The 144,179-nt window shown below is 40.8% G+C and overlaps 1 protein-coding gene across 1 annotated transcript; it reads left to right on the top strand.

Annotated features, from left to right (window-relative positions):
* The first annotated feature begins 66,123 nt into the window (after nucleotides 1–66,123).
* LOC148026581 (uncharacterized) lies at nucleotides 66,124–124,093 on the top strand. Its single transcript, XM_087691026.1, has 6 exons — nucleotides 66,124–66,344; nucleotides 112,103–112,202; nucleotides 122,338–122,571; nucleotides 122,713–122,826; nucleotides 123,068–123,200; nucleotides 123,273–124,093. Exons 1-6 carry the CDS (start codon nucleotides 66,222–66,224, stop codon nucleotides 124,036–124,038), a joined length of 1,470 nt encoding a protein of 489 aa, XP_087547152.1. The 5' UTR covers nucleotides 66,124–66,221; the 3' UTR covers nucleotides 124,039–124,093.
* Nucleotides 124,094–144,179: the final 20,086 nt, after the last annotated feature.

The following is a 144,179-nucleotide window of genomic DNA, read 5'->3' as shown; positions in this document are numbered from 1 at the left end:
TCTCTCCTGACTCACCATAGCCAAGGAATATGCATTTAATGCTCTTTGGATCCAATTTACTCCTCTTGTCCTTGGGCACATGGCAGAATGCCTCACATCCAAAGACACGGAGATGCGCATAAGAGGGTGGCTTACCAGCCCAAACTTCCTCTGCAACCTGGAAATCCAATCCACTGGAAGGCGATCGGTTTATGACATGCACTTCCGTACTAACTGCCTCAGCCCAAAAACTCTGGGGCAGGCCTGCATGGCTAAGCATAGAGCGCACACGCTCCTGAATAGTCCTGTTCATGCGCTCAGCCAAACCATTCTGGGGTGGGGTGTAAGGGGCGGTCAACTGATGCTTAATACCCCTATCATCACAAAACTGCTCAAAAGCATGCGAGACATATTCTCCCTCATTGTCAGTCCTAAGGCATTTCAGCCTATACCCAGTCTGGTTCTCAACAAGAGCAAGCCAACGCTGAAAGACTGTCAAGACATCGGACTTTTGCTTTATGGGATAAGCCCACACTTTCCTAGAAAAATCATCAATGAAGGTAACAAAGTACTTCCCGCCACCCATAGACATGCAAGGCATAGGCCCACAAACATTGGAATGCACCAATGCCAAGGGCTCACTCATGCGTGGCCTACCCGATTTCTTATGCGTAGACCTATTCTGCTTACCATAAAGACAATGATCACACGAGTCAAAACATGCATAATCCAAAGGCGGAAGATACTGCAAACTAGATAACATTTTCATTCCCTTCAAAGACATGTGCCCTAAACGAGCATGCCAAAGTGATACATGTGGGATAGAACCCACTGCCAAAACATGGTCAACTGAGGACCCAGATACAACAAGAGGATAGAGGCTGCCAGCCTTGGCACCTCTAGCAAGCACAAGTCTGCCATGAGTAATCTTCCAGGCAGAATCCCCAAAACATAAATAAAATCCTGCATCATCCAGTTGTCTTACAGACATAAGACTGCGCGTAAGCGCAGGTACATGACGTACATCCCTAAGCAAAAATGAATTGCCAGTGGAAAACTGCAACTGAATATCACCCATGCCCACAATGTCAAGAGACCTGTCGTCTCCAAGACCGACTGAACCAGATATAGTGCGGTAAGAGTGGAACCACTCACGGTAAGGCGTCACATGGAAGGATGCTCCTGAATCCAATAACCAGCACTGTGCATACATACTAGATGTCTCAGTCAAGTGTGAAGCATCAGAAGAACTAGCTGCAAGTATAAACTCATCACCACCATCGGACTGCTCAGTCTGCGTGATATTAATTTCCTCAATCTTGACGCTGGACTTCGCAGGTACTATGCTGCGATCAGAGGACTTCTCCTGCACTTTATCTTTCCCTTATCCTTGAGCTTCTCATTGCACAACTCATGACACTGTGGTCTAATATGGCCCTTTTTCCCACAATGATGACAAGTGACATTTGCATTGCACCCACGTGACTTACTACGCGACTTGCCACGAGATTTAGACCGACCCTTCTACGAGTCACGGCCACGGTTATTACCACGATCATTCCTGTCATTCCTGCCTCTAACTGTCAAAGCATGACTACCATGAGAGGCATCCAAGTTTTTGCGATTCACCTCTTCCTGAAGAAGAGCACTCTCAACATCTGCCAATTTTAGAGTAGCACTAGAGGCACAAAGAGCAGTGTGGAATACATCCCATGACTCATTCAGAGTCCCAAGCAAGAAAAGAGGAGTTACTTCCTCTCCAAAGGTGGTATCCTGCGAAGTCAGGTTCTTCAGTATAGCATGGAACTGGCTCAAGTGAGCAGACATAGTCGCATTATCCTTCATGCACAGATCCATAAGCTGCTTCAACCAGTACATCTGACTTGCCGGACTTTTCTTATCATAAATATTCTTGATCTTATTCCATAGATCCCATGCACTCTGTGCTTCCTCAAATACATTATAATGTACCTGTTCAGTTAGAGACAATACAATCGTGGACTTGCATAGCTCATCAAGTTCAAGCCAGTCGTCATTGTCCATAGTTTCAGGCTGCTCCCCACTCAACCAAAGTGGCTTAATCTGAGATTTCTACATCAAGACCTGCCAAATTTGAATCTTCCAATAAGAGTAGTTGGTACCATCCAACTTTGTAATGTTAAAGATGGCACTATCATCCAAAGATGACGCCATTATGCAAGCTGAAAATGCCCAAACAGTCCAAAACTGCTTGCTGTTTTACTGCAGAAAGTGCCCAAAAATGACCAAAACGGGGTCCAAAGGGCGAGCAAAGTGTGCCAAAAGTTGCTGCCCACTTAGTACTAGGTGCAGTACACCAAATTAGGATATTTCAGCATGAAAAGTACACCTCAGTCCACCAATAACTGCTTGCTGTAATAAATTGCAGGTATGCAGTCTAGAGAGCAAACTGTCCCAAAATAGGATCCAATGTCAAGCAAACAATGCTAGGTCCAAAGCCGACATGAAACGGACATAAGCAAGGCCAATGACAGTGAAAAGAACATGAGCTCAACACCGAAGCATGTCAAAATAACATCTGCCAGTGAAAGGCACACCCCCAGACACTCTAGGGAAAGTGTTCCTGTAACTGCCAAAACCTGACACAAATAGGTGTCTGCTCAAAGAGAAAGATCCAAATATGAGACTCAGCTCATAAGCATCATGTGAACCAAGAGTACATCAATGCATATCCATAAATATCGGAGTATGATCCCAAAGTCTCAATGCGTATGTAGCTGCTCAAGACATAAACTGCTCCAAATACATGTAAGTGCTCCAATAGCATGCAACTGTCAAAGGTCAAGCAAGCATGTAAAATGCTCCCACTGGCACAAAAAGCGTACAAAGCCAGCTCAGAAGCTCAAACAACCCAAGAGAAAGCACCAGTGATAAGTGACCCTGTCAATGCATCAAGCGCATCCAAGAGAGCATGACATACATGAAGCACCGGTCGTATTAACCATGAAGCAATACATAAGCCCAAATAAGCTCTCGGTCAACTCAATGACATCCAAATAGCAACCAAGATCAGTGATCAAGTAAGCTGGGAATGCTCAAATACATCCAAATCCAAGCTCCAAATGTCGGTATGGCATACACGAACCAAATAGCATATGTCACGAACCAAAGCATGTAATGCAAAAGCCTAACTGTTAAGCAGAGACATGAGGCATAGGCGGTCCACGAGCATGCCAAGTCAGTCCAAATGCCAGTGAAGATGGAGCTAATGCGAAGCTCAAAAGCATCCCATAATCTCATACATATGCTCCAAGTCATCCCCAAATGTCAGAGACATCATGCCAAAGCTCAAAGCATACATCCGGTATCGGTAGGTAAGTGCCAAAGCATGTAAAGTACCTTCAGCCCACTGTTATTCCAGCATGTATTTACTGTTCTAAACAGTAGATTTCAGCCCCGTATTCAAGCCAAAATCGCTCCAAGTCGTCCCCAAATGTCAGAGACATCATGCCAAAGCTCAAAGCATACATCCAGTATCGGTAGGTAAGTGCCAAAGCATGTAAAGTACCTTCAGCCCACTGTTATTCCAGCATGTATTTATGTTCTAAACAGTAGATTTTAGCCCTGAATTCAAGCCAAAATCATGGTCAAACCAAATGCATACATCCCAATACATCCGGGTAGGAAATAGACCGCATATGGGCATCAAATAGCTCCAATGGAATGAGGCATAAGCAACAAATGTCAGTGTCAAGGGTGCTGCCCTGTTTCCAGCATTGTTATGCAGTGAATGACAGTTTCAAAACTGAGAATGATCAGCTCCCAACCTCAATGTCAAGCCAAAGCATCAAAATGACATCCAAAAATGGCTCAAATGCCCTCCAAATAGGCCAATGATGAGTGCTCCATGAGCAACAAAGCATTCAGCTGTAAAACGTGGAGGTCAAAGTCTGAAAATGAGTGCCATATTCAGCGTGTTGAGGCCTAGAGTGCTGTTGCCAATCACGTGGAGTTAGGATGATTGGGGGGGGCTCAATGATGGCCCAAGGTAGGCACAAACCAAGCCATGAAGGCCCAATGCAAAGGGGAGGGAAGATATGAGCTATGGAGCTCAAGAAGAGTGGATGCCCTTTGTTCCTGCCCTATTTCAAACTAAGAATACACTCAAATGCCTGCAAATGCTGAAGCAATACCTCAAGGGCAAGGCCCTGATGAAGCTCAAGAAGGCCGGGATGGAGCTCGGGAAGCCGGGGAGAGTCGGGAGCTCGAGAGGTCGGCTATGGCTGCCAAGATGGAGACCCAATGCGTGAAGCGAGTCGATGCAAAGGTCGGGAAGCACCGAGTCGAGCTCGAGCAAGAGAATGCCAAGCTCTAATACCGGTTGAAAGGTGAGAAGGATCGAAGCTTGCATGCGAGCTATGGCGGGAGAGCAAGAGCAAGAAAGAGAGAGACAAGAAATGGGAACTCCAATAGTCACAATGTGTGACCGGGCCTTCCTTTATTCAAACTGTCACTAAAAGAATAAAGAATAAAGTGACGTGACGGGCGCCCGCCACCTGCAATGTGCAGTGGCGGGTACTGTCAGTGTAGTAATACACGGGGCGGCACGCCGGAGGCGCCTTTACCCCCAACATCCATAAGTTGTTGCTATCAGATACATGGGAGAAGAACTGATTGAAGAGCTCATAAATGTTGAAGAGGAACATCAGGTGGTGTGGTAGAGCAAGGGTTGGCTCTCATGGTGTGTAACATGTCCCCTGCCCACTTGTAGAACACATCTTAGCAGCCCATCAAGAAGAGAGTCTAGAAAGCGCCGCCCAGCACTCACAAAGGAATGTCACGGGGTTTGCGATCAGGGTCTTCCCGAGTTTGCCACGAAGCGGAAGCATCTGGCCATTCCCACTTAGGACCGACCTGAATCAGGGTTTTTCTAATAGTCAAGTTTCTAGGAAGTAGCTAGCATCAACCACTTTGCGCAGAAACATCAGGGTCGAAGTGGATTTATACTGCACTTGGTTCAAGGAGAATGGGAAACGAGAGGGATGCAAAGCTCGACCTCTCTGGCCATAAGGCATTGTCCCATTCCGTTCCCCTAAAACAACATAAATTGGGATTCTAACTCTATTGATACTAGGTCATCGCTACTTTGCTATCAATTCCTTTGAGAAAAGTTCTCGGCCAACCAGGACCACCCTTCCGTAGGACAGACCCAGAGTCACGTCCACCGCACTTTCCAGGGGTTGCTTAGTTATCTAATTACCTACCACATTTGGTTTGACAAGCAAAAATAGATTCCTTAATTAACCAATTAATCACCGATTCCTTCACGTAACTTAGGCACTGACACAGAAAAAAACAACATCAAGCAAGTTCCTTTTTCAACATTTGATCTTTATTTATCATAGTCTTTGGAATACATCAAATGACTTGCCCGAAGGCTATCCCAACAATCCTCAGGGATCACTATTCCAAGTTTCGCTCATTGACTAGTATAGGGGCCTCGAGATCCCATCTGGAGTCACGTCGGCCTCTTGTGCAGGATCCGGAGGCAAGGAATTTATGGCCAGAGCCTCCCTTGGCACCCAAGCGTCCTCTTGCTCCAAGTAGCACCCACAGAGAGACCTCTTGCGGCAGTTTCGGTCCACATACCCGGTGTGGCTAACAACCCCCTTAGATAGGGTCAAGCAGACAGTCGAAGGTAACTGATACTGCCTCTCCCTCCAGGCTTTTAACCTGAAGCATTAGTTGTCTTTCCTGAATTAGTTCCTTGAGCAAAGAAGTACAAACAGTGCACCTAAGTGTACAATCACGAGCATTCCAGTGGTCGTTCGTATGGCCAACTGCTAAGGTGTGATTCCTTCTCCTCCCCGAATACTTCCAGCATTCGATCCTAGATCATTCGCAACTAGGCAAGATCCCAAGGGTTCGTAAGCTGAGTTGCTTGTTTACCCCTTTTCCTTGGGTTAGGATTTATACCCTGTTGACCCAAATTGTCACTACCTTAGGTTTCCTTATATTATGGTCAATAAATCCTGGACAACCCCGTCGCCCTAACTTGGTTGGTCAATTTCTTTCTTGGAAATTCATAACTACCCTAGCTTGACAAATTTGTCCCCAAGGAAGAGTGTTGTAGCAAGATTACTACTCAATTTCTAGAAAATTAGACTTGTAATTAGAACTCGCCAAACTAGGTCTAAGGTGTCGCAGTACTATTTGGTGATTTAGACGCAAGAGCATATGACGTTGCAGCTTGTAGCAAGAGATAGGTGTCAGTATCTAACTTGTGGGATTATATCTCTCATCGTACGATATTTCTTGATCAAGAATACCTTTGATCAAGATATAGGGTTTGGGAGTCCTATTGACCCAATCCAAAACACTAACCCTACTTAGGCTGATAAACGTTTTGGCCCTAGGATTCCTAAATTCCTTGCGGAAGTCTAGTATTTGGTCATCTGATCCTTAGGGTGAGAACCCTAGATCATTCCTGCATGGTTGATTTGATAACCCTAACATTCATGAATGTGGGTTAAGCTCTTAAGATCGAAAATATTAAATTGGCATCCTAAGTGCGATACTAAGCAGAATTTTATCATGGCTTAACCCTACCTAGCACATTGAGGTGACCGTCATATGCTAGCTAATCATACCTTTATGAATTTCACGTAAGCTACTCAATTACATGTGAATTACTTAGTTGGGCTAACCAACCTACGATTAAAGATGATCTTCCCTTTAAAGATGCAAATACTTTCTTCTAAGCTTGCAAGTACTTTCCCTAGAATATGTAAGTAACTGCAAGATGTATGAGATGTATCATTCCATGCGAATATGCAATTTCAAGACCATAGACCTTTTGCCTTTATGCAACTATAGGATCTATAGTGATCTTTCTTTTCCTTGCCCTATACGAAATTGATTGACATTCAGAGCTATTTCTTATAAACCCTACGTTTTATGCATCGAATTCAAGCTTTAGTATTTTAATGAAGATGCATCCTTTCCCAAATTTGAACTTTGATAAAAGAACTCCATGCATGGATGTATCATTCTTTCATGATCAGATGCCAATGAATAGATCATTGATTTAATCCTTCCTTTATCACTTAACCCAATCTAGAATGTAACTATCATTGCATGCGATTTGCATACTATATGTTTTTTGTCAAAGTTCATAAATCTTTTCCTTACATTGCAACTATTCAGACATCTTTTAATGACCGTCTACGATTATCTTATACATGAGTCTCAACTAGGAATTTATTACATAAGTGCGTTATGTGTTATATGCCCTATCCTTTGCGTGATGCAACAAGGATGCCTTTGCACAATTTCATCTTTTAGCTTATGCATCATACGTTCAAAAAATGCGACTACCCTTGACCATGGAAGTGCAAGCAAATGCAAGTACTCGCCATGCAACTGAACTTTGTAAATCGAATAAGTATATAAATTTTCCAATGCATTTAAGTTTCCCTACGTGAATTAAAACATGCTTTATGCATCCTTTCCATGCGAAAATATTTTTCAGAACCTGGGCATTTAATATCGGGGTGTTGTCTACTCTCGTACTTTGGGTGAAAGCTCCCGCGTGCGCTCCTCTCGACTTTTTCTTATGAGCCATTGACGAAGTGAATCTCGACTCAGCAAACTCTCCTTGGTCCCCTTTTTCGATTTTCATAATTTCCTACTACCCGAGATCTCCCTCGTGGCATGGGAAATAGGCCTTGGGGAACACAGTCTAAGCAATCCAACACCGGGGGTGAACTTGGTCTAGAGAAGCTTCAATAGAAGCTTCTCAAGCTTGTGGATGACAGAGAGATGATGTGGAGACGTGATGGTAAAGATGATTGGAGTGATGATGGAGAGGATTACGATGGTGAGGATGACGATGAGGATAATGATGATGATGATGGCGTTGACGGCGGCGGCAGCCTAGCAGCGGCAGTAGGTCGACGGGGGGCAGCTCCTTGACGGCAGGTAGCACAAACAATCCCCCCTCTCAAGCTTGGGAGAGGGGGGGTTTATATGAGGTGAAGGTGGGGGGGTGTGGGGGTGGCCACACAGATGGCCGATTGCATGCTCTCCTCCCCATGCCCCTCCACAAGCTCCTACACACACTCTCTCTCCTTGCCATGCAACGGGTGAAGGAGAGGGAGTTAATTAAAAAAATTGCAATTAAATCATTATCCCTTTTCCCCCTTGAATGGGAGTTCCCGCAATGGGTTACGATTTTGAGCCACGGTTTCCTATGTACAGCGTGGGCCGGTGTTTGTTAGTACACAAGGATGGAGCACTTAGGCCAAAGCTTTTTTGTTGCGGGAGATTACTTCGAATTTCTTTTGCGTGGGATCTAGGGTCTTTAATATTTTGTAGTAGAAATATTACTTGGTGTCATTGTCTTCAGAAGAGCCACAAGTCAACAAACCCAAACTTGCCTCCTTGACGCCCATTGAAGTAGATGGTGTATAATACTTGCTTCTGTCAAGTGTGCTGCAATACTTGGAAATGAAGGAAGAAGAGTTGTTTTCCATCCTAGTTAGGGATTCGATGGAAGACCTGATCAATTATGATTACATGGATGTGCATTTGACGATGACAGAGATTGGAAGATATGATGGCACAAGCTTAGATATAGTGAGTGCCATCATAGTAGCATCGGAGCATATTACCTTGGTTGAAGAAAATTACCTTGTGCCAGATGCTGAATTTGAAGCACTATAGCATGATCTGTTCAGACTAAGGTCCCAACTTCCTATCAAGGAGTTTGTAGATCCCTCTACCCAAAGAGGTGCCTCGCTGGCACATGAGGAATTGAAGATACAAGATGATCTAGAGAAGGTGAGATTTCTAACTACCATATATTTTCATGTGACAAAACTTGACCGTAGGGTGCATTAGGTCCCCTGGAGTCCATTTGTGAGATCTTGGCCAAAAATGATGCTACAATTGCCCTTGGCATCTGGGACCACTTTCTAGCCCAAAAAGTGGCCCTAAACGCCAGACTTCGGACATGCCACATGACAGTTGCAGGCATCATTTTTTTCCAAGATCTCACCAGTGAACTTCGAGGGACCCGATGCACCCTACCATCAAGTTTTCTTACTTTTTGATAACTCTAGGTTAGTTGCTAAATATATTGTTTGATTTGACTTTTTCATTCATGACATACTATATATAGATGAGTTTGCATCAAGGCAAGGAGGAGCTCGACATGCAGATCGATGGAAGGATTCAACTCTAAAGGAGTACATTGGCAACCTCATTGCAGACTTGGTGATCTTCCATAAGAAGTGCTCACCATGAGGGCAAGAAAAAATCATGAAAATTTGTACTTTGACCAAGTTTGGACCTTTTCGAGTGATACATGTGACATCCTGCTTGAAGAAGGTGGTGCTAATCAAGCAATCAAAGCTTCTTTACTTGTTTGACTAAACGCGTGGTGGAGCAAAGTGTATGCTTGCTACATTAGGTGACCTTACTTAAGTGTCAGATCTGCTTCTCCTAGAGAAAGAGCTGAAGGGGGAGCATGTCATTTCTGAAGAAAAGAAGGAACTTCTATTTTCATCGAAAGCTGGCCCCTTCTCTCCACCAATGAAAAATCCAAGGAACGAATGAGAGTTCTTGTTGGCCATCAACTTTTTGTATCTGCCATCACTATTAGCCGTCGCATGTATTTTTCTTGATGAATATAAGATATTTTACTTTGTCTCTATAAATATGTATTTATTGAATAAATGTGTGGTTCATGTACGTGTGATAATAATGTGTGGTACATGAATGAAGCATTTGCATATATTAACATAATCCAATTTAATTATGTCAAGGCGTAGTACTGCACTTGTGATTGTGCATAAACAATAATGTAACTGATATCCGTACATATTACTACTTTCGATGCGTGCATATATTAAATATAAATTAAGAGTCGTGCATTTCAAGAAACAAAACAAAAATAACTTTACTCAATTATTTGAATTCAGTTGACATCGCATGAGATATTATGTATGTGTGTGTGTGTGTGTGTGTGTGTGTGCGTGTATATATATATATATATATATTCCAATGTAGCAGAGTATACAAAATGTTTTGGCCTTCCAAGATGCTATGGTGCTATAACACTCATTACAAAACCTTGCATCATTAATCTCATAACCTATGGAGGAGTCCCCTTGCCATGTCAAAGGTGAACGATAAAGTTCATGTCTTTATATGTGATTGTGACGCACTTTGTATGGATGACCGCTAGTTGTGTATCATCAAACAAGTCAATGAGAAACCCCTCTACGGTCGTTTGCAAGGTCTCGATAGCTATAGTAGTACACCTTCCTACTAGTGGGCCATCCTGCACTCGCACCCAATATCTTCCCATACCTTTTAGCTCCAAGTCTTGTATGACTTCCCAAACAACCTTATGAAAAGATCTTCTTGGGATGAGAAGCTCATATTTGCACTGGATTCTCCTTATCTCCCGAAGGGCGATAGTGCCCATTTCCATCTCCTCTTCTTCTATGGTGGTCGTTGTGATCTACGGGGAGCACCTGCTATTGTACTAGAGGAGGCTCCACCTTGTGCTCTAAGTGGCGCGCCTTGGTGTGAGGCCTTCCTGTGGCCAAAACGGTGATATGCTTGCTTGGTATGTACCATGCAAGCTCGACGAGGGCAAGATGGAGAAGAGATAGAGGTTGGGGGTGTGAGAATAGAGGAATGAAAGAAATCAAGATGTGAAAATGAGAAAATGAATGAACTTTTAACCCATTTAAACCCCAAAACCAGGTTAATGCAGATTCATACGCATTGTCCATCATATGATCCTAAATCCATAACCTTTTATCAGAATGTGACAAAACTTCACACATGCGCTCGTTAGGTGGCCAAGAGCCCAAATTTCTTTTTTGGAAAAAAAAAGACTGTAAGACCCGTGGTTCAAAGTTTGGCGCTTGGAGCCACTTTCCTGTCCACATGCTCATTAGGTGGCCAAGAGCCCTTTTTTTTTTGGAAAGTGGCTCCAAGATGTTAGACTTCGGACTAGGGATCTGCATGCATGGCTCCAAACGCTAGATTTTGGACTCTTGGCTACCTAATGAGGGTGCATGTGAAGTTTCATTACATTACAATACAGTTTAGTATTTTAAAAATTATCCCACACCAAAATTATGGATGGATTGATAATCAAGAAATCAACATCACAACTATTGGTCCTTAGAAACTTCGCACCACATAGACTATACAGAGGCATCAGGAGTAAAGTTTGCAACAAGAAATGGTAAAATTTTTCATGTTTTCCTATTGAAATTGACAGTGCTAGCAAAAACTGTAAGTAAGAGTTGAAAATACAATAAAGATGCACAATCAACGTTGAGAATGATGGATAAGAGTAAAAATTTAATTCATATTTTAAGGGAGTGTACAACAATTTTGCACTGGGACATAGTCATATGTCCAATGCATGAGGAGAACACTATGGCCAAAAAGATAACATTACAAATTGTGATCATTCCATTGGAACGAATGCATCCTTCATTACTTGAAGATTTCTTACAAGTTGGAAGTCCTTGGAAGTTACAATGATGCGCTTCGCATGTATTGCACAACGTTGAGCATCAGTCATCAAGTCAACTAAAAAGGCCTCTACAATACACTGTAGAGTATGAAGGCATTCTTTTGTGAAGTGATCAGGTCTATCCTGACCTTGTGTCAAAAACCATCTCCTACTTTCTATGTGGTAGAGGTGTTGCACAATCTCGCAAACAAGTCTTGAGAAGCTCGCCTTCGGAATGATGAGATCAAAAGAGCGTTGATGCCTCCTGATTTCTCTCAGGGTCATTGTACCTAGCTTCCACTTGCGTTTCTTGTGGGGATGCTGAGGAGGACCCTTGTGAGGGCAGCTTGAGGAAGCTAGGTTAGGTTGAGAAGGGGGTGCATCTAAGCTAGTAGATGCTCCAAGGGGTTGAACACGATATGAGGCTCCGAGTGGAAGCTTATTTGCAACAGTCTTAGGCCTAGCCATCTTTCCTACACAAGAGATGTGAGATCTCAATGAATAAGATAGAAAGTAAAACACTCTTTTATATAACCCTAAACTGTAAGACTCATTCACATAGATGCACGCTCTCTCTTTCTCTCTTAAACTATGAATTGCATTCACATTGAACACATTGTTCATCTTACTATCTTAGCTCTCTTTGAATCTATTTGCTACCTTGTTGAAGCCTTGTTTCTAGCCAATTAGCATGGTTTTCTTTGGCAATTGAGGCTTCATAATACACTCTTTTAGTGACACGACATGATTCCATCATGTTTGCAGCTGATTTATCAGCACTTTCATTTGCTCTCTTTTGTGAGAGTTTAGCTTCATCTACTACTATAATCCTATACCACCAAGATAGAAATTGGATCATTGGATTGCTACCATTCACCCCTCCAACATGATCGGTTTTTCTTTGGTATGTACCATGCGCTATCCAATATGAATTTTCCATCCCTTGTGTGGACCAAACTCTGATGCTTTCCTTTTCTACAAAGTATGGCTCATGTGCCTCAAGGATATGCTACAAAGACACATATCACACATAAGTAAAACTATGCTCAATAGTTTATACAATTCATACAATTTTAAAATATTAACTTAGTACATACCATGTAATGTGTGATAGAGCTTTTGCCCCACACTTCCACCATGTTTTCGTAGAATTTATGCACAACATCGATAAATTCTTGCTTATCTTCATTGTTAAACACCATCTTGCGAAGTAAGGGAGCCAATTTGTTAAGACTTATCCAAACCTTAGCTTTGGCCAACCTTGTTTTTTCTCCATTACTTTGATCAAGAACTGCAGAATGTAACTTTTTCCACCTATCGTAGTCCTGCGGCCTACAAAACATGACATTCCCTTCCTCATTGATGGGTACTGAGAGAAACTTCCTATCCTTTGCTCCTCCAAACCAAGGCTTTTTTAGCAAGTTACCAAATTTTCCTGATCTTTTTCAATCGTCACTTGATGCTTGTGTAGCCCAATTTCTAATAGCACTCACTCCACATTCCTACATGTTATTATGACTTATTTTTTTGGTTGCATCCTATAAGCAAAGAAAATGTATTCATATACAAGTTTCTCCATGATTCTGACAAAAACATGTAATGAACAAATGTGAATATGATCTAATGGAATGTGGAAGATGGGCTTCCAAGTGGGATCTTCTCTATTGCGCGTTGGTGCAACACTTATCACTCTTTGCCAGTTCTTCTTTCCTTCCACCCTCTGTATCAAGCAATGTAGGCATGGAATCTTTGTATTTGCCCCACTGGAGATTTCACACATTCATTTTAAAGTTTTCAAGTCTCCTCTAAGATGTCATTCAACCAAGTATTGACCATACCCTTCAACCGAGAGCTTCTCACCATGCTCCTGATGATCGATGATGCTTGGAATGCTTGTGTGCGTAAAGAACAACTGCAACATCTCAAATGTTTCCTTAAGAACTTCAAATGCAGCGAGCCACCACATATGGCACTTAGATTGAACACTAAAGTTCCCTAGGTTGTTCTAGTCAAATTGTAAATCTCTATTCATCAAAGTTATAGTAGCTCTTTCAAGTTGTACTCTTTTGACAACCTCACTTTCATCCAATTTTATAACAAATTGCAATTTACCATTGTTGAGATATTTGCACTCACACCTATTGTGGCCTCTTTGTATGAAGCAGTTTTGGGCTTAGGACATGTAGGTAGACTGAATCCCATATGCACAAAAAGGGAATTCGCTACCTATCCAACAACTATAAAGCATTGTACTTGACTACCACTTTTTGAAATATGATGAATGCAATATCATGATGCTTTCCTATTTCAATTAGTGTCTTGGTCATTGTCAATCGTATACACAAGATTGTGTTTATGAGTCCAAGTCTCAATCTTGGAATATAATTCACTTGTGTAACAGGTCAAGTCTTGTCTATCTCATCATGAGCTTAATCTTCATCTTTGATCCACCATAGCCACTGCCGTGCTCTAGATCCCGCATCTTTTCACATGGTATCAAAACCATGGTGAGCATGGTGGCTTAGCTCAAACCAGCTCCCTTCTCTACTCTCTTAGCTTCTAAATCCATGTCATCTAGATTGCAGCTAGCTTCGTTGTTCAGTTAGTCATCACAAGTGGAGTCTCTCCATTTCTAGTCACCTACATCTACAACGCGCTCTTTCTTGTATACTTACCTATCGTTGAAGTAGGCCGAATCTTGCAAGAACTATTTGCTTAGCCATGGCACCAACATTATGCAAATCTCAACCATGTCTTCTTCAGGTTCATGCTAGCTATGCCCTTGAATGCAAGATCAACCAAACCATGCCTTCTTCAGGTGCTTTGAGAATGACAGCTTTGATGGTAGCGGATTGACACAGATTTTTGATACGAGTGCCAAGGCACTAGCTAGACTGCGGGACTATTTAAGGATGAAATGTGTAGATCCTAAGGAAGCTCTAAGGATGCACAATCCATTGTATGAATCTAGGTTTCATGCTTTTTGTGCAAACAAGAGTGAGGAGATCATGGCCATGTTCTCTTGGAGCATGGGCTATAGGAATGCTGCAAAGAGGGACCATTTTATGGAGGCCTTTTTTAGGGCTGCTAAATGGGTGTGGCTTCTCCATAGATTAGCCAATGTTACCCACCCTCCTATGCAGATCATCAGAGTTGCGAGAGGACAGAAGATAGATCCTACCTATGTTGAACTAGTGGTCGTGCCTCTAGTTGGCAGCTGCAATCGGTGCTCTATTGTCAGTTTCATTCCAAATGTGAATTTTATCATCATGCGAAATGTGCAGGATCAGAAGTTGACAACATTATGGAGGATGGGATTGTAAAAGAGCAAGGTGTTGAAACAAGGGCAAAAGATGGGGATGTTAAGAGATCTGGTTTAGCTAATAATATGGTCAGCATGGCAGAACACGCTAATGCTAGTTACAAAAAACTGATTGTCACAAAAGAGGCCTCACAATCTTATGCATCCCCACGAATGTGGACAAGGAAAGAAACCACTTGCACTAGTCTGTTTATTTGCCCCTTTTGGTTCCTTGCACAATTCACATTCAATTTATCTCTCAAGTACAAAATTGTAACCTCCAATATGATCTTAAGTTCAACTTCTAGTCTATTCTCGTTCCTCATGTTCCTAAAATTTCTGCAAGAGAAGTTCACATGGGTAAAGCTATGGAGTATGCTTCTTTGTATGGCAAAGACAATAGTTGTGAGCTTGTCAGATTTGGAGGAAGGTAGTAGCAAAGCTATTAATCTAGCATGGGGCAACTTACTCTGCCTTATATCAATTGTTTTCCATGTAATGTACACATCACTGATTCAGAAGAAACTTTCGAACGAAACAAGTGGAGAAGAGAAATAAAGTACAATGTTAATTTTTTGTTTCCTTGGATTTTTCAATGGGCTTGTTTTATTTCCAGTCACACTCTTGCATTTTACTAGTGTGGAGCCATTTCACCATCTCACTCTCAAATAATTTGGTCTTATTGTTGAAAAAGGAAGAAATGTACATGCCCATACCAAAGAGCAATCAATGATCTTATCTGAAGACCTTGAAGATGCTCTAGACACTTTACTCAACATGCCAAAGAATGAGATGTCTTTGCTTGAGGGGAACATGGACATGAAGACTGAAGCTACAAGCAAAGTGAAGAACAAGTACAAGATAAAAAAGAGCAAGTTGTACTACACTGACAAGAAGACCTGCAATGAATTGAAGATCTACGTAAAAAGAAACGCTAAAAACTGCAAGGACCTCATGATCCTTGACCCAAATTTTTACTAATTTTTTAGCCTTGTAATGCCTAGTCCAAATGTCTTTATCATAAGCTTGTAAACTCCTCATGTAGCCTTGTACTACAGCCTCTGTACACTTTGTAAGGCCCATGTTACAACCTCTAGATGTCCATCATGTTTGTGATATCCACATTTAGCCTTTTTTGTGACATCCTCTAGTGTTTTGCCATGTTTATGGTGTGCCCACACTTTGTAGGTGTTGCTTTTACTAAAGCCTCTATATACTTTGTACTTTTGGTTGTGATTGGGGAGGGGTGTTGAGATATTTCCAATCACACCTACTGTGGCCTCTTTGTATGAGGCAATTCTGGGCTAAGGACATGTAGGTAGACTGAATCCCATATGCACAGAAAGGGAAACTGCTACCCATCCAACAACTATAAAGCATTGTACTTGACTACCACTTTTTGATATATGATGAATGCAATATCATGATGCTTTTCTATTTTAGTTAGTGTCTTGGTCATTGTCAGTCATATACACAAGATTGTGTTTATGAGTCCAAGTCTCAATCTTGGAACCTAATTCACTTGTGTAATAGGTCAAGTCTTGGCTATGTCATCATGAGCTTAATCTTCATCTTCGATCCCCCATACCCACTGCCATGCTCTAGATCCCGCATCTTTTCACAACCATTACACATCTTTTCACAACCATTACATTCCTCAATAGATAGATTGTAGTACATTATCATTGCTGACTGCACCTTGTACAAATCTAAATAGTAATTGTTGAGTTTGACGCACTTCACCTCATATGCATTTTTGGTCCCAACCTTTAGTGTTTCCACACATTGAACATGCATGGGATCTCCTATCAGCTCTCCAAAACCTTTATATTAAGTTGTCGTCGGGTCTCTATTAACTTTGAAGGTTGAGAAAGATGCACAATTCTATTTATCTTCAGCACATGACCAAACCTAGCTTTCACACCTTTGAATATCTTTGAGTAAGTTGATATGCTGATACCGGCCCTATCACAAATGGATTGTGCATCCACAGCTGAGAACTCATTTGAAAAATCTTTTAAGGTGCACTCAATCACCCTTTCCTTCATAGCCTTAAACTTAGGATTGATCAAAGTATTTTCCAATGTACTTGCCTTCAACAATCTACTAAAATACATGATCCAACCTCACCCTCACCTAGGTTCTCATTCTAAGCTACCTGACATGCTTTGATATGTCACTTCCATTGGCCGCTATTCACAATTAACTCATTGATTGGCTTCTTCTTTCGTTTGCGCTCCTGTGTTAGCTTGGCGCTATTAGATCTTTCTCAAGTCGTCCAATTGTGCCTTTGCCTCCTCATATGAGATACCAATGTCATGTATAGTGTTCTGCATTGAAATAATTTGATTGTTTTGTTGAACTATAATGTCATTCAGCTATACCACTTGTCCTATGAGCTGTTGTATATGAATTTGATGTGCAATGATCACATGATGTCAATTTTTTATGGTTGCTTGGCAAGTTCTAAATACTTTGAATGCCTAATCATTGAGCTGCAAAACCTGAGGGTTGACACTAGTACGTTGGGTTCTTTTGAATAATGGGCATATTCAATCTCTACCTCAATATGCAGCTCCTTCTTTCATGTATTCATTTTACTATTAATAGAAACGGGGAGCCTACTTGGTTGTCCCAAGAGATAGAGTGGAGATGCATAGAGAGGCATACAAAGGTGCCAAGGAAAAGAAGGGTGTAAGTAATTCACTCTATTAATGAAGATTGCATAAACATAGAGAAGAGGTCACAATAGAGCCATGAGAGAGTATAGATATGGGGGAAAATAGCTCAGAGAGTAGGAATGTCTAAGACTTTTCGTATTTTAGACATTTCTATTTTATCTCCAAAAACATTTCCAAAAAACACGAAATTTGACCAATTGGTTTTTTAAAAAACCAAAATCTAGAATATAAAAAATCCCCAAATTATCTTAAAAGGAACTTCCGAAATTTCATTTTCCTTGTTCTTGATTAACAAATCAATAACATTGTATCTACTAATTATTTTGCATTGAAAACGAAGCACCACACTCCCGTAACTAAGTCCTTTTTCAATATAAATTTTGGTTAAAAAAGACTTCTTCAATGAGGAGAGAGAAGGAATATGAGTATATCTTTGTAGATAATATAAAAAAGGCAAAACGAGATTGCAAAAGTGGAGAGAGAAGAGGATTATTTTACTATTCTTCCCTCCTCTTTTCCTTATTTTAAGGAGGAGAGAGAGGGGACCAAAGACCCATTTCTGAGTTCATTTTTTCTCCTAATGTGAAAGTGTTGAGATGTTAAGCTCTACATGAGTTGGCATCCACTACGTGCCTTGATTATGTGGCATGATATTATTCACTAGTGTATTAGGTGACCAACATGAGGATGCACCAATTATTCTAGAGCTGGACTACACATATGTAATCCATCCTTGGTTATGGCACATTCATTGTGCCACCTCTTCTTTCCTTAGTGGGTTCACATTTAATGACCGCATGTACATATGTTGTGGTATTTTTATATTAGCCTTTTATCATGTTGTAGACTTATTCTTTTGGGTGGAAGAAGAAGAAAGGACAAAGAAGAAGAATTCAACCCTATCTCTCTGTGTTCTCAAGTCTCCATTACTTTTTGTGTGTGTGTGCTCTTGAGTACTTTACTTCTCTCTCATCTTGTCTATTTTCATGGTTTCGAAGCCATCCCATGGCTACATGGAGCTCAATTGAAGGTTGGAGCTGAAGGCATTTGAGTAAAAAAGTAAGCAACAAGTAAGAAGCTCCTCCACCTTACTTGATTTGCCTTAGCTTATAGTTGCAGCATGCTCCTAACGCTGGTAGGACTGGAATCTTTGATTATAGTGGATCCTGTTGAGGAGGAATAAAATTTTGGCTTCTAAGATAATTTTGCCTCCATTCTAGATCTGGAAGTGGTCCCGATTAGCATAATTGAAGGAGAGATAGCAGTGGCACCTAAAGTTTCTATATGTTATAGAATGATTAAAGGCTAAGAAAGATTGGGAGCAAACACATAGAATCTGAAACCCCATTATGGAAGAGTTTGGCAAGGCAATTCAAAGTAAATACAAAGGCCAGAAAGCTACACCTAGCTCAAGTCAGAGCTGAATCAAGTGAAAAGAATCAACTTGTCCATTAATGATTATTCCTTGAAGATCAAGAGTATTTTGGAAGCTCTTGGATCTATTAGTGTGGTAGTTGATGATGATGATGTTGTGCATGTATGCTTAGATGGACTTGGAGATGAATATAAGAGCTTCGAGTCATCTATAAATATGAGAGATGATATCTCTGATTTTGCAAACTTGATTTCTATTCAGATACTTGAGGAGAAGAACATTGGCTTGGATTCCTCTTCTTCTCAAAGCAATCAAGTGTAAACTCTATTAGTAGTGGTAGAGATCATGGTAGAGGCCAAGGTGATAGTCATGGTCAAGGTTATGATGCACAAAAAAATAGAGGAGGATAGTCCCAAGGAAGAGGGAGCCAAAGAGAACAAGTTGTAGATTCTAATAAGCTGCAAATTTTGGTAATAACAAAGAATGTTGGCATTATGGTCAGAAAGGCTACATTTTCAAAAACTACTTCAAAAACAAGGCTGAAATTAGAAGTGGAAAAAAGCAACAAGCTAACTATGCATCCAATAGTAGAAACAATGATGACAGAAGTGAACGATTTTTGTTATGTAGCACTTTATAAATACTATGATTGCTCATGGTTCACCAAAGAATGATTTATGGTATGTAGATTCATGTGCCTATAATCACATGACTTCCATGGAGAGTGGTTTAGAGAGATGCGTAGTCTGGAGTCTTTCGGCTATGTGGAAATAGGGGATGATATAGATCACCGCATTACACATGTTGAAAATATTATTTTGAGTATACAGGATGGAAAAACTAACTACTTGTTTGATGTGCTACATGTATCAAATGTTACAAAAAATTTGGTTCCTATTCGTTAGATGGTAGAATAAGGATTGTAGGTTCGCTTCAGATCTGATGGTTGTTTTGCAAAATATCTAAAAAAGGATTGCAGGTTGATTGCAAAAGAGAAACGTGTTGGTAGATTATTTACTCTTGATGTAAATATTTTTAAAGTGGATGCTACCAAGGTTCAGGTGTTGTGCCTAGTATTGAAATTTAGCATAAGAGAATTGGTCATGTGAATGTGCAGAGGTTGAAAGACATGTAGTCAAAATAGATTATGGTTGGCTTGCCCAAGTTTAGAGTTGATGGGATACACAAAGTATGTGACACATGTCAACTTGAAAAGCAAGAAAGGGGTGTATTTCCACATGAAAAGCATATATGCAAGAAGGTAGTTGAATATATACATTATGATGTATGGGATCCTACAAAGGCTGCAACTTTGAGTGGTTGTAGTTATTATGTTCCCTTCATTGATGAACATATTCACAAAGTATGGGTTTACTTTATGCGTGAGAAAAGTGAGGTGTCACTGAATTCAAAAGCTTTAAGGCTTTGGTTGAAAAGAAAACATAGTTGCATATTAAATACCTAACATCGGATGGAGGAAGAGAATATCTCTCTAATGAGTTTTCTGATTTTTTGCAAAAAAATTACATATAGAGCTAGTATACATGTAGATATACTCTGCAAAAAAATGGAATAATTGAACAAAAAAATAGGCATATTGCAAAGGTAGCTTATGCATTGATGTCAGAAAGAAACTTGCATCATTACTATTGGGCTTAAGCAATTGCTACTATTGTGTACATTATGAACAAGACACCCATTGTTGTTGTACATGGTATGACACCTAGAGAGAAGTTTATAAGCAGAAAGCCAAATCTATCCCATCTGAAAGTATTTGGATGTATTTCTTACATGATATTATTGATGAGTTGCACAGTAAATTGGATCCCAAAGCAGAAAAAAGTGTATTTGTTGGATATTCTCTTGAGCAAAAGGGATATAGATATTGTAGCCCTCTTACATGTGAATTGAGAGTTAGTAGAGATGTTTTTTACGAAATGAGTAGTTGGTATAATAATGTGCAAAATGTAGTTGGAGTTGATGAGCATGAGAGTATGGCTATATAGAAAATAGGGCAGCAATCATAGACATTGAGTGGATCACAAGAGTCTCTTAGCAATGGTTTTGTTGATAGACCTGGGAGTGGCTAATTAAGGTCACATGTTACTCCACCAAGTACATCACAGATGTCAAGAAAAGGTGAAGAGAAATTTGGGGACTCGTCCATTGTGATAGATGTATCATTAGGTTTCTCTCAATGTAATAACCCCCCCTTTGTGTCCCATAGGACCCCCCCTAAATAATTAAAATTATTGTAAATTTTTTGTACTTCCCCCTTGTCAATGCCGCCAGCTAGCAGAAGGGGGGAAGCTAAAGTAAGAGAAGACGATGATGATGAAGTAGGAGAAGACGTCGATGATGAAGTAGAAGACGAAGCTGATGTAGTTGAAGAAGAAGTCGGTGATGATGACAATGGGGAGGAGGGACGCACGTATGCCACCTCCCTCCTCCCCCCCCACTATCTCTTTCCCCCCCAGAATGAAAGCTACATGGTGGTTGGCCAATCTGACCGCCCGATGGAGGGTAAGGAGAGGGCTCCATTAGGCCTTTCCCCTCCCCCCAATAATACCCCTCCTCCTCCCTATAAAACCCCCCTCCTTGGAATGATGGCTACCATCTCTACCCCCTCCCTATCAAGCTACACACACACACACACACACACACACACAGAGTCTCTGAGAGAGAGAGAGTGAGTGAGAGGGAGAGAGAAAGGGAGTCTCTGAGAGAGAGAGAGAGAGAGAGAACCTCTAGTGGTTTCAAACCTCCCCCCCCCTGAGAGGGGTTTCCACGCAATATCTTCTCTCGTAAGGAGCAAACCACCCACCAAGGATGCATGCGCGAGGAGTGGATTCAAGCTACCCTAGTCGGAGATTATTAGAGTCTTCGAATGGTCCCCAAGTGAATATTGCCTCACATCAATGGAAAACCCACAAACCTCAACGGAGTTAAAAGTCAAGGCGATATGATAAACAACAACTCAGGCTTGGGTGTAGATAATACATCCTTGAATAATCAAGTGATATCAATAATTTTTCCTACGTAGAAAATAGTAGATAAAGGAGATAGTTTCAACTTAAGAAAGATAGTGATTCCTTGCATTGAAATGGTCTATTGAAATGATCATATTTTATTGCATAAAATTGAATAAATCGGTGGATGAAATTAGAGTTATTTCGATAGAGAGCTACCCATAACTTATGGGTCATTCTCACTCATAAAATCACAAAGATGACAACGCATGCACTGAGCCACACACGAAGAGTAGATATATGTGCTAAGTAACTCATAGAAAGAGTTAAAAATCTTCGTATTTGACTCATAAAGTTGTACTCCTAGGTATATGTGCCAATACCTTCTTGGTTGTAAAATAGAATTATTGCAAGGGATGGTATCTCAAGGTGTGCTAAGAAGAAATAGCTTGCATAAGCATGAAGAAACACGTATTACATGGAAAACAATTGCTCTCAAGGGTGTTAAAACTTGCATCTTGATTTTTCTCAATATCATAGATATAATTTTAATTGTATTGTGCATAGGACGTGGTCATCATCATAATTTGTACTAAGGCTGTAGAAGGAACATTCGCCAGGACATTCTTTTGACTGATTGATTATGAGGAGATTTTTGCTCCAGTGGAAAAGATGCCAATTGTGAGAGCTATCATTTTAGTGGCTACAAAAAAAGGTTGGTTTTTCCATCAAATGGATGTAAATAATGCATTCTTGTATGGTGAGTTGCAAGAAGTGTATATGGAGTAACCATAGAGTTATGAGAGCATGGTTTACCCCGATTATGTGTAGGCTATGCAAAGCCTTGTATGGGCTAACACAAGTATTTAGAGATGGCATGACAAGATAGCATATTATCTTGTCTCTATTCGTTTTCATGTTGTAAATGTAGATCACTCACTTTATGGGTGTCAAAGTGATAGGCCATTGTTGTGATTATGTTGTATATGGATGTTTTGATTTTTGGGGATAATAATGTGCAAGAGTTGGAGATGTGAAGAGTCTTTTCAAGAAAAATTTTAACATGAAAGATTTGGGAGAGCTGAGGTACTTTCTTGGAATTGAGATCATAAAAACATCTAAGGAGATATAGGTCTCACAAAGGCAACATATCTTAGATATGTTGATGAAATATGGTATGGATGATTGTGAGTCAATTTGAGTACCATTGGATCAGAATGTAAAACTAAGTGCTTATATGGGTGAGATATTGGAGGATCCCACAATGTACAAGAAGATGGTGGAAAGTTTAATCTTCACTACTATTAACAAGCCAGATTGTAACTACACAGTTGGCTTGGAGAGTTAGTTTATGCAAGTGCCTCATAAGCCTCATTTGGATAGTGTGAGATGTATCTTATAGCACTTTAAGGCAATATTCGATTATAGTATCTTTTATGAGGCTAGCTTGATGGTGCAGTTACTTAGTTATAATGATACAAATTAGGAAACCATTGTGTCTAACAAAAAGTCTACTAGTGGCAAGGTGCTTGTGCCTACACCGCCCATGTATTACTACACTAATAGTACCCATATACCTTTACACTGCAAGTGGATGGCACCCAATACTGTCACTTCATTCTTTAATTTTTCAATGACTAATAGAATAAGGGAGGTCGGTCACACATTGTGACGATTGGAGTTCCCACATCTTGTGTGTCTCTCTTTGTCTCTTGCTCCATCCACCATAACTCACACCTCCCATGCTTCCACCTTCCCTTCAAGTGGTACTAGAGCATTGGTTTGAGGCACTTCTCCTTCAGTCTACTTCAACTTGTGAGTATCTATAGCAGTTCACACTCATGGTAGTCATGGATTCAGCTTGAAGAAGTAAACTTTGATGCTCACTTTCTTCCTAGTATTCTTGGCCTTGTATTAGAGCTTCATTAGGCCTGCTTGAGCACTTCAAAGTTCCTCTAGAGCTCCATTGCCTTTTTCAACATTGAAAATAGACATAATGAGAGCAATCAATGTGTTTTTGTCTACATTCATGTCCCTATTTCTAATCCATCCCACCTTATCTCCAGCTTGTGGCACTTACTCTTGGTCATGGGAAATAATTTGGCATTGTACTCAAAACCTTTGACATGAGTTTGGGCATCATTTGGAGCTTGTGGGATAAAAAATTTTCTCGGTGTTAATGACAACCTTGCTATTGTAATACACATAAGGACAGCATATACCTCATTGTCTAGAACTCTATTGATACTTGGATGCCCACATATGCCCGATCATTGGGGGTTGTTATATTGATGTTGTGGAATGCTTTTGGAGTGATTTGAGATCAAAATAGCTCAGTTTTCACTATCATTTGAGTGGTATAATAACACGTCAATACACCACTTTATTAATGAACCTGTATGCCTCTTTCCATGGATGGTACATGCTTGGCTATACTTATTGAGAGCTTTTGAGTCGTGATTTGGGTGTGGTTACACTAACGTTGATTGTGATTTATGCTATTGGCTACTATATTGGATGCTACAGTAAGAGCTTGAAGGAGATATTGGGCCTTATTCTCCCGAATGTATGTCACATGTATCTTGGATGTTCGAATGTCATCTGGCATTTAGTCTTTGTTTGAGTGGGAGCTTGCTTGACACTTGGATGTCAAATAGAGATTTGGATATTTGTAATTGAGCTTGAGCCTACTTCATTGAGACGATGGGACTCGATTGAATTATTTTATGCTCTTTGGATGTTGTATGATTGCAATTGCTGCCTAGTGGACCGATTTGATCATTACATTAAGCTCAACACCTACCTATGTCAGTTCGTCATACGTACACCTCCTTTTGCTATGTATTGAGCTTTTGTTACACTTTCTTAGTTAGTCATGTATCTAGCAATTCTCTTCCATTATCTTGAAACCTACTATATCCATGTCAATTACACCTATGGGATATATCCCACTTTGATACATTGGGTTTGACCATTCTTGGGACCTCGATGACTACTAGTTGTTCGCACATACCTTGCTTCTTGTGGGATATACTTGGCAGTTGCACATTGGATTCTATCAGTTGATTGCTCGCACGTGTCTTTGGTTTTACTGTTATAATAATTTTTAGCATGTTGTAATTGTAGTTTTTTGCGTCACTTATGAGGGAAGATGCTTTGACTTGACTCTCATTTACTGGTAGTTAGTGGACAACCCTACTCTTTGTTGATTTCATCTCTTTGGATCACTATCTTATTCTCAATTTTGACATATTTTGGTGTTATTTACAGTATTAAGTTGTTTGTCTCACACTTTATTTTCATTTATTACATTTTGGTTGGTGGATCAAATGACAATGCTATATTTAACATTGACAAATTGGATGCCACTAACTATAGCTATTAAAAGGCACAAATTCTGGTAGGTTATAGTGCAAAAATTGTAGATTAAGCCATTGAGACATGAGGATGTAAAGGCCAAATACTTTGATGTAGAGGATTGGGTTAAATTGGATGAGTTATGTAAATCTACAATCATTTTTTCACTCTTTAAGAAATTCATTGACTATATTATTCTCTCTAAAAGTCATATTGCCTTGTAGTTATGGGATAAGACTCGTAATGTCTATGACAAGCAGAGCGTTGCCTCTTAGATGTGTTGGCTAACGCAACTCATGGAACTTTGTATGAAGGAGGGAAACTTTGGTGTCCGCACACTTGAATGAGTTTCATTCTATTTTCAACCACTTGTCTTTGTAGGGGATTGGCTTTAAGGATAATCTTTTGCCATTGTTCATGCTAGTTACATTGTCTGAGTCATGGGACATATTCTATATTACTATGTGTGTAAATATGCTTATTGATGGGCTAAAATTGTAAGATGTAGAGAGTGCACCATTCAATGAAAAGGTTAGCACAAATAATGTTTATACTTTCTATACTTCTCATGCTTTGATAGTCAGAGGTAATAATGCTAAGAGTTGTAATGACCACTGTGGGAGAGACTCTCAGAAGTCTCATTCTTAGTCACGTGGATAGTCTTGTAGTAAGTCTCGTGGCTGTAAGTTTTCATTGATTTGTCATTATTGTGGAAAGCAAGGTCATATTCGACCATAGTGCCATAAAATGCATGATGACAAGTGCAAGGAAAAGGTAAAGGGTAAAGTGCAAGAAAAGTATGATGATTGCAACATTGTCCCTAGAAAGTCCATCATCAAGATTGAAGATATTAATGCTATGTAGAGTGATTCTAATGATGATACTTGCAACCGCTTCTCTTGATGTTTTGTAGTTGACTAACACCTCATCCACCTATGCTCAATATTCGATAATTTATTCAAGGGATCTATTTCATGCTACCTCTCATCAAGAGTGATTCCACTCTTATTGTAGCACGAGGATCGCGTAATGACTTAGCATTGGGATATTGATGGTATTGGAGATATTCAACTACAATTTGGTTCAAGTAGTATTATGGATATTGGAGATGTCCAACTACAGTTTTCTTCAAGCACTATCTTTATTGTGCATGATGTATGCCATGTTCCAACTTTGACTAAAAGCCTACTTTCTAATTGTGGGTAGTTGGATGATGCAAGTTATGTTATATCCTTTGGGGATTCCTCATGAAAGATTACATGTGGAAACCCTATCTTGGCATGTGCCAAGTTTGAAACTCTTTATCTCTTGTATTTGGGTCTATCAACCATGTTTTGCTAGTGGTTGCAGTACCACATGTATTATTATAGTATCATCACCTTGGGCACGTGTCATTATTAAAGAAAATGAAATTGCTTACTGATTTGCAGTATCCTTTGCCCCTTGAATATAATTTTTTTGATTTTTGTTATCATTGTCTTTATGGCATGCAAACCTGTAGTTCACATAATAAGTCTAGCATTACGCATATGGGTGAGCCTCTAGCTCTTATTCATTCTGATATGTGTGTACCTATGCCCTTCAATTTGTTAGGTGGCATGAAGTATTTCATCACTTTCATTGATGATTAATTACATAAGGTCTGGACATATCCCATAAAGCAAAAACATAAGGTCTTGGCTACACTTTAGCATTGGCTTGCTCTTGTTGAGAACCACTCTGGGTATAGGCTAAAATGCATATACAATCTGATAATGGGGGTGAGTATGTATCTAAATCCTTTGAGCAGTTTTGCAATGAGAAGGGTATTAAGCATTAGTTGACTTCCCTGTACACTGCACCCCAAACTTGAGGGGCTCACTATGTATATATCCTCTATATCACTTGCCTTCAAGGCCTATTTATAAATATCCTTATATGTGATTTTTTCTTGAATAAAACACAATCCTTTTATATTCAATTTCTAAATAACACCTTTATATGACACCATTCTATATATTAAAAATGTATAAAAATAGTGTTTTCAAAATCTTGTATTTTTCACTCACATGATACATACATATATTCATGGGTGACCCCCTTGAGACCCCAAAATGATATGGCCAAGCACCTAAATAGGATGATTCAGGAGAGAGTTTGTAGACAACCTTTTCCTTAAATGAAAGACATAGAACCTCTTGAGTATGTGGAAACTTGAAGAGGGGAGCTCTCAATAGACAGATATGGCACATGGTCTATTAACTAGGATAGCTATATTAACTTTTATGCATGTAGCATATTCAGGGGGGTGAACAAGGAGTAAGAGATGATGGAACACATAGCACAAACATAAAGTAGTAGAAGCAAGACAATGGGATGGAGATGGATTATGCTAACATTGCCATTGCTAGAATGAACATGGAAGAGCTAGAGAAGAAGATGTGGGGTGACCAAAAATATTTCAATGAGAATTAAAAGAGAGTCACAATAGAATTTGGGGAGCAAGTGCTATGTGCATGAGTGGTATCCTTGTTGCCATGCATTCAGCAAAGCAATGCTAAGTATTCTCTATGCAACATGTACATATATTTTAAGGGAAGGTCCCCCTTGAGGATGAGTTTGCTAGATTGTTTTGGCTCACCTATGGATCAAAGTGGTGCTCACATTGTTTTGCTTGCCATTAGATTTCTTTTGGGTCTTGATTTTATCTAAAGCAAAAAGAGATTGGGTTTTGGGTTCACTTGTTTGGCTTAAAGTGAGCCTTGTTTACAGGCTTCCATGGCATGTTGACTTTATTCTTGAGGAGGTCTTGCAAATTGAATGCCCAATATGGGCTAGTTTTCATGGACTTCCTACTTTGTTAGATGGAGAAGTTAATGTGCTAGTAGAAGTGCTAGGTAGAGTGCTCTATGTTCTTACAATAATATCAACTAGTGGAGCAAGTGGCCTCTCATACCTTGGGATAAGAGGAAGAAGATCCTTGAGATGCTCTAGCTTTTTTATCCTAGTGCGATTGAGTTGTTGGTCAATGTCAAATTCTCCCTCTTCTTGGATACATGCTTCAAATGCAAAGAAGATGGGTGCTTTGCAAAGGAATGCCCAAAAAGGAATTGAGCTAAGAAGAAGCCAATGAGAAAATAGTGGAGATAAGGAAGAACTTCAAAAGAAGCAAAAATGAAAAGACATAGGTTGAGAAGGGTAAATTCAAGGAAATAAATAAGCCTCAAAAGGAGGAACCTAGGTATTACTCTTTGCCATCATAATCATCAGCCCTTTGCTTAGGAATTTGGATTTGAAGGTGCAACATGGAGTAAGCAAGGGGCTTCATATACCATTAAGAAAACACTTAGTCTCCCAATTCTTTGCCAACAATAACTGACCAATATTGTGCAAGTAGAGAAGCAACTAGTAGATGTATTTGATGAAAGTGTATGAAAGTTTTCTAGAGCTATCTAGGGTTGTGACTAATGTGAGCAAAAGCAAGCTTATTTACCTAGGATTGAATGAGTTAGCAAAAGTTGGTAATAAGGGATCCAGGCTTCCAAGTAGAAGAATTGGAGCTGTAGTTGCTTGATTCTAAAGAATTTAGGTGATTTCAAGATTTCTAGCATTTAGGCCTTAATTACTGAGCATATGATGGAGGAATTTATTTGATTATCTTGTACATTATGTATGCTATGAGTCAAGTAACATGCAATAATGACCAAAAATACATGCATAGGAAAGTCCTAATTTTGGCATCATGAATCTAGTGAGATTAATGAAGATTGAAGATTCATAGCCTAGATTATCATATAAGACACTAGAAGTGAAGTAGGACTCTTGTTTTCCGCATTGTAACCAAGGTAATGGCCAACAATGAGAGAGGGATGGTCAATGCAATCAAGACCACCCATAGGCAGATACACTTGAATTTGTGTGTTATATTAAAGACAGCAACTAAAAAACTTTAATGATGCCCTTTATGTAGTGATTACGCTTGCAAATCTAAAGCCTAACATGCAATTATCTATATCTTTGTCTATCAAAATAGTTTGAAGAAATTCTAGTAAATGACTAAAGCACATGCACAATTCTAGATCACTAGGAGGAGACTTAGCCCCATTGCATAAATTCATGTAATGCATTGTTCACCACATAGTCCTTTGAACATAGTCCCCTGGCATAGTCCTTTGAGCTTGGTTCATGCAAGCTATCTAGTACACTCCTCAACCTATCCTCTTGAGAAGCTTGGTACAAGTAGGTTGTGTGGTAATCCTCTCGAGTAGCTTGGTACAAGTAAGTTGTTTTGGGTTTCAATAGGCATCCATCTTAAGTAGCAACTATGCCCTAGAATCTCATGTCAAGAAGCATATTAGACTCAACTTGGTAGTGTATTTCTCATGCATCTATAATGTACTCTGCTTGATGGGAAATTAGGAGCACCTTGATATTAAAACTCAAAGAAGATATATTCAAGCAGTATAAGACTTGAAAAGGAAGTCAAGTGGTACAAAGGATCAAAACAATAAATTCAAAATACCTTATTTTATATTTTCTTTATTTTAACTGCTAAGGAAAAATCGTCATTAGGAGCATTGGATAGGCCTAAAAAAAGATAATAGAGAATTCCAAAGCCATGGAGAAGAAAGTTCTGAGAAGATGGTTAGGAATTTTGAACTCATACGAAGAAGAATTCAAGGGGAAGTCACAGCTAAGCTAAAAAGGGGAAATTAAAGCATAATCTCTAGTACTAAATTGCATGAGTAGCAACATTGGAGTAAGGAACATTTATTTTAGGGAAATCAATTGATAGGACTGATTAATTATGAACATGAGCAGATATTAATGCCACTTTCTTTCTACCATTCAACACATCTCTTATATGCTGTGATCAAGAAAGATTTTCTAGATCACTTACAAAAAGTAGTAGTATTTACTCCCCTTCCTCAATCAACAAGGTCTTGAAAGTGACTTCCTTACTAGCTAGATAATCTTAAAAGAGATTGGGCATGAAATTTTTTAAATGAGAAGTAGTCATAAAGTATCTAATTTCATCAAAGTTATAGGCATCAAAAGTGATGGTTTTGCTGATCTACTTCAAAGATGTAAAGAAAGAGATAATTGGATCCATTTATGAAGGCAAACCACAACAAGTACTTGAAGGAAGAGAGAAGCCATTCAGTTTGCAGTTGCAAATGAAGACAACTTGTAACTAGGTTGGGATTGCTAGGTACTTTCGTGCTTAGGGGTGGTCTAATGAAATTTTTTAGTGAGTATGTTTGCTCCAATAATGCATTGAATTGTGTTTGAAAATTTAGAGCATATCTTTCCTCTCTCAATACTAGGTGGTAAACTTCATATAGTTTATGAAGTGGTTTGAGAAAGATTTTATGTTCTGTAGAGTATGGTTTGTTGCCTACATGTTGGTAGGGTCTTGTTCCACTATTTTGGAGCTTGTGGTAGCATATGAGCTTGAGAAGAGCTTGTGGGTTGGGAGAAGCTTCAAGGAGATGCTTCAACATCAATAAAGCTTGGGCAGTTGTTCCTTCATACCGGGTTTGCCTAGATCCTTGGCTTCTCTTTCCCAATCCCCCCAAATGGCCTTGGGAGGCCTTGTATTCATGATGTGTGATGCCAGTTTTTAGCTCTAACTATGTTGTTGAGCCCTTGGCAGTTATTTAATGGTTCTGAATAATACAATTAGCCACACTTTATTTTTATTGTGGTAGTTTCTAGCAACTAAGGGAGTTCTGAATGTGATGTGTTTGTGCTGAGAGATTTTGCAGATCAATGTGTTTGCATCTTGAAAGCTTGTGGCAGTTTCCAACAACTAAGGGAGTTCAAGTCGATTGGATTCATCGTTTCTCTTCTTATTGAAGATTGCCTAGCATGTCCCAACTATAACTTGATCGCTTCATTCAGATTTATAAATCCAAAATCTTGATCTGAATTCACAATTTTTTCCTTTGGATGGGTTGTTATGTGCCAAAGGTGGCAAGGATAGAGTATTGATTTTGTTAGATCTTGTTGAGGTCATCTATGAAGATATGGGAATTGGAAAGCCAGAGTGTTGTGGAGGAGCAGCTATGTGTAGAGAAGAGAGGGAAGCTTCCAAAAGGCCTACTAGAAGTGTGAAGAAGACTGGCTCTTTTGAACATGTGAGAGAGAATTAACTTGATTAGGCCACTATATTTGAAATACTCCAATATTTCTCCCTACTTGGTTGCTGAACTAATTTAGGAACTTAGGGGGCTTGACTTAGAAGTTAGGAATTAACTTGATTAGGGCACTATATTTGAAATACTCCAATATTTCTCCCTACTTGTTAAACTACTTTAGCATACAACATAGATCCTTTGCACAAGTACCCCATAAACTTTAGTGGAATTCAGTATCTAGAACAAGATACTTATTCATCTTCATTTTTCTCATAACAACTCCCAATTTGGATTTTGTAAATGGTCTATTGAACAATAGCCTCTTCTTAGTGGGTATTTGTCATTCAACGTAGTTGAGAAGATCCTCAATTTTGGTTAAGCTTATCTTATCAAATATCCTCTTTCACAATAAACAATTAAGCTTAGCTTAATAGCTTGGCCATGTTTCTTATTGCTAGGTCATTTGCTGCAAGACGTCAGCAACGGGGACGAGGAATTTTGGGAAAATCGAATGCAGGAACATCAACAGAGTAGAGGTCCTTTGCTGCGAGACGTCAGCTATGTGGGTGAGGACTTGTCAACTATGTGGGTGAGGACTTTTGGGACAACCAGATACATGAACATCGACAAAGCAGAGGCTTTAAGTCATATAGGGGGATAATCTTATGTAAGTCTACTATGTATTTGGAAGGAAAATCGTGCCACATTCTTGTTATAAAGATTGTTGGAGTTAGGTCAGCAGTAATAATGCTATGGCAAGATGAATGGTATCCTATTCAGGAATGAAATAAGAATACTGCTTTTGTGCAAGCGTGCTCAAATCAACCAGCAATCTTTGGATATTTAGAGCAGTCAGTAAGAAATGGCACTACCTGTTTGTACATAACATTCTAAATGGATGTTGGTGTAGCTATTGGGTAATGAACTTAAAAATTCAATAACCTTTATTATTTTTGTTTTTAGATGTTTTATTGCTATCTTGTTCTTTTGGACACTCATTGATTCATCACTTTTTGGTGTGAAGGGTTAATTGTGGACCACTAATGCTTCATCACAAGGCAAGTACAACAATAGTCATTTGGGCATATTATGAGACATCATTTTGTATCTTGATCTATTTTATGTATTCTAATTAGTTGAATTATATGTTTATACTATCCATAATATTTAGGAACTTGGAGCTAGGGTAAAGGCCAGCTTCAAGGGTGCATCATGCGAGGACCAATCTACGACACAAAGTATTGATTACTGCCTCTTGGAAGGTTCATATAGAGCTGGTGTTGCTGTGTCACATAGGTAGCCTTGTCACCCTATGGAAGAAACATACAAAGATCACGTTGCTATGTCACACAAAGGTACCCCTTTCACCCCCTATGATGTACCTAAATTTGATGTACTTATTGCACCATGGTAGTAGTAAAGAAAGGAAATACGTCTTTTGAGAATGGTGTGTATGAGTTCCAAAAGAGAGATTGAAGCTCCAACATCGCTATCTAGTCCCTCTCATAGGGTTCTGTGAGGAGTATTCAAAATTGGTTCTTGTGAATGACTATAGGGCTAAGGTTCCATTGAGAGAGCATCTCTATGGTGTAGGTTCCTCTCCTCTCCAATGGAAGAAGAGGCTAGATATATGCATTGGTCCAACAAGGGGTCTTCATTATCTAGATACACATGCTTCTTATGATATCATTCATCACGATGTGAAGACTACCAATATTCAGGTAGATCAAAGTTTGGTTGCGAAGGTCCTATAACTGTGTATTATCATTAAGTGTTGTATCAATGTGGTTGCTATAAGGATTGTGGTAAATAAGAAATTGACTTGATGCTTAATGGGATAGACTAAAATTTTTCCATCATGGATGTCATGAAGGCAGTTGAGAAGAAAGGATAATTATGAGTCATCTTGCTTAGATTGGTAATGGATGTGCCCCTATTCTTGACTGTCATAGTTCACACATTGCTGAGAAGTTTACTCAGATTTTGACAAAGGACAGATGGAACTATCTTGACCATCATCATCTGGTAATAGAACAGCAACAGTAAGGCACAAATTTGTGCCATGAGTAACAGCAGTAGGAAGGACTACTTCATCCTTATCAGCTAGGACAAATTTGTGCCATGGGTAACATTAGCAAGAAGGACTCACTTAGTGATGATTGCTATAGATCTAAAGGCATGTATTGAGACTTGTATCTAGGTAAATTGGATTATAGGCCTGCTATATGGAGAAAGCAAGAGATTCTATTGAGGAATATGTCATAATATTCTACTTGCTATAAGGATTGTGTATTTCAGGGTTGAATAGATAGGCATTGATTGTGTAAGATGGTAAAACATTAGCTTAGTGATGATTGCTATGGCATGAAACATATTGGGAAGAGGGTTAAGGACTTGATTTTAGGCTTATGTGTGAGTTCATTTAGTAAAAGATAAGGGGACTGAAATAATTTGAGGTTTATAGATAGTTGTAATAGAGATTATAATAGTTTTACTTTGTCCAGTGGTCTCCGGGAGGGGGGAGGGGGGGGTCACTCGTAAATATATGTATATATAACGTGAGTTCAAGATAAGGGGTTTTTAAAACACCATTTTTATACAATTTTTACATACAGAAGGGTGTCATATAAAGGTGTTGCTTACAGATTAAATAGAAAAGGGTTGTGTTTTATTCAAAAAAAATTCACAGATTAGGATATTTATAAATAGGCCATGAGCACACGTTATATAGAGGATATATATATAGTGAATCCCCCGAGGCAGTGGTATTATGGAAGCTTAATCAATAGTTGATGAATGTAAATAAGAAACTAACTTGATGCTTAATGGGACAGACTAAAATTCTTCCATCATGGATGTCATAAAGGCAGTTGAGAAGAAAGGATAATTATGAGTCATCCTAGTCAGATTGGTAATGGATGGACCCCTGTTTTTGACTACCACACTTCATACATTACTGAGAAGTTTACTCATATTTTGACAAAGATGGACACATGGAATTATCTTGACCATCATTTGGTAATAGAACAACAGCAGTAAGGTACATATTTGTGCTTCATCCTCATTGGCAAGTTTGTTGCTGTATCTTCTCCTTCTTTGCCATGCATTGGGGCAGTAAGATTAGCTACAAGATCAGCTACATCTTCATCTGTATAGACATTTATTTCATTGTTGGATCAATTTGATGGGGCAAAGAGATTGGCAAGTGTTGAGAGGTGGTTAGATTCTTGTTCATGATCTTTGATCATTGGACCAGGGTCAGCATCCACCATAGCCACGGTGTGCACTCGGGGGCTCCACTAGGATTTACCATATGGTACCACGTGAGTGTAAGGAAGGGGGGTTATTTAAGAGAAGGAAGGTACATTTGATAAGGTAAGTTCCCATAAATAGGGGGTAGATAAGGGGTATTTTCATATATTTCTTGCACGCAGGTGATGTCTCCTTATTACTACTAGTGAATCCCCCGTGGGTGTGCATGGGACAAAGGTTCTCCCAAGATAGGGCTTTTGTAGGAAAGGTAGGCTCTAGTGCAACAAGGTAGGCTTTAAGACAAAGGTTTTCCCAGGATAGAGCTTTTGTGCAAAAGGTAGGCTTCAAGGCAGTAGGATTTGTTGCATGTGGGAGCTACAAAATAAAATCAAAATCAGATTAACCCATGGTCTTTTGACAACTATAGGCCTACCTTAGGTGCTATAGAACATGGTGAAGTAGAGAGAATGTAGTATTCACGATATTTTTTTTAGTGGATTCAATCACAATTCTATTGCTAGCAATACAACATTGTAAACAAATCGTGATTAGTTTGCTTAACATGATATATTAGTGTGGTAATGGCTAGTATTAACTATTTCGACTAGTTTTCTTGTATAGGAAAATTTTACTATATCTATTGTTTCAACTAGTTTTCTTATCTAGGAATATTTTACTAGATCATCAACTAGGAATTTTAAAATTTTTCTATAAATAAATATTTTACTAGATCACTAACTTGTAAAGTGTTCCACTTTTACTAGTTGAGACTTTTTCTAGATAATGGAGGGCTGCTGACGAGATGAAGGGAGCCTTTGTGCCTGTAATCATTCCATTATGGAAGATAGTTGTAGTCTGATGACAAACTAGATCTATGCTATTCGTGGGGGAAGGCTATTCGTGGGTCGTGGTATCACAACAGGCTGGCATGGGGAAAGAGGATAGAGGGAGAAATGCTTGTGATCAGATCCATCAGCGCCAACAATTGTCTGTCGTCATAGTATGCTTGCTTGCTCAACGATAAAAGATGAAGTTGATGAAGGATCTGATATTCATGATGATCCAGCAATTATGTTGTTCGACTAGACGATTCCAAGGATGAAGAATAAAGGCTGATCACAGCTGACATCAATACTATTATTCCATGGACTAAACGAGCATGAAGAAGATGCTGAGAGTGGCGACGTCTTTTCCAGCTGCTACAACTGGTGAGGTTTTATTGGCTGTGAGTGGGGATCCTGCATTAATGGCATTATCATCAGTCGGTGGATGTTTTCGGAAAGGCGGTGGCTCAGCCTCGACAGCAAGTGGCATTGTCTATAGAAGAAGGTGATAGTAGATTTGTTAGAGATAGCGCCCGCTTTGAAGTCTATGAACTGATCATCCGCACGAGGGTGTGCAGATGGTGGTTTAGTACTATGCATAAGGTGGTGGCCTTATTGTGACTGCAAGTGATATTTTGGGATTGATCAGGGTGGTGGGCTTCATTGTATTAAGGAGGAAACTGAGACTCTGCACTAAACCAGCAGCTTATAAGTTATAACCACACCAAGCGACAACATATAAACAAGCGGCTATCTCTTTGCGCTTGGAGTTGGGGAGGCCATTATGGTAACTGGGTGACTGGTATTTTTCCTGCAGCTTCTATATTTGGCGAAGGCGCTTGCCCGGGGACGAGATTTGATTCGATGATCTTTCTGAATTTACCTACACCAGACTGTAGGAGTGCAGAGAGATAATATGGACTGCTTTTGAGTCTCGCTGACAGATTTTCCTTTTGGCCTTGGATCCTTTTGGATTCATCTTGCATTAAGCTGAAGGGATTTTAATGTATCAAAGCGAGCGATTGGTTTTATCCTCTTAAATGAACAATTGTATTAGAGGGTTTGAGAGACTTTCATGAGTTGATTGTTCTTGAATTATCACTACGGATCCAATTTTGTCTTGGATAATGCAATGTTCCTTGCAAGAGCATTTGGTTAAACATGGTTTATGCAAGACTTTCCTTGTTATTTTGAGTGCTATGACAGGTTCTTGGGAACTTGGAAACATGTCTATATGCTGAGTGTTTGGTTAGAGAAAAGAGAGGTACAAAGAAAACTTATATCTGTGAAGATGATTAGGGTAATGAGTGGATGCTCATAATGTATACGTGGTTTCTTCTTGGGTTAGGGTGAGCTACAAGATGATAGTTGTAAGTAGAAATAAATGTAAGGGTTTTTCATTAATTTTTGCAAAATCTCTTAAGTTTCTTCTTTTTCTTCTCTTCTCTTTCTTGAATCTCTTCACAAAGACATCGCATCTTTTCAGCCTACACGCATATCTTTCTGATATTTGTGGTGAACCCAACGTGAAAAGGTGTGTCAAGATTGCAAGATTGGAGACCATAGTAATCATGAAGTTGGCAAGGACTTTCTTACTAGGGATATTTGTATGCATCAAATACAGATACTAAAAGATTACATACAGGTGACTACGTGTAGAGATTTGGATATCTATTGCACGACATGAGCACCAAGTCATAAATATGTAAGAATATAAAACTATTGAACAAGAACCTAAATGGATGGAGGATTTGGTAATGGAAACACTTCAAGTGATTGCAAAGAAAGTGGATTTAGTTTTTGACAAAATAATGCAGTAGTATGATATTCTAAAGGATTACAAGATTTGATATTTCGAATGTAGTGTTGAAAGTAGGATCAAGGCACAAGTTCAAGAGATACAATGGATGTATGGAACAACTCGGGAAGGATACAAGCTTGCTCTTAAAGCTTGAGAAGAAATTAAGGATGCTCATGAAGCCAAGTTTTGTATACCAATTCATGACTTTTCTATTGGATTATCTAAGCTTCTATTTCCGAATGCAAAGGAGATGAAGGATAATGCGGATATGGATATAGTACTAGAGAGTACTTATGATGTAGAGGTTTTGACTAGGGATGCTTCTATGCTGCTTAACATGCAGGTTGGTTCTATAGATATAAATCTATTAGTTGTAATTGTAGATGCGAACATTGTGGTACAAGATTATGAAGATGTAGTGTTCTTAATTGAGGATTCCTCTATGTATTCTGATATGCTAGTTGATGTTTAGGACACATATGCATTGATTGATGCAGTGCTAGCAAAGTTTACTATATATTCTATAGTGGACAATGTAGATCAGTTGGCTAAACTGATGTTATTGGAATAGTGTCTATTGATTATGTGATGATGGAGTGTATAGATGCTAGTATGCAAGAAAGGAAAGATGCTATGGTACTTGAGGATGCAAAAGAAATATATGCTTTCAGAGAGCACTTGGTTGTGCATACGGTTGATCCAATCATACAAGTCAAAGAAGATTCATTTGCAAGTCATGTTCTAGCACTATATAAAGAGATATATGTCATGGAATGTGTTCCCTTTGGTTTCTTGAAGTTGGAATCATATGCTTTAATGGGCAAGATAATGGGGAAAATATGAAAATGGTCTATGGATGGGAAGCTTGAATAACCAAAATAGACTATGACAAAACCTAGCTAGAGCACCTTGAAGTGCTAGATTCTAAGTAAGCAAGACTCAACCGAGCAGATCTAGTAGCATAATAAGATATTAGGGTTGAATCCGAATTGCAACTACTAAGGGAAGCACCCTTGTCCAACAATGAGAAGTGTGATTTTTACCCTGAATCAAAAATCAACTTTGACAATATTCTTGAAATCCAATTTGCTATCTAAGATTTGACATGCCAAATGAGGATGATCTAGTCCACCTACAGTTGAAAAGGCTAAAGAAGAAAATGAAAAAGATGGCTAAGAATTTTAATGCTAAGAAATAGAAGAAACATCAAAATCTTCCAAAAGGATTCGTGAAGTTTAAGAAAAGAGATTGGATAGCAGTGTTGCTAGGAGCAACAAAACATCAAGGGCAAACCAAAGAGCTAATTAAAGGACCAACCAAAGTAAAGAAAGTTGATTTAGCTGAAGAGAGGGAAAATCTGAGACTAGTCTTCATAGTTAATGGCCTTACTGAGGATGAAGAAACAAATCTTGTAAATCTCTTGAAGGAATTCAAAGTTGTATTTACATGTTCAATTAAAGAGCTGGAAAGGAATAAACCCTAGCATTGTCAATCACTCATGACATGGTGCTAGATGTGGTGCATGTGAAACAACATCCTTATGTAATGAATCTTAAGCTTGTGGACACTATCAAAGAGGAAGTAGACAAACTCCTAAATGCATGATTTATTTATGAAATTGAGCATATGGACTAGGTTTCACCTATCATCATCATGCTTTTAAAAAATGGAAAAATCAATGTGTATGTGAATTATAAAAAGGCCAACATAGCAATGAAAAGCAACAATCATCTGCTACCCTACATAAAACACATGTTGAAAAGGATTACAAAAAAGAAAGCTTATAGTTCCCTGGATGGATGTTTGGGCTATTACCAAGTGTAAGTCCATCCAAATAATATATGCAAGACAACATTCATAATTGAATGGAGAGTGTTTACATACATAGTAATGCCCATTGGTCTTAACCAAAACTCCTATCACTTTCCAATAGCTCATGTGTAGCATTTTCATGCTTTGCAAATGGTTGGAAGTATTTGAGGATGATCTCTATGAGCACAACAATTGGATTAAAATTCCGGAAAAGCTTCAAGCTATCTTTAAACATTGCAAGGAAAATGGTCTCACCTTGAACCCCTTGAAGTGTTAGTTCTAAGTTAAGCATGATTCACTAAGATTGGCTTACAATTAGCCATACCATAAGTCGTCATGTCCAAAGATGTACTGCCTTTGTGAGAGCCATATCCCCTTAGATGTCATTGCTCTTGGTTGATTATCATGTTATAAATCAAATTTCTTGTTATGAGAATCTTTACATCCATTTGTTGCAAGCCCAACCTTTTGTTCACTACAAGATATAGACCTTATACCGACATTAAAAGCGACAAAAATGTAAATAACAAAATTTGTCCCCGTCGTCGCAAAAAGCGTCGTTATTGGCGATACCATAGAACAATCAATATCAGCGTCGCTATTTGCATCGGTATCAGTGTCGCAACATTGATACCGACACTGATAACGACGCTCTACAACACTAATAACGATGCAAATAACGATGCGTGCAAGTAAATTTGCGATGCTAATAGCGACAATAACAGGGGAAAAAAATTTGTGGCAGGGCAGCCACATATAGCACTGTGTGCTTTATTTAGGCCATACAAAATAGTTTATGCACTGTGTACAATGCTGGTGTAAACAAAAACAAAGTGTACTGAAATCATAACACTGATATATGAAATAAATACATGATCACATAATGATGAAAGCAACTGGTACAATCATGACAAGATATCACTACTACATAGAAAATGTCCACACAGATCAGGCGACCAAAAAAGAAGGGTGTGTGAGCTCTAAGGATCCAAGGGTGAGCTACATATCCTCACCATCCGAAAGCTCATCCTGTCGCAAAGGAGCATCGAACGAACTCTACAAAAAAAGAAACAACAACACATCAATCCACCATACAATAATGCATTCTAATTAAACATGGTAACTATGGACAAGAAAGATGAGTGACTTACAGGGCCGCCGTGTCTATACAATCGATTGATCAATGTAGTGAGACCGTGCCTCTCTACATATCGAGTCTCAAGGCCGGTCGGATCGTGATTTTTAATGGAGTGCTACAAAGAAAACAAAATACTAACTGTTAGAAGCATGATTGTCAGTGCAAAGGATATTGCAAAAAAATAAGCAAGCAAAACAAAAGAAAAACTTACAAAATCCTCCAGATATGTCATGTAGCCGCCACTACCAAGATGATGGACCACTCCGGCCTTAAGTCGTGCCCTCGCCGCCTTGCGCTGCTGACTTCAACGTCCTAGAGAATCTATATCCTCCTCCCTCAGTCAGCACCAGTCAACTACGTCTAGCCACTTGGGCTTTGCAGCCCCACTCTTGAGTGCCTTGCGTGCATCCGATCGTCTGTGTGACATATATGCATGCATGCAGTCCATCATCCAGCTCGTAGAAAATCTATCTGCTATGGCTGAAACCGGAAACTCCTCATGCAAGGATGCTACTATGTAGTCCTTGCTCCCCTCCTGTATGTTTTTCCAATGATCTAAGACGTTGTGCCGAAAAACTCTCTCATACGAGCCATCACCCTCCTCCCCTCATCATTCATAATGATGGCTCCTGACCTATCATCGACAAGATAGGCATATCCCTTTGGGGTATGCCTAATATGGGTCCTCTCCCACCTGCGTCCACGCTCCTTGGCATATCCAAGAGACCCCTGTATATCTGGTGTACCGACCGGGGTAGTATTTATCGGAGTAGCACCCATAGGGGTGCCACCTGCAGACGGCTAAGCAAAAGCCAGAGTAACTAGAGTAGACGTCCCCACAGGTGTGACAAATCCAGGAGGTGACACAACTCCTGCAGAACGACGAGACGGAGACACCGCGTCCATGCCTCCATAGCATCCACCTGAGCCACGCTCCTTGAAACCACCACGAGAGCGAGGACTCACACCTGTATCCCATGCCGACCGCGAGCTCACTGCCTCCATATCTCCACAGCATCCCCTGACCCTGAAGCACTCCCTCCCTCTGGCCCAAGTCTGGAGCATCGATCTCGTCTGGCATCTGATCGCGCCAAAGTAGATCTACTAGAGTGGCTTGATGATGTGTCTGAGATAGCTCCTGGTCTGCCATGTCTTTGAATCTCACCATCTGATCTGGAGACATGCACATGAAGATGTCATGCAACTCCTCATTGCTCATCCCTCGACTCATCTTGAAAATGTCACCTACACAGACAAAAAATGATATTAGCATTATCAATTTAAATCATACAAAGCACGGTAATATAAATCCTAAAAAAATGATGTCACTTAAAATACATATCTTACGTACCCTTATAAGCAATTAGTCAATGAATTGAGTAAGTGGATGCTCCAAGTATGAAGTATCCTATGGTCCCATGTCAATCTTTGACACAACTCCGCATACACTGGAAGGTCGATAGACATGTCACCACAAAAGGATGAGTCCACCTCGTTCTTAAAGAATTCTTGGACTCCTGTATTTCCATCATTGTTAGTCGATGCTAGCTCCTCTACATGCTTCAAGTTTTCGGTGGCCTCCACCCCTTGCAATATCGACCCCTCTATTGGTATATTGTCCTTATCTATGCTCAAACATCGCTTTGATCATATACTCTCACACTTCGGGGAGCTGAAGGTATAACATACCACCATCGAGATTGTCAGGGGTTTGGATAGAGGATTACATGTTCAAGAGAGATTAAACTATTGTGACATGTACCATGTCGTAATACAATTAACAAACAAATGAGTTCATGCACCTATTCACAATGGACCGATAACACAAAGGTATCACGCAAATCCGTCCATTTTTTTTCGGAATCTATTTCGAGAAATCTAGATGGACCTCGTCGAACTGTTACTCCAACTCCTTCAAGTACCACTTTGAACCACTGCACATGGAATAGTATCATGGAGAATCTATGGTAATCCACCGTAACAATACTTTGCAAGTTCCCAAAATACTCCATCTCATCTATAACCGTGTTTGGATCCATTGCTCGTCGTTGGCTCTCCTGCTTGAACCTTGCCATGATACCACAGTCCATTGTGGAGCGCATTTTGTCAATACGCTCCACGTGAAAATACCGTCCGTGCGACCACGCTGCACTATATATTTTGTACTGTACATTGAAACACTCAAATTAGTTGTCACATATAAAATATAGATACGACAAATCCTAAACACGTCATCACCTTTGGACTACATCCCCTCGAGAATTCCCACTCCTCCATTGAGACCTCCGCCCCTTCGCGAGACGCTGCGGTCAAAGCTCCATGCAATCATCACGTTAACATGAACTGCGGCATCTCCTCCGTGCCCTCAGGATATCGAATCGATTGATGGTGCGTACTACGTCAAAATTCAGATCACGCTTCCTCTCGATCTTGCCTAGCAATCTGGTACTTGGTGACCCATGTCTCCATAGAGGCATGGTGTAACATACAAAAGCGATTCACATTCTCCTCCATTGCAGCATCCATTTCTTTTTTCTACCCCATTTCCAACCACCACATCTCTGGTTAGTCTATCATCGTCCTTCAACGACCATAGCATTTTGTTGTCTAGATCCACCATTGGTAGCCATTGTGAAATATACACTAGCACCTCAGACACCAACCAACCTTCAGCCATGCTATCTTCTGGCCAATCTCGTTGTCACACAAAGCCTTTTAGGGTTTTCATGAAGCGCTCCAAGAAGAACATCCATCGCGTATGGACAGGTCCAAGAATCTCCACTTTATCTACAAGATGCACAAGAAGGTGGATTTGTATCGTGAGCATGCTAGTAGGCAGGTATTTCTCAAATAAACAGACCGTTCCACTCCTCCCCACCTCGCGGATTCAATAGAGGATATCTTAATCTCCTTCTGTGAGATCCATTGCACCAAAGTCGACAACCTGTAAATGGCCCCGCGTATTTCTGGAGTAAGGCATCCTATGATCGTGATCGGTAGTACAAACTGCCACAAATGAGAAAGCATTATGAACAATGGCTACACTCCAAATAGCAAAATGCGTACACCAATTACAATCCATTCGTAGTACAAACCTGACATATCTTATGCCAATCATGGGATTTTAGCCCTAATAATTGGTCGTCTTTAGTAAATGCAGACCTGAGAGAACGCATCATACCTGTCGGAGTGCGGATAGACTTGACTACTTGCTTCACAATGCGCTCTTCTTTAGTGGACAAAACCCAAGGAGTGCGAGATAGTTGCACGTGACCATCAGCACTCGACTGCGGCCAAAGCGCCTCCATCTTGCCTACCTCCTTCAAATCCATTCGTGCCCTTATAGTGTCTCTCTTTCCTGTGATGTGGTCCCATAACAAGCTGCCCATATTCCTAAAAATATGCATAGGATCCAACAAGTGGTTGATCTATAAGTGGGTCCAATATGGCAATTCATAGAAAACTGAGAATCGCCACATTTCGTTTGGATGTGACTCCGTGTGGACCATTTTCAGCTCGTATCAGCTTGTGGCATTCATACGTGTTGGAGGTCATCCAAGAAAACCTTCCCTGAGTTCATGACCCTCTGGCAAGAAAGTGGCATATCCTTGATATACCATCTTCTTCATGGTTCGTGACCTTCGGGAGTCTAACTATGGCCCGCACAATGGACATGCATGATAATCTGAGGTAACCGAACATGTTCCAACATCTCTATCTAGTAAATACAAACTTGAACGAGATAAAATATAGATATTAACAACGAGAACAGAAGCCTATTTACCTGAGCACTCTCCGAATTGCAGAAAGTCGTGCATCTTCCATATGAGAATGGCTCGAATATTGACAGACCATCGACCATCGCGCTTACTCATATCTTGCACAGTGACCCCCTCCTCCCACAAAATCTTAAGCTCATCGACTAATGGACGAAGATGCACATCTATATTTTTTACTTTGTAGCAGCCAGGGACGAGTAATCTAAGGATGAGATATTATTTCTTCGTAGAAAGCCATGGAGAGATATTATAGTTAACAAGGACTATAGGCCACACACTGTAAGAAGTTAAGCACAGACCGAATGGGTTCACGCCATCCATTGCAAGACTGAGCCGAAGATTCCTTAGCTCTCGGGCAAAGCCTGGGAAGGTAGAGTCAATGTGGTTCCATGTGCATGAATCCACTGATATTCGTTGAACTCCATTTGTGGATCTATTCTGCACATGCCACGTTGTCAAGCTTGCCATGCCGGACATACGAAACATGTGTTTTAAGCGGGGGATAAGCGAAAAGTGTCTGAAAACTTTTTGAGGGATGGTTTGCCCTTGCAAGTCCTGTCGATACATGTGAGCACCACGCTTTGGACATGTCTCCATAGTCTCGTATTCTCCTCGAAACAATATGCAATCGTTGATACATGCATGGATGTTGTTGTAGTCCATGCTAAGCTTTCGTAAAACATGACGTGCATCATCACGAGACTCAAGCATGGTATTTACATGTGGTAATATATGATATTTCAATAACTTGAAAAAAATCATAAAACACCTCGAAAAAGCACAAATGTTTTTAATAATAGTGCCAAAAAGAAATCAACGAAGCGTACGTACAAGTTACCTGAACAACTCGGTCACACTCGCATCGCTCCACCCGTATTTTGCTTGCATACTTAGAAGTGCAAGCAGTGTCTTCAAGAGAGATACTCGGCACCCATCATATAATGATATGGATGCTTCCTCTCTAAGCGAATCAGAAGTCTCGATATCCATGGGAATCAATGCATCGATCATTGCCTCCATCTCAGGCTCCAAGATTGTAGGTAGGTCTGGAAGGATGCCTATCTCCTCTGGCATTGACGGTATAGATTGGGTAGTGCCTTGCAAGTGGTGGATTGGCTCATGTACTCCATCCATCGCACGCCCACGAACTCTTCTAATTGGCCGCAAAGGGTGCACTCCTCCTTGGGACGAGACGTCACCTCCCTGGGTAGAAAATTTGCCAGCCACACCCAATCTTCTTATATATGGTATTCAATTAGCTTGCGAGTACAATGCATGATTGATATTTTCTTACCATTTGCTAAAATCCAAAATCGCCTGATCAATGATCTCAGATTGAAACTCGCGAAGCATTGTACATGTTCTATAGACAATCGACGTTTTCGTCTAATTACCAGCTTGCACTGAGAGCAAGGACATGGGACACGCTAATTAAGATATGCCTTGTGATCTTGAACAACAAGACCTTCATCGTTTTCCATTTTGTCTACGTTACGACAAACAATTTGTTTTTTTTATCATTCTTTTTTTCTTTCTTAAATTGTTCTCCTCTCCTTCCATCTCTCTCTCTTTTTGTCTTTCTTTGTTATACTGTATGTATTTCCTCTCCCTCTCTCTCGTTCCTTCTTCTTTTTTCTCTTCCTCCCCCTCTCTCATTTTCTTTAACAATCACGGCTAAGACTATGATGAAGACCATGACCACGACTACGACTACGACCACAACCACAACCATGACCACGACCACGACCACAATTACGACGACCATGACCACGACCATGACTACAATTACAACTATGACCATGACTATGACTACGACCACGACTATGACGACCACAACCACGACCATGACCACGACTACAACCACGACCACGACCACGACCACGACTACAACCAGGACCATGACCATGACCATGACCACGACCACGACCATGACCACTACGATCACGACTACAACTACGACCACGACTACGACCACAACCACGACTACTTATATAGAGATGAAGAGAGAGACAAGAGTTAGGGAGAGAGTAAAGTTAGAGAAGAAGAGGAGAGAAGTGAGAGAGGTAGAAATAGAAAGTAGAGAGAGAAAAGAGATAGGGAGAGAGAGAAGGATTTAGGGAGAGTATAGAAAGAGAGAAAGAGGGAAGATTGAGGGAGAGAGAAGGGTTGAGAGAAGAGGGAGGAGAAAGAGAGAGAGATCCGACTAGAGCATTTGACACCCATAGCCAACATACCGTGGAGAACACAAGCATAAGTGGACATTGAATTATGGCAAGAAAATCCACCACAAAACAATAGTTATAATACTCGAGGTATAATTTCAAAGTCTTACTGATTTCAATCGGTCATGGATGCCGTACTATGGGTAGGTTACACTCACTAAAAATAGAATTGGCGATTTACCTCATCTTCTCTCCATCATCAATAGAATTCCCCTTTACCATTTACAACTCACCCACCTTCTCTCCACACTATTGCATACTACAATCTCTATGAGGGCATGAGATTGGGATCTCCACAGATACCAAAGCATGATCTCTAGCTTGATGGTTGCATATATACTACTACTACTCATGGAAGAAACCTTAAAATAGTTATTATGCTCAAATATATGCTTGTTAGAGCAAAAATTTATTCCTAAGACTATTCTAAGGACGAAAGAGGGTTAATGATAAAAGAGTATCCTTCCTTGCAAGTGATTTTATATTATATTTTTTAATTAAAATTGATAGTTGAATATGAGTTTCCTAAGAGATCTTGTGGTGATGCTATTTTAGTTTTTGCGAAGCATATGAATGATGCTATTTTAGTTTTTTGTATTTGCTTTTTTAAGAAGAGATTGATTTTTATGGAATATCCAAAGTTATTTTTGGATTTACATTATGAAAAATGAATGTTTTTCTAACTGAAAGGCTGATTGCCTTCGTTGTATCTTCTACAAAAGTTCTTGTGCCCTCATAGGTGGATATTTGGTTACACACTAAACCTCCCCCAAGATTAGTGGCTAGATCCCTTCACCAAGGGGATAGTTTGAGCGTAGTGGAGGCTAGGACAAGCCCCATGTATGAGAGGTCTCTTTATAGGAAGAACATTATGCTAGGAGGCACAAGTGTGCTAGGGTTCTCTAGCCATATATCCCTTAAGTTTGTTGAGGATTGGCCTAACCCCTATGAGCCTAGGATGAGCTTATTGTAAGGTCTTATTTCCTTTTCTTTCTTTCTCTTCCTCTCTCATTTCCTCTCCCTCCCTCACCCTCACCCTCTCTTTCTCTCTTTCCCTATTAGGTTTAATGATTTTTCTCTCTTTTTCTCTCTCCTCTCCCTCTCTCATTTCCTCTCCCTCCCTCACCCTCACGCTCTCCCTCTCTTTCTCTCTTTCCCTATTATGTATAACATCTTTTCTCTCTTTTTCTCCCTCTTCTCCTTCTCTCATTTTTTCTCTCTCCTCTCCCTCTCTCATTTCTTCTCCCTCCCTCACCCTCTCCCTCTCTTTCTCTCTTTCCCTATTATATTTAATGTTTTTTCTCTCTTCTCCTCTCCCTCCCCCTCTCTTTCTCTCTCCCTCCCTCTCCCTCTCCCTCTCTCATTTCCCTATTATGTTTAATGTCCCTCTCCCTCTCCCTCTCTCATTTCCTCTCCCTCCCCCTCTCTTTCTCTCTCCCTCCCTCTCCCTCTCCCTCCCTCTTCCTTTCCCATTTTCTCCCTCTCTCATTTCCTCTCCCTCTCTCTCTCTCAATACACATGAATTACCAAAAACAGTAAAAGAGAGAGAGAAAACTCCCTCTCCCTCTCTCATTTTCTCTCCCTCCTTCTCTCCCTCTCCCTCTCCCTCTCCCTCTCTTTCTCTCTCATTTCCTCTCCCTCTCTCAATACACATGAATTATACCTCATTTCCTCTCCTTTCCTCTCCCTCTCCCTCTCTTTCTCTCTCATTTCCTCTCCCTCTCTCAGTACACACGGATTATACCAAAAACAAGTAAAAGAGAGAGAGAAAACTCCCTCTCCCTCTCTCATTTTCTCTCCCTCTCTTTCTCTCTCATTTCCTCTCCCTCTCTCAATACACACGGATTATACCAAAAACAAGTAAAAGAGAAAGAGAAAACTCCCTCTCCCTCTCTCATTTTCTTTCCCTCCGCCTCTCCCTCTCACTCTCCCTCTCTCATTTCCTCTCCCTCTCCCTCTCTTTCTCTCTCATTTCCTCTTCTTCTCTCAATATACACGAATTATACCAAAAACAAGTAAAAGAGAGAGAGAAAACACAAAAGTAAAGCAAAAATGGACAATGCACTCACTGTAAAGACTCGAAGAAGGGTTTGGTGGCTCCTCTTCACGACAACGGCTCCTCTTTGCCCTCCGTACACCTCCTCCTCTTCTTTGCAAACGGCGACGGCGGCAGCAGTGGCGGCGGTGGCGGTGAGAAGCCTTTTTTCTCTCTTTCTCTCCCTCTCAGCAAGATGGTCACTCTCCCTCTCACTCTCTCTTTCGTGAATGCGTGAAAAATGACGTGCTCAAGTTTGACCCGCGTTTTTTTGCTCTGGGTACCGTCACTATTAACGTCACATTTGCGATGCAAATAGCAACGCCGCTATTTGTCGTCACTATAGCCTCATATCCTTGTAGTGGTTGCAATCATTACAATGATAGCTCTTACCATTGCCATTTTTTCTACTTGAGAAAATGTCTTATCATAATCAATTCCATAAGTCTATGAATAACCTTTGGCAACTAGTCTCACTTCATACTTGCTCACACTTCCATTTGTATTATGTTTTACTTTGTAGATCTAGTTGTAACCTATAGTTTCCTTTCCCTTAGACAATAGTACCAAATCCCAAATTTGATTTACATCTAGTATAGAAATTTTTTCATCCATGGATTTTTCCCAATGCACATGACCAATAGATTCCTCAAAATAGTGGACTCAATTAGTTTTTTAATCTTCACCATTTATGCATAATGGTGTTCAATATAACCATCTTTAGTTAATCTATTTATAGGATATGTTACTCTTATTGACTTGTATGCTTGCAGACCACACTATGATCCCTTTTAATCAGCCTTGGTTTTTCTTACACCATGTGTACAAATAATTAGAAGACCAAACTTCTCATCCATATTGTAATTTGAACCATTAGACTCACCATCTACATGTGAATAGCCCATAAACATTTGGCACACCAAGTGACTCAACCACCTTTTCTTTTTCCTTATGTGATACATTTTCTGTACTTGTAGAAGTGCTATTGGCATGCAATCTGCCACTCCATGATCTCTTAATAAACCTACTAGAAGATAACTCTTGCAACCCCACTCAATTTTTGTGACTATGGCTCCACTTTTTATGCAATCACCTTTTCTTTTACATCATCTCCAACAATCTTTTTTTGGTAGCATACCAACTACTCATCTCATCAACCACAATATCTCTACTCAGCTATAACTTGCATATAACTAGATTATTATGACTTTAACATTTTACTCAAGGAAATAAAAAACAAGTACACACTTTTTAGCTTTTGGATCCAACTTCTTTCTTAGCTCATTAGGAACATGTATATATGCAATGCATCCAAATACTTTAACATCTGACAAATCGGGTAGGCTTACTAGTAAACTTCTCCTTTTGTGTCACACCAAAAACTACAAGAATGGAAGTCTTGTTCACAATATACACATATATAGAGATAGCTTTAGTCCAATAATAATAAGGTATGTTCTTTTCAACTATCAAATTTTCATTTCAATAGCACCCTTCTATTGCAGAGTGTAGCTACATGTAAATAGTGTTTGAATTCCATGTTGTTTCAGAAAATTATTGATTCGTTTGACAAGTACTCTCCCCCTTCATTTGACTGCATGCACTTAATATGCACATCTATTGTTTCTCAACTAGATTTTTAAAATCTTAAAAGTGAGAGAACACCTCACTTTTCTCCTTCATGAAGTACACGCATACCTTCATTGTTTGATCATTCATAAAGGTCATATAATGCCTATATCCAACCATTGTTGCGGTATGTGTAGGATCCCCTACATTTGAATGTACAATATTAAGTAAATTCTTACTTACATGTTTATCATAAGGAAATTTATACCTTATCTATTTTCTAAATTGGTATGCTTCACACACTTTCTGCATATTCACCCACCTTGAGCTTAGGCAAGCTTGTCAGGATTTCATGTGACTATGTGTTCTTCAACTGTTGCACATTTATGTGGCCAATATGTTCATGTCAAATGTCCATATTAGCCACAACTTCTATACCTTGTACAAACATAGTAGCCTTCAGCTCGGGTATATTTACATCTAAGATAAACATCATTTCCATATGCTTTCCTTTTGTAACCAGTTTACATCCATTCTTGAAATTTTCTACAAAGAAACCATTTGGATTGAAATTTACTTGCAATTCCTACTCAACCATTTTTCCAACAAAAAATAAATTATTTGTGATGTTAGACACATGCAACACATCAACCAAAGACTTAACTTTTCCATCTTGCATAGATAACAAGACTCCCAACATGAGCAATAGGATACACTATATTGTCACCTGTTTCCACAAAACTAGGCATTTTAAGATTTTTCATTTCTCTAATCCATTCTCCATGAGACGTCATATGGTTAGAGACATGTAAATCCACATATCATACATCATCAATCATTACTACTAATGTATGCATTCATGATGTGTTGCATAACAAATAACTTCTTAATATCAAGTGGACTTTAGTAAATGCATAATTGTTATGCTTCCTTCTTCCATTTCTTTGGTTTCCACCTCTTCTCTTTTCTAGAAACTCATATACAACGTGACCTTTTTTACCATAATTATAGCACCCTTTCTTATCATAACATGCATTGTGTCTACCACATCCTCTATAGCTCCCCTTGCCTTGAGACTGGCGTCTATCATTTGTATATGATTGCTTGGGTGAATCATGAGATTGCCTTGATTTTTCCCATAATAGCTTCACCACTGCGGCCTCTACCCTACTTGTGTTAGAGTAGAGCACTTGTTCTAAGCTATTCTTGTCTTGTAATGAAGATGCAACAAGACCCAAGTTTTTCTCTTCCAATATCAACATAGATATTAGATGTGCAAAATCAACAATGGTGTCTTGTTTATTGATAGAGTTTTGAAATTGCTTGTATTCCTTACCTAAGCCATCCAAACATGTAGCCACCATACCATCATCATCAACCTACACTTTAATAGAACCAACAATAATGTTATTAATCTTCAATGCATATTCATTAATAGAAAAATGTATACGCTTGCTATTGTTTAACTCAAACGTCAATTGCAACTCTCTACCTTTAGTATTTGTACCAAATTATTTGACGACGGAGTTATTCCACGCTTCTGTAGGACTGTCCACATATTGTATATGATGAATAATATTGTCTAAAACACTATTGGAATGCCAATACATAACTTTCTAAGAACCTTGGTTCCATTCCATAAATGCCTTGGCCTTATCAAGCATGGTAATTTTCCTTCGGTAGCTAGACTAGAGCCTTAGCATTATCTCCTTCAATGTAGTCCCAATAACCTTTATACATAAGGACATTGGTCAATCTGAACTTCCAAGCATGGAAGCTATGCTTGTCAAGATTATCAATGACAATATGATTGAATCCCTCAGTCGTTGTGTAGCAAAACCCAAAAATCTTCTTTTATCCATAACTTGAAAATTCAAGTAAATTGTCACATGTTTTAAACTTAGTACATAAGCATACCCTAAGCAACATCTATTATGTTTAATAGCATTGGTTATTTTTTGCCAAACCCAACACTTGCAACCTATTTTCAAAATAACGAGGTTTACAAAGTTCATGCACCTTACAAATTTGCACACAAACAATCTCTAACTCCCAAACGGAGGCCAAAACATGCTCAAAACACAAATCAAACCCCACATAAGCTCAAACATAAGGTCAAGCTCAAACATGAGGTTTGTTACACTCCCTCAAGCACTTCAAGATCTTGAAGATGGCTCATAAATCAAAGATCTTATGAGAGAGATCTCCATAGGTATACTCCACAATAGGGTTTCCTTGTAGACTCTTGTGCTTATGGCTCATAGATCCTTGCCTAAAGGTTGCTCTAATACCATGAAAAGATGGGGGAGAGAGGGAGCTTTAGCTCTTGCAAGACACAAAACACACAGAGAATGCACACAAGATAGGAAACTAAAAACCCTAGTCTTTCTTCTTCTTCTTCTTCTTCTTCTTCTTCTTCTTCTTCTTCTTCTTCTTCTTCACTATAATTATCTACAAGAATAAAAGAGAGTACAACATACATAATATACAAGTGATCCATAGTGTCAACACACGAAGTAAAAAGACTAAATAGATATCTCATAATTTCAGTAGTAGGTGGACTAACTTCCAACTATAAAGTATCACTAGAATGATATGATGATGTAGGTATGTGAGTGACAACTCATGTTGAGCTTGATATCTCAACAAGACTATGCCTTTCTTACATATAGTTATGATTCTTTGATAGATAGTTCAACCTTTAATGTAAGAGAAACTCAACATACTTTTGGTATTTTGATATAGTGGTTCATCATCACATATCACTTGCAAGAATTGTATGTTCTCTTCTATGCATTCAACCCCTTCTAGCAAGAAGGTATCATGTGCCAACAACACTTCTCATGCAATTTTTGGTATTGATTAGGTGTGTAATTATAGTAGTAGATGGCATGGATTTCCAACTTTTGGATATTTTGTATCTGCCTAGAATTACTACGAACTTGCTTTCAATGTCTACTTTTAACAAAAGTGGATTTCAAGTCATGTTTCAGGATGACAAATGCATTGTTCATGACAGAGAGCATGATTATGCAATGAGGATTTTTGGAACTTTGTATAAAGGTCTACTTCTTTTGCATGACTATGTAAAGAGATTTTATATGGATTTTTAGTTGATATTATCACCCTTATATTAAAAAATGTCAAGTTATGGCATGCTAGATATGGGCAATGAGTTTTGGTAGTCTCATGGCTCTTCAAAGATGTTAGATGGTTCATGCTTTGCCTTTTTTGGGTACTCCACCTCCCCATGCTTATGAGGGTTGCATTCTTGGCCAAATGCATAGGCTTTACATTAAGAAGGATGGTGTAGTGCATGTCATTTGGAAATTATAGCTTGTACATAATAATATATGTGGTCCCACGTGGACTTATGCTCTTAGTAGTCATCTTTATTTCATCACATTTATTGATCACTACTCTAAGTACACTTGGGTGTATGGTTTGAAGTTCAAATTGGATGTATTTATGTACTTCAAATATTTAGTTGCCAAATTGGGAATCAAAATTTATTTGAAAGCACAAACTCTTTGCATAGATAGAGCGGGAGCGTACATGTCTAAAGCCTTTGAGGCATATTTGTTAGACCATGGCATTCCACATCATTCTACAGTGAAGGATGACTCCTCAATAGAATGGAGTGTAAAAACACAAGAATCGTACTCTTATAGAAATGTCTCAATCTATGTTGAAGAGCAAAGGGTTGCCTCAGAAATTTTGGCTTGAAGGCCTTATGTGTGTAAATCAGGTTTTGAATTGTGCTTTTGGCACTAAAATATATGTGATAGCTTTGATAGCTATATCCAAATGTTGCTAGCATAGTAGTCACATGCCTTTAGGAGGACTTTAGGGACTCATCTAGCTTAGTTGTGGCTGCAATGTTGTCATGAGGTTGAAGCCATGATGGCTTTGCTTTCATTAACAAAGTTGTAAATATCCTCACATTGGGTAGCTTCAAGTAAATGTGGTGCATTTCAAAATCAACTCTGTACTTTGTCATTTAAATGGGAGATCCAACAATGCCTCATTTTCAAGTCCTTCTATATTAGGTAACACATGGAACGTGGTAGGTAAGCTTTCACTCCCATGGTACTTTCCCAATAATGTGTAAGGAGTGCCTCGGTATAGATTCACCTTTATAGTGGTCAAAACTAGTGGAGTTTGCCCAATGGTCATCCAATCATTATAGGTCATGAGGTTACAAGCTATACCTTCATCAATCAAGGCATCAGTCATGTGTGCTTTATTTACTATTAGCTTGACCCTAGGATAGGTGGAAGGTACCAAATCTTCATCTTTGAGGTTAATATTTGTTAACCCCAACACAAAGAAAGCAAAAGGAAATAAAAAAGACGCAAGGCAAAGGCGGAAAAAAGATAGCCCGGTCGACTGAAGAAAGAAGAGGAGAAAAGGCCAAAAGCGCAAAGGGCAACCTTAAAAGTCCAAGACAAATGCAAAAGGGAAAAGGTGCATTTTAAAATACAAAGGCGCACCCTGAAATCTTGTAAAAGAGTGCCAGGCTCTCTCCTGTGCAAATTGTAAAGATAGACGGGCAGTGGAGAAGAAGCAAGAAGGATAGGAAGGAAATAGGAAAAGAGGACCTAGTCCAATGTCCGGTCATGTAAAAAGGGAATGACCGCCCAAGGAGGAGTAGGGCATGTATAAAAGCCAAAAAGTGGAATGAGAAGCTCATTCTTGTGTATGGCCAAAAGTAGCTCTCCTCTTCTTCTTCTTCTTCTTGTTCTTGCTTGCTTGAGCTTGTGCTTGAGAGAGTGAGTGTGAGAGTGTGAGGGAGTGAGTGTGTGAGGGTGAGGGACCGTGGGGTGGAGAAGTTCTCCATCTTCTCCTCTCTTCTTCTCTTCTCTTCTCTTCTCTTATCTTGCTCGCGGCGATGGAGCTTGGAGCTTGGAGCGGGAGGATGCACTTGGATCATGGAGCTACCAGAGTGTGCGGGAGAGGAGGCAACTCGATCGGCATGAAGGTAAGCTCACTACACCTGGTAGGCATGAGAGCGCGTAGGCTATGTGAGAGATAGCCATTAGCATTCAACTTGAAACGCTTGAAGCAATAAGCGGTCCGTGGGTCTTGGCAGTTGAGCGTGAGCTCCCACTACATTTTGGTTCCATTCCCGGGACCAGCGGATTCAAGCCTTGAGTGCTTGCCCGCTCCACATCGAGTATTGAAGTAGGGTTTTCCTCGAACCGGTGCTTGAGATAGGTAAGAAGTGAGGGGGTCAAAGATGGTTTTCGATCTCCTTGGCAAGTAGATTTTTTGCTTTTTTGAGGTTTATGTTATGAGATGGAGTAGTGTAGGTATTTACTTTGTGATTTGGATGCTTTAGAGTAGGAGAAAACAAAGAAAAACAAAGAAAATAAGCATTAGGGTTTTTGCTGTCAAAACAGGGAAAGAGGGTTTGATTTGCTTGCTGATTTGTACTTTGGAGGTTATTTGCTATTCTAGGGGTATAGAATCCTTCATTCATGTATATTATTGCATTATGGAAGTTTGTGTGACCCCTCAAGACCAAAATCATAAAAAACAAAGCATTATTCATCAAATCTGCCAAAACTACGCCGTGTTCGGCCCGTTCGAGTGACGGCCATTCTGGGCCAAACCCCACAATCGGCCCTCGGCCTCGGCCGACTCAGCCCAAAAACTCATTCGACCCGGCCACTGGACTCAGCCCATTCAACCCACACCCATTCGGCCCTCAGCCCACCGACCGACTTGGCCCATTTAGCCCACACCCATTTGGCCCTTAGTCCGGCCCACTCGGCCCTCAGCCGGCTGAATTTGGGACTCGGCCCAAAAATTGCAATTTTTCCAGAATTCCATTTTGGCCAGAAACTAAGTTGCTACCACCAAAATAGACTCGAGAAATCGTATAGAGCCAAAGGCACATCATAGATCTATCACTAGGCTAAAATCCACAACAAATAGTTCAAAAATTAGCTACCAAAGGTCCTCCCAATCATGCATGCTGCCCCCTTGGACCCCCGCAGAGGGGGCTCTGCCCCTCCGCACCTCCCCCGGGAGGCTGGAGAGAAAATGCACGCCGCAACAGGTCCTCCGGACTAGGCCCTAGTGTAGTAATGGCTCTACATAAGCATAGATCTTCACTTGCAAAGCAGCAAACAAAAGCCCATACCCAAACAAAGACAAACAAAGACCCTAGAACCTCAACGGGCCAATCTAGCCATCAAGAGCAAAAAGGCCACACCATAAGAACACATGTACATTGTGTTCAAACTGCATCTAGTCGAAGCAGATTGCAACATCATCAAGCTATCAATGCGAGAATGACTAGACATGACAGTCCTGATGATAGATGTACCTTGAGCAGCGCTGCATAGACGACCCAAGACCTCAATAGGGAATCCATGTTTGACTATGCAGTTAGGGGCTCAAAGGCATGTATTAGAAGGCATGTTTGACTACAAAAAGAGAGCATAGTGTTGATGCTATCATTGATGAAGGAGCAGATTTCAATATCTTGACTTACGAAGCATGGACTCTACTAGGTCAACCAGAGCTCAAACTGACTGATGCAACTCTTAATCCTTACGAGGAACACCCACAAGCACTTCTAGAAAAGTGCAGAATCCTTGTAACTATTGAAACAGAAAGCTTGCCAACATGTTCTATGTTCCTCCAAATAGCGAGAATTGTGGAAAGGAAATCCTCCTAGGAAGGCCCTTCAAAAAGGCAACGAAGTGTGAAGCCGACTATACAACACAAAGGATACACTTAACACTACGAGGTGTGAGGATAATCACGACTTTTAGCAAGGGTGACCTCACCAAACCTTGAGGGAAGGGCAAGGACCATTCAGACATACCAAGCAAGCCTAGTAATGAGAGCAAGGAGTTGTTGAAAGAGTTGATACAAGCGCAGGTTGAACGGAGAGAACCAGTGATGAGTGAGGCCATACTTGAAACAAAAAGGTTAGGAGACAAGGCCAAGGATAGGGTTTGGACTTACAAATATCTTAGAAGACCATGAAAGAAGTCCAAGCCTTATAGACAAAGGCATCGATGGAGAGCTAGCACAACGCCATGATGGATATCCAAGGTGTTGCTTTGTGCTCAAGGATATTATGCAAGCAACCGATAGATTTGGGTACCAAAACCCCCTACTAAACCACCTCTGTTAGAAGCCCAAATTATGTCAAAAGCAAAGAGGCGTAGGAGGAAACCTAAACGAAAATCCAAGTCTCGAACCAAAAATACTAGAGTGATTGAGCCCCTCACGATTGAAATCAAGAAACCAAACATGACCTATCAAAAATTAGATCCTCAGCCTAGCATGCTTAGCAAGCAGATATCAGAGGTAATTGTCGAGCGTGCCCAAGGTCCACTAGTGCCCAAGGAGCCTTTGACTTCCCAAGAAGATAATGAGCACCACAAGCACAACATTGCTCATGATAAGACTGATTGCTCAACAAAGCTAATGACAGAATTGTCTAACAATCACGAGCAAATTCTCCAGTCAGTGCCAAGCCCACGTAGGAGTCCCAAATGTCTTACATCCTCTTCACCTAAATGGATACGGGAAGCACGGCAGCAGCAGCCTCGTGCCGCTGCTCAACTTGCACAAGTGAATACGCAAAGGGCAACAAAAGACATGACCACTTCTGGTCTGCCTAAGGACTTGACACCGCAGTCTACCAATGGTAGCCAATCCACTAAACTAGCCACTACTACTTCCAATCAGGGACCACAACAGTCACAACCTTTGGCCGTGACAACACCCATTGCGGAACATGTCCTTAGCAATTCACCTTTGGAAGAGATGTCACAACAAACATCCTTGACATCTCCAATCCTTCCAAAGCACCTAAAGCCTAGGCTTGAGGATAAATCTCTCGAAGACTTGGCCAAAGAAATGGCGCATCTGACCAATGAACCAGAGATGAAGTGCATGGTGAAGCTTGATCACAAGCTGACAGCCATCACACGTGCATATGTCCATGTGGACATCGAAAGTCCAACACCAGAGCACACAAAGCTCATAGCTGAACCACTGACTTGGTATGAGCAGCAACATGTTTGTTTCTGCTATGTAGCTATTGTTGAAGAAGTCATGAAGGACATCCCAAAAGCCACAGCTAGAGAATTGCACTTGATACCCTCATTTTATACAGCTCTATATGAGACAAACAAGGAAAAGCTTGAAGCAATCAAACGAAAAGGGAAAGGACAAGGTACCTTTGCAAAAAATTGGTACTCCAACCAAAGTTTGGCAACCAAAATTGGCCACCGACTAATGACACTTACTGAGCAAAGGAAAGCCCTTTGGACATCAATACATGATTCCACGTACGTTGCCCCGACCTCATTGAGAGTGTTGGCAACTACCCATGATGTCTAGCTTTCTACCACTGTCCAAAAACATCCCTTGTATGATAAAGTGCTTCTAGAAGAAGACCTACATGTGGCTAGCGAGCTAGGAGTAGGGAGCATGGTACTTGATGTCAGCGCATATGTCTTCTACCTCACTCAAGACCCTGCAATCCTAGATCTCTATGCTTCCCATCAATACAACCCTGACTTCTTCAATTGGTTTCTTCCAAGCCTACATGACAAAAACCCTAAACCGTCTCATGGTTCTACACTAGAGTCACCCAAACCTCTAGAGCAAGAGAACAACAACTCTAAACACAACACTCACCTTGACAAGAAGCAATGGAGACAGGTTCTAATAGATAAGGACAAAAATCTAGAGCAAATACCTAACCAGGAGCAACTGTCAATGCAATCGAATGCGGGGCTGAAAAGAGGAGAATTAGTTGGACAACTAGACTCTCCAAAAAGAGAGGTGGTTGAACCCTCGCAACCTAGCAAGGCTGTTCAACCTAGTGAGGCCGTAGCAAAATCCCATGACGACATGCCACAAAAAGAGAATACTAAGGCCCAACCAAGCACATCAACTAACTGACCTAGTTCAGGATCTTGAGTCCTTAAAGGATACACCTCTAGTGCCCAAGAGAAAGAGAAGAAAACAACGAAAACAACGACAGTTGCAAGGTACTGCAGATGACAAGAAGATTGGGACCAAGAGTACTGAAGAGATGATGAATAAAGCATCTGGTTCATCCATAGATAAACCCATTGCCATCTCGCCTAGTAGCAGTGAAATCTCAGACACATCCATGTGTTCTGATAAATCAAAGCAACAATTACCATCAACTGTTGCTTGCGACACTCAATCCACTGATAGAGAAACTCGCATTGATCAATCAAGAGTGGATACAACACTGTCACAACAGGATGCTAAGACCACGCCAGTCACATCCGAGGAGAACCATGACACAACTACCATAAAGCCTTAGGAGAAACATGAAAACCTCAAAGGCATAAGTAATCCTGGCATTGATCAATCTTGTTCATTTAGGCTTGAGTCCCCCAGCTATGCTAAAGCCTAAGGAAACCCTTAGAACTTTGCATGAGGTAGCAACCGAGCAAGACCTCATAGAACATAAAGATGTGGCAGAGTGCTTGACCGAGTGGGACACTAAACTAAAATTATTCGCACATGTCTATGTTCATGCAGACATGGGCACATTCCCTAAGGGGCAGCTTGTCTGCTATCGTGGGAATAGCAAGAATATCTTGACGGACATTATGACAAGCTCTTACATGAACGCATGCGACTCATCTCTGGACGAGGAGGCTGACGAACTACGCTTAACCGTGACATTTAATGAAATGCTCTGCCAGCCAAATCTCTTAGAGATAGAACAACTAAAGCGACAATCAGAGGGTAGAAGCCAATTTGAAAAACGTTGGTTTGAAAACTGCGCTACAATGGCCGAACTTGGAGCCCAAATCATGACAGTCTCAGAGGAGCGACTGGCCGAATGGCGGTCCCAAAGAGACCTGACCTATGTGGCACCAACTTCATTTCGAGTTCTAGCTACAGTTCGAGGTATGGACCTAGCTGGAACTAGCCTAGAGAGCCCTTTGATTGATAAAGTTCTCACTAAGGAGGAGCTACATGTTTCCAGTAGACTCGGACAAGGCACCATGCTACTTGATGTTGCCAAATATTTATTATTGCTAAGTAGGCTACCACAGAAGCTAGATATGTGTGCCACACTCGAGTACAATCGTGAGTTCTACAATTGGTTTTTATCCTCACGGAGTGACATGGTTTCATGAACATGTACATAAATAAACAATGTGTTTTGTGACTGTGTAAATAATACCAAAAGAAGCAAAGGCCAACACACCCCATGAGCAATGATGACCAAGTGCAAGTGATATGCATCAAGTCAAAACTAAGGGATTCAGGTTGGCGATGTCTTGTTTAGCTGGACAGTTTCATTATGGTTGAAGCATGTGACTTGCATATACTCTCATGCATTTCCAAGTGAATGCAGAATGACATAGGTCAATACCTAGAAGCGTTTAATATCCAAGTCACCACAAGACCACCAACCCCACAAAGAACCATTATGGAGAAAGTGACAGGAATACCAAGAAACAAAAGCCATGACGGAAGTGCCACTGGATGAGAACCCAAGGACACCTCTGCAAAAAGCACATATTGCAATTAAGCATGGCCAAAGCATAATCATCGATTACCTCCTCCTTCTTGGCCAAACTCTATGTTCGAGCAGGAGCCACGCTCTCAACAAGGGCGAACGTCTCTTCATCATCCAGGATTCAATTCGCAAGATGCTCTGCCCTTGTCCATGCACAACTCACTCCAAGTGCCACCTCAATTGTTCAATGTCTCACATGTTACAATGAGGTTTGCAAAATCTCAAGTGTATCTATTCATCTCAACAACAGTTCCTCTAGCATCAAGGCTAGTGACATAATCATCTTTGTAATATCCATTCTTCATAGCCTTTGGATCCCAACATTTCTCAATCCAAATGAAAGGCTAACAGCCTCAATGTATGGCATTGATTGTATTCATTTTTTCCATCAAAAAAAAGAAAGAAAGAAAGAAAAAAAAAAGAAAAGAAAAGGAAAAAAAAAAGCACACACGATCACAGCACCGCACCTAGGGGTCCTCAAATTAGGTATGTCCAGTGACCTTGGTCGATTGGCTCCGTTCCTAATCCCCTAGCCCTTTGAAAATCCCCCATAATTGTTCAGGGCACATCAAGGACAGGACATACCTAGGGAGCTCGCCTTGCCTATGGTTAGACCTGTCACCCTGAACCACTTGCACAATTCTTTTGCACTCCATCTCAATGCCATTACAATCAACAGTGGTAAGCAAGGCATAAAAGACAATGGAAAAGTACACCATCCTTTTTAAGCACTACAAGTAGCCACTAGCTACCAAAAGCTAAGACATCAAGGAGCTCAATTATGCTACATTGCCTTCACAAGACCATAATGATGTCTCAAGCAATCTTCAAGTGTACTCCCCGTCTTCATCGACGAATTTTTCCATCAACTTAGCCCCTTACTTCACTGACCCATTGCTATACAAGGAACCAGGCCAACAGTCTTCTAACTAAGTAATACCTAAATACGCACATGTACTCACTTAATATTCATACTATAACCCATACACGGTTTGGGTTGCTTAGAGTTTGACCTGTCTCCCAAACTAATCAAAATATGTCTTATGCATGATAAGAAGACTAGCACTACCCCTTAGGGAGAGACCACATGAGAGGTTTTCCAATTGCAGGTATTAAAGACTCCAATGAAAGCGCCGTCAGCTCTACATCAACACTCAACTCTGAACTCTTGTCCTTTACTTCATCATGCAAGACCACCGGAGAATCATCACGAGCAGAATCCACCATGAGCATCCCAAGAACACCAACACCCATGCCAACTATATGAGTGACCATTCCCAACAAAGAGTAGCTCTATCGCCACCTACAACAATCATATCACCAGCCAATCAGAACAGCAAAGTGCCACCAACAACCTTCATCCACACCAACATCACAACTCCTCCAAGGCAAACCACAATAGTCCCTTCCACCCACATCTTCGGTGCAAGCTTCGCATGCTACCTTCAACGAAGAGTGCCATGGGACTGGCACTCATCTAGGAGGGGGGTAATGTTAACCCCAACACGAAGAAAGCAAAAGGAAATAAAAAAGACGCAGGGCAAAGGCGAAAAAAAGATAGCCCGGCTGACTGAAGAAAGAAGAGGAGAAAAGGCCAAAAGCGCAAAGGGCAACCTTAAAAGTCCAAGACAAATGCAAAAGGGAAAAGGTGCATTTTAAAATACAAAGGCGCACCCTAAAATTTTGTAAAAGAGTGCCAGGCTCTCTCCTGTGCAAATTGTAAAGATAGACGGGCAGTGGAGAAGAAGCAAGAAGGATAGGAAGGAAATAGGAAAAGAGGACCTAGTCCAATGGCCGATCATGTAAAAAGGGGATGACCGCCCAAGGAGGAGTAGGGCATGTATAAAAGCCAAAAAGTGGAATGAGAAGCTAATTCTTGTGTGTGGCCAAAAGTAGCTCTCCTCTTCTTCTTCTTCTTCTTCTTGTTCTTGCTTGCTTGAGCTTGTGCTTGAGAGAGAGTGTGTGAGGGAATGAGTGTGTGAGGGTGAGGGATCATGGGGTGGAGAAGCTCTCCATCTTCTCCTCTCTTCTTCTCTTCTCTTCTCTTCTCTTCTCTTCTCTTATCTTGCTCGCGGCGATGGAGCTTGGAGCTTGGAGCGGGAGGATTGAGCTTGCTTAAAGCTTGCACTTGGATCGTGGAGCTACCGGAGTGTGTGGGAGAGGAGGCAACTCGATCGGCATGAAGGTAAGCTCACTACACCCGGTAGGCATGAGAGCGCGTAGGCTATGTGAGAGGTAGCCATTAGCATTCGGCTTGAAAGGCTTGAAGCAATAAGCAATCCGTGGGTCTTGGCGATTGAGCGTGAGCTCCCACTACAATATTGGTGACTTTTACAAAACTTATAGCAATTGGTGTCCTATTTCATTAAAAAATAGTCTTAGCAAATGACATTGATCTCATGTATGTAAGCATAGAGGAGGAAGTTGCAAATATTTTCACTAAGACTCTAGGAGCAAAAAAGTTTCTCGATGTTTTTGAAGCTTACTTAGAGTATATATCATGGAGTTGAGCTTGAGGGGGAGTGTTGAGATATCAAGCTCAACATGAGCTGACACTCATGTATTTGCATGAACATTTTCGCATTTATATCACTAACCTACTTGGTACCTGCATTGATATATCATTTTGGTGATACTTTACAACTATGTATGTTGTACTCTCTCTTCTTCTTATAGACATTTCATAAGGGAAGATTTGGACTCAAGTTTGGGCCTTGTAAGAAATTTCACCTCAGTATTGAGAGAGGTAATTCCAAAATCATTAAAAATAACAAAAATTTACATTTTTAAAATGTTTTTATTTTTTCATTATATTAAAATTATTATGTAGCCTTTCAGCTGTCAATTAGCCCTAATTAAGAGCTTAGAGGTTAGTACTTGGAATTAAGTTCCTGATGGCAAAAATGTTATGGCTCATATCTAGATTGATTGGAATTAATGGTGTAAGTTATTTTTATCAAAAGATGAGACAAAAGACTATATGAAGCCTTGAGTTGTACCTACCACATTATGTTTTAAAACATTCCATGTATACTCTCTCATTTTTCAAAAGCAACTTCACAAGCAAGGATGGTCGAGGTCAAAATAACATGAGAAATAGAGATGGTTGGTGTGGAATCAATAGGAATGGTTATGGTTGAATCAACATCATAAATGGAGATGGTTGGGGTGGAATCAATAGGATGGCAAGGGCTGAATCAATATCACAAATGGAGATGGCTAGCATAGAATCAATATCACAAACAAATAAGCGATGCCTTACTCATCATCAAAGAAGTACAATAGAGAGGTATATCACCTTCATGTTGAGTTGGAGCATGAGTATGAGTCACTATATAAGAAAAGAAAATCATGCCTAATGTCTTCTATATCCACATAACTCTATAGATCACAAGAAAATAGGAATATAGATCTATGGGTTGATTGAAGATTGCATCCAAAAGATCCTTTGATTTATTCTATGCTTCCTTTAGGGATATTACATCTTAGTGCTTTTCCAAAGGATATATATTGATTCTTCCCCTCTTTGGAAATGATGGCCATGATTGCTTCTCAAATTGGCATGCCTCATATACATGGCCATGGTTAGATATGCTCAAATTGTGGTAATTCATGAACACTGTGTCTAGTTTCCAATTGCTTTTAACTTTTGCAAGTTAACATGTCCAATCCGTCTATGCTATAGATCTACATCCTTATCTTGAACATGTTCATGCTCCACATCCATATTACTTTGCATCATAGGAGTGTCAAAATCCAATGCAAAAAATCAATCTTTCTTACAGCCTCTAACAATCAATTTCCACAGTAAGACTACTCTATAAAGCATCCAAAATTTTTAAAACAAATCTATAGGCCTTCGTTTGACCAATTGATGCAAGGTTTTTTCATGATAATGGGTACATAAAGAGCAACCCCAAGCTTATTGTTAGTACCATCCCTTTGTAAGCAAAAGTATAGGCCCAATATGCATTATTTTATGCAAAATATATTCTCTTTAGCCACAAACTCATCACTCCTCATCTGTTCCTTCGAATCAAAATATTTTGCATGATGCACCATATGGTTTGTAGAATTTGAGTCCAAAAACCCATCATTACCATGTGATGGATGTGCCATACTACTAAATACATGCTTCATAGCTATTAGATGTCTCCTTGAGGATGATCCACCTCTATGTCCATAACTGTTATAGCTATATCCACCTTTATAATGACTATATTGTGTTCTTTTGCTCTAAACACATTATGTTGATTACGAAAGCACTTGCTCTCAAAATGTCCAAACTTCCAACAATATTGACACAAGAACCATCTCTTTGTGATAAGTAGCACGTTCACAGCTACTACTGAACTATGCTCTTTTCTTGACTTTAGGGATATAGCCACCTCATCTAGTGGATCCACCTATATAATGACACTGTTGCATTCTTCCTCTGCCTCTAAACACATTACCCAGCTCATTAAAGAACTCTCTCTCAAAATGTCCAAACTACTCACAGGTATTGACACGCACAAACTCCTTGTAGTAGTGCATACACGACTATGAAACTATGCTCTCCCCTTGCCTCTAAGTATATAGTGACCTTATCCAATAGATCCATGTTCACAAGCACAAGAGTCACATCTATCACATATGTGCATGCCTATATCTTTAGATGCATTCTCATGGCCACACCAATGATAAAATATAGTATGTCTTGAGTGCTTATTGCAAGAGATGTTCAATCCATGCTTTATTACTTTAGTAAAAAAGAGAGATATCAACTCCTCAAAGTTTGGTATGGAGCCACCATAAATTGAAATGGAAGTGTACAAAGACTTAATTGCAAGACCTAGGCCATTTAAAGTCTCTAAGACAAGATTATTATCATTCCATTGGAGCAGTGATAGAAGCTAAGTCCTCCAAAATCTACTTGATTTTAGCAACATACTCACCGATAGTCATGTTTCCTCTCCAAGTTCTATGCAACCTTTGTCTTAGTTGAATTTTTCATGCCTCGATGCACATAGCATACATCTTTTCTATTATAATGTACAATTTTTATGTGCATGAAGCTTCTCAAGTAAACCTATTTGTAAATTATTTTGGGAGTTCATTTGGTTGAGGTGTGGTTTAGTGATCTATATGACACATTTTCTTTTTGTTTTGAATTTGATTCTCACAATGGTCAATACAAATTATTAAAATTTTGCACTATGTTTTTTTATATATGCCACCAATTCACATCTTGCATTGTGTATATGCCTTAAATAAAGAAGTAGATACACACAACTCATAATCTTCCACAACAAAGGAGTACATGCATACAACTTATGGACTCCATACAAGACTCCATAAGCTTAATATGTCCTACTTGTGCGATTATTTTTACAATACAACAATAGTGTAGCACGATACATCACAGTAGTTATCTTTTAAGAGCTTAAACTAGGAAGGTTGATGTCGCCATTGATTATGAAATTTGAGAGAGCACTTGTGCCAACTCTTGGCCATGCTATATAAGTAGCATGGTTTTATGTTTTATGCACATTCAATGCTCATGGAGGGTACAGTCCTATATATAACTTTCTTGCAAGAACATTGACTTATCATCTATACTATTAGTTAAGGAGAGGAGGGGGGCAGGTACCATGTGGTAGCCCCCCCACCTCCCTCACAAAAAAGAAAGAGAACGCGGGGGCAGGTGCCATGCGTCCAGCACCCCCCCCCCTCCCCGCCCCCGCGAAAATCGCGCCCGCCCCGGCGCTTCGAGTCTAAGCGCGGAGCGCCTAGTATACTCTTGAATATCTAACTTTTGATGTATTTTGTGCTATGCAATATATATGTGGACTATATATATAATAGACTTGTGCAAGCGAAATTGCACGTGCCGAGGCAAAAAAAGAAAGCACTTCACAACAGCGACCTGCCTTTGCGACATTCGAAGGTTGTTGCAAGGATGCGCATACTCAGCTGGAACGTGAACGGTCTCTACAACACGCTCAAGGATGCCTCTCTCCGTCACTCGTCCGTCTCCAGCTACTTCTCTCAAGTACTCAACGCTGATATTGTCTGTTTCCAGGTACACACACACACACACACACACACACACACACACACAGAGCAGGCCTTTATCGCTGCTACTGTGAAATGTTGATCGTAATGCGTCGACAAGCTAGCATTGTCTTACATGTCTCAGCATGCGATTATCCTTTTGTATGATAGGACCAACGTCGCACGCTTAGAGAAATAACCAGTGTTAGGCTTTACGTGTTACCTTAAGCTTAGTCTTACCGAACTTTACCATGTGCTAGTCTCCATTTACTTTTCTCTCCTATTTTACTACTCTTCAAAATCACGATAAAATAGGGGCTTGTCATGGACACCATGATAAATTTGGTAATACTCTCTTATAGGCTGATGATAATCGTGTGGACTGACAGTAAGTTAATGTTTTCACTATGATATTTACAAGGTCTGTCTACTAATTTCCTATAAGGTTTGAAAAGTTTGAACTTGCCATAACTCTCAAACACTTTTGATCACATCATAACATTAGCTTGACAATCTTAAAGACCTTTGGATGGATGGATGGCCATTAAATCCCGACTTAATAACCCATATGTGCAAGAGACATTCATCATTGATTATGCCAATCCTAATATGATGCACTCACACACGCTTTGATGTGCTTCTTTTGCCAATTCACATGCAATAGGTTAGCATGAAAGTAGTCAAGCAGGTAGGTCCAACCTCACTAATAAAGTAAATGCTGCACATATCATAGTCAACAATTGGAGGGGAATTGATATGAGAGATCAGAGATGATGTTGCTTTCTAGGAGCAGGCCATCTTTCCTAAATGGTATGAGGAGGTTGCAACAACTCAATGGTAGTGGACACTAAGACAGCTGTGTATTTCCCATGAGTAGAGAATTCACCCAAACATAGCTAGTCCCTTCAGGATTAGACTACTCACAACAAGTGATTGTATCCAAATGCAAGTAGAAGCAAGAAAGAAGAGAAAACATTGAAGAGAAATGTAGTTGATGGATTGATTAGCAAAATGAGGAAGAAGATTAATATGGTTGTAGCTTCTCTATGAGATACAAAGCTATGGTAGTGAGGCTCTAGGCAATGATGAAGACTCGAAGAATGAGATGGGAGCATCAATGCTACAATGATTTGCTGATTCAATGTAGGTGCATGTAGCTTAAAAACCTTGAAGTGTCCATGGGCCAAAATAAGGTAGGTGGACCAAAAAGTGCACAATGTGTTAGCAGCCATGTTTGTCATGCATTGTCATCTCTTGCTTGTGAGCCTCAGTTTGAGTTAGATGGGGACATTAGGATCTTTGACACGTCTGTTATGTGCTTTGATAGGGGAGGCAGCTCTACTTAGAGCGTGCATTTCTTTTCTTAGTCAATTGAGATGTGCACTGGGTTTTGCTAGGCACTTGTTAGCTTGTGCAGTTCTTGTAGGCTGCAACCAGCCCTGCCAAGCCATAACTTGATTTTCCGGGCCCCCGTTGGCACTTATTGATTGCCGCAGTTGGCCTATTTGCTGCATTTTCTGCTATACATAGCAGATGGGTTGGCTGGGGCAGATCATTCTTCTTCCTTTTCTGTAGGTGCATGCTTCAAGTTTGGCATTCTCGTTCATCTCTTGCAGGGGCTATTGGCTGCACACTTTTGTCTTCATGATTGCCTCTGTCACCATCTCGTCTCTGGTGCTACCATCATTTTCCAACTTGATCCGGTGCCCTCACTAATGCTTTGTGTTGCATGCAGGGACTGATCATTCCATCATTGTATTCAACATTCTTGCTGGATTCAGTGAAAGAATGGTTGGGGCAAGGTGAATTGATTGTTCCGATTAAGGAAGTCCTGTGACTTGAAGATATTGCTCATTATATTCCACTTGAACCTAAGTTGGTTCTTGATCTTGGGACTAAACAATCCCGTTGGATCGTTTATCTTGAGTATTTGGTCAAGTAGAAAAACTGCCTAGGTTGATTGTAGTTATTGCAACAGACAGCTAGCTTGCTGCATTTTCTGCTCTATATAATAGATGGGCTGGCTGGGGCAGATTATTCTTCTTCATTTTCTGTAGGTGCATGCTTTGAGTTCGACATTCTTCTTTCTCTTTTAGGGGATGTAGGCTGCACACTTCGTCTTTGTCTTCGTTACCGTCTCTGGTGCTTTCATTATTTTCCAACCCGATCTAGTGTGCTTACTAATGCCTTGGGATGCTGTCTTCTTGCTTCTTTTCTCTCTGTGTTCATGTTCCTCTTCCGTTGCGTACTCTCACACAATAACCCAAATTGTAACCAAATTTGGACAAATTGGACATTCATCCTTTCCTCCTCGACTCACTTTAAGGCTCACAAGTACAAAAGGTTGTGCAAGAAGCTAACAAAGGATCCCTCATGAGGATTTCGACCATGTTCTCTCTCTCATAGGATGATATAGTATGGCTAAGTTATAGGGAGTTGTGGTTGTCTCAATGAAGAACAATTGATTATAATTGTGGAAGCCAATCTTACGAGGAATCTCAATCATATGGCTTCATGAATTTTTGCATATGCAGCTGAATTCTTTACCTTGTAGAAGAAATACGATTGTAGGTTGTCACTATGTTGCTCCATGAAATGGCATTTTGACCCCAAAGTACTATAGAATAAACTTGTAGTGGATATTGGGATGTGTCTATCACGTGCCCAGTTTGAACTGGTCCAACATGACAAGGTGACTCTCTCTCCATTTTTATATGTATATTGGGGTGTTTGCAAGTACCACAATGCCCAAAGTGCAGCCTCCAAGGAGGAAGAAGTGGTCTTTATGTAAAAGAACTAAGGATGGCAACTAAAATGAACAAATCCAGTTGGGTATGAATGAGCCAAAGTGTAAGAAGGAGATATGCAAGCAGAAGCAATACAAACATTTGCACAGCACTAAAAGAGATGAATAAGAAAAGCAAAAACACATGAACTGAATGAATGGAGAACTGAGCCACAGAATCCATAATACTATTAGAGATATGGTCATCCCTTGGACAGGCATTCATTAGAGATGGGCAGATTACATGCATTTCTTGTCAGTCTGGCCATTCTAGAGCAGTTGCCTGCAATTGTGCACTCTTGTATGACAGTTTGGCCGGTGTCATTAGTTGTGGGCAGGCGGACAGGTGCCACATGTTGGTTCAGGACAGTTCGCAGCAGGCTCTACAGTTGACAGGCATTTTCCCATGTGTTGATCAGGGCAGCGCATTTATTGCTGATGCAATCAGATAGGAGGCGGCAGATTTTCTGCTATTTTAGGTAGATATTTGGCTGTCAGCCAAATCTGATCAGGTCGGCCAGATTTAGACTGGCTGACAGCTATTTTGGCTGGCCCCACATTACTACTATATATAGCAGTCTTTTGCCCACACACTTCATCATTCTGATTGCAGGATTTGAAACCAGCCTTCCTTCCATAGATGGGTGGTAAATCCCTGATTACAACTTAATTACAACAGCAAACAATTAATGCAAATTTGAAAATACAAATTTACGTACTGATCTTGGACAATGCACACCCGATTGGCCCCAAAATTGGTGCCCCTTTCGGTATTTCTTTAGCTTTATTGAAGAAAAAGTTGCCATTCTCATGAAGCTTGGACACTTTCTCTTCCCCACCTATGTATCTCCCCTTGATGAACATCCGTGGAACAGAAACCACTCTTCCCATAAGCTGCCTCAGCTCATTGAGGAACTCAAGATGCATGGACACGTCTCTCTCGTCAATGCTCAATCCAAAGCTCTGCAAGATCTCCCTCACATGGTTGCAATCTTCAAAGGTCTTCCTGATGCCTCTCAATGTGGTGGTATAGAGCACAAGTATGTTCTCACTGCCAGGGGGGCACTTCTTTTCAAAGGACTCAAAGGGGTCATACAGGGTCCTGTCTAAATTTGGCGGTGCGCGGCATATACCAAGAATACAGAAACTTCACATGCAGCTTGGACAATTTTTGAGAACATGTTTTCAGTAAATACAAAGGCATGGAAGATTCAACTCATGCAAGAGTTAAATATCCTGAAGAAAGGGAAAATGTCTGTCAATGAGTATGCTTTAAAGGTGATAATAATTGCAAATGCTTTAGTAGCAATTGATGCAATGTTTGATGATGATGATTTGGTTTCATCCACTTTGAGTGGTCTTAATAATGAGAAGGCATGGAAATCATTTGTTACTTCAGTATACGTACGGAAGCCATTTCCAAATTTTAATGAGCTGATCTCTCTCATGATTACTGAAGAGATCAATATGCAAGGTGACTCCTCTTAAAAAAATGGTGAACAGATCATCGGATTGGCGTTAGGTACCATTAAACACCACTTCTCTAGTGCCACCAACTGATACTTATGGCCAAATGAATGACCTAGGCCAACAACTGGCACCAGATACCACCAAGTATCTATGCGGCATAACTTATAGCAACTTTTACCTTTGATATCTCGTGATTTCCTCGGGTCTCAGGCTTGTAAATTTACTTTAACCCCAGCTGCACCTCACATGTGCAACATTTACTTAATCATGTGATTAAAAATTAATCCGCATGTTAAGTGAGGTTTCAATAATACATGTCCTCATGATAGGATTCTAGACTGCTGATTGCGGAGATTATTGCACAGACTTTGATATTCATAGCCCGTGAGATCATCGAGGTTGGAGATATGCAGACATACGCACTATGCCCATGTACATATCTGCATTCTTTATTCAACATTCATCATTTGCAAATCTTTTGTATTCTTTTGTCTCTGTCTCTCTCTCTCCCCTCTCCACGTTCACACACTCTCTTAGTCTTGGTCATACACTTCCGTATCGCTGCACTTTGATAAATATATATACCAAAGCACAATAAGATGAGTACAAACAACATAAAACATGGCCAACCACTAGAGTGCTTGTAGTCTCCCTCTCTCCCTTGGATGCAAGTGTGTAAGAAGTGATATTGGGGAGTGGAGAGAAGGGATATATATATAGACCTAGGAATAATGCTCAAGCCGGCCATGAATAGGTTATCTAGCTGCCACTTAGTCACCCTGAATGAAAGTCCATAAAACCCATGAACTGTACACGACAACACTCTCTTTCAGATCATTGGTGACAAGCCCAATGAAATATACAATGATGGGAAACAACAAGTCCTTAAGAACCATTGTCATATTTCATACCACAAAAATGATGTCTTAAAAACATATTAATGCTATAGTATATACAATGATGACAATCAAATAGGACCATGGAGACCCGAGTAGTGGATGATCAAGCCACCACCAAGGTGGCTCGAAACACTAATATTGATGTAAAATCATACCAATCCTTGACCATAGAGAGTAGAAATAGTTGAACCTTGATGCTTGTCATGAACCAACTCCATAGAAAGCACATCATGACCATGTACTCTTCACCTTTAGTCGAATTGCCATATGGTTTTCCTCATGTGAGAACAAACTCGAAGCAAAGATTGCTCTTTGTCTAATTTCCCATCATGAACTTGAGACGCAAACCAATTCTAGGATTTGAACCCGGCAAACTTCAATCCATGCATGTAGAAAGCCACGCACAAGGTCCATCGCACTTGAAGGAATAGTGCAAACCTACATCTTAGTCCTAGACTAAAATACAAAATCCTGCAAAAGAGATTAGAATTTGCAAAACAAAGCTTCATAGTGAGATACTTCAAAGCAAAACAAAACAAAAAGTGAAGCGAAAATGAATAAAACGTATGTATGAATGTGTGAATGAGTGAATGTAGTGGAAGACAAAAGAAGGAATGCCTAAGGATAAAGTAGCCAATGGACCCGATTCATTAGCCTAAGGAACTAACAATACTAAGAAATGTGAGACTTGTGTAGTATGCTCCATAGGTGCTAGCCTAAGTGTATGGTTAACATCGCGCACGATCATTAGTAGGTCTCTGCCAATGAAACTCATGTCACGGTAGGGAAATGGTCCTAGGTGGTGGTGTAGGAGAAGACCCTGAAATGGTTGTAAGAATGGCAAATGAAGTAGTGTTAGTAGAGCAATCACCCAAACCTTTAGGTATAATGTAGGGCGAGGGCAGGTGAGGCTGTCCATGTGCCGCATCTCCAGTGGTGTTAGAGTGCAGCAAATGTGGAAGCGTATGGACAAGTCTGAAAGATAGTGAACATGAGAGAAAGGGAGAGAGAAAGGAGATACAAAAGGCAAAAATCTGTAGTCAATGAATGCTGAAATGAAGAAGGCAGATGTACAAGGGCTGTTGGTGCATCTTCTTGAGTGGATCTCTCCCACCAACCTGCAATGATGAACTGAAGAGGGCATGCTGATCTGGCCGATAAAAAGCTAGCAAAAGAGAGGGAAAATATGGCAGGTTGGCCAGCCAAATATGGTTGATTATTGCCAGATTTGGCTGACCTGCCAAATTTGGCAAAATACCGCTATAAATGGGTGACTGAATAGCTGCACAAATTGCGATAAAACCAGCCTGTGTGCGTGGCATTGTCTTGCCCACGAAACGTGACTGGATACTATCAACTGTTGGAGATAATGCCCAAATTGACAAGAAAAATGTCCAATGCCCTTCGCGAGTACCTCCAAGAGAATTGACTGCACCAATAGTTGCTTAAGAAATGCTAGTCTAGGGGATGACTAAGCTCTAACACCCTGTCTTAGATCTTGGACATGGCATAAGGCTCAGGGATCTAGAGTGTTGTTGGAGAACAACCTAAGGAAGCGCCTTCATAAACAAATTTGGGAGATTATCCTTTGTCTTGCGGTAAACCACCTCAATGGTCTCATCCAACATCTTCTTTCAAATGAAATGGAATTGAATCTCTATGTTCTTTGACCTAGCATGAAATACTGGGTCTCTTGCCAAAGCAATGCAACTCGTTGTCGCAATGAAGTGCTGTAGGACCTGTATGAGAGCAACCAAGCTCTTTGAGCAACCTTCAAAGCCACATTGACTCACATGTGGTAGAATAAGCCACTCGATACTCTGCCTTTGTGGAAAAAAGGCAATAGTGGGCTGCTTCTTGCTATTCTGCGAGATAACACTTGCACCCAAAGTAAAGTAATATCCTGTTGGTGATCTATGTTGGTCAATATCTCCAGCCTAAGGTGAACCTGTTCAGCTTGGAAAAACCAAAGGCCAATCTCCAGTACTTGCTGGATAATGAATACCAAGATTGGGGGTCTCCCTATGGAACCACAAAATTCGAATAGCAACCTTTCAATGTACTAGCTTGGGTTTATAAACCTGGCTAACAAACCTACAAGAAAGCACAAATCAACTAGTGTGTTAAGAGGCCAAATCAAGGATCCAATCAACTGCTTGTAGCGGGTAGCATTCGCCGCAAGAGAATTTGCATGGGCCGTAGTTTTCTAGTTTGGATCCATAGGAGTAGAAGTGGCTTTGTATCCCTCCATCTCAAACGTGGCCAGAAGCTCCTGCATATACCGCTGTTGGAAGATGAAAATCCCCCATGGAGTCTAGTAAATCTCATGGCCTAAAAAAAATAGAAAAGATCCATATTCGTCATCTCGAACACCTCGTGTAGTGCCGCCTTAGTCTCCTTGACCTCCTGGATATGGTTACCTATCAGAATAAGATCATCCACATAAAGCACAAACAATGCATGCCCTCTAGCTGAGGTGTAGATATACAATAAGAGATTGTAAGAGGAACATCGATTCCCCAAGTTTCCTTGGAGGAACAAGTCTATCTTCTTGTTCCAAGTACGTGGAGATTGTTTGAGACTGTAAATGGCCGTTTTCAACTTGTATACCTGTCCATTTGATGAGGAAAAGCTAGGAGGCTACTCAACATAGATATCCTCCTTCAAATCACCATTTAGGAAGGCAGACTTCACATCAAGTTGATAAACCAACCATCTCCTATGGTTGGCTAAGACAAGAATGACTCAATGGTAGCCATTTGAGCTATAGGTGCAAAGGTGTCATGGAAATCCATCCCTGGCTATTGTGCAAAGCCCTTTGCAAACGAGCCATGCCTTGTGCTTATCCAGAATACCATCATTGTGATATTTGGTCTTGAAGACCCATTTTACACTAATCGCCTTCCTATAAAAGACCCAAGGCACAATATCCGAAGTGCCATTTCGCTCAATAGCATTCAACTCTTGCTTCATAGCCTTCTTTCAATGCTGTGATTGCAAAGCCTCCTTCATGGAGGTGGGCTTCCTATCTTGTATGGCACAGGTCATCAAACAATAGTTAGTACAAACAAGCTCGGTAGTATGTGGCTAGTTTCTCCGAAACCATCGTAGACCATCTTGTGGCTGCTACTCCTCAAGGATTCCCTCAATCCTTGAATCATGGTGTGTCTCTCAAGCCCAACGAGGAGGAGGCTTGTCATGTTCCATCTGCTGAAGTCTTTGAAACATCCATTGGTGGTGGCTTAGTTGGGAAAGCCGGTAGGAAAGTAGTATCCTGATCTGAAGATGAAGCATCTCCACAAGTCACGAGCTTCAAAGGTATAGTTGCTGGTGTCTAACTATCTCCTAGATCTCCAAGCACTGTTGCTATCATTTGGTGCTTGTTTTTAGTCTCTTTACCTATCGCCTACCTCTTGGAGGTATGACCAATATAAGGAAATTTGCGTTTGCTATTGCTAGGGCTAGTCTCCATCATCTATATCCAATTGCCATTAGTAGGAGCTATTGCTATTATCACCCTACTTGTGTTTGCAGTCAGTCTCTCTCCTCTAGTTGTTGCTATCAGTATCTGCACTGTTCATCAGTTTCCACCTATCGCCTAGCACAGTTAGCTTGCGTTTTTCCATTTTGTATAGTCACTAGTTTTCTCTCTCCTTAGGTCTGTGTTTTTTGTTTTTCTCTCTTCTACATTGCTTGTTTGCATTAGATCTAGCCTGTCGGGTTGCTTTTGTTGGTATTCGATAGACATAGGTTGCCTTGTTACGTGTTGAGATTACGTTCGGAGTACGATACACTCCATCTCATAACCTCTGCCTTGATTCCAAAGATACGAGAGTTGGAGTCTCAATATTCATTGCATAGTGTGTTTGCTACATGAGCACTGTACGTTCAGTAGTCATTCACTTCATTATTCATTGTGTTCATTGTCTTTGAGTTACCCTAACCCTAATCCTAGCTGTGTTTTGTGTTTATCAGTTTGTGCTTTGTCATATGATTGGTTTTGTGTTTTTGTGTTCAGAGCATTTTTTCACATGGTATCAGAGCTAGGTACTCTTTGAGAAACTCATCTGCAAAAGCAAGAATAATAGAAGGGTTAGATGACTTCGGCCACATTCACATCATCGCTTCAGTCTCTATAGCTAAACATGGATAGAAACAATAAGGAGTGGGCTTCCTAGCTTGCTATTGCCTGATCTGACATGGGTAGAGAACCATCGAACTACCATGGAGTCCACAGACCATATCAAATTTTTGCCATTGAGTATGATCTCATCCTTATGCATAGGGCTAAGTAGGAGGTTGAAGGTAAGCCTAAGTTTTCTCCTTTAGATTCGGTACACATAACTAATGATCTTGCAGAACCTTTGGAATCTCCACTATAGACTCGCTATTTGCAAGTGGAACTTAGCTTGGATTATACTCAAGTTTCACAATACCTCTTTTCTGCGATGCTAGATACAAATCCTATTGTTTCAGACCCTATGCCAACTGATTCTATATTTTTTGTTGGATTGGGGAATGCTTGTCAAGAAGGAACTCTTCAAAATAGCCTTTGGTTTCTAAGTAATGAAGAAGACACGTATTTCTTTATGAACTCCAAACTAGGTAAGAAGTTGAAAGAACTTGTAAGTATCCCATCTCTTCCTTTTTCTTCAAATGATTTTATTTCTCATGGTCAATTTGGAGTAGGTGCATCTTCATCTAATGCATTTAATGGACAAAAGAAACCAATCATGTTTCCCACAACGATATCCATCACGAATCCATTTGGGTTGCCAGCCATTCCTCCCTTATCTTCCGATGTACCTTCCTTTGCTCTTCCATTCAGTGCACCACATTATCCATCACATCGCACCGAGGGGTTCTGTACATTTAGGCACAACCTTTAGGACTTCTACATACTTGTTTTTGGGTGGTGTACTAGTGATGAGAGCTTGATCTCCCACACACATTGGAGTTATCCCTCTGGGAGTGTATCCTAGACATACTTAAGTGTGGATTAGTTGGTACCACAGTTTGCCTCTATGGCATTATCTAGTGGACCATTCGGGCATTATGTTGTCTCTCAGTCGACATTTAGACAAGGCTATTGTATCTTAGTGCCTCCACTTACACCTATGGTGTCATGCCCATATTGCCTCTTTAGAGGCATTGGATGCGAGTCTCGTTCACATTTGTGAGTTGCTCCTGATGAGATGATTGTAGAGGCCCACTCATCACGGCCGAGCTTCTCAGTACCTGTTTGGCTTGTGGACAATGGAGCTACCCATCATATGACTCCTATAGTGGACATTTTTATTTTTGAGTCCTTGTAATCATAAGTATCTGCGTAGGAAACTCCTTTGTCAAGATTCAGGCCCAAGGTCATGTTAGTTTTCCCATTGACTAAGGTCCGGATCTGGGTTTGTTGGATGATGTCTATTATGTTCCCCCGCTTGGGGTGAACTTGTTGTCTAATCGGCAGCTTAGTTAGTTGGGGCGAATAGTTTTTTTAATTGCGACTATAGTCGAGGTCCTAGACTCTCAGATTGGTTTAGATTGCTCGCGACAAGGCACACAGCCTAATGACCTTTAGCACATGACACATTTTCTTACCGCCGATGGTCGATGATTTGGAGTTCCATCGCTTCCAAGCCTTGGTCACTACATGGGAGCCCACGGTCTCTGAGCGTCTTTGGCATTTTTACTTCGGACATCTTGGCTACTGGGCTCTTTATGAGCTGTTGCATTAGGGGATGGTTGAGGGCCTTCCACGTCTAAAACTATCTCGAGAGGTGTGTAAAGCATATTAGCTAGATAAGCAGCATTGTACACCCTTTCCTCAACAATCTATCACTTGTGTCGATGAACCGTTTAGGCTCATTTATGTAGATCCATATCCACTGCCGCCTTTGTTGGGAATAAAGGCTCGTCGTGCCTTTTATCGTATTTGGGTGTGAACGCACCCTTCACTTCTTGTACTTTATACATATTATCAAAACCTAAAAGTGGTACACTAGTCTTTGTACCGAACATCAAGTGGGTTGTGCTCACTCTCCTCTCTACTGCTCTCTACTCACTCTGCGTGTGTTATTAGTTGCATTCACTCTCAGCTCAACAGACTCTCCATCAAATTGGTATTAGATCACAAGGAGTGCACACTTCTCGAAGTTGGATAGACTAGTCAGGTGAACTCAAGTGAGAGGCGTTGGCAGCAATAGTCAACGTTCAACAGGTGTAGGAGAGGTAGTCGGACCAGTAGGCAATGTGGCAGGTGTCATAGGTATTGCAAGTGGGCTCTCGACGGGTAGCAAGCGGTGTTGCAGGTGTTGCAGATGGGATCAATAGGTAGTGGTCAGTAGGTTGTAGGCGCCACATGGGCACATGAGGTAGCAGGTGATGGGCCGTAGCCTAGGCGACAGTTTTGGCGGGCAGACGACAGGTACACTGGTAGGTAGCGGGCAGCCTGGCAACAGTTTGCGAGCTAGGCGTCTAGTCTAATAGGTCATGGTCAATGCCAGGACAGATCCTCCACGTCCTTTTTTCCTTAATTTTTTTTTTCTTAAATTCTGCAATTATTTTACTGGCTGTTCACATGCAAAGGCACAAAGTGAAAATTTGCCCTAGAAAATTGGGGCTTTTCTTCGATTTGGGAATTTAGCACGGGACAAGACAATCCGACTCAAAAATTGCAAAATTAGTACACATTTGCACGTGAATTTTTGTAATTATTTTACTGGCCGTTCACATGCAAAGGCACAAAGTGAAAATTTGCCCTAGAAAATTGGGGCTTTTCTCCGATTTGGGGATTTCAGCACGGGACAAGACAATCCGACTCAGAAATTGCAAAATTAGTGCACATTTTGGGGCTTTTCACATTTTAGTGAAATTTTTTCAATTTCACTGAAATTGGTGCACACTGGACCCGAGTAATTTGGGGCTTTTGCAAAATTTCATCAATTTGTGCAAGAATTGCCTAGTATATGCACTTGGGTACATGTGTTAATGCAATCTGAATGGATTATCCTCTAAAATTTTGGGATTTTTAATCGAAATTGTCAAATTTGTTCTAGGAATGCCTTTGGAGCAGAAATTGCAATGAAATTTTGGGGATTTCACATGGAATTGGTGGCTTGGTCTCTAAATGTGTCAGAAATTGCTCAAGGAGTGCAGCAAAAGACACCTTTTAATTCTGAAAATCTATTTGCAGATCTGAAATTTCTGTAATCTTGGGATTTTCATTGTTGGTTGGTACTTTTGTGTACCATGGTTACTTGTGTCACATTTGGGCTTGCCTTTGGTGATTGGTTAGTCAATTTAGGATTGCTAATTATGGCTAGAAACAATGACATCAGTAATCTGTTGCACATTAAGAAGCTTGAGGGTGCACATAATTTTGCAATTTGGCAAAAACAATGTTACAACGTCTTGGTGCAGAAGAAACATGTAAAGCCATCAAAACAAAGGGAATCAAACCAATAGACATGGAACAAGACGAGTGGGATGACTTGGACAAGCTTGCTTGCTCTACCATTGAACACTCAGTGTGAGACAACTTGCTCTTTAACATTGAGAAGCTGAATTCAGCATATGCAATGTGGCAAAGGCTTGAAGAATTGTATGCTCAGAAAAGTGCAGCCAGCAAGGTTTATTGACTGAAAAAATTGATGGACTTTTGCATGAAAGAAGGTATAGCCATGTGTGTACATTTGAATGAGTTTAACTCAATTTTCAGTCAGCTGATTGCTTTGGATTTCCATATTGATAAAATGTTCAAAGCTACTTTCTTGCTAGGCACTTTGCTTGAAAGTTGGGATACTTTCAGGACAACTTTGAGTAATTTGAATGCTTAGCTGCTATACTCTAATGTGGAGAGTTCTTTGCTGATGGAAGGACTCAATAGGCAGAATAACTCAGCAAACAAGTCTTCAAATGCATTATATACTAGAGGTAAGTTTTAGCACAAGAGCAGTTTTGAAAACAGAGTACGCAGCAAATCTCGTGGAAATCATTGTGGCAAAAAAGGGCACTATAAACGGGACTGCTTTCAATTGAAGAAAGAGAAGGGCAAAAACAAAAACTCCGAAGCTAGCAAAGCTAAAAACAAGGACAATCAACCTGCCAAAAAGAGCAATGTGAAAATTGAAGAGGTTAATGCAGTCACTCATGATAATGACAGTGATGGTGATATATTTCTTACTTCTTGGAGTGCACATGCATTGATTGCAGATTCTGAGGATGATATGTACACTTGGATACTTGATTTAGGTGCATCCTTTCATGTCATACCACACATCGTGAGTGGTTCTCTAACTACAATGGTGGTGTACGTGGTGTTGTCCACTTGGGGGATAACTACCCATGTAAAATTGCAAGCATTGACAGTGTGAAACTGGAATTTCAGCATGGCTCCATGTTGGTTTTGCATAATGTGAGACATGTACCTCAGCTCAAGAAGAGCTCGATAAGCACAGGGCAACTAGATGATGAAGGCTATCACACCATCTTTGGGGATAGCAAATGGAAAATCTGTAAGGGCTCTTGCATTGTCGCCAAGGGGTCCAAAAGTGATACCTTGTATCCTTTGCATGTATTGAGTGTGCGTGACCATGTAGTCGCCATAACTGAGCAACCAAGTGTTTCTTTGTGGCATAGTTGGTGGGGACACATGAGTCAATGTGGAATGAAAGTGCTCTCTCGTTTGGGTTATTTACTGTCTTTAAGATATGCTGATTTTGAACAATGCGATCATTGTATTTATGGTAAACATGCTCAAACGTCACACAAAAAATCTCTCTCTAAAGTCTTCACCTTTAGAGTTGGTACATTCAGATAGATTTGTTCATGGTGTAAACTATGTGGCTGATTATGCCAGGTTAACAGATTGTGGTGAACCATCATGCTTCCAGGAAGCAATGGACAGACATGATAGTAAGAAATGGCAAAAAGCAATACTATCAAAGATGAAACCCCTCATGAAGAATGGCACTTGGTATTTGGTACATTTGCCAAAAAAACAAAAAGTACTACCGTGCAAATGGGTTTACAAAATGAAAGTCACTTCTAGCTCTTTGCCAAAGTACAAGGCACGCTTGGTTGCTAAAGGGCACAAGCAAGAATATGGAATTGATTTTGATGAAATCTTTTCTCTTGTAGTAAAAATGACTACTTTGTGAACCATCTTGGGCTTGGTTGCATGTGAGGACATAGAACTTATATAGATAGATGTAAAAACCGCCTTCTTACATGGTGATCTGCATGAGGAGATCTATATATAGTAGCCTGACGGTTTTGTTGCAAATGGAAAAGAGCACATGGTATGTAAACTCCACAAGTGTAACGTGTTAGCTTGTCCACTTGTGAGACACGTCTTAGTAGCCCATCGGGAGAGGAGTCTAGAAAGCGCCACCTGGCACTCGCAAGGAATGTTATAGGGTTTGCGATCTAGGTCTTCTCGAGTCTGCCCCGAAGCGGAAGTATCCGGCCGTTCCCACTTAGGACCGACCTGAAGTCAGGGTTTCTTTCCTATCAGCCAAGTCTTTAGGAAGTAGCTAGTGTCTAGCCCTAGATGAACCACTTTGGGTAGGAACAACAGAGTCGAAGTGGATTTATGCTGCACTTGGTTCATGGAGAATGGGAAATGAGAGGGATGCGAAGCTCAACCTCTTTGCCCATAAGGCATAGTTCCATTCCACTTCCCTAAAACAACATAAATGGGGATTCTAACTCTACTGACTCTAGGTCTTTACAGTTTCGTTATTACGTCTTTTGAGAAAAGTTCCCTGCTAACCGGGACCGCCCTTCCGTAGGACGGGCGGACCCAAGTCACGTCCACCGCACTTTCCTCGATAGCTTTAGTTGTCTAATTAGGTCCTACCACATTTATGTGCGACATTTAAAATCAGCTTAATTAATTAAGCCTTTTAGGGCACAGAGTTTGTTCACGTAATTTACAACACATACACAAAAACAAAACAAGTAGTCATTTTATCAAACAAGTTCCTTAACTTATCTTTAAGTTAATCTTTGTCTCCTGCCCATACAGGAGAATTATGTATCCCTTCTGTCCAACAGAAGTACCCGGTCCAAGTCTCATGGCACCGAAATTTTCATCTTTTATCTAGAATAGGATCTTCCAACATCCCAGACATTGGGCTCACGGGGATCTCCAACTCCATTCTGGACAGGCAAGGGGTGTCTAGAGCTCCACCTGACCCACAAGCGGTCTAGGAGTGAGATGCCATTTCCGTGGTTGGCCTTTTCACCACTCGACCATCGGCCTGTGAATCGAGTAGTGTCCTCTCGAGATAATCCGCGATGTGATCTTGGAGATGATCCACGCGTGCAAAATATCCTTCCTTAATTAATCCAATTAAAATTCAAGCACAATCAAAGCAATCAGCCCTAATATCATATTCTAGAAAAACATTCATTTATTCCCATGGCAACTTGTCATTACAGACCCCTGCCATGCATTTGCCATCAACACAAGCCCTGGAATATTTATCCAAATCACAATGCAACAATCCCTTGATTGAAAGAAAAACATTTAGGGTGTTGTTCAATCAACCAATAAAACTAATTGTATTTTTTTCAAACAATACAATAATAGACGCGACAATAATTCCATTGCATATTCACTCTCCCCCTTGGGACCAAAGAGTAGAATTTACTTAATATTTCCTCCTTTAGCCTAAGGCATATGCTAAAGGTTCCAATACTATACATGACGTAAGTCCTATTATTCCAATGCAAATTAATCAATCTAGCAAGAGCATTTATGCCTCTTTTCTAAGTGACAATTATCTTTTAGCATTTCCCTACTATGCAATATTTTCTCTTGGCTTTATCTTCCTTTCTTCTAAGGCAAGGAGTCGCATGTCATCGATGTAAAGTTTACATAATCTCTCCCATGTATGTACCGTGTATACGCATTTGCGAACTTTAAACAATATTATCCTCGGTAAAGATTAATCAAAGACTCATCGATGCTCAATACTTTAGTGTCCCATATGTTACTTATGCTATGCATGGATTCATCACATAGCAACTAGATGCAATTTAACTCCCTTTAATACAAGCACTTCACAAACTTCATCTTTGAATATTTGAGATGCGATTTATCCTTTTCAATGACCTATTCTAGCACCACAAGGTACGGAGCCTAATGTATCTCTTGTGAGCATTAAAACAAGTATCTATCAATTTGAAAATACATTACTCACGACCGGTACCGCAATTGGATTGACAGTGATGCCTTCGCTCGAAGCTCTGTTGTTGGTTGTAGGATTGTCATCTACACGCGACATTCTTCGCTTGGAGGCCATCGTCCGCAAGTAGACTCAAGAGATTAAGAAGGTGGAATAGATTCGAGATGGGAGAGCGTAAGAGAAGATGGTTAAATCGAGGATCGAGATAGAGGGAAATTGTGCAGCCTCTCGGGATAACTCTCTCTCTTTCTCTCTCTCAAGCTCTCTCACAATATCTTGGAGGGATATACTCTCTCTCTCCCTTTCTTTTGCAGCTTTTCGAGGTCTCCCTATGCTCCCTTGTGCCTCCCCATGCCTCATATTTATAATGAATTAGAGAGAAGGGGATAAGTCTAAGAACAAGAGTGGAGGGGCTCTTAGAAGACTCAGTGATCTGATGCTCAGATCATAAATCTGATGGTTGCATTAGCTCCAAAAGGGGGGTAAAATCCCCATATGCTTAATTAGAAAGCTCTTAGTTGACTCCTTTTCTCTGTTCAAAGTGCTGTCTACTTTCTGTAGACTGCGATCGCAGCACGTGTAATTTTGCCAGTCACTTTTTTTAATTTCTCTTTTTATAAATTTTTTAAAACTAACTAAAACATCACTTGTCTTTTCTTTTAAATGACTTTTAGTTCTATCTTTTTAGGATAATATCTAAACTATAATAGTTCCCTCCCTCTCCCAAGAATCTAATGTTTTTGGACCATTCAAACTATACACATTAATACTAGTGATTAATATGGCTCATAAGTTCTGTTCACATTGTACTTTTCGTGAAGGGTGGTTGCGGTTCTTATCAATCCGAGAAAAATGTCAGATTTATGACTCTCGATTTTTTAAAATATATTTTTAATTGAATGAAAATTATTAGCTATTAATGCTAGTCAGTTTTTACCTTAGTTGTCTTTAGTTAGTAATCTTACTAACTTATTAATTGATTAACTAACTTTCGAACAAACCAACTAACTTTTATTGTGTGGAAATATTACAACAAGAGTTTGTATGGGCTGAAGCAAGTACCATGAGAATGGTATTACAAATTTGATACATTCATGCAATCTCAAGGGTTTCATTGTTCTCAAGTTAATCATTGCTTATACACTAAAAAGGTAGCAGATGGCACCCTTATTCTCTTGGTTTTGTATGTGGATGACATGCTAATTGCAGGTAAGGATGTTCATGCCTTGGAGTCCTTGAAGCAAAGTCTACATAATAGCTTTGATATGAAAGATCTTGGAGAGGCAAATCACATTCTTGGCATGCGTATACTTAGAGACATATCAAAGGGTCTTTTTTATTTGTCACAGCAGGAGCATGTCACGAAAGTTTTGCAGCGTTTCAATATGGAGGGGGGGAAAGCCATTAGTATACCGTTGCCTCTATATGTGAAACTTAGTGCAGATGATAGCCCTATATCAGATGATGGAAAGGTTGAAATGGCCAAGATACCCTACTTCAGCTGTTGGTAGCTTGATGTATGCTATGGTTGCTACATGTCCTGACATTGCATTTGCAGTGGGAGTGGTTAGTAGATACATGGCTTATCCTGGCAAAAAGCATTGGAAAGTAGTAAAGGGTATCATGAGATACCCTAAGGGCACAAAGGATTTGTGTATCTATGTTGGTAAGCAGAACTCATTTATTGTCGATTTCATGGATGCAAACTATGCTGGCCATCTTGATTGTAGGAGGTCTACTTCAGGATATGTGTTCATGTTCACAGGAGGAGTAGTCTCTTGGATATCTAGGCTGCAAAACTGTGTCGCATTATCTACCACAGAGGTAGAATATATGATTGCTACGGAGGCATGCAAAGAGGCTTTATGGAATTCACGTTTGGTGAGAGAGCTTGGTATAGAGGTTCCTATCCTCCAGTGTGATAGTTAAGAGTGCTATCATGCGAGCACGGAATCCTATCTTTCACGCAAAGACAAAGCACATATATGTGAAGTATCACTTTATTAGGGATGTACTTGATAGCAAAGGCATTGAGCTTGTCAAGGTACATATAGATGATAACCTTGCAGACCTTCTCACGAAGGGTCTTCTAGTCGAGCGGTTTGCTCATTGCTGCAAGATGATGGGGGTTGGATAATATATGTGTCTTTCAGCTTTGTATATACTAGACTTAGCTGATTCTCTCCTCTACCTTCAAGCACGTTGTCTTTAGGTGGGAGGTTGTTGGAAATAAAGGCTCACCATGCATGTGCCTTTTACCGTGTTCGGGTATGAACGTATCCTTCACTTTTTATACTTTATATATATTATAAAAACCTAAAAGTGGTACACTAGTCTTTGTATTGAATATCAAGTGTGTCGTGCTTACTCTCCTCTCTACTGCTCTCTACTCACTCTATGTGTGTTATCAGTCACATTCATTCTCCGCTCCGCAAACTCTCCATTACCCTTGAATGATGCACTGTACTTCTTTTCGATAGTAGATGATTTCTCTAGATAGATGTGGGTATACTTTCTAAAGCACAAGTCAGATGCCTTCACTTATTTTAGTGCTTGGGTGCTGTTGGTTCATAACCGGATTGGTCATCAAGTGGGTACTATGAGGAGTGATTCTGGTGGTGAGTTTATCTCCCACGACTTCTTTGAGTTTCTACAGGAGTAGGGAATTGCACGCCAACTCACCTCTACTAACTCCCCCGCATAGATTGGAGTCATAGAGTAAACCGGATAGTTTTGAATATGCCGTGCTCTATGCTACTCGGAATAGAGCTCCTTGAGTGCCTTTAGATTGAGGCTGTTAACACTTCAATGTACATCCTCAACTGCTATCCAACTGTAGCAATCCCTAAAAAGACTTCGTACGAGGCGTTTTTTGGCTCTTGATCTGTTATTTCTCACTTTCGAGTTCTCGGTAGTCATGCTTATATGCACACTTCTCATGACTTTCGTATGCATCACTGTTTATAGTTGATCACCTTGCACATTTTTAAGTTGGACAGTTGGTAGGAGGCTTTTCAGGATCCTTTGAAGCGTGATGCCATGAAGAAGGAATTGGATAGTATTGATCAAAATGGGACTCGGGACTTTGGTGAATCATCCTTGTCACAAGACGGTCATTAGAATTAAGTGAATTTTTAGGGCCAAGCTAAAAGTTGATGATACTTTAGATAAATACAAGGCTCGTCTTGTAGTGCAAGGTTTGAGGCAAAAGCACGGATAAAGAAACCTTCACACCTACCTCTCAGTCGACATTGTTTTGTCTGTTGGTTGTGCTTGCCACTCACCACGGTTGGTTGATCTATCAAATGAACGTTAAAAGTATCTTTTTGAATGGTTATTTGGAGTAGGAAGTCTATGTGGAGCAGCCTCTTCGCTTTTCTTTTGTTGATCGGAATGCCAAGGTATTTCGCGTGCGGAAAGCTCTTTATGGGTTGAAGCAAGCATCGAGGTCTTAGTACCATATGATTGACGAGTTCTTACAGACTCATGGATACTATTCTACCCTCAATGATTCAAATCTATATGTGTATATTGGTGGAGCGGGGGTAGCTATATCATGTTGTATATTGATGATATATTACTCACTGGCTTAGATTTTGCAGCTATACCAAAAATTAAGGCAAAGCTTTGCGGTATCTTATTTGTTGGAGATGGAGATTATTAGATTTGAGGGAAGTATCTTTCTGTCACAACAGAAGTATATCCTACAGTTGGTGGTATAGTATTGCATTGATTAGACATGGCTAGTGGCTACGCCTCTAGATCCCACTGTTTATTTGCACAAGGATATCTCGAGTCAGCCTTTTGATGCTCACACATATCGTTTTGCTTCAGGAAAATTACTCTGGTTGATTCATACTAGACCAACTCTTGTATTCTTAGTTAGTTTGCTTAATTAGTATTTTAATATACCTGGAATGTTTCATTGGATTGCTTATCTTTGTGTGCTAAGATATTTAAGGTGTATCTATAATTTTGGACTATGATTACAAGGGTACACTGATTTTGACTGGGTAGAAGATCCTAATACCAGTGTTTCCATGGAGGCTATCTCTATACCTCGGGCACGACACCCATCTCTTGGGCTAGCCCTAAGCAGAAGATAGTGATTGCTTCTACAACCGAGACAAAGTATTGGGTTCTCTTTGATGGTACTATGGAGGCCATCTATCTGAGGAATTTACTGGCTGCACTTCAGTTTCCTTGTAAGCTGTCTACAGTTGTCTACTGTGACAACCAAAGTGCCATTGCCCTTGTTAGCAATCCTATTATCACTCCTCGGATATGGAACACGGCAATTTATTTTGATTTCACCAAAGAGTAGGTTGAGCCAAGCACTATTTGCCTAGAGTTTGTGCCGTCTGATGATAATTTTGTAGATATTTTAACCAAGGTGGTCAACCGGTTTTACAATACCTTCTACCATAGATCGGCTTAGGTATACTCTCCTCCTTCAAATTGATGGGGAGAGGATGCTTCCCTCTTATTTCTCCTTCTAGTTTGAGAGGGGGCGGTTTTCATCTCTTGTTAGTGCTAGTGATGATGCTTATAGTTTTTTACTTTCAGACATTACCCTACATATTGTATATTATAAACATTTGAAACTCCACTGCACTATTAAGATGATATGATTGTAAAAGGATACTTGGATAAGTGAACAATTTTCTTGTAAGGGCCTTGTTCAAGTGGTATTGTTGTATCGCATTTTGTATGAGTGTGTAAACTTGCATATTGCTTTGCACTATCCCATACATTGGCATTCTGTCCATATAAACATGCATTTGTGCATATTTATCTCTTTTCGGTTATCTTTGGAGTGGTGGACTTTGAATCCGTTATACTCTTGGCATTGCATATAGTAGTCTCCACAGGCATTTTTTTGGCCCTCTATGCTTGCATGTTGGCTTAGCTTGTCTTGCTTGCTTTCACGTTGTATTGCTTGTCTCTTTACATATTCTCCATATGATTGACACATGTATACACATCCCCAAACACTTATCCTAGTGGTGTGTGGGATTACTTTGCTTATTTATGAAGATAGTGGAGCTATCCATCCTTATTTTTCCGTACTTCGAAGCATAGTGACTCAATGGGATGAACATTGATTGTAAACTCTCATTTAATGCTAAATCTTGTGATACACTAAAACAATGCTCTTAAAAAAAAAAAATCAATATTGATTTTCATTGCCTTTGTAAGACTTAGTAGGTTCTCAGGCAACTGAGGAGTACCCTTGGTCCGATGCCCTAGGCTCTTTGGGGTGATTACTTGGGCTCCCTTGGTGAGATAACGATCACCTTTGTAGTCTTGGTAGATCACTGAGCAGCCGATATGCACCCTTTGCTTAATGCCTTGGTTGCTTTGGGATGGGATGCCTTGGGGTAAAAGATATACATTGAAAGGACTTAACTGGCCTATTTCTCGTGGCTCAGTTTTGGGCGTGAGAGGGGGGATTGAGCTAAAATTACATTAGCTCGACTTAAACAGCTCCAAAATACGCTTAATTAATAAATAAACTTTCTTATTTGAAAAGAAACATGATTCTAAAGAGTTACTGTGTCCCATATGCACAATCCTAATTTGGATGCCCCAAACTTTCTATAAATAGGCATGCAACCCATCACTCTCTCTTAATCTCGTTTTTGCAAGTTTTAGGAGTTGTATCTTTGCTGCCCACATTCCATTCGCGAAGGACATCTTGATCAGAGTCTTCCATCACAGTCTGCTATCATCTGGTGCCTGTTTCTAGCCTTTGTACTTATCGCCTATCTCCTAGAGCTATTGCCGCCAATATAAGGAAATTTGCATTTGCTATAGCTAGGGTCAACTGCCATCATCTGCATCCAGTTGCCATCAGTAGGAGTTGTTGCTATCATCATCTTGCTTGCGTTTGCAATTAATCTCTCTCCTCCAGCTATCGCCATCAGCATTAGTTTCCAACTGTTGTCTAGCACAGTCAGCTTGTGTTTACTTGCTTTGCATAATCACCAGTTTTCCCTCTCCTCAGGTATCTACGTTTTTGGTTTTTCTCTCTCCTATACTACTTGTTTGCATTAGATCCAGCCTCTCAGGGTGTGTTTGCTGGTGTTTGACACATAGAGACCGCCTTGCCGCATTTTGGGATCCGTTCGGAGTACAATACACTCTCGAGCTCATAATCTCTGCCTTGATCCTAGAGATTCATGAATTTGAGGTTCAGTATTCACTACATGGTGTATGTTGCATGAACACTGTACATTCAATAGTCATTCACTTCATTATTCATTGTGTTTACTATCTCGGAGTTATACTAATTCTAACCCTAATTGTATTCTGTGTTTATTAGTTTGTTTTCTGCATTTAGACCATTTTTCCACAGTGTCTTTAGGATGTGGACAAATGTGTCACACCTAAAAACCTTGAAATAAGAAACATTATGCTTAGACCCAAAATATGTATCATAAGGTGTTATACCAACAACAGCTAAAGCCGGGGATTCATTGAGGATGTGAACTGTCCACAGCCTCGACCCAGAGATTGAGGTGTTTATTGGTGCTCCATCATGGTGCGAGCCATCTCAATTACACTTCGGTTCTTATGCTCCAATATGCCATTTTCTTGAGGTCCACGGTCTACACAAAACATAACAAGCTCATTAGAAACAAATTCTTCTCTCTTATCCTATCGTAATTTGTCTTCAATTTTTGGCATGATCGGTTTTACTCAAAGAGTAATCAATCCTTGAAGTGGGAGAAAGCCTTCGACTTGAGTTGCAAAAAATAAGCCCATGTCATCTTGCTAAAATCATGCACAGTCAGCATGAAATATAAGCTTCCCTTAAGGGATTTCATCCTCATAGGTCCACAAAGATCTGTAGAAACAAGCTTCAAGGTGATAGAAGACCATCTCAAAGCCTTTTTGGGAATGGCATCATGATGCTATTTTGGATGAATGCAATATATACACGACTGTTGGCTCTCCACAATGTTCGGCATACCTTGAACAAGCTGTTCCCTAGACGCTTTCCGAAGGTAATCATAATTTAGGTGGCCAAACCGAGTATGCCAAAGCTTGGACTGTGCCTGGGAGGTAAGAAGAAGAGAAGTCAATACAGAAGGAGATTATAGCTTGTAGACTCCATTCTCTTTGTAATCGAAGGTAAGCACCTGTCTTGATCCAGGATTAAGAATTTGAATGGAATCCTCATCAAACTTAACCAAAAGGCCGAGGGTACAAATCTTGTGTACTGAAAGCAAATGGTAATCCAAGCCTAGTACGTAAAGCACCTTTGAAGTATGGGCACCACCCTGCCCATTTAAAATAAGCTACATGTTACCCCTCCCTTGAATAGGAATAGAAGAGCTATCACCAATGAGAATCTACCTATGTGAAGGCCACAAACAAGCAATATTTGCTGTAGGAGTCATGTGCTGAGAGGCACCATTGTAAAAAATCCACTCATGAGGGTGTGGGGCTGTCAATGCAGCATCAGAAGCCCTGCCTTAATCACCTCCAAGTGGAGGAAGGCAGTTAATGAGGGAGTACTCACTGCTCTTGAATCCTTTGAAGACTTATTGCAAAAGGAGTCATGTGTTGAGAGATAGTACTATCAACAATCCACTAACAAAGGTGTGGGGTTGTCAATGCAGCATCATGAGCCCTAGGGTGGGATGTCTCAATCACCTCCAAGTGGAGGAAGGTAGCTGATGAGGGAGCAACCACCACTCTTGAATCCTTTGAAGACTTCTCTTTCTTCTTCTTGTCCTTTTCTTCTTGTCAGGACATTCCTTCTTCCAGTGACTTGTCTTACCACAGATGTGATAAGTGGAATCCTTTTTTGTGTCCTCCTTCAATTTGTCCTCCTTCTTTTGGTCCTTTCCCTTATTCTGAGAAGACTGATCTGTCAATACCTCTGATTTGGAAGCATTTTGCCCTTTCAATTGATTCTCTTGGTCCAAAACCATAGGAACCAACTCTTCCAAACGAAGAGTCTTTGTCTATCTTGAAGCAATCAAAGTGGAGTAAAATGTATTGAATCGGGGCGGTAACTGAGAAAGAAGAGTTATCTATTGGGAATAAAGGCCTCGTGCCTTTAAATGTGCTCGGGTGTGAACACCCTCTTAGCACTTGTACTTACACATATATATCTATCTAAAAACCTGAAGGTATATACTCGTCATTGTACCTAAAAACGTGCCCACTCTCTACTCTGCTCTCTCGCACTCTCTTTGTCTCTCACTACGCAAAGCGACATTTTGTCTCGATCTCCATGCCTAACCGGTCACTACAAACTGGTATTAGAGCCAATGGCTCACGCAAGCTGTTGAGGGGTAGATCAACAGGCGTAACAATCTCGCGTAATAGTCTTGTGGACTGTTGAGAGGGGCAGGCGACACGCAGAGTCTCGTGTAATAGTCTTATGGACTGTTGAGGAGCAGGCGACGTGGCGAGTAGACGAACAGACGGTCGTGTTGCGTGATAGGTGACGAGGCAACCTGAACGCGACACCAAACTGTCTTCGTGACAGGTGCTGGAGACCAGGCGACAAGTGTAAAGGCAGTCTATTGGAGCAGGCGCGTGATAGGTGACTTTATTGCTGCGTTGACGATCAGCAGGGCATTGACCGGCAGTCGGCGGGACGACTTCTGCTGATGGCGATTGTAGCTGGTGCTGATGACGTGATGCGTGATGGGCGACAGGGAGGGGACGGCAGCCAGCGGGCCGTCCGTCCTGCGACGCCTAGCGGGTCAACGGACCCGTTAGAATTTTCTGTAAAAATCAATCTTTTTTTTTGAAAATTTTTAAATCCATTGACAGGGTTTCGCATGCTAGGCACAAAAGGGTCAAATCTGTGCAATCTTGGCCTAGAAATTTGGGGTTTCTCTAGACTGAGTATTGGTCATGCAAAATTGAGGCATCTGTGTCAAGAATTGCAGACATTGTGCGCATTTGAATTGGGAATTGTGCGTCATCTGAGTGAAATTTCTCAACATTGGACCCATATAATTTAGGGCTTTTCCAGATTTGGGGATTGTGATGCAGGACAAGCAAATTTGTCTCAGAAATTGCAGGAATTTGTGACATTTTGTCTTCGACATTTGGGGCTTCTCATGTACATGCGCAAATTGGGCTGAAATTTACCCAATTTCTCGACATTGACACACATTGGACCCCGTGCAATTGGGGTTTTTGCAGTTTGGGCAAAATCTGTGCAGCATTTGGGCATTTTATGTACATGCAGGTTGAATTCCGTGCAATTTGGATATCAACACTCGGTAAAATGTGGAGGTTTTACTAAAATTGCTCTATTTTGGCAAAACTGGTTTGTCCTATGCATGACAGAGGAAATGCAGATGTGCGTTTGATGCTTTGAGCACAAAATTTTGGGGCTTTTGACCGTTCGTGTCAAATTTTATACCCGTGGATACATGTACAACAGAAATTGCAGCTGAAATTTTGGGATTCCTCATGTAATGTGATGAATATGCCCTTGGAACAGATGTAATCAGTTGGATAATGCTGTAGCACATGGTTTGGTGCTTCTGAAAATTTAATTACAGATCTGAAGTCTGTGCTTTTGCGTGGTCATTTATTGCTGATTGGTACTTGTTTGTACCTTGGTCTACTTGGGTGACAGTTTGGGCCTGCATTTGCTGGTTTTTTGGTTACATTTGGGCTGAAAATCATGGCTGGCAGCAATGACAGCAGTAACTTGATGAACATAAAGAAGCTTGAAGGTGCACATAATTTTGCAGTGTAGCAAAAACAGTGCTACAATATCCTGTTATAAAAGAAGCAGGCAAAGCCGATCAAAACTAAAGGAGCAAAGCCTACAGACACGGATCAGGACGATTGGGATGAGTTGAATGAGCTTGCACGCTCAACCATAGAGCTATCAATTTTTGATGCCTTGCTCTTCAACCTTGAAGGTTTGGATTCTGCATATGCTATACGAACTAGATTGGAAGAACTGTATGCACAAAAGAGTGCTGCAAGCAAAGTGTATTGGCTGAAAAAGATTATGGATTTGCGTATGAAAGAGGGCACAGCAATGTCTACTCACTTGAGTGAGTTTAACTCCATTTTCAGCCAGCTGGTTGCCTTGAAGTTTATGATTGATGAGGAATTTAAGGCTACTTTCTTGCTTTGCACTCTAACAGAGAGTTGGGATACATTCAGGACTGCTATGAGCAATTCTAATGTAATCCTTTTGTATTCTGATGTAGAGAGTGCTCTACTTATGGAAGAGATGAATCGGCAGAACAATGCATCGAGTAAGTCTTCCAGTGCTTTGCATACTAGGGGCAGATCACAACAAAATGGCAAATATGATGGCAAGGGACACAGTAAATCACGTGGCAAAGATGTTGAATGCCATCATTGTGGCAAGAAGGGTCACTTTAAACATGACTACTACAAATGGAAGAAAGAGAAAGGAAAAGGCAAGAAGACAGATGATAGCAAGGAAGAGAAGAAGGACAATCAGCCTAAGAAGAGCAATTTAAAAATTGAAGAGGTGAATGTAGTTACTCATGACAGTAACAGTGGGAGTGACGTACTCTTTGTCTCTTCACACTTTGGTACACATACTTTACTTGCAGATACAGATGATGACATGCATACCTGGATTCTTGATTTAGGTGCTTCCTTTCATGTCACCCCTCATCGTGAGTGGTTTTCCGCCTATATAGGTGGTCAACATGGTGTTGCCCATCTTGGGGACAACTATGCATGTGAGATTGTAGGTATTGGTAATGTGCAGTTACAGTTTCAGCATGGCTCTGTCTTTACACTTCAGCATGTACGGCATGTACCTTAGCTCAAGAAGAGCTGGATTAGCACATGATGATGGTTTTCATACCACCTTTGGTGATGGAAAATGGAAGATCTGTATGGGATCTAGGGTTATTGCCAGAGGTTGCAAGAGTGATACTTTGTATCCATTTCATATATCTGGAGTGCGTAACCATGTTGTCGCCGTGACCGAGCAGCCAAGCGTTTCTTTGTGGCATGGCCGGTTGGGACATATGAGTTAAACAGGAATGAAATTGCTTTCTCGTTTGGGTTACTTGCCTTGTTTTCGTTATGCTGATTTTGAGCACTGTGATCATTGTATTTATGGCAAACATGCACAGACTTCTCACAAAAAGTCTCTTTCTTTGAAATCTTCTCCTTTAGAGTTACTACATTTGGATGTATGTCAAATGCCAAGATTATCTTTAGGGAGAAATAAATATTTTGTCACCTTGGTCGATGATGCTACATGAAAAGTATGGGTTTACCCTATTCGTAGCAAGGATGAGGTGCTTGACAAGTTTAAAAAATTCTTGGCATTGGCTGAAAATCAGGCAGATTGTGACAATGGTGGGGAATATGTGTCCAAAGCCTTTCAAACATTTTGTGATAGCAAAGGGATAAAGAGGGAGCTCACTGCCCCTCATAATCCACCCCAAAATGGAGTTGCAGAGCGTATGAATCGGACCATACAGGATAAGGTCCGTACGATGCTGTCTCATGCTACATTACCCCATGATTTTTGGGTAGAGGTTGTTATGATAGCGGTTCACTTGATTAATCGGTCACCAAATAGGTCTTGGGGGGGGGGGGGAGTTCCCCAAGAAGCGTGGTCGGGCAAGCCACCTTTATATGCTCATCTGAAAGTGTTTGGCTGCAAGGCTTTTGTGCACATTCGTAAAGAAAAACGCAACAAACTTGAGCCAAAGTGCTATAAATGCATTTTCCTAGGATATGGTGACGAGGGCTAAATGGGGTATATATTGTGGAATCCCGAGAAATGGAAAGTAGTACACAGCAATGACGTTATCTTCTGGGAAGATCACATGCACAAACAACCCAAAAAGACTGAGAAGGTTCGTAGGGTTGTATTCCAGGAAGAAATACCTTTTGGACAGCAAAATTTGCCCGTTGTACAGCAGCAAATACCTTGTGTAAATGAACCTGTAAATGCAGGAAATGATGTTGGAAATGATCAGCCAGCTATTGCCCATGAAAATGAGCCATTACATGTGCAGGAACAGCCAGGATAGCAAGCTGTTAATGTTGATTTGTAGGCTGAAATGCTAGGACAGCATGCTGAAAATGGAAATTTGCAGGAACAGTCAGCAAACAATGACCATTGGGTTGACAGGTTTGTTCCTGGTGCAATTAATGTGGTTGATTATGTCATGTTGACAGAGTGTGGTGAACCGTCTTGCTTCAAGGAAGCAATGGATAGACAGGATAGCAAGAAATGGTATAAAGCCATGCTATTAGAGATGGAATCTCTTGAAAAAAATGGCACTTGGGACTTGGTGTAGTTGCCTAAAGGGCAGAAAACTTTTCCATGCAAATGGGTTTACAAGATCGTGACTTCTGGTTCCTCACCAAAGTACAAAGCAAGATTGTGAGAGAGAGACAGAGAAAGTGTGAGAGAGCAGGGTAGAGAGTGAACACGTTTTTCAGTACAATGACGAGTGTACCACTTTAGGTTTTTAGACATTATATGTATGAAAGTACAATGTGCTAAGGGTGTGTTCACACCTGTGCACATATAAAAGGCACGATGTCCCTTTATTCCTAACAATCTCCCACCTAAAGGCAATGCGCCACCTTAAGAGGAGAAAAGAATCAGCTAAGTCTAGGTATGTACAAAGCTAAAATAAATATATCTATCCAACTCCCATCATCTATCGGCAATGAGCAAACCGCTTTGCTGGAAGACCTTTCGTGAGAAGGTCTGCAGCGTTATCATCTGTATGCACTTTGACTAGCTCAATGCTCTTGCTGTCAAGTACATCTCTAATGAAGTGGTACTTCACTTGTATGTGCTTTGTCTTTGCATGAAAGACAAGATTCCGTGCTAGCATGATAGCACTCTGACTATCACAATGGAGAACATGTAACTCTGTGACGCCAAGCTCTCCCACCAGATGTGAAAGCCATAAAGCCTCCTTGCATGCCTTAGTGGCAGCCACATACTCTACCTCTGTAGTAGACAATGCAACATACTTTTGTAGCCTGGAGATCCAAGAGACTGCAGTCCGCATGACCAGTATAGTTTACATCCGTAAAGCCAACAACAGATGCCTTCTGCTTTCCAAAGCAGATGCACAACTCCTTTGTGCCTTTGAGGTATCTCATAATACCTTTCACTGCATCCCAATGCTTTTTGCCAGGGGTTGCCATGTATCTGCTAACCACTCCCACTGCAAAAGCAATGTTAGGACTGTAGCAACCATAGCATACATCAAATTGCCAACAACTGAAGCATATGGTATCTTGGCCATTTCAGCCTTCTCATCATCAGATGTAGAGCTGTCCTCTTCATTGAGTTTCACATATGGAGGCAATGGAACCCCAATTGTTTTCCCCCTTCCATATTGAAACGTTGCAAAACTTTGGAGATATACTCCTGCTGAGATAGATAAAGTAAGCCTTTAGATCTATCTCTGAGTATTCGCATGCCAAGAATGTGATTTGCATCACCAAGATCCTCATGTCAAAACTGCCATGAAGACTTTGCTTTAGTGAATCCAAGGCATGAGTATCCTTGCCAGCAATTAGCATGTCATTTACATACAAAAACAAGATAATCAGGCTACCATCTACTGCCTTCTTGGTGTATAAGCAGCGATCCACTTGACTTCTATGAAAGCCTTGGGACTGCATGAATGTATCAAACTTATGATACCATTCTCTTGGTGCTTGTTTCAGCCCATACAAACTCCTTTTGAGTTTACATACCATTTTTTCTTTCCCTTGTTCAACAAACCCTTCAGGCTGCTGCATATATATATCTTCATGCAGATCACCATGTAAAAACGCAGTCTTTACATCCATCTGTATGAGCTCCATATCCTCAACTGCAACCAAACCCAAAATGGTTCTCAATGTAGTCATCTTGACTATAGGAGAGAAAATCTCATCAAAGTCAATTCCATGCTCTTGCTTGTATCCCTTCGCAACCAATCTTGCTTTGTACTTGGGTGAGGAACCAGAAGTAACCTTCATTTTGTAAACCCATTTGTATGGAAGGGTTTTCTGCCCTTTAGACAATTGCATCAAGTCCCAAGTGCCATTTTTTTCAAGAGATTCTATCTCTGACAGTATGGCTTTATACCATTTCTTGCTATCCTGTCTGCCCATCACTTCCTTGAAGCTAGGAACAAATTTGTCAGGTTGTCTAGTAGCCCTAGACGATCTCCTAACCCAATGGTCATTGTTTGCTGGCTGTTTCTGCAAATTTCCATTTTCAGCATGCTGTCTTAGCATTTCAGCCTGCAAATCAGCATTAACAGCTTGCTGTCCTGGTTGTTCCTGCACATGTAATGGCTCATTTTCATGGCCAATAGCGGGCTGATCATTTTCAGCATCATTTCCTGCATTTACAGGTTCATTTACAGCAGGTATTTGCTGCTGTACAGTGGGCACATTTTGCTGTCCAAAAGGTATTTCTTCCCGGAATACAACCCTACAGACCTTCTCAGTCTTTTCGGGCTGTTTGTGCATGCGATCTTCCCGGAAGATAACGTCATTGCTGCGTACTATTTTTCTTTTCTCGGGATCCCACAATTTATACCCCATTTCACCCTTGTTACCATATCCTAGGAAAATGCATTTATAGGACTTTGGCTCAAGTTTGCTGCGTTTTTCTTTACGAATGTGCACAAAAGCCTCGCAGCCAAACACTTTCAGATAAGCATATGAAGGTGGCTTGCCCGACCACGCTTCTTGGGGAACTCCCCCCCCCCCCCCCCCAAAGACCTGTTTGGTGACTGATTAATCAAGTGAACGGCTGTCATAATAGCCTCTGCTAAAAAACCATGGGGTAATGCAGCATGAGACAGCATCATACGGACCTTATCTTGTATGGTCCGATTCATACGCTCTGCAACTCCATTTTGGGGTGGATTATGAGGGGCAGTGAGCTCCCTCTTTATCCCTTTGCTGTCACAAAATGCTTGAAAGGCTTTGGACACATATTCCCCACCATTGTCAGAGCGAAGACACTTAAGTGTCTTATCTGTCTGATTTTCAGCCAATGCCAAGAAATTTTTAAACTTGTCAAGCACCTCATCCTTGTTACGAATAGGGTAAACCCATACTTTTCGTGTAGCATCATCGACCAAGGTGACAAAATATTTATTTCTCCCTAAAGATAATCCTGGCATTTAACATACATCCAAATGTAGTAACTCTAAAGGAGAAGATTTCAAAGAAAGAGACTTTTTGTGAGAAGTCTGTGCATGTTTGCCATAAATACAATGATCACAGTGCTCAAAATCAGCATAACGAAGACAAGGCAAGTAACCCAAACGAGAAAGCAGTTTCATTCCTGTTTGACTCATGTGTCCCAACTGGCCATGCCACAAAGAAACGCTTGGCTGCTCGGTCACGGTGACAACATGGTTACGCACTCTAGATATATGAAATGGATACAAAGCATTACTCTTGCAACCTCTGGCAATAACCCTAGATCCTATACAGATCTTCCATTTTCCATCACCAAAGGTGGTATGAAAACCATCATCATCTAGCTGCCCTGTGCTAATCAAGCTCTCTTCTTGAGATGAGGTATATGCCGTACATGCTGAAGTGTAAAGACAAAGCCATGCTGAAACTGTAACTGAACACTGCCAATACCTGCAATCTCACATGCATAGTTGTCCCCAAGATGGACAACACCATGTCGACCCCGTGTATAGGTGGAAAACCACTCATGATGAGGAGTGACATGAAAGGAAGCACTTGAATCAAGAATCCAGGTATGCATGTCATCATTTGTATCTGCAAGTAGAGCATGTGCACCAAAATGTGAAGAGACAAAGAGTACATCACTCCCACTATCACTGTCATGAGTGACTACATTCACCTCTTCAATTTTTACACTGCTCTTCTTAGACTGACTGTCCTTCTTCTCTTCCTTGCAGTTGTGTGTCTTCTTGCCTTTTCCTTTCTCTTTCTTCCATTTGTAGCAGTCACGTTTAAAGTGACCCTTCTTGCCACAATGATGGCATTCAATATCTTTGCCATGTGATTTACTGCGTCCCTTGCCATTATATTTGCCCTTTTGCTGTGATCTGCCCCTAGTATGCAAAGCACTGGAAGACTTACTGGATGCATTGTTTTGTCGATTCATCTCTTCCATAAGTAGAGCACTCTCTACATCAGCATACAAAAGTATCACATTAGAATTTCTCATAGCAGTCCTGAATGTATCCCAACTCTCTGTTAGAGTGCAAAGCAAGAAAGTAGCCTTAAATTCCTCATCAATCATAAACTTCAAGGCAACCAGCTGGCTGAAAATGGAGTTAAACTCACTCAAGTGAGTAGACATTGCTGTACCTTCTTTCATACGCAAATCCATAAGCTTTTTCAGCCAATACACTTTACTTGCAGTACTCTTCTGTGCATACAGTTCTTCCAGTCTAGTCCATATAGCATATGCAGAATCCAAACCTTCAAGGTTGAAGAGCAAGGCATCAGAAATTGATAGCTCTATGGTTGAGCGTGCAAGCTCATTCAACTCATCCCAATCGTCCTGATCCGTGTCTGTAGGCTTTGCTCCTTTAGTTTTGATCGGCTTTGCCTGCTTCTTTTGTAACAGGATATTGTAGCACTGTTTTTGCCACACTGCAAAATTATGTACACCTTCAAGCTTCTTTATGTGCATCAAGTTACTGCTGTCATTGCTGCCAGCCATGATTTTCAGCCCAAATGTGACCAAAAAACCAGTAAATGCAGGCCCAAACTGTCACCCAAGTGACCAAGGTACAAACAAGTACCAATTAGCAATAAATGACCACGCAGAAGTACAGATTTCAGATCTGTAATTAAGTTTTCAGAGGCACCAAACCAAGTGCTACAGTATTATCCAACTGATTACAGCTGTTCCAAAGGGCGTGTGCATCACATTACATGAGAAATCCTGAAATTTCAGTTGCAATTTCTGTTGTACATGTACCCACGGGCATAAAATTTGACATGAACAGTCAAAAGCCCCAAAATTTTGTGCTTAGAGCGTCAAAGACACATCTGCATTTCCTTTGTCATGCATAGGATTGTCCAGTTTTGCCAAAATAAAGCAATTTCAGCAAAACCCCCAAATTTTACCAAGTTTTGATGTCCAAATTGCGCGGAATTCAACCTACATGTACATAAAATGACCAAGTGCTACACAAATTTTGCCCAAATCGCAAAAGCCCCAAATTGCACGGGATCCAATGTGCCTCAATGTCGAGAAATTGGGTCAATTTCAGCTCAATTTGTGCATGTACATGAAAAGTCCCAAATGTCGGGGACAAAATGTCACAAATTCCTGCAATTTCTGAGACAAATATCACTGTTGCATCTTGCTTGTACCAAATTTGGACAAATCCCCAAAATTTTCAAGTCCTGCGTGCACTAATTTCAGTGAAATTGAAAGAATTTCACTAAAATGTGAAAAGCCCCAAAATTCAGTGGCAAATGTGCACCGACTTTGCAATTTCTGAGTCAGATTGTCCAATTCTGTGTTGAGATCCCCAGATTCGAGAAAAGCCCCAAATTTTTGGGACAATTTTGCACAGATTTGAGGTATTGTGCTTGCGCGTGCGAAACCCCGTCATTGGGTATAAGCAATTTTAAAAAAAAAGGATTTTTTTTTGAGAAGTTTTGATGGGTCCATTGACCCACCAGGTGTCACCGTGACCGTCACGGCCACCGGGGCTGGTCGCGCTCGTTAGCGCTTGCTGCAGTCGCGTCGCCTGACCGTCACGGCCGTCGGCTGATCGCGCTTGTCAGCGCCTGCTGCAGTCGTGTCACCTGACCGTCACACCTCCTGTTCACCGTTTGCACTGGTTGCCGTGCTCGTCATGCAGTCGCCGTCAGCAGTTGCCACGTTACCACGCTTGCTCCTTATTCTGGTCGCTGTCCACTGGCCCCCTCCGTGAGCCCCGCTGCTGCCTGACTGATGCCTGCTATTGCTCGTCAATTGCTGCGTGGACTGGCGACTGCTGCGAGGCTTGATGACTATCGCTCACGTCAAATGCTGCCTGTCGTGACCTGTCTGTTGACTCCTGTCGAGTGCCTCTTGCCAGCTCTGATACCAGTTTGTAGGGCAAGGTTAGGCACGGAGATTGAGGTAGATAGACCTTACGCACAGTGAAAGAGACAGAGAGAGTGTGAGAGAGCAGAGTAGAGAGTGAACACGTTTTTCGGTACAATGACGAGTGTACCACTTTAGGTTTTTAGATAGATATATGTATGAAAGTACAATGTGCTAAGGGTGTGTTCACACCCGTGCACATATAAAAGGCACGATGGCCCTTTATTCCCAGCACAATGACGGTTGGAGTGCAAGAGGGAAAGAGGAAAGAATGGATGCAGGCATTCAGTTTGTTTCAATATGTCTGTACCTTCATCAGCTCAGCTTTCTCATTTGAAGAAAGCTTGGGGGCATCATGAGCTGTAGGACGGTCTACAAGCTTCGCCAAACCATAAGACTCCAAGATGGCACGCATCATTATGCGCCGTATGCATGCAAGCATTTAGTTTGTTCCAATATGTCAGTACCTTCATCAACTCAGCTTTCTCATTTGAAGAAAGCTTGGAGGCATCATGAGTTGTAGGATGGTCGTTAGCCTTGGTCACAAGCTTTGCCAAATCATAAGACTCCACGGTGGCAAGCATAATTACGCACCATATGCAGTCATTGTCCCCATCAGGCTTTTGATCTAAGGGAAGAGCCGGCAATATGGTGACCTTACGGTCCATAATAGCATGAAACTTTGCGTCAATTTTGGTCGACATTGTAAATTGAATGACTTGCACAAAAACATGGGTAGCCCCCTCTCTCTCCACACGTGGTGCTGGTGCTTGCTAGGGCTTCCTCTGCTTGTCCTCAAAGAGTTTCACTTGTCGGAGGTGATGAGAACTCAAAGCTGCTGTAAAAGGCTGAAAATGTGGCCTTGCCTCCTTTAGAAACAACAAGGACTTGCAAAAAACATTAACTTCACTTCTTCTCCGCACACAACTTGTTCACCGCAGACTTCAAAAGCTGAAAACTCAAACTTTTGTTGCGAAGAATCCTCCCTATCAGGTTTGCCCACAATCAATCAGCCCTTCTATGTTGCTTTGATACCATGTCAAAGTGCAATGAATGCGGAAGCGTATGATGGACAAGACTAAAAGACGATGAACACGAGAGAAAGGGAAAGAGAAAAGAGATGGAAGAATGCATAAATCTGCAGTCAATGAATGTTGAAATGAAGAGCGTAGATGAACAAGGACTGTTGGTGTATCTCCTCAAGCCAGTTCACTCCCACCAACGTACAATGACGAACTGAAGAGGGCAGGCTGATTTGGCCTATAAATAGCCAGCAAAAGAGAGGGCAAATAAGGCAGGTCAGCCAGCCAAATCTGGCTGATTGTTGCCAGATTTGGCTGACCTGCCAAATCTGGCAAAATACTGTGAGAGTGCGCAGCGAAAGAAGAACACGAACACAGAGGAGAGAAGAGAGGAAGCAGAGAATGAAGGAAGAAAGTCTGCACTGACTGAGATGAATGCTGAATACACTGGAATGGACAGAACATTCCCTGCACGCAGCCCGGAGCGTCAGTGAGGGAACTAGGATAGACTGGAAGCAGAGGCAGCACCAATGCCGGAGACGGAGACGGAGGGAGCAGTGCTGTACCTGCAGAGCATGAATGCTGGACTGACTGGGGGGGCTGCTATAAATAGCCCCCCAGCCAGCAAACTGGCCGACCAGCTAAACTGGCCGACCTAGCCAGATCTGGCCGACTATGGCCAGATCTGGTCCGACTGACCAGAACTGGTCCGACTGCCCAAAATAATGGGCAGTCAGCCCAGAAACAGCCCAGATTGGGCTGTAAAATGCCCAAGGCTGAATGCTGACTAACGCAGCCTAAAAACACACTGACAGAGCTCCTCTGTCTCCTGTCAGACTCTGACAGGAGCTCACAACCAGGAGATGACAGACTGAGACTGAATAAGAGCAGGCTAACACCCCCTCTCAACTCCTGGGAGAGTCTGAAGACCCAAGAACCGCATGTGATGAAGCAAAGAAGCCTGAGGCAACGGCTTCGTCAAGAGATCAGTTGCATTGGCCGCCGTAGGACAATAGACCACCACCAGCTCCGAATCCACGATCCGCTCTCGAACATAGTGATACTGAACCTCAATGTGCTTCGTACGAGCATGAAACACCGGGTTCTTGGCCAGAGCAAGAGCACTCTGGTTATCCACGCACAGCTCCGTAGGTCCGGTCTGGGAAAAGCCAATCTCCGCGAGTAAGCGACGGAGCCAAACGGCCTCCATAGCGGTCGAACATAGGGCCCGATACTCAGCCTCTGTAGAAGAAAGTGCCACAGTAGGCTGCTTCTTGCTGCTCCAAGAGACAGCACCAGATCCAAGGGTGAAAGCATAACTTGTAGTGGATCGTCGCGAATCCACATCACCTGCCCAATCAGAGTCACTCCATCCAAAAAGGGTAATCCCATCTCCATACATGATCCCAAAGGATCGAGTCCCCTGCAAATAGCGAAGAACCCGCAAGGCCGCCTGCCAGTGATCCTGGGTAGGAGTCTGCATAAAGGAAGACAATAAAGCCACCACAAAGGAGATATCCGGCCGAGTGTGAAGCAGCCAGATAAGAGAGCCGACAAGGCACCTGTAACGGGTGGGATCGGTAAGAGGAACTCCAGCTGTCAAAAGCTTGGACTCAGGGTCCATAGAGCATGAGATAGGCCGACAATCAGCCATATCAAACTCCGAAAGAAGCTCGGAGATATACCTGTGCTGCGAGATAAAAATGCCCTGTGCCATCTGATAGATCTCCAGACCTAGAAAGAAGTGAAGGATCCCTAGATCCGTCATGTCAAACTCCTGCTGTAGAATGGACCGTGTATGCTCCACCTGCTGAGTGTCGCTCCCTGTAATGATAAGATCATCCACATACAAGATGAGGAACAACGAAAGAGAATCCACAACCTGTAAGTAGAGGTTGGGATCATAAGCGGAGCGCGCAAAACCACTCTGTAGAAAGAAGCGGTCAACCCGCTGGTACCAAGCACGAGGAGCCTGCTTTAGGCCATAAAGAGCCTTCCGCAGCCTGTAGACATGATCCTCCTTCCCCTGCACAAGAAAACCAGGAGGCTGTGAAACATAAATCTCCTCCTCAAGAACGCCATTCAGAAAAGCAGACTTGACGTCCATCTGATAGACAGGCCAACGGTGATGAGTAGCAAGAGCCAAAAGCACTCGGATGGTGGACATCCTAGCTGTAGGAGCAAAAGTCTCAAAGTAATCCAACCCTGCACGCTGGGCAAAACCCTTGGCAACAAGCCTAGCTTTATGCTTGTCCAAGGAGCCATCTGCAAGATATTTGGTCTTAAAGACCCATTTCACACCAATCACCTTCCGTTTCGCGGGACGCGGTACAAGCTCCCACGTATGGTTTCGCTCGATGGAGTCGAGCTCGGCCTGCATAGCTTGTCTCCAAATATCCTGTGCAAGAGCCTCCTCCACAGTGGAAGGCTCGGAATCCTGAAGAATCTGTGACATAAGAGCATAGTTCACACATAGTGAACTGTCCCGTTGGGCCTGTAAACGTGCTGATCGACGTGGACCTGAAGAAGAAGCAGGAAAGTGAGTAACACCTGAATCCTGCATGAGCCGGCGATACCATAAAGGAATCCTGAGAGACTCCTTTTGTGAGGGAGACTGGGGGGTCTCCGGAACCTATAAAGCACCCAAATCGGAGAGGGACTCTCCCTCACCGAGTGAAGGTAAATCCTCCGCATCTGAAGAAGGCTGTATATCTCGAGAAGATCCCGAAGTGGCGGTAGAAGAGCTCGTAGAAGACGAAGGCACATCCACCAAAGGGGAAAGGGAAGCCGAAGGAGGAGGTATAGGGGGGTGCTAAGGGTGATCCTGGAAGGAAGTGAAGGGAGAGAAGGTGGAGGGGGGTCCGTCGATGATGAAGAAACATCTGTAATAGAACCATCAATCGGATCCTCAGAGGCCGAAGCCTCATCAAAGATCACATCCCTGCTCACCTCAACCTGCCGAGTCGTCGGGTCGTAGAGCCGATATCCCTTCGTGGTCGTACTATAACCAACGAAGATAAGCTTTCTCGACTTAGAGTCGAACTTCGTCTTCCTCTTCTTCTTGTCCACATGGACAAAAGCATCGCACCCAAAGATGCGAAAGTGGGACACGGAAGGCTTCTTTCCAAAGAAAGCCTCATATGGAGTCATGTTCTGTAACGCCGAAGTCGGAGAGCGGTTGCGTATATGCACCGCTGTAGCCACCGCCTCACCCCAAAGGAAATGAGGAAGACTCCTATGCTCCAGCATAGATCGGGCCATCTCAATCATGGTCCGATTCGCACGCTCCACCACACCATTCTCTGATGGTGTGTTTGGATGGGAATACTCCACCCGAATACCATGATCCGTGCAAAACTGAGAGAAAAGGTGAGAAGTGAACTCTCCACCGTGATCAGCTCGAACACCACGAACCTTGGAAGTTGTTTGGGTCTCCACAAACACCTGCCACTCACAGAAACGGGAGTACGCCTCGCTCTTATACTCCAAGAAATAAGGCCACACATAACGACTAAAGTCGTCCACAATCAGCATCAAATACTTGGCCTTCCCAAGGGAGGCCGTGCCCATAGGTCCGCAAAGGTCGGTATGAACCAACTCAAGCGGAGAAGTAGCCCTCCTAGAAGCAACCTGCGGGTGAGGCTGCCAGTGCTGCTTGCCCCTCAAGCAGCTAGGGCACAAAGTGTGAAGAGGAGGGAAATCAGGAAGTTCCTCCACCATCTTCCTCCTAGAACCCTGGTGGAGAGAATCGAGGTTCAAATGACCATACCGAGCATGCCAGAGCAGCCCAAGCTCATGGGAAGTCCGCGCAGCCAAGGCTGTGAGCGTATAAAGCCCACCCTCCTGTGTACCTGTCCAAAGAGCATCACCTGTAGAAGCATCCTCCACTGTGATTGCATCCTGAGTAAAAATGACTCGGGTACCTAACTGAGTAAGACCATGCACAGATAATAGGTTAAAACCCAAATCAGGCACATAGAGAACTTTGGCGGAGGAAGACCGTCTGTCAGAAAACATAGGTAAAGTCCCCACTCCATGAACAGGAACTGTAGAATTGTCACCAATGGTGACTGTACCCCCTCTGGAACGAAGATCTTGAAGCCAATCCTGACGGAAGGTCATATGTGAAGATGCTCCACTGTCGACGAGCCAAGGCTTCTCCTGTGTGGTAGAAGCTAGGGCAGTGTCTTCCTCAACAAAGAGATGCACAAACGCAGATTCTGTTGTGGCTGGGGCCGCCTTCGAGTCCTTCTCCTTAGGCTTCAAATGGGGATACTTCTGCCAACACTTCTCCTCGGGATGAGTGCCCTTCCCACAATGGGGACACTTGGGCTTCTTCTCCTTCGCATCCTTCTTATCTTCCTCCTCCTTGTCCTTGGACTTCTCCTTCTTTTGTTTCTTCTTCTTGCCACCACCTGTGGTAGCCGTAAATGCCTTGGTGGAGCCACTGGCTTCCACCTCTTTGAGTCGCTCGTCATGCTCCAAGACAAGCGGGGAAAGCTCCTCCCATAGGAGAGTCTCACGGGTTCTCGTAGTGATGAGGCTGGTGTAGAAGACATCATAACGGGGTGATGGCAGCTAAGTCAACAGAATCATCGCCATATCCTCAGACGATATCAGACGACCAAGAGAGGCTAGCTCGCCTCGCATATCCTCCATCTTCGTGATGTGCTCCTTCATGGAAGAAGAACCATCAAGACTGAGCATCCGCAACTTCTTCTCCAGGGAAATCTTGTGGGCAAATGTCTTGAGCTGATACAAAGATGCAAGCTTTGTCCATACTTCCGCCGCGGTCTTTAACCTGTGAACATGTACAAGAACAGAATCATGGAGATTCATAAAAAGAAAGGAACAGGCTCGAGAGTTGAGCCTATCCCATAAGGCTGCACGGTCCATAGAGGTGCCATCGGACGAATCCACGGGGGGTCGGTCGATGGGCGAAGAAACAAGCTCCCATAGATCAAAGGTATCAAGGATGCAAGCCACCTTGCATGACCATAGGGAGTAGTTGGAACCATCCAACTTATCTTCCTTCGGAAAGGAAGGGAGAATCGGCACCTGTATAGAGGGAATCAAGGAAGGCATCCGCACAGTTGATGCAGTCTTCACTGAAGAAACCTTCGCATTAGATGGAACCCTCTGAGATGCATGGACTGAAGAAGGACGAGTGCGAGGAGGGTCTTCCCGATGTCGAACTTCACGATAGTCCCGCCTCCGCTCAGAGGAATGATGAGAAAGAAGCTCATCCTCTGAGTCTTCAAAGCCTGAAAACTGGTAAGACATCTTCCAATCTGCAAAATACCAAAGAAAGTTGTGCCGCTGACGAAATAGGACCAGCAATGTGGTCACCAACCACCAAGACGCAGGCAGAGAGTGCCTACAAACACCTGGATCTGCAAAACGCAAATAGATCTGATGTCGAACACCAGAATCGAGACCACCAGCACCGGGAACAAGCCCAGACAGAGGTCGCCTGCAGGATAGGAGCAGCCGGGGTAGAAGCGACCTGCAAAACAGCAAAACGCAGGCTGTAGGAAGATCGCCCTGCAGCAGAAGAGGTCGCCTGGCAGCAAACGCAGGCTGTACAGCCTTCTGATGCAGTCGCCTGGCTGGGATGGACCTGTGGGCAGCCGCTTGAAGGAATCGCCTGGCTGTTGTGGAACTGTGGGCAGCAACAGTAAGGTATTTCTCTCGTCCTCCGTGCTCTCAATCAGGCGATGATACCATGTGAGAGTGCGCAGCGAAAGAAGAACACGAACACAGAGGAGAGGAGAGAGGAAGCAGAGAATGAAGGAAGAAAGTCTGCACTGACTGAGATGAATGCTGAATACACTGGAATGGACAGAACAGTCCCTGCACGCAGCCCGGAGCGTCGGTGAGGGAACCAGGACAGACTGGAAGCAGAGGCAGCACCAATGCCGGAGACGGAGACGGAGGGAGCAGTGCTGTACCTGCAGAGCATGAATGCTGGACTGACTGGGGGGGCTGCTATAAATAGCCCCCCAGCCAGCAAACTGGCCGACCAGCTAAACTGGCCGATCTGGCCGACTATGGCCAGATCTGGTCCGACTGACCAGAACTGGTCCGACTGACCAGAACTGGTCCGACTGCCCAAAATAATGGGCAGTCAGCCCAGAAACAGCCCAGATTGGGCTGTAAAATGCCCAAGGCTGAATGCTGACTAAAGCAGCCTAAAAACACACTGACAGAGCTCCTCTGTCTCCTGTCAGACTCTGACAGGAGCTCACAACCAGGAGATGACAGACTGAGACTGAATAAGAGCAGGCTAACAAATACCACTATAAATGGCCGATTGAATAGCTGTACAAACTGTGATAAAACCAAGATGCCTGCGTGGCATTGTCTTGCCCATGAAACCTGCCCGAATACTGGCAACTGTTGGAGATAATGCCAAATTGACATGAAAAATGCCTAATGCCCTCCAAGAGTACTAACTACAACAATAGTAGCTTGAGAAATGCTAGTCCAGGGGATGACTAAACTCTAACAAGTGGCACGTATACTAGGAGCAACAAATGGGCCAGCAATAGGAGGCATAGCCCCACTTAATTGTCCAGGGGGAGTGGAGACTATCGCACTCCCTATTATGGTTTCTTGGTTCAGAGACCTTGGCCCTAAATATGACACACCTCGTCTACATGGTTTGATCTTTGGTAGTGTGTGAAGAATCTATTCTTTTTAGGGAGTTGCTACCTAATGGGTTTGGTTACTTTGGTATCTTTGGTTGTGTCCAAGGAAGTAGTGTCCATTCCCAGCTTGAGTGTTCTTGTCACCTCCAAGGTTCCCCTTCGTAGATGTGGATATTAGAGCCCCCTTTGAATAGGAAAATGGGGTCTTCTTATGGACTTGGTTATGTTGCCTTGTGTAATGCAAGAACTAGCATTCGACTCATAGAAGGTCAGCAATTAGGCCAATGAAATGATGTGATGTATAACGTGAAAGTATTTAGAAGGCAGCTTATTTAAAAAAATTGTAATCTAATCGTTGTTTGACTTTGGTGAGCCAATAGTGGTGAACTCAGTAAGTAATTGCCTATATTTGGCCAATTTGACTTTCAAATCATCCCCTTAATAGAAAACTCTTGCAGTGCATAATCGAGATTGATGTGTCGGGTTCGATCTCGCACTACATAGTGGTTAAGGAGATGACTCCAATGGTTGGATGCTAGGGGAAAGTGATGTAACTGGGAATGGAAATAAGGAAGTAACCCTTGCATTAACTTGAGATTTGTTGTAGCATTGTGAGCTCTCCATTAATGAATGTGGTTAGGGTGGGTCAGTCAAGGGGTCCAACATAGGCTCTAAACCAATGACTAGGTTCCAAAGATCATGAGATTTAAGCTCTTATTGAATTAGGTGAAAGCCAATCAATCTTGGACATTGGACACCCAATTGGCCCCAAAATTGGCGTCCCTTTCGGTATTTCTTTATCTTTAATTGCAATTGAATTCGAATACAATGGGATTTCTTCAATCCCCTTTGCAATCCAAAAGCCCCGTGTTGTCAATTATGACCAGCAAGTCTTCAAATTGATTTGCCCCTTGATTTACTTGGGCAATTAGCATTCATAGACTCCTTGGGAAATGAAAATTGCCCCAAATTTGAATATTGGTTGGTCCCTCACTTAAATCTTGCCGAGAATTAATTCTCAGCCTTGAAAATTTAAGTCTTGAGGCTTCAATCTCTTAGCACGCTTCCTGAGGTTGTTGTCAAACCCTAATTTTTGCTGTAAATTAGGGTTTATACCAGAGAAAAATATAATTTCTCAATCTCCAGGGATTAGAATGGTAAGATCTTTGGAGTAAGGCTGAGAAATAGTTGAAGAATGAGAGAAAATGCTAAATAGAGCAAAAATTCAGATTTCCATTGCAAGAAAATTGAAAAAATCAATTGCTACCTTGTCTAGATAGCCATGAAAGTTGTCTCCATTGATGGAACACACTGACTATGATATTCATTTGGATGAAATAGCTCTCAAACTACTGTTATCTATTTTTGTAGTCTCTTGAGGGTATGTCACCAACTCCTAGAGGGTCTCTTGCTAGTTGGAAATGGTTTGCCAATTGTTGTAGCATCTATGGCAGCCTTCTCTCTGTCTCTGTCAGGTTGCACAAGGATGGAATGACTCTCTCTCTCTCTCCCCCCCAGCCAATTTTTGGCACTAGATACCACCTAGAATCCATGCAATGTTATTTTAGACAACTTTTGCCTTTGACATCCATTGATTTCCTTGGGTCCTTGGCTCGTAAATATGAAATAATCTTCGTTGCACATCACATGTGCAACACATACTTAAATATTTGATTAAAAATCAATCCAAATGTTAAGTAGAGCAACAAAATTTCACGTCCTTGTGACATTAGGTTGGACCAATTGGTAACATTTGACTTGTTAAAATGAGTCTTATCTGTAAAGGCATTCTTGGCCATAACAACAAGAGTGATAATGTTAAATAAGGAATAGGGCAGGCAAAGTGGGGGAGTGCACTTGGGAATTTACCCTAGAGTGCCTACCATGCATGCGAGATGTGTGCAAAGTGGATTCAAAAGTGGGTATGGGCTGATTGCACATGGGCATGGTAGTTGCATGTATAGCTCAAGGGGGAGGGATAGGGGCTTGATAGGCGGAGGGTGGAAATCCTTGCATGGGAGTGACCATGGAGTGAGTGACGACGAACCATAAGTAGAGGATGGATATTCTTGTGCCAGAGAGGTTGATGGATTGGGGGGGGGGGGGGGGGGTTTAGCATCCATCATAGAATAGTGTTAAATGGTGGCATTCTTGCTAATGATGTACCTGGGTTTGGAGTGGCATTCACTTGTGGAAGCTAACATGTGGTGTAGAAGAAGAAAGAAAATCTATGTTTGACTAGAAGATGGAGGGATGGGAGGAGTTTGAGAAAAAATGAATATGAAAACCATGCTCAAATGAAAGAGAAATGTTGAATTATAGATATACTTCAGAAGTCTGCCTTCAAGAGCCTTCTCGGTTTACATTTATATACTCAAACCTGTAATTATCCGGGTCCTACATCCATGGCTGGCGCTTTGCTGTCAACATCCTTCTCTTGTCCCTTTGAAACTCCACCAGCTCTAGAGTGGCTGGAATAGGTTGTAACAGCCCCCAAACAGCCTTGTCTCAGCTTATATGGGTAATTTTGACAAGTGGCAGCCTTGTTATTGTAAATTTTCGGCCAATTAATTAACTTTCAGAATTAATAATCTTGGAAATTAATTTCAGTTCTCATCCTTGCTCAAAAAATTAAATGTGCCTATCCTCAATTAAATTGGCTAGGTCATTTTGGCTCCCAAGTGGCCTTGTGCGTTAATTGACCCCTAAATTGGCATTAATTAATAGTTCCCAGTGTCACTACTACACTTATTGGCAAATTAAATGTCCTAGGCCAATTTCCAAAACTAACACAAGACACCACCTAGTATTGATTAGTATAATGTATTACAACTTTTGCCTTTGACACCCATTGACATCTTGGGGTCCTTGGCACATCATTGTGACTTAATTGACTTTCACATCACATGTGCACCTTGCATTTCATTAATGCCTAAGGCAAAATGCCAAGCATAGCATTAAAATGCCATGTCCTTGTGAGATAGGTCACAGGTTAGGAGCCAAAATGGCAAGCACAACATTAAAATATCACGTCCTCATGATTAGGTGGAAGTATTGGGTGGGCCCTTTGCCCTCAAATTGAGGCTTATCTTGCCTTAGCCTACACGGGAAGTATTAAAGCAATTAAGAGTCCTTCAGGCATCAGAAAAATTTGCAGGCTGCTTGTAAACATCTGAGGCTGTGCAGACTTTACTGCAAGTAAATGGTTCTATCATTTGCAAAGTACACACCTGCAAATTTTGCAAAATGCTAAGAGGCATCTAAGTTTCGACTACCTTTTTTTGTTTGTGACTGGCTGATGTGTTATACATTGTTGGAATTTTCTTTGAAAGGCCTTTCTCCTTTTAGAATTATGTTGTCTCCTTTGAGATTGGGTCATTAGAGCAGCCAAACTTTGCTGGAAGAATACTGATATTTGAAGTGTGAGAGAACCTCTGCACATGGCAATGTTAGCTCCTTAAGAAGACATTTTCCCTTTTTAGATTACTGTACTCTCCTTTCAAATTGTGCTATTAGAGAAGCCAAAGTTTTACTTGAAGAATTTCAGTACTTGAAGTTATTCCGAGAGAACCTGTTTACATGACAATCTTAGAGCATACTTAAATTTTACATTTTGTGTTTATGTAAATTTTGCTATGTATGTCCCCTTTTTCTAGTGGGAAGCAATTTTATGATTGACACTTCTTGTTGTCATGTTGGTTTTGCAGGAGGCAAAGATTCAAGAAGAGAAATTGGAGAAATGGATTGCTTGTGTTTCAGGTTATGAGTCGTTTTGGGCCTTTAGTAAGGCCAAAAAGGGATACAGCGGTATAGTTTTTCTCAATCATAAGCCTTCCGAAAAAACAAAAAAAGGGGTGGAGGGGGATTGAGATTTTCATGTTTCACCAATGCCTATTTTTTGATTAACATGGATTTATAGATGATGATCTTGATTCCAAGGTGGTAATGCTTGATATGGACACCGATAGCAAATAGTGTGGAGTTGCTGTGAGCATTGATGAATGTGTTTGCTAAGTTATTGAAAGATCCAAGTGGATAGTGTGTGTGACGTAATAGTTGATATTAGCGTTGACTGTACATAAATGAGAACACATAATATGAGTTCTTTGTGAAAGAAAATGGTATCCCTTTTTATGTCAGGAAACTAAGCGCTGGATACAACTATGGTACTCCATTTTTGTTGAAGTGGTCAACTTGTTGATGAGATACCTATTGGTGTGGGTAGCTCCCTGTTTGAGGTTTAAGCCTAGACCTCGTCACTTAATAAATCAGAAAAGATTTGTATGCTATGTCTCAAGAGCAGGTTTGTTTCTTGATTCTGATGGAGGAGGATAAGAACATAGGAAAATTGAAATTTGGCTGATATTGGGTGTACATAGAAGTTCTTATTTCAGTTGTCATAAAATTTAACATTTGGTTATCGGACAACTCAGAATGCGATGTTGCAAATGAATGTTGTGAGGACACATGAGGTTTTGCAGAGATAATGCAGAGTGTAAGAACTTCCTACATATGTTGCATATGACATTAGGGCAGTTTAACTAACAAATAATCTCAGAAATGAAAGATGAATGAATGGATGGGAACTGGATGAACAAACGGAGTATATGGAGTTATTTGATACAAGGAATGCTCAAGCGGTGGAGGGCTATACAACAGCCACTATTTCTGGAGGGAGTGGGCTGAGGAATGCAGCATGCTGAAGGAGTGTGTCATATTCTGCTGGATCTTTAATGAGCAATGACATCGAGGCTGTGTAATGCAGTGCAGACTGTAAATGCAGCAGTCCCTGATGTTGGAGCGTGTGCCAAGGATGAAACACAGCAGCAGGATGATGTAACCAACAGCATGGGAAGCCTTCAAAAGACAGCTGTTTGGCCACCTCTAGGAGCTGGAATAACGTTGCTGAGGCTGGAGCAGCAGAAAATGCAGGCTGAAATGGTGATGCCAGCATTAGGACACCTTATTTGAGAGTTACAGTCAGCAGCAAGGTCACGATTACCAGCAATAACAATTGCTTTTGTATCTGGCACGCTGAGATGAAGGCAATGATGGCTGGCAGCAGGGGACTGATGAGGGTTGAATAACAATAGGTAACAATGTGAAGGTGTGCCTGAGCTTGGGCCTCAAGAGAGAGGACACTATCCCCGTCTCTATGGTGGGCAAGATGCAAAGGCACAATGGCGCAACCATAATTCGTGCCTCAAACATTCAATGCTTTGGTGTAGGTAAATCTTGTAGATCTTGGGTGTCAATGTCCAAAATGGTAGAGAGGTAGGTCGAGGCTTGTCACCAAGGTGTGTGAATGCTTGTGAGATGAAGATGACTTCCTCTATATTCGGAGAAGAAGATCCCCTCTAAAGCTCTTGAAATCTCTACCATAGCTTAATCTTTTATAAACAAAAAATTGATAAAAAGGGGAAAGGCAAGAGAGAGTGTATGACATCAACATGGGTTACAATCTTGACAAGCATGTTTAATACTTTACAGTATAATTGTTGTAGAAAATAATTTGTTTATAATGATTCTCACACTAATTGTTTGTTAAAATTGGTTGATATACAGAGACATACAAGGATACGTCTGTGATGTTGGGCTGAGTAGGAGGCAATTCTGGATTATTCACATTTATTTATGGATGTCATCAGATTTATTTTTTTGTAAATGCACAACGAAGGATGCTTTTATTTTAATGATATTACCTACATTATTTGTCAATTATTAATTGTAAGGTGTAATGTCATCAGCATGGGACAACTATTTAGGCATAGCATTATATTATTTATTGATGCAAAAAAGAGTTAAGAATCTTAGTGCCAATAAGCAGGCAAAAAGCTTGCCTTATTTTTGTAAAAAGGGTTATTTTTGGGCACAAGAGTAATCAAATAATTAAATATATGCATGAAGGAAAGCCCTCTCAATGCATGGGGGCTGGGGGAGATTGTACCCAATGTTGGTTTTGTGCATTCTCTCTTGCTTTTTTCTATGTTCATGCTTTCTTGCTTTCTTGTTAATTTTTTATTTATGAAAGGTTAAGTTATGATGTGAGGCTTCAATAAAAATCCCCTTTGAATTTTCTTTGAAGGAGATAGGGAATCCCAAAACTCATGAATCATGGCCTTTGGTGTGAGTGAAGAAGCAATGACCATTGGTAGTGTTGAAGAAGGTATTTGAGGCTACGATTGAAGGCCGGCCAGCTTCTTGATGTGTCCTCTTGAAATTGAGTAGAAGAGGGATTGGAGGGAGGGATAGATAGTCATTGGTTCCACTCATAAAGAGGAGGGGTATCAATGTCATAGCAGCAAAGAAACATGTTTCTTTGAGTTTGAACTTACAATACGTTTAATAAGGTAAGAATTGTTTCTGACAATTAAAAATATGATTTTTTTTTGGGGGGGGGTGTTTGGAAGGGGGGACCCGAAAACATGTTTTTTGTGAGAAAAAATGTCGGGCAATGTTAAACATGCTGATGATGATGAGTAATGACTTGTGAGGACTCAAGATTTTGGATGACAGACTTACTTCTTTGGGATTTTGTTTAGTTATTGGACTTTGTCAATCTAGTATCTATTCTTGTCTTGAGAGTTGATTATTATATGACTTTAGTCTCATTTATGAGTTATTTATGAGTCATTTTGGGTTTTGACATTTTATTAGTTTGTTTTCATTCTGGATTTTGTTAGTTTGTTTTGTTGGAAATGCAATCCATACTTGTTAGAGAAAACTAGCTCACTATCGATGTAGTGACGATGTGTTGAGACTAGGTTTGGATCCTAGGCCAAATGGAGGAAGGTTTCTATAATTGGATAGACCGGAGGTCATCCATCACCTTAAGTTTTTGGGGGCTAGATGGCTAGTCCAATTATGGAAAACTTTTGGTTAAGCGTGCTATGGTGTGAACGTATTACTAGGATGGGTTTCTAACTTGATATTAGAGCCCAGGTTGCTGAGCTTGGTGGCACTAGGACCTCAACCAAGGTGTGGCTTGAGGGGGGGTGTTGGAAATGCAATCTACACTTGCTAGAGAAAACTAGCTCACTATCGGTGCAGCGGTGATATATTGAGACTAGGCTTGAATCCTAGGCGAAATGGAGGAAGATTTCTATAATTGGATAGACTAGAGGTCATTCATCTCCTTAAGGTTTTGGGGGCTAGATGGCTAACCCAATTATGGGAAACTTGTTGTTAAGCATGCAATGGCGTGAACAATACTGGGATGGGTGGTCTCTCGGGAAGGGGAGGTACAAGGGCCTCTGCCCAATTTCTAACTTGTTTTGGAATGAGAATCATGATGTTGCAACTTGACTCAATCCATATTGTACATGGGCTATTTATATGTTTATTTTAATTTTCTTTATGTGGTATGTACGAATCATAATGTTTGAGGTCTGAACCATAGTATAGTTTGTCCAAAGACTAACTTTGATGTAAGTGAATAATGGATCATGGATATGTAATGTATTATTCTCAATTGACTTATGGCATACGTGTTGATAAAAACTTTATTTGTACATGGGTCATACAAGCAATAATCCTTGCTTTCCAAATTGTAGCCAGTAAATATGCATTTTACAGCCTTGTCAATAAGCATCCCACGAAGCTCTTTTGGAATGTGTATAGGCTATGCAACCAAATACCCAAAAGTAGTCAACCTCGGGTTTCTTGCCATGCCAAGGTTCAAATGGGGTGATCGTCTTTACTGCCTAAGTGGGTGCACAATTCAACACATGATTTACAAATTGAAGGCATTTTAACTAAAATTTATGAGGCAGCCCCTTGCTTTTGAGTATACAATGAGCCATCTTCATAAGAGTGCGATTCTTCCTTTCAGCAATACCATTCTATTGAGGAGTCATTCTAATAGTGGCTTGATGCGTAATGTCATGATCAAACAAATATGTATCAAAAGCACGAGACATGTACTCACTCGCTCCCTCTATCCATGCGAAGTGTTTGTACTTTCAAGCTAGTTTCAGCCTCAAGCTTTGTAACAAGATGTTTAAAATGCATAGACACATCAGATTTTGCTTTTAGCCCAAACACCCATGTATACCGAGAGTAGTCATAAATAAATGTAACAAAGTAAAGGTGACTCCAAGTGCATGTGTCCTCATGGGATCATAAACATCAAAGTGAATAAGCTACAATTTCCGGACAGCACGGACTGCACCATCCTTTTTGAAGGCAAATCTGTGCATTGTGTCCAAAAAAAAATTGTTGCATACATGAGGAAGTGGCCTCTCCACTGGAGGCAATGCATCTATCATATGACACCTCTGAAAGATCATCAAACTCCTAAAACTCATATATCGATAGTGGGTATGCCATAGCTTATCATTTTGCATAACGAGCGATAGAGTAGTGACTACCAGAGTATCATAAGATTGTGCATCATAGATATCCAACAAAAACAAACCCTTATAAAGGGTCCCAGATAGCCGGAGTGTATAATCCATCTCCTTGTCCTTGACAATGCATTTGTCATCCTTAAAGATGACCTAAAAGCCATGCTTGTTAAAAGCAAAGATATACAACGAGTTGTTTATAATGCTAGGCACAAACAAGACATCTAGAAGCATGAAGTCAGAACCATCTGCAGCAATAATAGTGATTGTCCCAATTCCAGGAACATCATAATTGCTACTATTCGCACATGTAACACGCTTTCCAGCAAGGGTTGAATGCAAATAGAAAAACAAACAGAAGTGATATGCTTTGAAGATCCATTGTCAAAATATCATGTTTGCTGCATTTCAGTAGCATTAAGTGCTGAATTAGCCATTGAAGAGTCATAATTGCAAGTCAGAAATGCATAGTCCTTCTCCACAAAGTTGGTTGAAGCATCACCATTAGTAGATGTGCTAGTTGATGTCTCTTGGATAGCCAAACGGGAGTCCTTTTCTTCTCTTTGGCTAATGTTTTACAGCATTCATCAATATAGTGACCTGGCTTCTTGCAATAATGTCGACTTTTTTATGTCTTGGATAGCCTTATTTGATGGCTGTTCAACATCACCTTTTTGCTGATTTTTCGCATTTTGCTTGATTTTTCCTTAGCCTTTGAACTTGGAAAACATAGCCACATCTCTTGAATCCAATGCAACATTCTTGCGAGTTTGTTCCTCTTATAACAAGAGGCCTTCCAACTCCACAAATGTAAGGGGTTGCTGTTTCCTCCTCAAAGACAACATCAAAGAGGTGTGGAAACCAAGATACGACTTTGGAGGAGAGTTCAGTGATGTTTACCAATTCAGCATCCTAAATGCTTTCATCCACATTGAGCAGTTGCTTAGGCAAATCTTGTATGTGAGTAAGATGATCTGTCGTGCTATCACCCTCATCTATATTTACATTGTCCAACTCTCTACGGAGATAAGATATTGTGGCCTTGTTACTTACTGCAAATATACGCTTAAGTATATCCCATGCTGATCTTGAGGTCTTACTAGACCGGATATATGGAATGATCGATCTTTTCACTAACAAGGCAATCAAAGAAAGTGTGTGTGTATCTTTTGAGTCCCATCTCCTCTGATCCTCTGTAGGAGGTGTAGCAACACAAGCAGCTTGTCCTTTAGCATTATGTTGAGGTGTTTGAAGTGCAAGACCTCTTGGTTCCTTGACGTGCCATGCCGTTAGTAATGGTAAAAAATCTACAGCCAAATACTTCTTTGCCAAAGTATAGATTGTACTCCTCAGAGTACCAAAAATCCCCTTGAGATTATGTAACAAGTTACCAAACTGTCACAATGTCGAAGTGTGTCCAATTTGACCCAAATTATCACTCAACCAAGAAATAACAGCAATGCACTGTTGTACCACACCTTCCTTGTAATGCGTACCTTCAGAAGTACAAATTACAGCAACTTAATGTTGATTCTTACCAAAATTTATTGAATTTCTTCAATTTTTTTAACTCAACCTAACTGTAACAGCAATTAAATGCTGAACAGCAATTAAATGCTGTTGTACCACTTGTTTGCTTCCTTGGAATGCATGTCGGGAAAAAACCCAAAATTTCTTCCTAAAATTTCAAAGAAATTAAAGAAAATTGTATACTACATCTTGAATTTTTGAAGTAATGTTGCCTTGCTGTGCACACCAACAGTGAATAACAGCTGGAATCTGCCTTGTGATGCGTGTTGGAGCCTCTAGGAAAAAAAGCCTCAAATTTCTTACGCAAATGTTGATGAAATTGTGCAATATCAGTGTTTCCAATTAAGATTTGCACATGGGATTGCAAATCGGGCAAAAGTCCCAAAATTTTTGGTGGGAATGTCAAAGCAATTGTGAAATTTCTTCTAATTGGTTGTCAATTTGAACTCCAGGAGCGAAAATGACAAAAGCCCCAAATTTTGGGCAGCATGAGTTGCAATTTGGAAAGAGAGAACCAAAATGGATGGAAAATTACAAAAATTTCGAAAAAACCCCAAATCTGGTTTTTGCACTTTTTAGGGTTTGTAGAAAATCTCAGGCAAGGCTGAGAATATGGCAAGCAAAGGTGAGAGAATAAGGAGCAGAGCCAAAAACATTAGCAGCTTCTCCAAAACAGTAGCTCCTCGGGCTACGTGTGGGTTGCATACGAGACTGCGTGTAGGGCTGCATGCAGGCTGAAACAGCAGCAGCTCATCCTTATCTTCCTAGGGCAGAGAGTTGGCTGACAGCAATGGGACCTTAGGTGGGGCGGCACTGGTTGACGATGCCTGAATTGAATCCGCATGTAGAACCTTGCTCTGACACCTAATGTTGGAAAATGACAGCCAACTATAGAGGAGAGAAAAGAGAGACAATGAGAGTGTGCTGCAGCAAAAGAGTAGAGTGTACTTGCTGAATTGAAAGGATGAGAATGAAAGGTACAAGATAGGTCTAAGATAGACCTAGCTCTAACTCAACTAGAGATAACAGACTTTAACTCTAAGAGTGGTGACACAGCTTATAACTTTAGTTTTGTTCATACTAAGAACTGAAAAAGAACTAAAGACAAACATTGGGCATTGTCCATAGAATTGGCAAATTCTAACAAAACTCTCTTAAACCGTTCCTTGTTTTAGAGTTTTTTATTTACTAAGCATGTTTTAGGGCTGTTAAGAGGCTAATTAGCACATAATACATGCCCCTCTCACGTCCAAAACATGGCTAGAAAGAAAGGCCAACCGAGTGTTATCCCAATGCGTACCATCCCAAAACAACTAGGGTATTGGACAAAGGGTGCATGGTGGTTGCCTAGTGGCCTACCAAGACTATAGAGGCAATCATTATCTTACCAAGGGAGTCTAAGTAGTCACTCTAGAGAGGCCAGACCATCGGACAAAGGTTGCACATTGGCTACCCAGTGGCCTACGAAGTTGTGCAAAGGTGGATGGAACCACGTTGAACCTTTTTTTCGGGGGGGGGGAGGTGTGATTAGATATAGTTGATTTACTATGCCCATCGAGAAAATGAAAAGGGACAGTTAGATCCAACATATCGTAAAACAAATAAGCTGACCCAGCCACTTGAGGGTGTCAATGATGAAGAAAATAGGTGGAGTAGGGGTGGGGTGTAAGAATCGCCGGTGGAGATAGCTTAGGATCTGCCTATGGGTACTCCATACGATGAGATGCATAGTATGCTACATGCTAAGAATGCTCATGTAGCAAGTGCCACTTGAACAATGCTTGTCGTGGGAAAATTATTTACTTGCCTCAACGCCCTCTACAGAGGATGAAATCATGCAATGCAAAGGAGAAGGTACAATAGGGAAGGAAGGCCGAAACGTGTAGAATAGCATGAAAGGGTAGGAACCCCCCCTCTTAACCCTAGGTGTTAGTGCCGAAGGAGAAAGAGGAGCCTGATGTTGGTCTTCGTGTGGTGCCAACAACCATGACAATGATGATGAAGATGAGGATGAAGAACCCCGATTGGAAGAGCAAGGTAGAAGACACCGCCATGATAACATTAAGAGAGATGTTGCACGATTTGCCTTCGAAGGGGAGGCCTCTATGTTGGTAGAAGAGCAAATTTGCTAGGAAGATGAAATCATGGTGAGGAATGATGCACATCCCATGTCTCTAGCCCAGTAAAAGGACCGGTGCAAACCTGCGAATTAGCTCTATATTGAAATACATAACCATGCAAGAGAGATTAGAATTTGCAAAATAGAGATTTAGCAATGAGATGCTCCAAAGCAAAACAAAATAGAAGTACAACTAAATGAAAGAACAATGCAATGAGGGTGTATGTGTGAGTGAATGCAACGAAAGGCTAACAAAGGAAAAACTAAAGATGGGGCCACCATGGCATACATCCATCAGCGAGTCTCTGCCAATGAAATGCTTGAGGAGGTGGAGAAGTGGTCCTAGACGAAGGTGTAGAGGACAACCTAGGAATGGATGCAAAGAGTGCAATGGGTCGGGAGCTAGTAGACCAATTAGCTAATCCATCAAGAGTACTGAAAGATATAGGTTGTTGAGGCTAGCCGTGTGCCACATGTCCAATAGTTGTGGGGGAAGATGGAGGAGATGGGGTAGCAATGGGAGGTGTAGCCCAGTGGACTGTCTAGTAGGAGTGGAGACAGTTGTAGCGGTTTGCAGTGGTTTCTTAGGAGAAAGACCTTGGGCCTTGGTACAACACTCCTTGTCCACATGGCCTGATCTCTGATAGTGTGTGCAAAACTTATTATCCTTAGGGAATTATTGTTAGATGGGTTTTGTTTCTTTGGTTCAATGGTCAATGAAGAAGAGGATGTAATAGAAACGAGAATGATACAGTGGATCCTGAAGCCTCTATGTCTTGAGGACTGGGCCAAAGGTGAGCTAAGGTGTTGAAGATGCTGAAAACAGCTCCAACAGTGTGTTGTATCCGACATGGATCCCAAGCGCAGAAGACGGTTATCACTCGATACGGAAGGATGAAGTGATGATTCGGAGGCTAATTGGATGCAGTAAACTATCAAGCACAATGGACCTTTGATGTTAGAGGGCTGTGACTGCATGGTGGCCAGTCACAATCAGTCTGCTAGGTGGGGAAGAGGCAGGCAGCAAAAGGCAGCCATCCTAGGAGCTGTCAATGCAGGGCGAGTGCAGAGAACAGGTCGCTAGTGTAAGGAAATGCTGGGTCAAACGTAGAGAAATGCAGAATATATGACACATGGGAAACGCAATCTGATGAAAGCTCCATGAAGAAGAGGGTGTATAGAAATGAAGAGAATACAAAGGAGCCTCAAACCTCAGTGTCTTGAGGACTGGGGCCGATGTGAGCTGAGAGGTGTTGAAGACATTGAGAATAGCTTCGAGAGTGTGCCATACCTGAGATGGATCCCAAAATGCAGTAGTGATAGTCCACTGTGAATGATGATGATGTAGGCAGCAGCAAAGAGAGAGAAACACAGCTCTCTGGGCAGCAGGATGTGGAGGAAAACTTTGGGCAGCAGAAAATGTAGCTCAGGATGTTGGTGATGGTACAGCCGATGGGCTGATGATGGCAGCTTTCCAGGGCAGGGCAACAGCAAAACACAGGAGTCCAGCTCCTGGTGACCCGCACGCATATACATAGGTATGTACATATGTACACACCTTATTGGCCCCTTTACCAGACTGCTTGCCAGATTTCAGGAGGTTGCTGGTTTACATATTTGTAGATTTTTAGATCTTTAAGAGAGATCATGCAGCACTAATATGTGCTCAGAGGAGGTAAAGCCCTTCTCTTGGCTAGGGATTCTTGAAACAAAAAAGGACTGGTCTAAATACACAATATGGGTCTTACAGGGTAAAACATTTAGAAACTATTCATGCAGTTCAGTAATTTCTGTATAATGTTTGAATATGAAAGCAACCCTTTTGATTCCAGAAATATGGTAAAACAAGAGAACGTGTTAATCTTTAGCATTTCATTTCATTACTATTAATTATGTCAAGCCTCTTCTCTACGTCAGGTGAATACACTGAGTTTTCCTTATCATGCAGGGGTAGTTACGTATGTGAAAGAGGCTTTGTCACCTTTGGATGCAAAAGCAGACTGCTTGAGTGACTCTGATGATCCATCCATAGAAGATACACTCAGTGACGGCCGCATAATGGAAACGGATCATGGAAACTTTGTCCTTATTAATGTTTATATTCCAAATGCAGGTCCCGAAGAGCAGGGACGTCCCCGGCTTGATTTCAAGCTGAAGTTTCTTGAGGCATTCAAAAGAAAATGTGAGCAGGCATGGTTAGCTTCTTTTTGCTCTTCAATGCTTGATAGAAGTGTGCTCTACTTGGACTTCTTTACACATGAATAAAGAACGCTTGCCTCTTATTTTTGGTTGGAGTTATTGCTTGTATTGTTATATGTTGCAGGTGATGCACTTGTCAGCTCAGGAAGGCATGTTATGATTGTGGGTGATTTTAATATTGCACACAAGGATGAGGATGTACATAGACAATGGCGTGTGAAAGACTTATATTCAACAGGTTTGAAAATTTGTGTGGAGTTTGAATGTAAATATAAAATGGATGTTTTATTTCAGTGCCTAGTAACTAAAGATTCAGAAAATTTTCCTTGGTAGCTTTTGTATTCCTTCAGTATATGAATGACATTTTTGGAACTGTGGCTGTTGTGAAGACCCTACGTAGTGTGTACTGTGTGATGCAGAGTTCCCTTCTTGTTTTAGCAATCCATTTGTCACAGATGTGTGCTTTATTCATGCTGCAGAGGAGACTGCTTTCATGGATGAACTTTTCAAATCATATACAGATCTTTTTCGACACTTCCATCCTGATGTGAATGATGTCTTTTCTTGTTGGGATCAGAAGAAAGAAGCAAGGATCCATAATGAAGGTGTACGGTGAGTGATGCTTGTTCTCAATGCTCTTGCAGGATGTTTCAAGAAGGTTTACTGAAGTACTCTCTCTTGCAGAATAGACTTTGCTGTCTGTGACAAAGGCTTCTTGGACCAAATTGAAAGTGTAGAAATTGTGAAAATGTTTCCCAAAAGCTGGAGTGATCATGCAGCTGTAGTTTGTACCCTGAAGGAGCAGCCTATCTTACTAGCACATCCAAGGCCTGCAATTAGTTCGTACAACATGAAGCAATTCCAAGAAGATCGTAGGCAGAAAACCTTGACTACACTCTTCTCTTCTTCGTTATCAAGAGGTCTAAAAGAGGAGAATGTTAACAGATCATGCAGAGAGACAGCATTGTATAAAGGCAGTCCTTTATCAGCTGTACAGTCAAGCAATATTCCAAACTACAGGAGTTTTAGCTCAACTCTTGGGAGTCAAGGCATTGTTGCAGTTAAGTGTAGCCCTGCAAAAAGTAATGGTAGAGAGGATAAAGATGGAATCATTTGTTCTGATGCAGTTCATACAACCGTATCTTCTGCACCATCAGGAAGTCATGTGGACAAAAATCCAGTAACTGAGAGAAATGATGAAGCATACAATCAGAGTAACAGTCAACAGACTGGTCAGCAAACTACATGCAAAAAGTCAGCGTTGAGTGGCATGGATTTGTTGAATGACCGAAGTGATTCTTCTGGGAAGGGGCTAAAACGTGGGGCAGATACACTCTCTGAAAGTCCCATCTCCAAGGCGAAGCAAAAGGCAGTCTCTAAGTCAGCTGTTTCTGACACTACATCCAAACAGAGAAAACTCATTTCTTATTTTCAGAAGGGTCCAGATTGAATCTCTCATTTATAAATCTTGTATTGTGCACAGGGATTATTTCAGTGTTGGTTCTTATCACTTGCAGACTGAGAATGAAGATGCTTACCACTAAAAGTGAAGGTCTAAATGGCGTTTTTACATGTGGGTATGGAACGTTAACATCAAGCAGAGTCTAAATTGGCCTATGAGGCTATCTATCATGCTATAAAGCATACAGTCATGAATCATGATGAGTAATGAGCAATCCATCACTAGCTCCATTTGGTGGGTATGATAGGGCATAATATTTCATGCATCGAGAAGGGAGCAAAGACTCTCATATCTACTCCACACTGTTGTAGTTCGTCCCATCTCTCCTCTACTCTTCATTGATGTTTGATAGGCCTGTGGTGACCTGCATCCGGGTAGTCTAGGTCTGCTAGCTACTATAATATCCTCTTCATATTGTAAGCCCCCACTTTGGAAGTAGATGCTATGCGAGAATGTGGTATGCTGGTGGGTCTGAAGAAGTTTTGTAAGTTGTGGCTGGGATCTTTGTCTTCTGCATGTGTAGAAGCTCTCTCAAGGGAGCTCCAAAAGGGAAAGTCCAACTCATCTTTGGTCAAGATTGTTTACCATTTAACCAAGTGGGTGAAATTCCTTTTTATATAAGCAATGGTATCTCCCCTAATCTTATAGTATACTCCACATTTATAGATGTAGTGCTGCTCTGACTCGTACCTTTGCATGGCATAGCTTCCATATCTTGTCCTCCTTAGCCAGCCATTCTGCTCTTCTTGACTCATTTTGGAGAGTGTGATGATACTGTGATCTAGCCAATAGTGGTCCTCGTTGCATGTGATATTATACACATCCATGTAACATGTTTGTTCGATAATCTTATCGTATCAGTCCCAATGCAATGAACTTTGTATTGCCACATCTTGGTGGGTAAGTTGCTTGATCCAGTGTTTGTGGTAGATCCTACCTCACATTGCAGATCCTATATTTGTATATGCGTTAATATTTTCCTAATCTGATCTGTGTGTGTCCATTTTGAGCAATTTTGGACTCAATGGGGGTTTTGGGCAGCTCCAAATTCAATTTTGCTTGGTTTTTAATGAAGACCAATTCAATATACTGTCACAAGGGCCATTGGATATCATTAGGGACGCTCTCAGATTGTGTTGGCCTCATGTTCCATTCGTTGAAGAGTGCTAAATAAGGAGGATGAAACAGCATTTGACGGGGAGTAAGCTCTGCAACACAGTATTGCTTTGTTATGGCACAAGAGCTTGATGGTGCCAAATAAAGAGGAAACATGGAGTGATGAGTTGCTTGTGCTAGACAAGAATCAAAATGTTCAAAAATATCTGATTATCCTCGTCATTGGATTGAACACATCTTCTATTGGCTCGAAATATGTGCTTTCGATATGAAACGAGGCTTCCATAAGAGCAAAACCCCCTTCATTGTAAAAACTTATAGATAGTTATGCACCTTGTACTTGATGAAACAATGTTATGTAATGATAAAATATATTGCAAGTATGGTAGGGCAAGATAACACATCATTAAGGACTTTCTTAGACTAGTTGTAAAAGAGACTAAGAAGAAAGAGGCTAGTATGGTTGTTATGAATGCTTGTTATTCTAACTTAAGATATGTAAATATTGTGTGAGATATAGAATGGGCATTTAGTGTATAATGCAATTATAATTGTTCTTCACACAATTCTTGGATGTTTGTTGTAGATTCAAATATGTGGTACTTTTCATAGTGGTGTCTCTAAGCATATTAGTTCCCAACGTAGTGTTTTCACTTAGCTCGAGTCAACCCTTAAGAATAGTACTATCAAATGTACCAAAAACTCCTATCTTGTTGAAGGAGTTGAAACATTGTGTTGATTGCTACTAATTGTGGTACTTTTGTACTTTAAGATGCTTTATATATGCCAACAACAGAAGGATTTGTTGGTAGTATTTACACTCGCCAAGGTTAGCTTTGATTGCCAAATTTATGGGCGACAACTACATAGGTCGAATTTGTGGATGAAAAATGTAAGCACAAGAAGCATCTACCACTAACTCTTGGTGTTGGATACTGGTGCCTCCCATTACATGACCAACAAGAAATGTCTACGTAGTTCTATGTAGCCTTGACAAGAAGCCATCATTGTGATAGTCGTGCAAAATGCCTTGGTGAGGGTCCTAGTACTACTTCATTTGTTATTGCAAATGGTAAAGTCAAAGAGATCTCAAATGTATTCTATTTTCTAGAGACTAAGAGAACTTCATTATCAATTTCTTCCATAATTGATCTTAGCATGATACTCATAAAGACGTGTAGAAATTCATGAAAGTATTGGCAAAGTCATTGACTCATGACAAAGAAGGAACAACTCGTATGAACTAAGTTATGTTATAACCATCACTATAGTGGAAAAAACTAAACTTTGGCATGGAATGTTTGCTTAAATTGGATTTATCAGGTTAAAGAAGATGCACAAGCAAGGTATGGTTGCTTATCTATTTGCAATGTGACTAAAATGGCTTGTATGATGGGTAAGCAACAAAGAAATGCATTTCCAAAAGAAAGCAAGGATAGAGAAAATGCTTCTATAGAGTTGGTATGTATGTTGACTTGTATAGTAAGATACCTGCACAAGCCTTGGGGGGATCTTCTTATTTTATGTTTATCGCTAATGACTATAACAAGATGTGGATGTACTTCCTTTTTGATAAGGCTCAAGATGTTGGTAAGTTTGAAGCATGGTTGGTGGTAGTGAATTCAACTCAAAGAAGTTTGAAGACATTTATAGTAGCAAAGGGATCAAGCAACAATTTACGACACCTTATCCACCTCAACAAAATGGTTTTGTTGAATACTAGAATCACGTCATTGTGGAACTAGCAAGGTCTATGCTTAAGGGCAAGGAATGGTCTAATTAGTTTTGGATTGAAGTTGTTGGTATTGTAGCTTATCTTCTCAAGTATAGCTACACAAAAGTTCTCAAGGAAAACTTGCCTCATGAGGCATATACTACTAAGAAATCATCTGGTTCACATTTTCAAATTTTGGAATATGAATCTTATCCACATGTCCAAAGGATAAGAGTAACAAGATAAAACCAAAAAGAACCAAATGTATTTATATGATTACAATGATGAGCAAAAGGCTTACAAATTGCATGATCAAGAGGCAAAGAAGATCATAGTGAGATGTGATGTGGTGTTCAAAGAGCACCCATACAATGGAAGAAAAAGGAAAGTTATTCTAGTTTATTATAAAGTAATGAAATAGTCCATTATAAACCTATCCTAAAAGATATCCTTTCTCCTTAAGGAGAAGAAAACATTATCTTAGCATGACGAGGAGAAAGTTCACCAACCTACCATCATACTATCAGAAAATTCATTTTCATAATGGGTGAAGCATCTCTAGGTAGATGGTGGACCAAGGATCGCTTAGAGAATAGAGGAGTAAAGAAAGAATCATGCTCATGTAGTCCATGTGGTCTTGATGGGTTGAGATTATAAGAGAAGGAAAGGAGCTAGCTGACTTGAAAGAAGCATATGTAGATCCAACATGGCATACATTTATTGGGGAAAAGGTAGATGGACCAAGGATCTCTTAGAGAATAGAGGAGTAAAGAAAGACTCATGCTCATGTAGTCCATGCGGCCTTGATGGGTTGAGATTATAAGAGAAGGAAATGAGCCAATTGACTTGAAAGAAGCACTTGTAGATCCAACATGGAGAGCAACTATACAAGCTGAGTATGAGAGCATAATGAAGAATAACACTTGAGAATTAGTGGATAGACTAGACAAGAGAAATGTTGTTGGAATGAAATGAGTTTGAAGGTAACATATAACGTTGATGAAGCTTAGAAAAGTATAAAGCTAGATTGGTTGCATATAGATTTTCACATGTTGAAGGGTTTAATTTTTCAAAATCAGTTTCTCTCATTTTTAGAATCAATATTCACATAGTACTTGCAATGGATGCTCACAAGAAGTGGCCAATTGACCAAATGGATATTAAATCAGAACTCTTAAATGTTGACCTTAAGGACAAGACATAAATTGCTCAACCACCAAGGTTTGAGGCTCCAAATTTTGAGAATAAAGTTTGTAAGATGAAAAAGGAACTATATGGGCTAAAACAATCCCTTATAACATGGTACTAGTGAATCAAGTTCTTTTTACACTTAGACTTCAAAATATATTCCTTAGATGCTAACTTCTATGTTTACAGGGTGGAAAGAAGTTTGTAGCGATTGTCCTATATGTGAATGATCTGCTTATTATAGGTAACTATGAAGATATGATTCATCAGACTCGAAAGGATTTAAGTTTTGAGTTTGAAATAATAGACTTGGGATTATTACACTATTGTTTGGAGAGATTGAAGAGCCAAGAAATATCTTCATCTCTTAGAAGAAGTATGTATGAGATCTTGAAAGCATTTGGCATGCCCAATCGCAAGGAGATAGTTATACCTATGGAGGTCAATGTAAAGGTATCCATTGAGGATACATTAACACTAGCAGTCATTGGGGGGATACATGAGTTTGGTCAATAGTCTCATTTGTTTATGCAACACCAAGGCAGGTATTAGTTTTCTTTTTGGTATTTTGAGCAAGTTCTCAAACAAACCCCATCTTTATATCAGTTTCTTTGGAGTTAAAGAAATTTTAGTTCTTCTCTTATTTATTGTGTACTCTCTATTCCTTAGATTCTACATGATGTGTTGTGTAATTTTTACATAGAATATGTTTGGTTTATGGATGATATAAGCTGCAACCTTGGCTTTTAGTATTGTAATCAACAAAGATGCATTTCATAGCCTTGCAATTCAAGTTTTGGGCATTGTTACACTTGTATTAATGCATAAGCTAGGCAAGCAAACATATCCAATTGAGCAACAAAATGATTTTTACCATGCCAAGCCTCCTATGTGACAAACAACGATGCCTTTGTGGGATAGCTATTAAGTACATAAGGAGATTCTTGTCATATGCCTTCTCGACACAACAATATCTAATTGCATATCCTTTCTTCTTGCAGTAGAAACACTCAATTGAAACTTTTTCTTGCCATTATTATTTTTGTCACCATCACTTTGTGGATGAGCCACCTTTGCCTTTTGCATTGGTGGAGAATGTAAAGTCTCCAATCTTCCTTCCTTTTGGGGCTTTAAAAGTGGTAGCTCCTCCTCCATTAGTAGGGCTCAAAATTCCTCAAAATATGAAAAATGGCTTCTACAAACATTACGTGATAGTAAACTAGATGCATCTTTGTATAGTCATACTTGTTCTCACTCTCACAGTACATCTTACATATTAGATTTTTATGTGTTGTCTATTTCTTGTGTGTGTGATGAGGATGAGCTTGCTTCTTTTGAAGAGGCACAATATTCAGAATAGTGGATAGTTGCTAATGCAATTCCAGTATGATGCTATTATTAAAAATAATACTTGATTCTTATGTGACTTGCCTCTTGGAAAAAGGGCTATTGGTATTAAGTGGGTTGACATCTCAAAACATAAGGTAGATGATGTCAATGTTGATAAGGCTAGATGTGACAAAGGGTTATTATCAATTGAAAAGGGCATTGACTATGATGAAACCTTTGCTCTCACTTTCCATATGACAATAATTGATAGAACTTATGCATTAGCATCTCATAATGGTTGGAAGATACCTCAATTGGGTATTAAATTTCATTTTTGGAATGGTGATTTGTATGTTTTTTAGCCTTGTGGTTTCGTTTACAAGGGGAAAAAAATCAAAGTGTGCAGATTGAAAAAGGCATTGTATGGTCCAAAGCAAGTACCTTGGGCTTGGTATGAAAAGTTATATACATTCTCTATTGCATGTGGTTTTCAATATAGTCCAATTGAGAGCACCTTATATGTTAGGTATGAGCATGATGTACCTCTAATCATTATGGCTTATATCATGACATGTTGCTCATTAGTTCTCATGAGACACATTGTTGATCTAAAGGCTGAGTTGAACTTTTGATATGTCATATTTAGACTATTACATCATTATTTGGCCATTCAATTCAAGTAGTGTGATGGAGGTATTGCTTTGTGCCATACAAAGTATGACCATGCATTATTACAAAGATGTAACTTGAAGACTATAATCTTATTGCTACTCTTATAGACACATGCCTAAAGGTCACATATACCAAGATGCTCTCACCAACAAAATCATTTGACAATATGCTTTCCAAATGTGCTAGCCTATGAGTGTCCTAATGATCTCCCAGACCTTTGATCATGAAATTGTGGGCTTCTTGGTGGCTAAGCAAGGCATCCATGCCAATCACAGCAGAAGAGCCTACCTTAATGATGAAGATCACATCATGTATCAAAGAAAGTGCTTTTTTGGATGCTCTATGATGGAAAAAAAAAACAAATCTATAGTACATGCTATGAACTTAAATGTTTTTTTCCTATGAACTTTGATGGCCCTGATGGAAGGAAGGATCTACTTTCCACTAGGCTAAGTCTAGCATGACCATAAATGTAGAAAACTCAATCATCGAGAAGAATAATGAAAATAAGAGATCAAGTAGAAAAGGTGCTCTTCAACAACAAGAATAAAATAACTAAATTCATGAAACCCAAGAAGAGATCAAGAAGAAGTGTAACAAAAAAGGTGCTCTTCAACAAGAAGCATAAAATAACTAAATTCATGAAACTGAAACCCAAAACACAAAGTAAGATAAAGAAAAGAAGAGATCAAGAAGAAGGGTAACCAAAAAGGTACTCTTCAATAGCGAGAGTAAATAAGTAAATTCATGAAACCCAAGATACAAAGTGTAGGGAGTGCTACAATATCTCATTCTATGGTGATTGTGCCAAATTAGAAAAAAGTGGATGAATACCTTGATTTCAATCAATGCAATGTCTAATGTAATGTAGTCACATTATTGCAAAGTGATTTGCTATTGTATAGCTCCCCATCTACTTGCATATGTGATCGGTCTCCATATAACATCATGCAAATGAGATGTGAATAGAAGGTTGACAATCACACATGAAAATACAGTGTGAAAAGTTGACTCATGGTTATGCAAGCACACTAGAGTACTTATTTGTTGCCTTAGAGGTAAAGAGACTCACACACTAACTTTATTCCTAGCTAAGACTTTTGAATACAAGTACACTTGCATTGCCAACCATAGTAGTCCAACTAGCCTTATCCAAGTTTGTCTATTGAACTATATTCTCTTTTTTGCACTTAAATTGCACATGATTAATCTCATGATTATGTTTCCAATCATCTTACAAACCAAGTGAAAAAATTACGTAGTGAGCCAAAGAGATGCAAAAATGAGCCTTCTATACTCCTTAATCTACTTCCAAAGCTTTCTACAACAACAACAACAACAACAACCAATCAACCAAGTATTGCTTCACCTCCATGACACACTAGTGAGGGGTGCTCCCTTCTCCTACATAGGATACCTCTTCTTTTTCTTACATATTGAAGAATACAAACCAAAAGTTGCACTTTAAGCATGCAAGGATGAAGTCAAGTACACTCGTGCCATGACAACTAGTTGCTCTAAGGGCTCTTGGTCGAGCACGACTTGGCTTGCCATATGTGGTGTCCACAAAAACAATTTTTCTAGAGGGATTTTTGATGAAACTACATCTATTGGCCATTCTTATAGCTAAAACTTTTGTAGAATTCAAGGCTTTAAACCTTCTTCTTTAAAATTCAAATGTCTTTCTGAAAACAATGTAATCTTGATTTTTCATGAACATTGACCGTATGCCCCTTTGTGTCCCTCTCATGCCATCTTCTTCACCTAGCCATAGTTGTATAGGTGCAACCATGCCTAATTATGGCTATGCTTGAAATGTGTTGATCCAAGAAAACCACATAGATATTAAAACCCTTGATCCACCAAAGCGTATCCATACTTCATGTCTCTAGACATCATCTTCATGCCTTCTTTTTTTGTCAGCCACAATCACATGGGCAATGCCATTACATTCGATGGGTTTTTGCTTAAAAAGTGTGGTTGTCTAGTGTAGGTCATGTGTTGTCTAGGTCAATGACAATGACATAGTCACCATTGCCACTATATGGCTTCTTGGATAATTTACATTGTTACACTGTATTGACAATACACTTCTGACACCCACCCAAGCTCACATGACTAGGTTGAACACTAACACATACTATTTAGCATAAATTTTGCACATCCTTATTATTTTTCAAGATCCCAAAATCAATGTTTTTCTTTTAGGCGAATTTTCACTTTTTAGGCTAAATATATGGGTCCATGTACAAATCAAGCAAAACGTAGGGTCATTTTGGAGCCCCCAAAATCACAATGATTGCCTAATATTGAAAATTTCGGCATAAAAATTGAGTTTTGATAGTCTAAAATGGCTATTTTTGTAGAGAAAAAGTATAGATATATAGAGACATCTATACAAAAATCAGATAACAATATGTAATAAGGTACCTCTCAAGTTGGGAGCCTTATTTCCAAACAATGGATGATTTTTGAGGAAAGTTCTTTTAAAATAAAATCATTGCCCACAATGAGCCTTGTAATAATGTTTAATAGACCTCTAAATGCTCCATCTTCAATAGGTGTCTACTACAAATAGCATATATATGAGCATGATTAGTCATTGTTAAGGTGGTGAGTGTAGTTGATATTATTACAAGGCTTAATACTACATCATGGAGCCCCACAATCATACATTCTTACTGTGCAGTGTTAGTGATACTCAAAGCTCGAGTTATTAATATTGGTGTCCCTCACATGTTCATGTAAGATACCTCTACAATTATAACTAAACAAACATGCATCTTAACAAAGGATACATGTTATATGCACAAAAATAGATCAAGGATAGTCTAATTATGTAATCTTAGATAAGATGACCTAATGTTTGCGAGATATCTCCCTATGCAAGTACCTATATTAGTTGTTCATATTAGAAGTATATGTTCAGTGATAGTTTTATTAAAATTTATTCTACACTACCAATCCACAATAGGACACTTACAACTTCTAGCCATGGAATCAAACATGCTAAACTTATTCGAGGAGGCAATAGAGATAGAAGCGAAAAACAAGCATTCACAAAACCTTGTTTCAAACTCCCATGGTAACTCTATTGCCACCACACCCTTATTTGGCTTATTTATCCACTCACAAAAACTGTCTTATATCGAGGACCACAACAACCCCCCACAGCAACATCACCACCATCTCCATCTCTCCAATGCCCCCAACCACCCTATCTCCACCCCATAGACATATCCTACAACACCAGTGTCACCCACTGGCACGCGCTCATGTTGGGACCTCAGTATACTCCTTCATACTCCTGTTGCACTAGGTCATGTCCCAGTCGACCTCAAGGATTTAGGAAGAAGGATTTGTAAGTGTGAGAGATACTGGACAAGGAGCATTGAACGCCACACAAGACCATCACTCAAGGAACTACAGCTCTGAGAGGTACCCCATTCATAGATTGTTGATTGTCAAATCCCTCCACCTCCTTCTTTTCTGTTGATGCATTCATTGGCATGGAATAATTAGACAATATTGAATTGGGAAGAGGGATGCATTGAAGAGAAATAGTGTTGGGGGGTCAACAACCAAGCCGGCTCTTTGTTATCCTGCTACTAGTGTTGGGAGAGAGAGGGGGTCTAGGGAGGTGATGGGCTAATTAATGCTAGAAATTAGAGGTTGCATGAAATTTAAACCATTTTTAAAGCTTCAGATATGTCATTAGAGGACCTTGCACACAGAAAAGTGCACCTATGCATGCACATGTGTATGTGTACATGACTCTTAACACTTGCACCATGACCATACACACACATACACACATTTGCACATGACTCTTAACATTTGCAAGTACCATGACCATACACACACATAGACACATGTGCACATAGCTCTTAAACACTTGCACCATGAGCGTACATACATGCACATGTACATGCATGTAGGAGACATGCACATGGCTGCATGTGCTACACAGGCTCACTTGCACATGCACTAGCATTTGGTGGACACGTGCATATAGACACGTGCACATAGGACTTGACATGTACACATAGGCTATTGCATGTAGATCCTAACATGCACACACAACACTATTGCACATAGGCCCACATGTGCACAGAGGCATGGGCACATAGGTTCCTGTAACTTGTATGTGTGCATGTAGTAAGACCTTGCACACATACCCTTATATATGTGCACACAAATCACTACACAATGTGCACATGTGCATTTGCACACAAACCCTTGCACGTGCATGCTCACAAGTGCACATGCACATAGGTCATTGCACATAAGCACAAGCACATATGCATTTACACACATACCTTCACATGTACACACATGCACATGTGCACACACACACAACACCTCATACTAGGACCCTTGCACATAGTCCCTTGCATGTGCATGCTCACAAGCACAGGTGAACATAAGTCATTGGACATAAGCACTATTACACATGCACATGCACACAACCCCAACACTAGGACCCTTGCACATCGTTCTTTGCATGTCCACACTGACATACACACATGCACGTAGGTTATTGCACATAAGCACTAGCACATAAGCACTTGCACATATACCCTTACATGTACACATGTGTACACGTGCACACATTTATGCACACAACACAACCCACTCGCACACAACCCCCCGCCCCCGCACACATGCACACATACATGTGCACATAAGTTTATGTAGAATGTATATGTGCACGTAAGACCTTGCGCACACATCCCCACACACGTGCACATAGATCCCTACACAAAGACATGTGCACATAATGCACATAAACCCATGCACACAAACACATGCCCATAGGCCATCACACGTATGCACAATCCTTGTGCAAATATGCAAGAGCCCTACATACATGGACACAAACCCTAGGACCCCTACACTTGCACATTTACCCATAGCCAATCATACATAGCTTCCCTCACATGCACACATGCATTTGCACATGTGCACTTGCACATAAGCCCTTCTACTCGCACACGTGCACATAGGTCATTACACATGGGCACTAGATGTGCACGTGCACACATCTCCACACACTAGGACCCTTGCACATAGTGCCTTACATGTGCACACACATAAACTCACGTGCACATAGGTCATTGCATAGGCACACAATAGCCATGCACATACACATCACACACCACATCCACACATACTTACACTTACACTCACATGACTGCAAGTTATTCTCTCACACACACATGCAGAATTGCAATTAGAAAGAACTACATGGTGCATCATGGATACACACATCCACATGATACCCCTATGTACACCCAGACACCTTAGTTACATGCAACATTACATTTACATCATTTGTGCCCACAAAACCAAGTGCTCTCTCATCGCATGTGTGTCTTAGCCTCTAACCAAGCACACTTTAGATGCATTCATACATGCACTAAAATACTTGAGTGCACACAAGCACATAGGTGCACGTGCACTACACTATTGCACACTATGCACTTACATGCCTCCTTGCACTTGGGACCCACTCACATGCACTCTCATTTCACACAACACCCATCGGTACACTTGCACGTTGCACATTAAGGTTCTAAAAAAAAGCTCAATTTAAATCTCCCCCCAAACAAATGAAACTAAAAAAATGTAAAAACCACAAAAATCAACAAACAAAGTAACAAAACATACTAACACCATCTTAATCCATGAACTAGGATCCATCAAAGGGTGCATGCACTTAAGAAGCAGTTGTGCGCTTCATACTCTACCTATCAACAAGAATCTAAGCTCTAGTCACATTCTCGACCTAGAAAACATGCATGTGCATGACCTCATTAAACACATCATCAACATAGTTAGTTTGGAGACCACGAGGACCATTGCAAGTGCTATGGATAACTCAATAGGAAGTTTTGATGACTTCCAAGCCATAGTCGATAGCTTTGAGTAAGTTACTAACTTTGATATTTCAAGCATGACTCCATAAGTGTTACAATGAAAGCTCATAGAACTGAGAGGACAAGGTTCACTTGCCCTCAACTGTTTGGTTGATCTCAACAATGAGAGCAAGTTATAGCTTGCCACTATGCAAGCAAAAATGGATAGCATTCATAGGATGTTATTTAATGTAAGGGCAACTAGCTCATCACAAGACTCTCTCTTCAATTTGGTGCAATGAAGATTTTAAATCTCCTCCTAAATAAATGAAGTCGAGAAAACGTAAAAACCACAAAAATCAACAAAGAAATCTATAAAACATACTAACACTATCTTAATCCACAAACTGGGATCCATGAAAGGGTGTATGTGCTTGAGAAGCAATCGTGAGCTTCATACTCTACCTATCAATAGGGAACCAATTCCTAGTCATATTCTTTACCTAGAAAACATGCATGTGTATGACCTTATTAATCACATCATCAACCTAGTCAGTTTGGAGACCATGTGGACTGTTGAATGCTGCAATGACTAGATTTTTTGGTTTATTTTTTTTGTTTTTGAGGCCTAAATGGTTGATTTCTGATGGATTTTGAGTGATGTTAGTTGTTTTGGAAGTGTTTGAGAGTGTTTTGGATGATATTGATTATGTTTTGGAAGCTCATGATGGTTCTCAGTAGAAATATGAGGTTCTATGATGTTCTGATAGGTTGTGTTGAGGTTTTGATTGGTTATGATACCTTCTGTTTAGCTTCTGTTTTGTTCAGATTTTCTTCTTTATGAAGCATGGATTGATGATTGATGAAGGTTGGGGTCTTTTGAAAGCTTATTAAATAGTTTTTGATAGTTTGGATTGGTTTTAGTATGAGTTATGAGGTTCTGATGTTTTCTGTTGACCTTCTGTAACCCTTTGATGAGCTTATGTAGAGTCTATGTTCCTGTTCTATTCTGTTCGGTATGCCTTTGTAAGTGTTCTGTGGAATGTATGTGTGACTTTGGAAAAATTTTCTAGCTTGGAAAGAGGTGAATGTAAGTTCAAAAAAGCTCAAGGAAGTGGAAGAAGTAGCTGTTGAAGACTCAAGAGAAGACAGGAGTGAAGTAACAGTAGTGAGTTGTGAAGAGTCACTGTGGTGGCTTTGGCGATCTTTCATATCAGACACACCTCTTAGAAGGGGCATCCATGACCTAAGAAGGATTATTATGAGTGATTATTGAGTATTGTAGTAAGGAGATAATGTACTATTTATTGAGAGAGAAAGAGAGAGTCACAGATAGCCAATTCTATGCAAAACAACGTATCTATCTATGAGAGACTATGAGAGAAAACTATGAAGACAATGAAGATGAATCATATGTGATTATTTTTTCATTCAAAGTGGTGTTTCTTTTGTGTTCTCTTTGTTAGTTGACGAATTCTACAAAGAATATGAAGAGAATGATGAATTTTATTGAAGATAAAACCGTGGGAGATATCTACTATGATGATGTGTGAAGATTTGTTCTTTTCCTTGTTGTGGTTCTCTAAAGAATGAAACAAAAGCTTGTTGATGTTACAAGATATATTTTCTTGCATTAGAAACCCCTTTTCCTTGGTGTCTCTCTTGGGGCTCCATGTTTTTGGTGTGCAATCGAGGAAACTTGCCATCAACAAGCATCAAAAGAGGCTGAAAATGAAAGAAATGATATTGCCAAGAAGAGAAGAATTCAATAGATGTTTGCAAAGTCCCTTCTTCCATTGAAGAGTTGGAGATTCTCATTACCAAAGACACTTTCTACAAGAATTTCATTCCAAAATGGCGGAAACACATTACCATCATGATGCAAGCTCTATGTGGTGGACTATTTCCTCTTCCTGTTGAAGTAGTAGAAACTTGCATCTTGGTGGCAAATTTTTTGGGAACAAACTGAAGTGCAAAAACAGAGAGAATGACCATCCATGGAAGATTTGGTATCCATTGAGAAGTTTTCAGACTTCATCAAGTGGGAGATCGTGAAGAAGCTTCACGAGTCGGGGTCAGTGGAGGTTTACAAAAACAAGAAAGAAAAGAGTTGGAATTTGTTCCATGGATACTCAACAAGAGGACACATGGGATGGTGGTGCACTGACAATCTCTTATTTGTCCAATTAGCAACCCACTGGAAGTTGGTGGATAGAGTATTCTTCACAACATACACTATTGAAACCATTAGAAGAAGCTGGCATTATTATGATGATGGCAGAACAATGATCCTTAGAAGAATGAGTTTTGATACCTTCAGAATAGGATATCTCCCCCTTTGTAGTGGTTTGAAAGTTGAATTCAGAGATATAGAAAAGCAAGAAGTAGAAGAGATGTTGGCCAGAGAGTCCTCCAGAGACTAAAGCCCCCTCTAATTTTGTTCTATTGAGTACAGACTAACTGGCTGGATCTAACCCTTTGATGAATGATGTAATCAAGAGGTAAGCACTAGAACGAGTCCAGAGGTACGTGAGAAGAGAGAAGGCAAAAATCAAGGCCGAGAACAAGCTTGTAGTAGAAGCTTCCTTTGACGCCTTGAAGCACTCTTTACATAAGTCTCCATGGCGACTCAAGGTCCCATTCCTAGTCAGATTCATCCTGGAAATATTGATGACAAGCCAACAAATGTAGTCCCATTTCCAATTTTTAAGGGAGAATACAATGTAGACCCTGATCTTCATGTAGTAGAGTTTATAGTAGCATGTGTGGCTAACAATGCTAGAGAGCATTGGTTAGTGATATTCCCCACCACTTTAAAGGGCACGGAGTTTTAGTGGTATGAGAGACAATAAATATGAACTTTTGGCACATGGGATGGCCTTCCTCACTAAATTGAGGGGTGAAGGTTTTGAAGAGTGGATATGAGAGGAGTTCATGAACCTAAGTCAATCCTCTGGAGATAGAGTAGAAGCTTATGTCTCTCGAATGGAATCCATCCTAAAGAGATTGACTAATCATCATTTGGATAAAGGCATCCAGAAAGGAGTGTTCCTTAGAGACCTACAACTAGAAGTTCACAAGTTTGTGGAATTGAGAAGAGCAGTCAATTTGCAAGTTGTAGTAGAAGGTGCAAGACTATATGATGAAGTTGAAGCAAGGTTTTCAATGACCTGAGGAAGAGGAGTCTTACGTTCTCCCATGCTAGGAATGATATACCCACCAAATGCAGTTCGAGAGGCAATTCCCTACCCCTACCCCCAGATGCAAACAATGCCATAGTATAATGCACATAATCCATAGTGGTCGCAGATGACAATGCCTCAAATGATGGTTCAACCACAACAATAGTGGTCTCAAACAATTCCTCCAATGGTGACTCAACAACAATGGAATCCTAGTCACTGGAATCAACAACCCCAAGTCTCAATAGGAGCTTTGAATCAGAACCAGAATAGAGGACCTCGTGGATCAACCCAACCCGTGTATGCAGTAATTACAGAAGCTTCCCAAAACCCTACTATAAGTACTTCAGGAGGTGAAAATTCGAAAGACTATCTGTCCAATTCAGTGGCAAGTATTAAGAAAGAGCCTATGGATGTGATTACAAAGTGGATACAGACACTGAAGGTAAATACCGCCAATATATCCACTCCTGTTGGAGGTGGGAGAGATGTGATGCATTCTAATACATAGTGTGGAAAGTGCCATCAAGCGAGACATTTAGCCATTGAATGTACTTGAAAACCAACCATTCCTGGAGCCTTCTACTCATACTGTTTGAGGAAGAACCATACAAAGGATATTTGCTCTTTGAAAGAGATGCATGAAAGAATAAGGAAAGATGAAGATGTAAGATTCAACTTGCTGGAATCCAAAATGACAACACATGACATTAGACCAAAGCCTAGGGAGTTTGGTCCTAATTTCGGTCCAAGGAGGTTTCCCTCTCAAAGTTATAGAGAATGACAGTCTGCTGGCGGTGGTGGCTAGAGATCAGAAGTGGAGTGTTACAGATGTGGAGAAAAGGGTCATATCTCAACGAATTGTCAAAACCCTAGAAGATCTGTGGATTACAAGCCCTTATGAAGTTGATGAAAAAGAGAAGGCCATACTACAAAAGATTGTTTAAGTTTAGCCCCTGTGAAATCTACTTTTGATACCCAACAGAAGACCCAAGAACCTGGTTCCAATTTGGTGGAATTGGAAGTGGCTGCCATAACTTGTGCAAAGAAAGGAGAACCCATAGTTCCAAAAGAGAATGTTTCTTCTGCCAACACTATGAACTTCAACCTTCCTCGAGAAAAATAGAGCAATGCAGTTCAGAACAATGTAGTACAGAGCACTACAGAGCCACAAAGAGCTTCAGAGACAGGACCAGAGGTCCAAGAAATAGAGGATGCAGGCGTACCTCCTCATGAAGAAGAAGCACAGATGTTGCCACTCCTAGAATAAAAATGGAAGATAAAAGTGGGCATGGCCCCATTTCCCATTCGATTGGCAAAGCTTGTGGATTCTATCAAAGAGTATGATTTGATCAGAGACTTAGACACCTTTAAATCAAACCTAATTCCAACAGAGAACCCAATAAAGTGGTGTTGAAGTTGTATGGATTGCAAAAAGGCAATGGATCTACGTCCATCGAAGTCATAATAGACTCCTCCAATAAAGTAAAAAATGGCACATCAGGAGATGAAGAGGCTGTTAAATAGATCTTTTCCAAGAAAAGAGAGGCATAGTCCCTAACAGTGGGTACTGTAAGGCAACTACCAAAGGAAGCAAAGTCTTTGTCCATGGGAGAATACCTCCTGCCTAAACCTGAATTTACTTCTGAAATCACATCTGACAGTAAAATTGAAGCATGGATGTACTGTTCTCCCTATTACATGGCAGTCGTAGAGTCAGAGACAGAGACAGAGTCAGAGTTAGAGGCAAAGTCAAAAGCAAAGACAGAAGCAGAGACAGACACAGAAGCAAAGATAGAAGCAGACAACATAACAGAGAGCTTGTTCTTCTCTTATAGAACACCCATAGATGTAGAAACAGAACCTAAAGAGGACGAAAGTGATAATGCAGATGAAGATTATGAAAGTGAGCTAGAAGGATCTATCCTACTCATAGAAGACAGAGGTGAGGAAGACGTTCCTGATGTTCTTGAAGCCTCAGAAGTAGATCCCTTTCTGTTTGACAAAATGATTGTGGTATCCTTTGGAATGATCCACGAATCATGTCATACGCAAAGCCTTTATAAGAAATGGATTAAGAAGAATAAGCCTTCCTTCAACAATGGCTCTTGTCGTCCAAAGTTACCCTTCCTTAAAGAAGATGATGACAATGTACCCTGCCAACAACCCCTAGTCCCGCAGTTTAAACATAACACATGAAGTTCATGTTATGTGACATTCTTGGATGCATCTTTAGAAGATGAATTCTCAAGCCAAGAAGTAACTCATCCCCAACCCAAACTCAAAACCTTAATGATACCCTTTTAGCTTCCCAAAGAGCAAGCTAAGCCTCCATTAAAAGACAACAATAGTTCCAGTGCATCATCAGAGGATGAGACCACTCCCTTGAAGGAGTCAAATCTCTACCCATAAGAAATCCGTGGAACATTTATATGTGAAGTAAAAGGTGAAAGGCAATTGACGTTCCTGGATACTGAGGGAACTGAACGTCACTTGAAAGTGGGTCTAAATCTTCCAGAAGAAGAACTAGTGGTCTTGCAAGACCTACTAAAGGAGAACTTAGACGTGTTTGCATGGTCGTATAAAGATCTAAAGGGAATTGATCCCACAGTATGTCAACACCACACTGATCTAGAGCCTGATGCCAAACCTATGAGATAAAGACAGAGGCTCATGAATCCCAATTATTCTGCTCTAGTGAAGGCTAAATTATTGAAGCTCCTTGAAGTTGAGTTCTTTTATCCTGTGGCTAACAGTGAATGTGTTTCACCCATTGTGGTCGTACCCAAGAAGAATTGAAAAATTCGAATATGTGTGGACTTTCAAAAACTAAATTCCAAGATGAAAAAGGATAATTTTCCTATCCCTTTCACAGACCAACTGTTGGACACAGTGGTAGGCCATGAGCTCTATTCCCTCTTGGATGGATTCAGCGGATACAACCAAGTCCAAATCGCAGAAGAGGACCAATCCAAAACAACCTTCACAATAGAATGGGGAACCTATGCTTGCAGAGTGATGCCGATTGGGCTTTGTAATGCTCCTACTACCTTCCAACGAGTGATGATGGCTGCCTTCCAGAACCATCTGCATGATTTCATTAAGGTGTATCTCGATGACTTCTATGTCTATGGCCTAATCCGTGAGCATTGGGACACCTAGAGCAATGTTTTGATAGATGTCAAGAGTATGGGATTTCTCTCAACCCCGAAAAATGTGTTTTTGGCGTCTCATCAAGAGTTATTTTGGGCCACATTGTCTCTGCACAAGGGATATCAATAGATCCTGCTAAGATTGAGAAGATTGCTGCCTTGACAACCCCAATTAACCTTAAGCAATTGAGGGGATTTCTTGGCCATGTGGGCTATTACAAAAGATTCATTGCACACTTTGCGATGAAGGCATTCCCTTTGCATAAACTCCTACGAAAAGATGCTGAGTTTACATGGACTACTGATTGTGATAAGGCATTTAAACCCTGAAGCAATGTTTGAGTGAAGCACCCATCTTGCAGCCTCCTGATTGGACAAAGGAGTTCCATGTTCACACTGATGTATTGGTTGAAGGCATAGGTATAGTCTTATGCCAAAAGGGCCCCTATAAATTAGATCAACAAATCTATTATGCAAGTCGGAAAGTAATCAATAGCCATGGCACAACCTATCGCAATTCCAACAGGAACACCGGATTGACAACAGGAGTTTGTGTAGGTAAAACTACACCCCCACTTGTTGTGGGTTGATTAACTGGAAGTAGGGAAGTACTAAGACTTCCACTTGCACTCGAAGAGCTACTTGTAACACTTAGGTTACTAGAACCACTGCCACTTATGTGCAATGGGCTGCTCCTTTGAGGAGAATAACGACTTATGATCTCCAACTGCCATCTAGCCCTCTCGGCATGTTCTGCTTTTTGTATTTTGGCTTGATGGTCCTTGTGAGAGGACATAAACCAACTATTTGGTCCCTAGAAACCCTAGATTCGAGAACCACCACTTGTTAGCACCTCTTGACAAACGCACCACTAATGGGACCTAAAATGGGCCGGCACTGGCTAAGGCACTAGCCGGACCTCATGCCCTCAACAGACAACCCACCTCATGGCCTCGCGGGCCAAGAGTGTCTGTCGAGGGATACACTATCCTAAACACTAATCAATGTGCATTTATAGTTTGTAATCCAACAGATATTCCCTTTCTCGTCTCCTCAGAGGGAGATTACACATATATCGGCAATAAATGCCACACATCACAGACACAAGGGCACCCCACCGGCGGCTGATTGCCATGGCCCTACTGCAGCTCTCCTACATCTTGGGGATTGGCCCCTCGATGCGCTGCTTCCACACATAGACACATTCAAAACAAGCTCCCCTCTTAGTGCCAATATATTTAGCGTTCTAGAAATGCACTTATCCTCACTTATCCATCCCCTTTTGACCCACCGTCTAGGCCTATAGCCGGGTTACTCACTCTCTCCACGTGGGTCAAGTCCTAAAGAAACCAAGTGCAATGCATCCAGGAGCTTGTAATTGATACCATTTAACGATGCTTGATGCAAATGTGTATATGATTAAGTGCTCAAACAATTGGAAAATAGCCTCGTGCATTGTGTAAATCCATTCTTTTCATGTTTTCACACACTAACGCATAATTGCTGTAATGAGAGAAGACACCGAGCCTTACACTTGTGTTGTACTTCCCTTTATTTAACTTAACGTCATCCTATATGAATAATGCAGCAAATACATAAGATTTTATAACATATTCCAACACTCAAACTTCCCTCCTCCCCTACCGCTTAGAGTTTTGCTTGCGGTGATAGGTAAAAGGGTAATTTCATGTGTATTTTGCACAAAATAAGCAGTAAATACTCACAAAAATATATAAATGGGAATAACTTGAGGCAAACCCTCATGCTTTATCCTCATTATACACTCACAAATACATCCATAATTTTCCATAATTTCCCTCGTCCATTCCCTATTTTTCCCCCTTTTAAAAACTAAAATTTTCTATTTTTCCTTATTTTTACTTATTTGTTATCAATAAAAATGGAAAAAACTTAGCAA

This window comes from Lygodium microphyllum, chromosome 13 (assembly GCF_053477565.2).
Source record: "Lygodium microphyllum isolate KBCC chromosome 13, Lygodium_microphyllum_v1.1.10, whole genome shotgun sequence".
NCBI lineage: Eukaryota > Viridiplantae > Streptophyta > Polypodiopsida > Schizaeales > Lygodiaceae > Lygodium > Lygodium microphyllum.
This window is presented reverse-complemented; position numbering and strand designations above follow the sequence as displayed.

Excerpts from the sequence above, each read along its gene's own strand:
- LOC148026581 (XM_087691026.1), top strand. The coding sequence starts at position 66,222 with ATGCGCATACTCAGCTGGAACGTGAACGGTCTCTACAACACGCTCAAG. Across the intron at positions 122,572-122,712 it reads TGAGGCATTCAAAAGAAAAT|GTGATGCACTTGTCAGCTCA; the intron begins GTGAGCAGGCAT and ends TATATGTTGCAG. Across the intron at positions 122,827-123,067 it reads GAAAGACTTATATTCAACAG|AGGAGACTGCTTTCATGGAT; the intron begins GTTTGAAAATTT and ends TTCATGCTGCAG.